This window comes from Dermacentor andersoni, chromosome 8, assembly GCF_023375885.2.
Source record: "Dermacentor andersoni chromosome 8, qqDerAnde1_hic_scaffold, whole genome shotgun sequence".
Taxonomy (NCBI): Eukaryota; Metazoa; Arthropoda; class Arachnida; order Ixodida; family Ixodidae; genus Dermacentor; species Dermacentor andersoni.
Window position 1 is genome coordinate 36,302,565 of NC_092821.1, and position 144,179 is coordinate 36,446,743.

At 45.8% G+C, this 144,179-nt stretch overlaps 1 long non-coding RNA gene and 1 pseudogene across 2 annotated transcripts; one reads left to right on the forward strand and one right to left on the reverse strand.

Annotated features, from left to right (window-relative positions):
* Positions 1 to 15,584: 15,584 nt before the first annotated feature.
* On the reverse strand, positions 15,585 to 102,697 carry LOC129383443 (uncharacterized). 2 transcript variants are annotated; one of them, XR_008611349.2, is made up of 7 exons: positions 102,591 to 102,697; positions 92,304 to 92,480; positions 88,557 to 88,582; positions 67,574 to 67,720; positions 51,038 to 51,105; positions 49,581 to 49,676; positions 15,585 to 15,837 (listed from the first exon to the last, which is right to left on the reverse strand). It is a non-coding gene; the product is annotated as an uncharacterized lncRNA (long non-coding RNA). The 2 variants fall into 2 exon arrangements; XR_008611348.2 differs by lacking the exons at positions 67,574 to 67,720; positions 88,557 to 88,582; positions 92,304 to 92,480; positions 102,591 to 102,697 and having other exon boundaries at positions 51,038 to 51,702.
* Positions 102,698 to 123,227: 20,530 nt separating this feature from the next.
* Positions 123,228 to 125,453, forward strand: LOC126526171 (uncharacterized; annotated as a pseudogene).
* Positions 125,454 to 144,179: the final 18,726 nt, after the last annotated feature.

Genomic DNA, 144,179 nt, shown 5'->3' on the forward strand with positions numbered 1-144,179 from the left:
CATTAACGCATGCCATACGTGTCCCAACAGTTGTTGAAATGGAGTGCGTAATACTGTTATCTGCCTTAGACAAAAAAATAGCATCTCTCGCTAATTTATTTTGCTCAAAGAAATTGCGCAGGCTGTGAAATGACAGACTGCGTAAACGCGCTGAAATGAAAATGCACCGACGATTACGATACTTACTTATGCAAAATATGAGCACAGCTCTACAAGTGTTTTCATCTCGCCATATATTGAGGCAAAGAATTTGAGAGAGACATGTAGCAGAGTCGGCAGTCGTCGAGAAACTGATTTGCGGGTCAAGCGCTTCGGCTTGTATACATGACTCGGCGAAGATTCCAGTGTAATCGCTGGCGCTGCTTGGCTTTCAGAAAATATTACACAATTTGCGTGGGACGCACAATCAGATTACAAAACAATAGGAAACAATGACAATCGGAACAAGCCCAAAGAGGACCAACCCAAGCAAAAAATAAAAAAGAAGAAGAAATCGCTAGCGAGAACTGACGCGAGCAGACGATATTATGAAACGCGCGATCTGGCTGAGACCAGATACGAGTACAGATCGAGCGGTCGGGCGGGTACCAGTATCCCGCGCGCCCGAAGGAGCAGATCTTTGGTCTCCGCCGCTTGCGGCTTGCGTCTTTGATATTTCCCTCCGCGTTCGCTCCTTCACCTTCCGTTGTTTTTCTCATTTGCTCGGTTACGCCACCGTTGCCACCTCCATCGGCGCGGGCGGTCGCCGCAGGAACAGCCATGAAGAGTTGTAGTCACAGAAGTGCGTGGCACACGCAGCACGATCACAGCGTAAGCAGGATAGCCTCCATAGGAGCTCCGTTCTAGGCAGCACGCAGTAGAGCGCGTTCGCATGAACTTCATTCGCGTCGTTTTCAAGAGAACGATATGAACAGTCTTGCTGGCGTCGACGGGGAGCTTCTGCTTGTGCTGCTTTCTGCACAGCTATCTGCTAAGCCCGACGCTGTCTCGTTGCAGCCATGCGCGTGACTCTACAATTCACTTCTTCAACAGTGGTTCGTGGATTGCACGGAGCATAACGTGTACCCAAGAGCAAAAAACACTTATTGAGACTACGCGGCGTTGCACGTATGCAACGATGTGATGCTGCTGATGATGGTGATTTATTACCATCCCCTTTGAAACTGGATGGTGAGGAGTAGTCACTTAGGCGGCTTCAGTTAACCAGGTCCGAGTACAAGCAGCATGTTTAAAGGGGCAGGGCAAGATGACGAAGACAGAATGCGCGAACACACAGGACGGCACTGTGCGTTCCTGCCTTCTGTCTTCGTCATCTTGCGCTGCCCCTTCAACATGTTCAACCAGTACCAACTCGCCCAAATTCAGATCCTTCTAAAGCAGCATGCAACTGCTACATGTGGGCACGTCTGGTGGAATACGAAGCAACTGCGAAACAAAGTTTGCGCGTATCGACGCTACGCGGCGCGCATGTTACATCGAAGGACAAATGCACGGTACAATGCGAAGCATTAGGATGATGATGGTTTATTGTCATTCTCTTGGAAACCGAATGCTTCCTATCAGTCACTTGCCCACTTAATTTATACCGGTAGGTAATACATGTTCTTTATTATAGCATTTTTGTATGTATCTTAATCTTGAAAAATTATGGAGTTTTGCGTGCCATAACCACGCTCCGATTTTGAGACACGCCATAGTGGAGGACTCCGAAAATTTAGACCACCTGGGGTTCTTAAACGTGCACCTAAATATAAGTAGACGGGTGTTTTCGCATTTCGCCCCCATAGCAATGCGGCCGCCGTGACCGGGATTCCATGCCGCGGACTTGTGCTCAGCCGCCCAACACCATAGCCATTGAGCCCCCAACCACGGCGGGGTATATCTTATTCTTTTCTTCCTCAAACCTTTACTTTCTATGCAACTGCTGCATGGCTTGCGACCTGGTGCAATGTTATGCAACTGCAATAGAAAGTGTGCACGTATCGATGCGTCTTGGGGGCATCTCACATTGCAATACTAGTAGGGCTGGCTGTGCGATACTAATTACAATATCGAAAATTATTTATTGGCGTCCAATTTCAAACGGGGCAGTGCTATAATCACCCCGACAGCTTGATTTAATCAGGTATACGTGTTTTTTTCTTATTCTACCATTTCTGTATACGTAACCTTAATCTTCATCTTCTTCCTCCAAACTTCTCCAGATACCGTGTACTGCTACATACGCAGCACTACATGGCGTACCACATGGTGTAATAATATGCAACTGCAATGTGAAGTGTGCGCATGTGGACGCTACGCGGCGCGCATGCAATATCTCGTGCCTCCTCGCGCGCTAGTACGCGTTTCGGGCGAATGTTTCCGCTCCAAGCTAGCAAATGCTGGCGCGGTCAGTTACTCCATCTATAAAACCTTCTTGTTACTACAAAATACACATTGAAATCATAATATATAGAACATGGCTGGGGAAAAAAGCGTATTATCGTGTGGTGAATTCACTGCAGCCTTTGTGAAGGGCCTCAACCTATTGAACACTCGTTTATTGACATCTATGACCTCCACAGAAATTTAAAATTTTTTTTATTTATATTTTTGCAGTATCTGATATCTTGTTATTCCATCTAAAGGTGCACTGAGAAATATGCTTTTAGTGATAGGCTGACACAAGCTATGGTATGAAAAACTTTATTTAGGTCCTTCAGGTTGCGCTAGATTTCTAGCCCGAAGCGGGCCGCTACGTAACGTGTAGCACTTCCTGAGCATATGTTCTAATTCTGCTACGCTACCGCATCGCGGGCAAGCGTATGAACCCAAAGCCTCGGGAAATATTTTTCTTATTAATAGGGCATTGGGATAGGTTCCCGTCTGCAAGTGCCTTAGAGTAAGAATATGGGGTCTGTAGCTTTACGTGCGGGGGCGGATATGACCTGCGCGCCAAGTAAACGAGTTTTGTGAGTTAGTTGTACGAGACAAGATGGTCCCTGCAGTACTAACCCCCAAGCCTGGCTGCCCTAGCACCACCCGGTCTGTAAGCCCTCGCACAGCGTTGTGAGCCGACTCGTTGAGATTAGTCGGGGCTCCGTAAATTGCTCCCATGTGTGCGGGAAACCAAATGATTGTTTGCGCATTAACGTTCTTGGCGCGGAGAATCGCCAAGGCCTGTCTGGAAACGGTGCGCTTGGCAACTGTATTCTGGATTTCTTGCCTTCCAGGAGTGCTAGAGCGATGGCTAACTGTTCGGCCGTTTCTGGATGTGTTATTTATATCTATAGAGACGCGGAATTTTCGATGTTTCCTCTACCGCCTATGGAAAACTGGTATGCAAGACCGAAATGCAGAAAGAAAAATTTTCTCAAGGTCGCTATTCGCTCATATGTTTACGCACTCAAAGAAGAATGTCTGCCGGATTGGTATCAACGTTTCATTAGGTGTTAAACTTCTCCTTTAAAGTTTTTGTTGTGATGGAAGGTGTTGCTTTGTGTGACGCTTGCTTTCTCAGTACTTCTCGGTGACCTGTCATTGGTTGTGACTATATGGTACTCATAATATTGCAAATCGTCGCTGTACATGCGTCATTTCATTCATTGTAATAAATGTCATGTTATAGAAACCGCTCGCGTCGCTCCGTGGCAGAGCAGTTGACTCCCGCGTAGCGGACTCAGTTTCCATCCCAGCGGCAACTGGGGATTTTTTCTCATTCCTGGCGATAGCTGCGACAGACACGGGAGGCAGCTGCGGACAACATCGTTAACCGAAACTGCTAGTCGAATGAACCCTTAACACCCTACACTGTAGGAAACGCTGCATTCTCTTCTGTCGATAGTTAGCGCCTGGTTTCAGCTTACAAAGTAATTGCAAATGAGGCGCTATACTGAGCCCCGAAAATTTAAACATGGCAATCGCGTTATTCATGTTGTAACTTTTAGAAACAAACGTACACTGGAAACACTTCTACACTGGAAAAATTGTTTGCTCAAATCGTTATACAACGCAATGAAATCTTTATCGTGCATATAGAAAACAAAGTACAGATAGCAGGCCTACGAATGCCTCAGAGGGCTTGACTGGCAGCGCCTGGCAGTCAGGTCACAGAAAACTGCACAGCGTTAATAGCAGAGTTAGCTATGAGCGGGTCGGAGCAAAATATTGAATAGTTATACAAAATGTTACTTTAAACATAGAAAATTCTGAGTAGTTTCTTAAACACGCGTCTTGTGTTTGCTTCTAACACAGGCGTTGGCAATTTATTAAATATGGCTGGAACATAGTATTGCCGCGTTCTCCTTCCGTACTTTGTCGCAGACTTGAGGATGACGTAAGCTTCTTTCGGTCTTAAGGAGCGGACAGGCGTATACCGTGTTTTAAAATCATTCTTCCAGAAGTGTTTAATAACACTTTTGACAATCAGGGAAGTGAAGTTTGGCAAATTCAACAACCTAAAGACGACTGAATCTTGCTTTGGACACAAATCGTATGCCACTGTTGACAACAGTGAATGTAAAATTGAATTAATTCTTGAGCTCCACCTAAGAGTACAGTGGCCACACACAGACAAGCCATAATGTAGCACACTGTAGACTAAAGCATGGACAATAATTTTTCGAACGGGGATTGGCATAAGAGATCGAATATTGCACAATACACAGGAGACCGCGCACAGCCTCTTATAGAGGTGGGATTATTGCGAGTTCCATAAAAGATCACAGTCAAAAAGCAACCCAAGATACTTAACAGAAGATGCATTTTTAACAGGTTGGAATATGCATTCATAACAGTCAGATGTGCGTAAGAATAATGATGTCATAGGCAGGATTTTTTTCACAGGGTTATGGAAACAGACAAGTCGCGTGTTAGAATGGTTGATGCTTATTAAATTAGCCGCAAACCAGTCAATAGCTTTAGTTGCCTCATTCTGTAAGGAGCTGATTGCATCAGAGTAATTAGTTTCACAGGGTACAAGAACCGTATCCATCGGCATATTGATATATATATATAATTACGTACTACACTGGACAAATCATTCACATAAATGTTAAAAGTCAGGTGGCTTAATATTGAGCCCTGAGGGACTCCAAATGAATACAGGCAAAAACACTTAAACTATTTCCCGCCTTTACACACTGTCGTCTATCCTGCAGAAAGTTAGTTAATAAATTCAAAAATGATCCACTAAGGCCTAGGAGAGACACTTTCTGTAACAAAATGTCATGACAAACACTGTCAAATGCCTTAGAGGCCTCCATAAAGAGGGCGCATGCTACCCGGTTACGGTCTAGTGTCAAGTCTAAAAGATCACAGAAAGCTTGTAACAAACTGATGCGCCTTGTTTGCGTACCCTTCCCCTGTACAAATCCATACTGATGTGATGATAATACACTATGCTTATCTAGAAATTGTGTCACCGTAAGATCCACGTTTTGTTCTAATATTTGAGCTATACAGGGAATTATCGAAATAGGTCTGTTATTTTCAATACTATTGCGTGCACCTTGCTTATGAAGCGGAGTTACAATTGCGGTTTTCATTTCAACTGGAATCACACCGCCAACCAAAATAGAGTTTAAAAGAGATAGCAAAACATGTTTAATTGCGTCAAAATTTCTCTGGAGTTCACTAACAGAGATTTTGTCGAAGCCAGGTGATTTATTCGTTTTATGATTCAAGACAATGGACCTCAATTCATCAAGCGATAGTAAAGGAAAATATGCGGAATCTAGGAAGCTTTATGTTAAAGTACACACCGATGGTCGCCGTGTCCTCGATCCTGAGACACTTGAAAAGAACTGAATAAGTAAGTTTGCCACAGTTTCGTCATCTGCAGAAAAATAAGATGACAGGCGCTGTTTAGGCGTTGAAATGTTGCCGCCTCTAGGATTATTGATTAGTGACCAAGTTTATTTATCTCAGATCGAGCTTCTTGAAATTTCTTTCTAAAATAAATGCACTTCGCAAGTTTGACCATTGCCTTCACCTTATTTCTGGCAGATTTATATCTTAAGCGCGTGTTATTGCAGTTTGACGACCACGTGGCCTTAGTCCAGAACAAGTCTTTTTCCTTTATAGCAGATAGGATTTCGCTGGTCATCCATTTCTGGCTCAGGTTGCGTTGCCTGATTTTGACAACACGTGTTGCCGCCTGCCTAAAAGAATCAAACGCAGCTACAAATTCGCGGTACATGTTTTCTGGTGACACAGTACATAAAAAAAATATCCCAATCAATTTTCTGGACTAGTTTATCGAAGAGCCTTGGATCAATTATACAAATTTGTTTGACAGAGTTAACAGCCTCTGAAAACAAAGGATTCAGTCTGTTTCAGTGAACATCAGACGAAGTAGTGGTCAGAAAGATTAACCTGTGCAATGCTAGATTTTACTTCCAGATTATGGGCTCTAACATTTACATGATCAATGCAGGATGAAACAAGGCGTTGGGAAACGAATTCCTCGCGAGTTGCTGCATGGACTGTCGTTTCAATTCCCCATTTATATAGTGTATCTAGATAATCAGCAACTATTGCTACTTTTGGACGTAATGGATCTATATTAATGTCACCTGTGAGGCAAATACATTCATTGGTTCCTAGACGAGATAACGCAGAGTCGAGCTCAGCCAAAAAAGACGCCTGCTACCACATGGGGGACAATATGCAGAAAGCGAAGCCAGTGAAAATCAAGGATTACATATGCGGAGAGTAACAGTTTCGGCATGGTCGAAAGGCAACGTTAGTTCAGAGACTGACCAAATGTTTCTTACGAAGACAGCCACACCACCATCCTTCGGAACCGGACGAAAAAAAGAGAATGACTGATAGCCCGGTGGCGCGAAACTATAAAAAAGACCTGGCGAGATATTTAACTCGGTGACTACGATGACATCAAAAGCAGTGGAACAGAAGACATAATGGCTACTAAATGGTCCCAGTGCTTACGAATGCTTCTGATGTTTACGTGAGTAACATGGAAAGCGTCGTTACCCGGATAACAAAACAAACCGAGAATCTTCTAAAAGCTCATTGCAAACCTTGTAAGTATTACCAATGACTAGATAAGCCTTTCAATGTCCGATTTTCCATTAATGCGAACGAGTGGAGCGCCGTCTGCTTTCCTTGCAAACACCTTGCCATTTCTTGTCCAGACGTACTTGAAGGACATTTCCTTTGCTTTAGCACGAGCTAGCCAGAACAGTTCATGATTAACCCGTGTGAGGTTGTCAATGAAATACAACCGTGAAAAATCATTCTGAACTAATCCTGGCAGGTTTTTACGCGATCGAAACCATTGTTCCTTCGCTTCAACGGGGCACATCTGGACAAGAATAGTTGGTGTAGTATTGTCCCTACAGGGTGACGGTGGATAGCAGAGACTTGAGTTGCTGCAAAGTTAGGTACAAGTTTTTGCGCAAGATCAATGAGGAAGGATTGCAATTTCTCCTTTGGCTTGCTGGGAAACCCGTGGATCTCGAAATTCTTTCTCTTAATATACTGCTCCATTTCATTCATTTGCTCACTTATTTTGTCAATCAGGTCTGACTGGAACTCGACGGTAGAAGACAGCGAGTCAACCTTGGAATGTAATTCCACCACCTCCGCCTGGTTTTTTGCTGACTGTCTCCAATACCGAGTCATATTTTTTGGAAAGAAATTCAATTGAAGGGTGCACTTCCTGTATCGCGTTCTCGATCTTTCCAACCCAGTCCTTAAATGTAAGAAGTTCCTTTACTTTCGTGGCGAGTATTTCTACGTTAGATGCAATCGGTCTAGTTTTTCATTTACAGCAATAAATTGCTGTGCAAACGATTCTTCTTTTGATGTCTGTCTCAAGTCTCCTTGTGTGATTTTTTCCGGTCGACATGATTGGCACAGCCAGGTTCCACGTTTAACTTTACTCATTTTTGCGTAGCTGTTTTCAACTACTGGAGAGCATCATTTTCCAAGGTGGAAACCTTCTTGGCAAGCCAAACATGTTAAACATTTCGCATCCAAAGGTAACGGATTAGAGCAAGCAGCACAATCAGAAGGCATTTCTGTGCAGTCAGCGGCAAAAAATTACAATGATAAAACAAGTAAGAGCAAAAGGCTCACCTGCCAAAAGGCATGAAATGATTAGCTCCGGGAACGTATTTGCCGCTGACTGCAAAGAAGCCAAGCGATGCTGTTCCTTAAGTAGGCGTTCCCAAGCGTCTGGGGTGCAGGCTAGGTGACGTGCTGACGAGAGGGTGAAAGTTTGCGGACGAAAATTGCAGACGGAAACTCGCTGTCTGCGCTAATCCTGCGCAGATCCAGGCTCACCGATGCTAGCGGCTACACTGCCCGTGTCTCAGTGAAGCGTCCGATGACCGCATGCAGCACCTGCTGAAAGGCATGAAATGATTAGCTGCGGGAACGTATTTGCCGCTGACTGCCAAGACTAGGATTGTACGCGTAGCTTCCTTCATTAAACGTTTCGTAGCATTCCTCGAGTATTTCGTGTTTTCTCGGACATGCTCAACCTAACGCGTCATTGTAAGCAAGAAAGTCCTCATGCTGCAATTCTTGAAACACCGACAGACATTTGTTCGTATTTATCAATATTGTCAGGTGGTGGTGACGTTCAATAACACAGTAGCAATACTGTGAACGACAAAACTAACATTTATTGGGCGAACCTGTGCCCACAAAACAGGCTACACTTATAGCACAACGATAGTGGCGAACACGCTCGGCGATCGTCGAAAATCTGATCAGCGGGTCAAGCGCGTCGTCTTTTATAGAGCAGTCATCGAATGTTCCAGACTAATCGTTGGGACCCGCGTGCCTTCCACATAGTTCTACACCATTCGCGTCAGGCGATGAAATCAGATAACACAAGGTTCGGCGACAACAGACCGCGGCTAGAAGCATCGATAACTTTCCAGAAACTTCGGATACATGCAGGCGCCTCCCGCGCTGTGTGATAGCATTTGTTAGGCGGCGAAGCGTGGTCGCCCGATAAAGATAAGTACACGTGTCAATACCCCCCTCTTAAAAAAAAGCATCAACCCGATGCTGCAAACAAACGAAAGTAATACACAAAAGCACTTGTAGCAAAGAAAACAACAAAAATAACGAAGTTCGTCAGCGTCCGTAAAAGGGTTTAAGGCGCACCACGTGGACCACTTCAGATCGTGCACGGCGCCGCTGTGAATGCGAAATGCCGTCTGGCACGACCTCATAGTCCAGAGCGCCAATACGTCGGATGACCTTGTAGGGTCCGAAATGACGTCGCAGTAGCTTCTCACTGAGTCCTCGTCGGCGTATCGGGGTCAATACCCAAACACGGTCGCCGGGCTGGTACTCGACGAAGCGTCGTCGGAGGTTGTAGTGTCGGCTGTCGGTCCGCTGTTGGTTCTTGATCCGGAGGCGGGCGAGCTGTCGGGCTTCTTCGGCGCGCTGGAGATAGCTAGCGACGTCAACATTCTCTTCGTCAATGACGTGGGGCAGCATGGCGTCGAGCGTCGTCGTCGGGTTCCTGCCGTAAACCAGCTTAAACGGCGTGATCTGTGTTGTTTCTTGCACCGCCGTGTTGTAAGCGAAGGTTACATACGGCAGGACCGCGTCCCACGTCTTGTGCTCAACGTCGAGGTACATCGCTAGCATGTCGGCGAGGGTCTTATTCAGGCGCTCCGTGAGACCATTAGTTTGTGGATGGTAGGCAGTTGTCCTCCTGTGGCTTGTCTGGCTATATTGCAGAATGGCTTGGGTGAGCTCTGCTGTAAAAGCCGTTCCTCTGTCGGTGATGAGGACTTCTGGGGCGCCATGTCGCAGCAGGATGTTCTCAACGAAAAATTTCGCCACCTCGGCTGCGCTGCCTTTCGGTAGAGCTTTTGTTTCAGCGAAGCCGGTGATATAGTCCGTCGCCACGACGATCCACTTATTCCCGGATGTTGACGTCGGAAACGGCCCCAACAAATCCATCCCAATCAGCTCGAATGGTCGACGAGGAGGTTCGATCGGCTGTAGTAACCCTGCTGGCCTTGTCGGTGGTGTCTTGCGTCGTTGACAGTCTCGGCATGTCTTGACGTAACGGGCGACGTCGGCGGTAAGACGCGGCCAGTAATACCTTTCATGTATCCTCGACAGCGTCCGGGAGAATCCGAGGTGCCCAGCAGTTGGATCGTCGTGTAAGGCGTGCAGTACTTCTGGACGCAGCGCCGACGCAACAACAAGAAGGTAGTTGGCGCGGACTGGTGAAAAGTTTTTCTTCACGAGTAGGTTGTTTTGAAGCGTGAACGAAGATAATCCACGCTTAAATGCCCTAGGGACAACGTCGGTGTGCCCTTCCAAATACTCGACAAGGGCTTTTAGCTCCGGGTCCCCTCGTTGTTGATCAGCAGTCTTCCGCGCTTATTATTCCAAGGAAGGCGTCGTCATCCTCGTTATCTTGCGGCGGCGGGTCAATGGGGGCGCGTGATAGGCAATCGGCATCTGAGTGTTTTCGACCGGACTTGTATGTTACAGTGATGACGTATTCTTGTAGTCTGAGGCTCCACCGTGCCAGCCGTCCTGAAGGGTCCTTTAGGTTAGCTAGCCAACACAACGCGTGATGGTCGCTGACCACTCTGAATGGCCTGCCATATAGGTAGGGGCGAAATTTCGCTGTAGCCCAAACGATGGCGAGGCATTCCTTTTCCGTTGTGGAATAATTGCCTTCCGCTTTTGACAACGACCGGCTAGCGTAAGCTCTCACGTGTTCATGTCCATCTTTTCTCTGAACTAGGACGGCACCGAGGCCTAGGCTACTGGCGTCAGTGTGGATTTCGGTATCGGCGAGCTCGTCGAAGTGCGCAAGTACGGGCGGCGACTGCATGCGTCGTTTGAGTTCTTCAAATGCGTCGGCCTGCGGCGTTTCCCACTTGAACTCGATGTCACATTTAGTTAGCTGTGTCAGCGGCTCAGCGATGCGTGAAAAGTCCTTGACAAATCTTCTGTAGTAGGCACACATGCCAAGAAATCTACGCACTGCCTTCTTGTCGGTGGGCTGCGGGAACTTTGCGATGGCAGCTGTCTTCTGCGGGTCGGGGCGGACTCCAGACTTGCTGATGACGTGGCCTAGGAACAGAAGCTCATCGTAGGCGAAGCGGCACTTTTCTGGCTTCAGAGTGAGCCCTGATGACTTGATGGCCTCGAGTACTGTTGCAAGCCGCCTAAGGTGATCGTCAAAATTTTCGGCGAAGACAACGACGTCATCCAAGTAAACGAGACAGGTCTGCCACTTCAATCCTGCTAAAACCGTGTCCATCACGCGCTGGAACGTTGCAGGCGCCGAGCACAGTCCAAATGGCATAACCTTGAACTCGTAGAGGCCGTCTGGGGTGATGAAGGCGGTCTTTTCGCGATCTCTTTCGTCGACTTCAATTTGCCAATAGCCAGACTTGAGGTCCATCGACGAGAAGTATTTAGCGTTGCAGAGCCGATCTAATGCGTCGTCTATCCGTGGGAGGGGGTATACATCCTTCTTCGTGATCTTGTTCAGTCGACGATAATCGACACAGAAACGTAGGGTTCCGTCCTTTTTCTTTACCAGGACAACAGGGGATGCCCACGGGCTTTTCGACGGCTGGATGATGTCGTCGCGCAGCATATCGTCGACTTGTTCTCTTATAGCTTCACGTTCCCGCGTCGAAACTCGGTAAGGGCTCTGGCGTAGTGGTCGAGCGCATTTTTCGGTTATTATGCGATGCTTTGCGACTGGTGTTTGTCGAATCCTCGATGACGTCGAAAAGCAGCCTTTGTATCGTCGAAGCAGACTTCTGAGCTGTTGCTGCTTAATCACGGGGAGACTTGGACTTATGTCGAAGTCTGGCTCGGTAACTACGGTCGTCGAGGTAGATGCGACAGAATCCGAGAGGACAAAGGCATCGCTGGTTTCCACAATTTCCTCGATGTATGCGATCGTCGTGCCCTTGTTGATGTGCTTGAACTCCTTGCTGAAGTTTGTCAGCAACACTTTCGTGTTTCCTCCGTGCAGTCGAGCGATCCCTCTTGCGACGCAAATTTCACGGTCGAGCAGTAGACGTTGGTCGCCTTCGATGACGCCTTCTACGTCAGCGGGTGTTTCGGTGCCGACCAAAATAACAATGCTGGAGCGAGGCGGGATGCTCACTTGATCTTCGAGCACACTCAAGGCGTGGTGACTACGAGGGCTCACCGGCGGTATCGCTTTATCTTCCGACAGCGTTATTGACTGTGACTTCAGGTCGATGATTGCGCCGTGTTGGTTCAGGAAGTCCATACCGAGAATGACGTCTCGTGAACACTGTTGGAGGATAACGAAAGTGGCAGGGTAAGTCCGGTCATGAATGGTTATTCTTGCCGTGCAGATTCCAGTCGGCGTGATGAGGTGCCCTCCTGCGGTGCGAATTTGAGGGCCTTCCCATGCAGTCTTAACCTTCTTCAACTGGGCGGCGATGTGTCCACTCATTATGGAGTAATCAGCCCCTGTGTCCACTAAGGCGGTAACTGCGTGGCCGTCGAGAAGCACGTCGAGGTCGGTGGTTCTTTGTCTGGCGTTGCAGTTGGGTCTTGGCGTCGGATCACGGCTGCGTCGTGTTGAACTGAAGCTTGAACGCCGCGTCGTCAAGTCGTCTTTCGTCGGTGTAGTCTTGGCTTCCTGACTTCGTCGGGACAGCGGCGTGTCGTCATTAGGTCGTCGAGATGGTTGCTTCGTCGTCTTCGTCGGCGGCGGAGGATCTTCGTCAGTTCGACGAACAGCAACCGCACCTCCATCGGTTGCTGCTTTTAGTTTTCCGGATATGGACTCACGGATCGGCCCCGGGCTGGGCCAGTGTATGCTCGGCGCTGCGGAGACAGGTAGCGGCCTGGTGATGGTGAACGCGACGGTCGTCGAGAGCTCCACTGAGTAGCGGCGAGGTAGTCGGCGATATCGCGAGGGCGTTCACCTTGCTGCGGGCGAGGAGCGTTGACGGCGAAACCTCGCAGTCCCATCTCCCGGTATGGGCATCGTCGGTAGACGTGGCCGGCTTCGCAGCAGTGGTAGCAGAGCGGACGGTGGTCGGGGGCTCGCCAAATGTCCGTCTTCCTCGCGTAGGTGCGCTGGGCGACGGGTGGGCGTGCTGGCGGCGGCGGCGGCGGACGACGGAATTGCGTCGTTGCAGGGCCCTGGCGTGGTCGCGGAGGGGGACCTTGACGGCGTGCGACGGCGGCGTAGGTCATCGCTTCTGGCTGGGGCTGCGGTAATTGAGGTTGCACCTCAGGAACCCCAAGCGATCGCTGAACCTCATCTTTCACGATGTCAGCGATCGAAGCTACTTGAGGCTGCGACGAAGGCAGGACCTTGCGCAGTTCTTCGCGCACAATGGCCCTGATGGTCTCTTGAAGGTCGTCCGAACCAAGTCCTTGGATGGCATACTGCGGCGTGTGCCCCTGGCGGTTATATTGCCGGGTGCGCATCTCCAAAGTTTTCTCGATCATCGATGCCTCTGCAGAAAACTCAGCTACTGTCTTCGGTGGGTTACGAATAAGTCCGGCAAAAAGGTCTTGCTTGACGCCGCGCATCAGGAAGCGAACTTTTTTCTCCTCCGACATTTCTGGGTCGGCGTGCCGGAAAAGACGGGCCATCTCCTCCGTGAAGATCGCGATCGTCTCGTTTGGCAGCTGCACTCTGGTTTCTAGTAGAGCTTGGGCTCGCTCTTTTCGCACGACGCTTGTAAACGTGTGCAAGAAGCCGCTTCGGAACAGGTCCCACGTCGTTAAGGTGGCTTCCCGATTCTCGAACCACGTCCTGGCGGCGTCTTCCAATGCGAAATAGACATGCCGCAGCTTGTCGTCGCTGTCCCAACTGTTAAACTTTGCGACCCTCTCATACGTCTCCAGCCAGCTTTCCGGGTCCTCAAATGTGGAACCGCGGAACGTCGGTGGCTCCCTGGGCTGCTGCAGAACTATTGGGGCTGCTCCGGCTGCCATTGGGGCTGTCTTCTTGGTCGTCGCTGGACGAACTTCTCTGACGCTCTTCTTGGTCGTCTCTGGTAGAATTCCGTGTTCCGGGGGCAGCTGCTGTAGCCGGCGGCTTGCTCGATGTTCCGGGACGGCGCTGGTGTTGTCTTTGCGGTCCGGGCTTGAATTACGCCTTGTCGGGGGCGTCCGGTACATGAACGTAAAGCACCTCCACCAGATGTCACGTGGTGGTGACGTTCAATAACACAGTAGCAATACTGTGAACGACAAAACTAACTTTTATTGGGCGAACCTGTGCCCACAAAACAGGCTACACTTATAGCACAACGATAGTGGCGAACACGCTCGGCGATCGTCGAAAATCTGATCAGGGGGTCAAGCGCGTCGTCTTTTATAGAGCAGTCATCGAATGTTCCAGACTAATCGTTGGGACCCGCGTGCCTTCCACATAGTTCTACACCATTCGCGTCAGGCGATGAAATCAGATAACACAAGGTTCGGCGACAACAGACCGCGGCTAGAAGCATCGATAACTTTCCAGAAACTTCGGATACATGCAGGCGCGTCCCGCGCTGTGTGATAGCATTTGTTAGGCGGCGAAGCGTGGTCGCCCGATAAAGATAAGTACACGTGTCAATATGATGGCACGCATCACCGTTATTTAATGAACATTCATCCTACCTCACAGGAAATGCTTCACCCGCCGTGGTTGCTCAGTGGCATGGTGTTGGGCTGCTGAGCACGAGGTCGCGGGATCGAATCTCGGCCACGGCGGCCGCATTTCGATGGGGGCGAAATGCGAAAACACCCGTGCACTTAGATTTAGGTGCACGTTAAAGAACCCCAGGTTGTCGAAATTTCTGGAGTCCTCCACTACGGCGTGCCTCATAATCAGAAAGTGGTTTTGGCACGTAAAACCCAATAAAAAAAAAGGAAATGCTTAGTGAAATTGCATAGAATGTCCCAGAAAGGTTTCCGTGTCGCCGGTTGCAATCGCTTTGTGATAAAGATTGCGAAAATAAAGCCTTCCATAAAAGTCTAGTAGAACTTCAACTAACGAGTTGATCTTCAGTATTTTAAGAGAATAGCTTTCGTTGCTTCTTTCGCCTCTTTTCTTGGTTGGTGCTCGTTTGTTCTAATATTCTACGTGACTTTAAAACTGTTTGCCGATGTCTCAATGCCAATACAAAGGAACCGATCGAACGGTTACGTGGTTTTGCCAATCAACAGGGGAGGGGGGTGGAATGGGAGCTCTCACCGAATGCCAACTTTGAAGCACGCGAGCTGTCGCGGGAGATGTTTAGGGCACTGTTCAGGCGCTGTGGTTGATGCTGTTTAGACACTCTACTCATGCCACCCTCACTACTGAGGCTGCGGAAGCTTCTGCGATGGTAAAGGAGGATAGCAGTTGCGTTCCGTGATGGTGGTCTCAAAGTTCACTAGGCGCTTAGCCGTGCTCCCTAAAGTGTTGCAGTAAATAGCTCCAGGCCCTCTTCACAATCCTTCCTTCTCCGATTAATCCCCGTATGGCGATTCAGTTTGCAAGTTAATGACTGCTGCAGATGTGCTGTTTGACGACTCTGTTCTCTTCAAAATTACGCAATCAAAGAACAAGCGTTTCCTAAATGTCCCCAATTCAACAAATACGCACCTTCGTCTTACCATTCTTTAATAAAGCAAATTGTTATCTAGGCGCTTTCGGCTTTTCGCTAGTATTGAACATCATCGTCGATTGTAATGGTGTAGTTAATTTTTATCTTTATGCATTGCTTTCAGGCCAACAACTGTTTGTATCCTTAATGACAATTTCTGGGCTTCGGCAGTAATGGTTTAATACGAAGTCACAAGCCCAGTGCCGATTCTTCACATCGCTCTTCTTGACCCAGTAGGTGCAGTATGTTCTAACTGGAAAAAAGAGATATAAAAAATCACAATAATGCATTAGTTTTAGTACAACTCGTAGTGGGCACTGAAAGCAAAAATAACGTGTTTTGGTCCCTGCGAGCTGCTACACGGATCCCTGTGCTCACAGCTAGCCTGGACACAGACATACAGTATATGTATAAACCAAACACCTTTCTAATTGTTCCTAATGACCCTTATGTTGAGCCAATAGCTGAGGTGTTATCAAGCTGCCATATGTAACCACCACATACGCTGTGTCTCAACATCTCGAAAAAAACACAAGACGAGAAAACTGTGGCCGACGAGATTCTTTGCTTCTTTTGCTTAATCTAAGCTGTTATATTGAAAGTGGATTGCTGTTTGCAGAAACGAATATTATGGCATATGGACAAGTTAAGCTGCACTTTGCGCCATGCACACAAAGAAGAAGGTGCGCTGCCCTTCAATCAATGGGAACTATATTTGACCATCCCATTTGGTGAATCCGTAGATTCAGCCTAGAACTTGCAAGTTTGCGAAAAAAAAAGAACAGAAAAGAAAAACATACAACGACTCGTACGAAGGTTGCAATCAGGGTTCCGGTGGAAGCAACGCCGACTCATCTTGCCCTGCAGATCCAGCGGCAGGTAACGAACTTTCACCGTGACATTTTTGATGACGTCGACCACTGGATTGCATTGTCATGACTTCGTGATTCCATTTTAGACCATGTTTGAATAACGCATTCTGCTAGGGCGCCAAGCCCTCGCAGCAACACGAGCGGCTGATTTCTCCTATGAGCCTCAGAAGTGTCGTTGCAGCTACAAGGAGGTCTAGTCTCAGGAACATTTGGTCAGCGCTGAAGGCGTCCGCGTCCATCAGGAGAAAGCTATCACTGTGGGTTTTTTTTTATTCTGCGGAGGAAAAAATATATGGGACGCTTACATGGAGTGTGAGCCTATTAACGGGCTGTATCGCCATTTCTTTGACGATCGCGGAAACATTGGCTTATTTTATCGGTGATAATGAAGCATTCACCCGGTGCCCATCGCAAGAGGTGGGTTTTAGAAAGCTCAGACATTCACTTGCTTTAGCACCAGCTCTCGGCTACTCCGAAAACAAGGCTGACACGGAGGCCCATCCAGATGCCAGCCGCTTCAGCCTTTGTGCCTTATTTGAGAGCACTTATGAGAGTGACCACGAGAGTGTACTTGTAAAGAGGAAGAGGCGCAACACAGCCAAACTGTCGCCGTCGCTCTCATCAGCATGTGTTATGCGCGCGTTCTTTGTCCACGCATGCTCTCGCCTACTTTCTGACTGCGCCTCGGTAAGGCCCAAGGAAAACGCACTCGTTTGCCGGCGAGGTGTTCGTAACTCGAAGGGTGCTCAGCAGCGTTACACTGGGTGGCATGGCTTCGTGGCGACGCACTCTGACCTCCCGCAACGTCTCACGTGATACAGGGGTAGCTGCTGTTCCCTTTCAACCACTCTGCTACGTCGAGCCGCGCTCGTTGCCGGCGTTCTGGCTCAATTCATACAATTACATTGAAGGGGCTGGATGTGGCCTGAAAATCTGGTATGTGTCAGATGCTTTGCCACGGGAAAGATCATGGGTGGACGCGCACGAGCTAGAAAAACCAAGTAGGCAAAACAAAGCAATAACAAAGTTGCAACCGAGCCAAACAATGCTTTCGCCTTTGTAGACAATTATCAGAATGTCTGTAGCTTTTATTGCAAAATGACGCTGCCAGGAGTGGAACATACCTTCTTGTCGCCACGAGTGATCTGCGTCACGAAATTTGGTTTGGTGCCGGAATGAAATTTAGCCTGATTATCTGAGGTTATCGTTGGCGCTTGTACAAACATGACTCCTATGCTACTGATTGGAGTTTGCAGCGTGTGGTAAATGCTATGTGCGACCTATGCCCATCGTCCTTTGTGTGAGAAACGCCAATTTTTGGAAGGTAGTTTGTCTTTGGCGATAGTTCTTTAAGTAAGCAGCTTACAGCTATTGCTTGTGATCATTATCCAACACGAAAACAAGAGCTTCCGTCAGTTTTCGTACGACATGTCAGGCGACAAGATTTCGTGGAGAGCAAGTTCTTTGGTACGTGGGCCTACAATGAACGTCCGAGCACAGCTGCTCGTGTCCTACGGTTCCGTGGCCTTTAACTGCAGTAGAAATGCTCTCCGAGACAGGGAACTGCAAGAATAGTTCCTGTTTAGTACGCGCTCATGTTGGTGATTCACAGAATCGTTTATCCGTTAAGAGAGCCTCCAGTAGTTGATGTGTAGCGCTACCACTAATCAGTCTTATACCACGAAAAAAGGACACAGGTCTACGATTACCTTCTCAAGTTGTAACACTTAAAGTCCAGAAATTATGTTCCAAAGATGCTTCTAGTCAAGCGCGCTCCTGTGGTTGTGGCTTCCATCTTCATGTTTGTCTAGCACCGCCCATACGGTGTGTATTTGTTACAGCACACAAAATTTTGAAAATTGCCTCTGGCAGATAATATATTTTAGTCCTTGAGCTGGACATCCGGAAGCGGTGGATATATCTCGCACGAGAAATCAGGATGCATAATTGATCTAGCAACAATATAATTAACTAGCTTTCTAGCTAATCACTTTATGGCACTTAAAGTTCAATACTCGAGTGGCAGCCGGGGAAATCGCAAGGGGTATGCGCTTGGGACGTAGGGTGAGGAGTCCGCTAGTCTCGATATACGCACTCTCAGACGTGCGGTAAAAATGCCCAGCTTTCTCGTACATTTTACCCAAACACCATTTTCCGTTTCATGCTTTAAGCAAAACGTAGTGGTGCGCCGTTCTCTTGTGTCGCAACGCTTTGGAAATGAATATATAAAAATTGCTGCCGTCCTAAAAATTGGCTCCGGGGGCATACCTTCCGAGCTCCCCACCCACAATTCGTGAACTTCAATATGTGCCATAAGATAATAAATTATGTGACAATAGCGCCTACGCCGCGTGTCATGCGTCCAGGTTATGCGGCGCTGTGACCCTGATGTCGAAAAGGTTGCCTGTAAGTGACGTCACTTGTCACGTGAGTGTTCGCTATAATGCAGGAAGCTGGCACGAAATAAAGGGTTGTCATAACGCCCGCCATTAAAGTCACCGCTCAGTTCGTTCCTGTGGCTATTCCGGCTGCGCTCGGCATACGGCGAGGGTCCTAACACTGCATGGTGTCAGGAGTGGCCGTTTTCTTATATTCGAGGGACGTTGGACTATCTGACAGCAGAGTCACGACAACAGAGTCAAGCCCTTTCACAATATGTTCGCGGTGCACCACAGAATAAATTGTAAATAGCATCTTTGTAATTCTTTGATCGTTTCTGGCAGCGATTGTGGAAATAGGAACACGCACTGACCAACCTTCTTTGCATCTGCAGGCTAGTGTCGTTGTTTTCCGCTCCCCGTGACCAACGTCCCGCTATGGACTTCCACCTTTGTGCCAGCTGCGCGGATCAAGAATATTCGGTGCTGTCAGAGCCAGCGTTGGGCTTGCGCCACCAGCCCGCAGTGGGACGAGGATAAAAGGAGGTGCAGCGAAACCGGCACCTTATTCTGGCAGTGGTTGTGGCAATAGGCACACGCACTGACCAACGTTCTTGGCATCTGCAGGTTAGTCATATACGTATGTATCGTTGTCATTTGTAATTTCATTATTACTGCAGCCGCTGCCAAATATTGCTGCTGAACTTGTGTTAACTTCTGCTGCCAAGCTTGGGTCTTCTCGCGCGGCCTCACGGGTGTCAATGGTGAACAATGCCTACAAACGCGGAGCTCGCCAAAAGAATTAATGACATTGAATCGAAGCTTTGACACATAAGCGAAAGACTTATTGATGACATTTACGAGAAATTCTTGCTGAGGGTGAGCAATTCAGGCATAGATGTCGTAGAATTTAATGCATTCCTTGCATACAAGGAGATTAATGTGCGACGGCCATATAAAAATTGGCAACAAAATTGGTTGCCTAGTAACGGCCACCGACCTCGACGTTGTTGATCGCGTTCCTACTAAAACAGAACATAAAAATATGATCGCTCGTTTCTGCTCGAGAACGAAGTAAGCCGAGTTCGTCGCGAAAGCACGGAAAGCTAGACTCTGCCTGAGTGATATGGGCCTCGCAACAGTGAAAGAGAACGCTGCCTTCGTTAAGAAACACTTCGCACTTGAAAATAAAGCTCTCCTTTCGAAAGCTTAGGGTCTGAAAAAAAACGAGAAACTGGAGATTTCTGTGGACAGAAAACTGTCATATCAAGGCTCGGAAAACAACCGAAAGCTGCGTCTTTCGCATCGCAACTGAATCTGACCTTTCAGTGATAACGTAACTTTATTTCACCTTTGCGCTACGCGTGTCACCTAGTCAAGTCTCGCAATTTCGTCCTATCTCACAGCTAACCAGTTAAAGAATCTTCTTTCAAATCATCAGCGATCTGTCTTGCATTTGAATGAGCGCAGTCTGCGCAAGCATTTCGATGAATTCTCTGATCTCCTTTCTTCATTCACCTTCCCATTTTCGGTCATCGGAGTATCTGAAACTTGGTTCAGTGACCACCATAAACACCTTTTCTGTTTTTCTAGTTTTGTTCCCGAATACTCTAATCGTCCGTTCAGTAACAACGGCGGCGGAGTGTTGTATGTCTATTCAGATATTACGTACAACCGAAGGAACGATCTTATGCTTAATGTAACTAATTGTGAAGACGTTTGGATTGAACTCCGCATAAACAAAGACCTAGTAATTGGTTGCATATATCGTTCACCCTCGTCACCAGCAATAGATTTTTGTGCTGCTCTCCATGGGGCTGCTAGCAAATTAAAACAAATATGTAATAATTATAGGCGACATCAACATTAACCTCGCTGATGGTACGTCTACTAATGCTTTGCATTATTGTGATTATTTTAACAGCTTTGGTTATGAATGTTTAATTAAGATACCGACATGATGTGATAACCACTCCATAGGTACATTAATTGACCATGCATTATCCAATTTGGCATATCCACCAGACGCAAGCGTTCTAATGACCAACATAACTGATCGCTATCCTATATTTTTAATTTTTCACTATACTCATGGCTCCCAAAAAATCACGTACACGAAGTTCTTTCTAGACAAACAATCATTTCATGAAGCCGTGTCGAATCTTGTCTGGTCCCTCATCTTTTCTACAAGGGATCCACAAAAATCATTTGGACTGTTTATCTGTATGCTTAAGTCCTGTTTTAATCGTTCTTCCTATGAAGTTAAATGCAAAAAGAAATTCGCATCGCCTAAGAATCCATGGATAACAGATAAGCTCCTAGCTTGAATGCGCAAGAAGGATAATCTCTACAAGAAAACCAAGCGACAACCATTAAACAAGAATTTAGCCATTCGGTACAAGAAATTTTCTAACCAGCCTTCAGTTTCATTGAAGAAAGCTAAAAAAGCGTGGTACGAAAGAAAAATTTTGGAATGCGGTAAAAACGCAAAAAGGAAATTTTAAATTGTTAACTCCTTCCTAAACAGGGCAAATAATCGCGAAACTATAAGAGAAATTGCTTATCAGGGTAAGGTGTACAAGACAGCCAAAGATATAGCTGATGCGTTTGCTGATTTCTTCTTTAGCAGCGAACTACAAAGACCTGCGCATGACAATCCCGTGTCCTAGCTCCTGCCACAGTCTTTCTTTTTATTTCCATCTACAACTCAGGAAGTGCTAAACATTATAAACAACGTGAATATAGCCGGCGCTGGCATCGATACATGACACCCTTCCCATATAAAATTAATTGTACCCTTCATAACTGATGTCCTTGCAGATTTAATCAACATCATGTTTAAATCTGTCAGTTTCTTACAGTAACTAAAACAAGGCAAGATCACCCCAATTTTTAAGAAAGGTGACTGCTTTTTAATTTACAATTATAGTCCGATCTGTGTATTACCTTTTTTAGCAAGGTAATTGAAAATCGTATAGAAAAACGTTTAACTAATTACCTTACAAAATTTAACATTATCTCACCATTCCAATACGGCTTTCGCTCAGCTTACTCGACCGAACTTGCTCTTGTTGCTCTAACCAATCAACTAAAACTCGCTATCGATGAAGGCAATTATGCAGCTTCAGTATTTGTAGATTTAAGCTAAGCTTTTGAGAAAATAAATCATCACATCTTATTTCGTAAGCTTGAATCATTAGGAATTACCGGCCCGGCAGTTTCGTTACTAGAAAATTACTTAACAGACAGAACGCAGGTAGTAACTATTTCAGGCGTTCATTCTAAAACCATGTTCACTAATACTGGCGTGCCCCAGGGTTCCATATTGGGTTCGCTTTTATGTTTACTTTATGTCAATGATCTCCCTAACTGCCTCTCTTCTTCGAAATGTATACTTTATGCAGATGATACTACTATCCATAACTCCGATAAATGTCTTACAACCTTAGTATCTAACCTTAATGGCGATTTACGCAGCCTGCTGGAGTGGTGCCATACTAACCAGCTACAAATAAACCCGTCGAAAATAAAATTTGTTTTATTCACTTCCCACCAACGAACACTTCACTGTATTCCTCCTATTTATCAGGGCACAAGTCCTATCCCTGCAAGTTTTTCACGTAATTATCTAGGCATAGAAGTTGACAGAAATATTAAATTTATCGAACACTTAACCAAACTAAAACAGAAGATTTCCTACGGGATAAGGGTACTTCTAAAAGCACGAAACATACTTAGCCATCAAATATTACTGTCAATATACTTTTCGTTTATTCACTCCCACATTAACCACTGCGTTACATGATGGGGAAACACTTACGTGAGCCATTTAAACTCATTGCAAATCCTACAAAATTAGGTATTAGGATAATTACATTTAGCCCATGTAACAACGCCTCATACCTTTCACGAGCTAATCGAATTCTTTCAGTCACACAACTCGTTAAATATAACCTAGGTACGTTTTTGTTCCGTCAAATCAACTACACGCGATGCGATAGCTTGATACCACAATCTTCTCTAATAAATACTAATATTACCAGGTTTGCAATAAATAGAAACATCATTTTACCCAAAACCCATACTAATTATGGCAAGCAGAGCGTCCATTTGTCATCTACCGCATTCTGGAACACACTACCCCCCTCCATTAATAAAAACACTTAAAATTCACGAATTTCAGAAACAATTAAAAGATTCTATTCTGTCAAATACTGATGCCTAGTTCACAATAATAACATTATTTCAGGGCGCCTTCATTTCATTTTCATTACTATACCATCAGGTTTCTGTTTCTGCTTGCATATACATTCGAGTTAGCAAATCGTACTGTGTTCGTCACGTCACCAATGCTGCTACTTTATTAATTGTCAAGGAGATTATGTAACATTGCTTTTTTTAATGAGATTTATGCACATGTAATTCTTCAATCATTTCATTCGTACTAAAACCTGTAATTCTTCCATGTTAATGATTTGCTGAAACTGCTGTAATTTTGTTTTAATACGTTTAATTTGTAAAGGAGGTCCCATTGCAGTTTTTGACTTCGGGACCTGCTTCTGTACATTATCATCTTGTAAACTTTCTAATCATCTCAATGAAAACCGATTCTGATTCTGATGCATTTGTACTTACGTGCAATTATTTCTGCCTTTTGGACAAATCTAGTACAAACCCTAGAAGGCTATCTGTCACAGGCGCGGGTAAAACTTCTGTAAATTCTAAGACAAAACCCACTATGCAAGAAGCCAGCCTCATCCTTTTATCCTCGTGGATATTTCTTTAACGTTAGCGCAACTCAGAATGAATACCCGCCGTGGTTGCTCAATGGCTATGGTGTTAGGCTGCTGAGCACAAGGTCGCGGTATCGAATCCCGGCCACGGCGGCCGCATTTCTATGGAGGCGAAATGCGAAAAAACCCGTGTACTTAGATTTAGGTGCACGTTAAAGAACCTGAAGTGGTCGAAATTTCCGGAGTCCTCCACTACGGCGTGGCTCAGAATCAGAAAGTGGTTTTGGCACGTAAAAGCACATAATTAAAAAAAACTCAGAATGATTGTTATTGGAAAGGTGACCTAAACAATCCAGAATGAATGAATACCTTGTTCTAGCGCACTTATACTTTCCGACCGACGTGCCAACCATAACTAATCAGTAGAAGTAGGCGAGTATAAAAATTTTCGAATACAAATGGAATAGAAGTAGTTTGAATCTCACATCGAATCGAATATGGAATAGTAAAACTCAGATACACATATTTCGAACCGCAATATTTATTTAGGTATAATTAAGTACACTGCTTACACAGACAAATGAAAAAAATACACATTACCATCTGTGTTAAATACATCTTTAATCGGTAATATTCAAGATTCGCTTCTACACTACTATATAGTAAATGAAGTTCCAACACAATGCATAGCAACATTTTTTCTTTGTATATCATGGCAAAAAATATAAGAAGAATACCGTAACTTAGGTTCTCAGGAACGGAGGAAGCCTAAAAGCAGTGAAGAAGAAACTAGGAATTGGCTAGAATCAGATGTATGCGTTAAGAGACAAAGCCGGCAATATCATTACTAATATGAATGAGATAGTTCAAGTGGCTGAGGAGTTCTATAGAGATTTATACAGTACCAGTGGCACCCACGATGATAATAGAAGAGAGAATAGTCCAGAGGAATTCGAAATCCCACAGGTAACGCCGGAAGAAGTAAAGAAAGCCTTGGGAGCTATGCAAAGGGGGAAGGCAGCTGGGGAGGATCAGGTAACAGCAAATTTGTTGAAGGATGGTGGGCAGATTGTTCTAGAGAAACTGGCCACCCTGTATACGCAATGCCTCATGACATCGAGCGTACCGGAATCTTGGAAGAACGCTAACATAATCCTAATCCATAAGAAAGGGGACGCCAAAGAATTGAAAAATTATAGACCGATCAGCTTACTGTCAGTTGCCTACAAACTATTTACTAAGGTAATCGCAAATAGATTCAGGAACACCTTAGACTTCAGTCAAGCAAAGGACCAGGCAGGATTCCGTAGAGGCTACTCAACAATAGACAATTTTCACACTATCAATCCGGTGATAGAGAAATGTGCGGAATATAACCAACCCTTATATATAGCTTTCATTGATTACGAGAAAGCGTTTGATTGAGTCGAAACCTCAGCAGTCATGGAGGCATTACAGAATCAGGGTGTAGACGAGCCGTATGTAAAAATAATGAGAGATATCTATTGCGGCTCCACAGCCACCGTAGTCCTCCATAAAGAAAGCAACAAAATCCCAATAAAGAAGGGCGTCAGGCAAGGAGATACGATCTCTCCAATGCTATTCACAGCGTGTTTACAGGAAGTATTCAGAGACCTGGATTGGGAAGAATTGGGGATAAAAGTTAATGGGGAATACATTAGTAACTTGCGATTCACTGATGATATTGCCTTGCTTAGTAACTCAGGGGACCAATTGCAATGCATGCTCACCGACCTGAAGAGGCAAAGCAGAAGAGTGGGTTTAAAAATTAATCTGCAGAAAACTAAAGTAATGTTTAACAGTCTCTGAAGAGAACAGCAATTTACAATAGGTAGCTAGGTAAGGAACACAAGGAACACAAGTGGTAAGGGAATACATTTACTTAGGGCAGGTAGTGACGGCGGATCCGGATCACGAAACGGAAATAATCAGAAGAACAAGAATGGACTGGGGCGCGTTTGGCAGGCATTCTCAGATGATGAACAGCAGGTTGCCATTATGTCTCAATAGAAAAGTGTATAATAGCTGTGTCTTACCAGTACTCACCTACGGGGCAGATACCTGGAGGCTTACGAAAATGGTTCTACTTAAATTGAGGACAACGCAACGAGCTATGGAAAGAAGAATGATAGGTGTAACGTTAAGGCGTAAGAAAAGAGCAGATTGGGTGAAGGAACAAACGCGAGTTAATGACATCTTAGTTGAAATAAAGAAAAACAAATGGTCATGGGCAGGACATGTAATGAGGAGGGGAGATAACCGATGGTTATTAAGGGTTAGAAAATTAAAATTAAATTATGGGGTTTTACGTGCCAAAACCACTTCCTGATTATGAGGTACACCGTAGTGGAGGACTCCGGAAATTTTGACCACCTGGGGTTCTTTAACGTGCACCTAAATCTAAGTACGCGGGTGTTTTTCGCATTTCGTATTAAGGGTTACGGACTGGATTCCAAGGGGAGGGAAGCGTAGCAGGGGGCGGCAGAAAGTTAGGTGGGCGGATGAGATTAGGAACTGTGCAGGGACGACATGGCCATAATTGGTACATGACCGGAATTGTTGGAGAAGTATGGGAGAGGCCTTTGCCCTGCAGTGGGCGTAACCACGCTGATGATGATGATGATGATGTTGGGTTACCCCAACAAGCTCATAAATCGCTGAACAATTAATTTTTTTTGTTTAGGTTCAGATTTTCCGCGTACCATTTGTTTATGCTAAGGATGTTGGCAACCAGGAAATGCAACATTTGGGAGCCATACGTTATACGAAGTCGGGGTAGATGCCATTTCTCTTTGCGTCTGGTGCTTGTATGAGTGAGCCTTTGTGTCACCGATGAGAGTTGGATTATGAACTTAGCCCGAGGTAAGCACAAGTAATCGAAGGCGCGAAATATGGTAAATGACACTATATGATGCATGGGTGATATTCTATGTTTAATAAACTATGGCCCGGTATGAGCGCTGTAATCTGAGCCAGAAACTATGCGAATAGCTTGTTTGTGCAGAAGTAGTAGTTTATTAGATGCACGCGAGCCGCAGTTCTCCACACGAGATTAGAGTAGCTTATTTGAGAACGGAAATAATGAATGATATATTAATTTTTTAACTTTCACGGGAAGCAAGTCACGACCTCGTGAAAGAGCTCCTCCAGATTTTGACAAGTTTAACGAAAGATAATGGAAGTGATCAGCCAATTTAAGATGCTCGTCAAATATTTCGCCAAGAGATTTATATTTACTTACGATTTCGATAGCGTAGTCTCCAATAAACAGTGGGATTGATATCGTAATTTTCCGATTTATGGAACGCAAAATAACAGCCGTTGTTTTATTATAATTATTTAAGCTGTTTACACGTGAACCGTTATTGAGGCTTTCTAATATGACGTTCGCTTCAAGCACGAGTTCATTCGATGAGTTTTCAGATAAAAATAAACTAGTGTCGTCGGCATATATTATAAATTTAGCTTTCTTGGAGATATGGAGCAGATCTTTTACATACACATTAAAAAGGAACGGACCTAAGATGCTGCCCTGCGATACTCCGCATCTTATAGATTCAAAACTGGAGCTACAACCATCGACACATACAGATGGCTGCCGTTTTTCAAGGTAAGATCTTGTGAGCTTAAGCGGATTGCCTATTATACCGTATGCATTACGTTTATCTAAAATAATGTTATGATTGATACAGTCAAATGCTTTGCTGAAATCAATAAAGGTGCCCAGTGTTAGACGTTTATGTCAATAATTTACAAAATTAGTTCTTTTTGTTTAGGCAGCGCAGATTCCGTAGATAAACCTTGTCTAAAACCAAATTGGGAATCTGTGAACAGGCGATTATCATTACAGTAACTTTCCAAAAGCTTAAGCAAAACAAACGATAAGAAAACAGCACGAATAGCCTATCAACATCCGTAAAGCTTGATTGCTGTTATATACGGCCAACTGAGCGCTCGTTGCCGCTACTTCGTGCCAAGAAACTGCCGCCATCGCAACCGCATTCCCAGCTTTTCGACGCGTCCAACCGAGCGACAGCCTGGTGCCTGCTCCCATTGCTTGGTGCCAGAAATGACTGGACGTCACACTGCATAACATTGTTCGTCGTCAACCTGTGCAGGTGTTGTTTGTTGTGTTGACAGCTCCCCAAATTTGCGTGCCTTGGCATTAGTCACCCTAACGTGGACTCCACTCCACTGTTCGCCTTCCATGAGCCACCCAGAAGGCTGGAGGCCTGGAAGCAGTGACTTTGGCAGCAGTGACAGCGGTGTACGCACGTTTTTACAAGTATCCATTGCATTTTCCAGAGCGTAGCACCGAAGAATATCGAGAACTGTCAATCACTGCTGAACGGCTGCGGAAACCACTATCTTATCGACGCATGCGAAAGAACACGACAACTGACTGCAAGCGACGACTGGAGGACGAGGGCTTAACTGGTTACGGCGTCTGGTCCTCATATATTTGGCACCGCCCCACGGATCGGCACTTTGGCAGCAGTGACAGCGGTGTACGCATGTTTTTACAAGCATCCATTGCATTTTCCAGGTTGGTGCACATGTTGTTACATTGATCTGACATAGCTAGTACAATACTTAGCCGCTGTCGCTGCTGCCCTGTGCCCTTTCTGTCCTGTGTATGCTTGTTGTACCTATCATGTCAAAAGAGTTCGCAAAGCTGTTGCAAGATTTTAAAGACGTAATTAGAGCCGAGTGGAAAAGCACAAAGGATGCTGTCGAACGAAGCATGCGCACAGACGAGGGAAAAATGCGTGCGGAATTTGAAGAAATAAAATCTAGCTTGAATTATGTTAGCTGAAGTCTTGATGATGCGAGCCGTCGACTTCACTTTGTTCTCAATGAGAACAAAGGTATTAAGGAGGAAAATGAGGCTCTCAAACTCATGATCCATGCTCTCGAAAAAGATGTTACTGACTGTCAAATAAACATCTTAAAATCGGAGCAATACTCGCGAAATGAAAATATTGAAATCAAGGGAATAGGAAAAGCAGATGATGAGAACCTTGCACAGCTCCTCACGAAAGTTGGTGAAGATGTCAGAGAATGCATATCAGCCTGTAACGTGAATATGTGCCACAGGGTGCAGAATAAAGATAACGATAAACCGAACATCATTGTCCAGTTTCAACGCCGGGAAAAACGTGACAGGGTTCTCAACGTCGCTCGAAAAAGATATCGAACGCTGCCATCGGATTGCAAAGCAACGCTCCAATCTATATAAATGAGCACTTGTGCCCGGGAACGAAAAAAATCCTGGGGATGGCAATATCCGGAAAGCGCGAAGACGGTTGGAAGTTTGTTTGGACAAGGAATGGGAACATCTTTGCTCTTCGTACGGAGAAATCACCTATCATTGCTATCTGTCGCGAAAGTGATGTGGAAAAGATTAGCAGCACCTCACAATTCTAGTGTTACAACCATTCGATGACGCCTATTCGCAATGTTATGTTGGCTAATTATATCGCCCCTGAGGACATTCAGCACGTTGTGAAATCGAGTAAAAACGGTAGTACGTTGTTCAAAGTAATGCATTTAAACGCACGGTCACTTCAATCAAAAAAAGATATCACTTTGCCGTTAGAATCATGTGGCATAAACTTTGACCTTTTAATGTTCACAGAAACGTGGTATACTATTGAGGCAGAACATTTCATGCAGCCGGGGTTCAACCATTTCTTCTTAAACCGCACAGAGAGTAAAGGAGGTGGCATTGCCATTCTAACGACCCTTGGGTTTTGTGGAGTATCTTAAGAATACAGCCTCATCACAAAAAACTACGAAGCCTTATGTATGAAAAAGGGTACAAATGTGTTCGCTGTTCTGTATCGCCCTCCTAGCGGTTCTATGGCTGATTTCCTAACATTTATTGATCGTCTTTTGTCACATGCAAATGCTATAAATATTATGCTTACTGTCGGCGGGGATTTTAATATAGATGTCTTGAAGAACTCAGTCACAAGTAATGAATATTTATAAGTGCTTGAGTGCAACTCTTTTGAAAATGTCATTACTATGTTAACACGAGTTACTCAATCAACAACGTCGTTGCTGGACATGTTTGTTACCAATTCTATACCAGAAGAAAGAATTTCAGGGGTACTATCATCATGATCAGCATCAGCCTGGTTACGCCCACTGGAGGGCAAAGCCCTCTCCCATACTTCTCCAAGAACCCCGGTCATGTACTAATTGTGGCCATGTCGTCCCTGCAAACTTCTTAATCTCATCCGCCCATCTAACTTTCTGCCGCCCCCTGCTACGCTTCCCTTCCCTTGGAATTCAGTCCGTAACCCTTAATGTCCATCGGTTATCTTCCCTCCTCATTACATGTCCTGCCCATGCCCATTTCTTTTTCTTGATTTCAACTAAGGTGTCATTAACTGCGTTTGTTCCCTCACCCAATCTGCTATTTTCTTATCCCTTAATGTTAAACCCATCATTCGTCTTTCCATAGCTCGTTGCGTCGTCCTCAATTTAAGTAGAACCCTTTTCCTAAGCCTCCAGGTATCTGCCCCGTAGGTGAGTACTGGTAAGACACAGCTATTATACACTTTTCTATTGAGACATAATGGCAACCTGCTGTTCATCATCTGAGAATGCCTGCCAAACGCGCCCCAGTCCATTCTTGTTCTTCTGATTATTTCCGTTTCGTGATCCGGATCCGCCGTCACTACCTGCCCTAAGTAAATGTATTCCCTTACCACTTGCAGTGCCTCGCTACCTATTGTAAATTGCTGTTCTCTTCCGAGGCTGTTAAACATTACTTTAGTTTTAAGCAGGGGCACTAAGTTGCGACATAAGCGATCACTTGCCTATATTTATTTTCATGAAAATGCCAACCCGGCGTACGTGAAACCAGAAAAATTCACGTACCTCTCAGTGACACCTGCAACATTGGAGCACTTTAGGAACCGTATCAAGCAATTGCATTGGAATGATATTTTGGCCGATGGAGATGCAAACAACTCGTATAAAAACTTTATAACAACATTTAAGAAGTTTACCTTGAATGGTTTCCTCTCAAGACATATCACAGACCAAGCAAATCGGGGAAACACGTAATGCGGACTTACGGGCTGAGTACAGCACTGTTAGAATTAAGTTGAATAAAGAAAAGGAAAGGGCGAAAAGGGACTACTACTACCACATATTGGATCCACAACGTCGAGAGCAACGTAATACCATGTGGAACAAACTAAATGAAGTACTGAATAAAGGAGCCACTCTCACTAAAATCAGTAATCTCGAAATAGACGGAAAAAGGTTAAACGGGACTGAGCTTGCAGAACAATTCAATGATTTCTTCGTGAAAATTGGAAATGCCAGCCACATCGCACAAACAACAACCGGCATAAATCCAATACCAAACACGCTTTTCCTTAAACCAACTTCCAGTTCTGAAGTAAAAACACTAATTCAGTAGAATAAAAATTAGTCGCAGCTCTGATCCTTATAGCATAGAAATGCGACCAATAAAGAATGTATTAGATATCATAGTGGAAGTACTAACACATATCTAAAGCTTCGTGTTATCAACAGGTATTTTTGCAACGCTCATGCAACTAGCAAAAGTTGCCGCAATATACAAAACAGGAGACAAAAACAATTTAAGCAATTATCGCCCAATATCTATACTCCCCATTTTCTCGAAATGCCTTGAAAGAAATAATAGACGATAGAACTGGTATCTTCTCGAGAAAGTACAATCTTATTACCGAATGTCAACATGGTTTCAGAAAGAAGCGTTCAACGGAGAGCGCTCTATTAGCACAAAAAGAAATCATATTATACAATATCGAAAATGCGCTTTTGACACTTGCATTATATTTGGACTTCAGTAAGGCATTTGATCGCGTAAGCCATGAATTATTATTAAATAAATTAAAATGCTATGGATTTATAGGAATCTCACTCCAACTTATTCAGTCGTATTTGAGTGCGCGGTCTAAGTACGTTGAAATAAATGGTTTTAAATCACGTACACAACCAACTAAACTTGGGTGCCACAAGGTAGCATTCTAGGGCCTGTATTATTTTCATATTACATCAATGACATAATCAAAATCGACGAAGATTGCAAATTTATAACTTATGCTGATGATTGCACAGTATCTTTAGTGGAAAAAAGTTAGGTACTCTCGAGGCACTAGCAGCAAGCACCTGTTATAAGCTTCGCAATTGGTGTACTAAAAACAATTTAACGCTAAATGAAAAAAAAAATGTGTCATTTTTCGAGCCCTCGGCACATCCCTCCAGTTACCTTACCATATTACCCTAGGTCCATACAAAATTTCAGTAACCAAATCATTTAAGACGCTTGGAGTAATTTTTAATGAGCATGTATCCTGGAATGAGCAAATAGGTCAGATTAGCTTAAAGCTGAGACGCGTGGTTGGTGCTTTAAATCGTTGTTCATATCTTTTGCCTCTTACCATACAGCGACTTATTTATCAAGCTCTTTTCCATGGTCACTTGAACTACTATGCTTTAATATGGGGAAACACTGCCTTAACCAATTTGAATAAGCTAAAAATACTTCAGAAACGAGCTATTAGGGCAAAGACAACATACCATACCTTGAACACAGCAGCTATCTTTTTGTGAAGCATAAAATTGTTACGGCGAACAATATATACAAATACAGGCTGCTACAATCCTACATTAGTGCAAATCGTGGGAAGCTTGACACATTTCTCACACTTGCAAGTCTTGAACCTACTCAAAGTATTTGCTTCCATCAGGATAAACCCCCCTGGAAAACTCCATTCTCACGCACAATTTACGGAATGCAAAGGCTTAGCCACACATTACCAAGCACTCTTAACGCATATGAGCAGCAAGACATTGAAATCAGTACACTAAACCCCACCAATGTAGTTAGCTTGTTTTTGTAACTGCGCATTCCTTAAAGTGTATTGCTTTATATCATTAAGTTTTCACTAAGCATAGAACTACGATGCCAATTTGTCTTCTCTTGCTTCATTATGAGCAAAAATGATCCTATATGTACTATTATTTTTTGTACTGGTGTATAATAATTATTTGCTTTCGCTTGAGTGCTTACCCCGTCACTTTAATTATTCACTTTTTGCTTGTATAATTCTCTTTTTGCTTGTATATTTACCCTGTCATTGCTCCTACATGGTGGACGGTGCTTAGTCAAGCTGCAGTATCCGCAGCTTTTTCGCCGTCTCCCCTTTTTCGCAGAAGTTTTTGTTTGGTGAAAATAAAACACTGACTGACTGACTGACTGACTGACTGACTGACTGACTGACTGACTGACTGACTGACTGACTGACTGACTGACTGACTGACTGACTGACTGACTGACTGACTGACTGACTGACTGACTGACTGACTGACTGACTGGACCGACCGACCGACCGACCGACCGACCGACCGACCGACCGACCGACCGACCGACCGACCGACCGACCGACCGACCGACCGACCAACCGACCGACCGCCCGACCGACCGACCGACCGACCGACAAGAATACGAAAGAGAAAGACAGAGCGAGAGAAAAGAATACAGAAAAAGGCAGGGAAGCTAACCAGAGGTAGTTCCGCTTGGCTACCCTGCACGGGATGAAGAGTTAAGGGGGATAAAAAGAAAGAGTGGATGGAGGAATAGAGAGAAAGAGAGACGAGCACGATCAAAGCGCGTACACTATAGAGCGGTAGGGGGCGGCGTTCTTAACGTCTATAGTGAAGCCCCGTAGACCGCAGGAACCTTAATAACACGAGTAAGGCCTTCAACGCGGATGTTCTTTCGGTGCACTGACCTAAACGTTTGAGTTCTGATAGTGGGCGATTGTGCAAATGATCGAGTACTCTGCAGATCACTTCTCTCTGGGCACTATATAGTGGGCAGACAGGGATAATATGTGCGAGCGTCTCATCACTTTTGCATGTGTCAACGTGGGGCTGTTATGAAGCAGAAAGAACAGAAAGAAGGGATGACAGACCAAGAGAATAGAAAGCTGTAGCTTCACATCCAGAAGGTGAGTGCCGTGACAACTCAAGTACGCCAAGTGATTTCAAGCTATGTCGTATGGACTAGCAGATTAAACTAGAAAAGGCTGTCGACGACATTGCCTTGTCATAAGCTCAATTAGAAAGAACTTGCAAGAGGTGTAACTTCGCTCCGGGCACATGGTGGCAGCAGTTGGTGACTTCGTTGACAAGTGCAGTCACAAAGCTCACACCGATAGAAGCGGGGACTACGAGGAAAAATTACCGCCGCTTTTAGTCCCCGAAGATGGTCGAACGTGAAGCTGTGTTAGTTACACCGAGTGTTACACCATGCAAGTCCAACTTCGCAAGCAGAGTACATAGTATATCTTCCTTTTCACCATTCGTTCACCTCATTTTCGCTTTTGCGGTTGGCAGCTTCTTCCTCAGGAGCACGCACTACTCGTGGTCTTCCCGCAGTTGCAGCTAGGATGGTATGTGCGGAACCACTAATCCAAAGGTGCGTGTGTTGGGTGCAAGGCCCACCGCTGGAGATGCGGGCGCTGCAGTCGTTTGGCGATTGGTTGAATTGTATTGACGTGACTGCCGGCATGGGCGCTTAGTCTCGCGTTTTAATCTCTGGGCACTGCTGATATCTGGTTCGGTGCCGATATCTGGTTCGATCACAGAAAATGCACCTCATGACAACCGTACAAGATTTGCGTATAGATATCATTCTTACAGGGGGACAGGCGTCACTCCAACCCCTTTCTCCTTGTTGAGCTCTTATTTTCTTCTCCCGCTAAGACACGTAGCTCCTCTTTAGAGAAGTCTGACAACGACGGAACAGGGTCCGCATAAACAGTTTCATTGTAATTAAGTCAACGCTCCTGAGGAGAAATTGACTTACACCGGAAGCGTTCAGGCAGCGTTTCAGAGGGACGAACAAAATAAAACGAAGTTCGCTTTGAGACCGCACGCAAATTTTCGGATTTGCCTGCGGTCTGGAAGTAAACATCGTTGAGTGACTTAAGGGAGCCTTAGTCTATGAAAGTGGAAAAGGGTTTTAGAATGCATGTCTCGAACAACTCGAGCACTCTGAAGCGACTGATGTCTTGAATGCGCGATAGACAGGCTGTAGACCCGATAGAAAAGGCGGTTCGGCTAAATAATAAGTATACGACACGGTAAAGACTCACTGCCGAGCACACGCCTTCAAATTGAAAGCAAAACCCAAGACGGCATTTCTCCCAAAAAAGGGAGGCGTAGGTGAAGCCGACGGAACGAGATGGATCAAAGACCCAAGAGCCCAATATAATGGTGCTAGTCACCCTAAGGAGGACATAACAGAGAAGATTGTCACGAAAAAAATCTAGAAGGGACAACCGGTACGGTGTTACATTTGTCACCTACTAAGGCACTCTTCGGGACGAACGCTTGGAGCTTCTGCATCCATATCTTCAGGAGCTTCAGGCAAACAGAAAACCTGTAGGGTATTAAGTGAGAACTAAGGACATAAGCGGGCGTCTCGAAAGCGCTACCCTTTGATTGGTAGCGCCAGTTTCACCGACGCGATCATCTTAGGAAAGATGACGAAGTCAGGAGAGGCCACGAGTGGCGTGGGAGCTTAGCTCGCGCTTGGGACCGCAGATATAAAGCTCAGTAGAAATTAAGCTCCAGTGCTGGAATAACGTCTCGTCGTCTTTCTCTCATGTGCTGTAGAATTGGTGACCGCGGACGTCTGGATCAACGTGAAACTTGTGCCGGGTAACAACGCGCCACATAAAAAGGAAATGGAGGCATGTCGAACACCGACGAAAAACGCCAGCAAGGCTCGAGCAAACGGTAAGCCGCTGATCTCGCTTCAACCGCTGCGCTTGTTTCGACGTCATCCGCCTGCCAGAATTTTGGGAGCAGAACCCGACGGCGTGGTTCGTCCAAGTAGAGGCCGGTTTCGAGCTTTCGCGGATAATGCCACAGACCCGCAAGTACCTCATTGTAATAGACGCGCTTCCTGCGGCCGTCATGCAGGAGATTGCCGATCTTCTCCTTTCGTTCGCGCCCACTTTTCCAGTGGTGTCTTATGATGCAACCAAGGGCGCTACACTGGATCGTGCAGCTACGCCGAAGTACACACGAATACAACAGCTACTCTCATTCAAGCAGCTGAGCAATCAATGCCCAAGTCAGTTGCTGCGCCGAATGTTTAACCTTCTCGGCCCACGCGCTTTCCCCCACGGACAACGCCTCTGTAGGTAAGCTATTTCTTCAGCGCTTGGCTACTCAAGTCTAGATGGTGCTGTCCACTGCTTCAACCCAGCATCTGTCAGAGCTCGCTGCATTGGCCGACAAGGAGATGGAAGTTGCCGATCCCCATCGGCTGTTCGCAGCTGTGATGTCGGCGTCAGCGTCGTGCACTGCGCATTCTTTACCTCCAAACCGGCGAGAGACAGCATCGAGACCATTTCCCGTGGCTGAGTTGTGCGACAAACTCAACGTGTTCCTGGTTGTGATCACTCGTAGGAACCTTTCTTCTCGTTTCCGTCGTAATCGCCCATCTCCATCCCCTCAGCGCGGTCCGTCCAGCGAGCGCCAGCACTACGGTGCAGCAGATCAGCCAGCCAACTTCTGGTATCACTGCCGTTTTGTTGTCGAAGTACGTCGCTCCTTTCTTCCTTGCTCTTTGTCGGGAAACCGTCCGACGGACCGCTAACGGCGATGAATTCGGTCACGGCCCCACCACAAGTCGCCTCTTCTACGTCATCGATAAGGTCACTGGGCAACGCTTCGCGACCGACACGGGGGCACAGGTTAGCATTCTACCTGGACACGAGCGGATCACACAGCTGCTCCAATTCTGTACATACAAGCCGTGAATGGAACTCGCATTCCGATATTTTGACAACGCTCGCTCGCACATAACCTGGGCCTGCGAAGAGCGTTGCGATGGTTGTTCATGGTTGCCGACATTATTTCTGCTATTATAGATGATGATTTCCTTACGTACCATGACCTCATTGTAGACGTCAAGCGACATCTCCTGGATGCGACAACCTGTCTCTCTGCAAGACATTGCAGCGCGGGAGACCACAAATTTAGCACTCTATAGCGTTGCGGTTTCCAATGGATCCTTCTCGGCTTTGCTGCGAGAATTGCCTGAACTCACCGCGTCGCCCTACTTAACAAATCGTCTGCCATGACGTGCAACACCTAATCACTTCCGGACCTCCTGCATTTTTCCGGCCACGTCGACTTGCTCCGTACCAACTCAAATTGGGACGTGCAGAGTTCGAGCACATGTTGGAATTATGCATTATTTGCTCGTCCACAATTAAATGGGCACTTCCATTCCATATGGTACTTAAGGAATCGGGCTACTGCAGGCAATTTAGGGGCTACAGATGTATAAATTCTAAGACTATACCAGATCGGCACCCTTTACCCAACACACAAGATTTCACCGTTGCTCTGCACGGTGCCAATATATTTTTTTATTAAGTCTAGGCTCATGGGGCAGTGTCCGCCGAAGCGTGATCGCTCCATATAAAGACAGATTAAAGGCGGGTTAAAGAATAAAAAACATTTCATAGTGGCAGTTAGTGAATGATAACGTTATAATAGAGATTGGTAGAGGTTAAGAATGACTGGTAATGACTAATAATGACTAGTAATGACTACTAATGACTCCGAAATGACCAACATGTTTAACGACGACTTGTAATGACCACAATTGATAAGAAATGACTAGAAATGTCTAGTAATGAATAGTAATGACTGCAATTACTATCTACTTGTAATGACTAGGAAATGACCAATGTGTCCAACAACATGTAACGACTACAATTGTTTAGAAATTACCAAAATGCTTAGTAATGGTCAGTAATGACTAATATTGACTACGAAATGGCCAATATGTCTAACGACGAATTGTAAGGACCACAATTGATTAGAAATGACTAAAGATGCTTAGTAATGACCAGTAATGTCTAATAATGAGTGAAGTTACTTCTAATGACTACTGAGGGCTATGATGTGACCAACATGTCTAACGTTGGCTTGTAATGACCACAATTGATTACAAATGACTAAAATGTTTAGTAGTGAGCAGTAATGACTAAAGAAAGAAGCGAAAGAGAAGAGACAATGAGAAAGAGGCGAAGGATAAGAGGAGGAAGAGTAGGTTTTTACCGTTAACCTCTTAAGAGATAATTTAAGAGACCCTGTAGTATTAAAGATGGACCTTGCCCGTGCCTACAACAAAATTCCTGTGGCTGAGCAAGACATAGCTAAGACGCCCATTGCAAGGCCAGTCAGACGCTTCGAGTTTCTGCAAATGCCGTTTCGTCTCGGGAATGCCACCCAGTCTTTCCAAGGTTTTATTGAAACAGCAAAACATGGATTACCCTTTACCAACGTCGAGGACTTGGTGGTATTGAGAAAATGCGTCGAAGAGCGTTTACATCTACGACTTTTGCTGCAACGACTATCTCAATATGGCATCGTCATCGACGTTTTCAAAAGCGAGTTCGTGTTGACAACTTGGAGCTTCCAGGACATCATTTTGATGCTAGTATCATTCGCCCACTTTCATCAAAAATTGAAGTAGCAGAGAGCTTCCCCTAGAGCACAACGATCACAATGCTGCGGCAGATCCTCGGTATCGTTAAAATTTACCGCCGATTTATCAGGAACTGCGGTGCCACAGTGGCGCGTCTGGATCGCGTCCTTGAGACGCCGCCACTGAATACGCCTTCATCATGGTCAAAGGCGCATTCGAAAACGCGTGCATCTCGCACATGCTAACCCCATAGCATCATTGGCCCTCATGATGGACGTGTCCATCACAGCCATGTGAGCGGTTCTGCAGCAGCGCATCGATAATTCATGGCAACCCCTAGCCTTCTTCTCAAAGAAACTCGCTCCAACCCAAGCTCGCCACAGCACTTTCGGTTGACAGTAGCTTGAACTTACCTCGTCAGCCGTCCCTTTTGCAATATCGTCGTGGGCCGACGCTTTACCGTCTTAACGAATCACAAGCGCTTGACGTATGTGCTTTACAAAATATCGTGAGCCCATACAGCACGAGAAATACGCCATCTATTGTTTACTTCGGAATTATCTACTGACATCTGACATGTCAGCGGCGAGCAGATTGTACCTGCTGACACCCTTAGCCGTGTGAACGTCGTCACAGCAACTGCTTGTCCTACAGCACTAGATGTGCAGATACTCGCCGAATATCAAGCTAATGATTCTGAGCTCCTTCAACTGCGCCCTTCGAAAATAGCACTACGGCTGGTCGATATCGTGCTTGATGTGGTCACACCCATCTGCGACACTTTTACAGGCACACCGAGACCATTTGTCCCCAGCACGTTAAGCAAGTAGCTTTTCGACACACTGCACCAGCTCGCTCACCCCAGTGTTCGTGCTACACAACACCTTATTTCATTGCACTCTGTATGACCATGGATAAACGCCAATGTACGCGACTGTATTCGTGCATGTGCACCCGGACAAAAGTTCATAGGTATCCTGTTCTGCCAGCACGCCAGTTTCTCCAACCTGATGATGATTTCGTTACTTGATCACCTCTATCGAGAGGTTTACCCGTTCGCCAGAAGCAAGGCCACTTCATGAGAGCTCTTCTGCAACGGTCATGGCAGCTCTTTTCACAGCGTCGGTCATCCGGTTCGGATGCCCTACCAAAATTGTTGCTGAGAGATGGCAGCAATTCAAGTACGCTTTCTTTCTAGAGCTTCTGCGCTTGCTTGGCACGGATCGTCTGCGCACAGCCACCTACCATCCCAAAACCAATGGCCTCGTAGAACGCTTTCATGGTCATCTCAAGTCAGCACTGATTGCTCATGTACAGCTTCTGACTGGACGCTTACCTTTATCATTGAAAAGGAACATGTACAATCAGTACATTTTACCGGTGCTGACATATGGGGCAGAGACTTGGACACTGATAAAGACGCTGGCGAACAAGTTAAGGACCGCGCAGAGAGCGATGGAATGAAGAATGCTAGGCATAATGGTAAGAGACGGAAAGAGAGTGGTTTGTATCAGAGAGCAAATGGGTATAGCCGATATTCTGATTGACATTAAGAGAAAGAATGGAACTGGGCAGGTAATGTAATGGGGCAGGCTCGATAACCGTTGGACCATTAGGATTCCAAAATTGGTACCAATAGAAGGGAAGCTCAGTCGAGGTCGGCAGAAAACTAGGTGGGGCGATGAAATGAGGAAATTCGCGGGCGGTATTGGGAATTGGCTGGCGCAGGCCATGGACAATTTGAGATCGCAGTGAGAGGCCTTCGTCCTGTAGTAAGCATGAAATGAGCTGATTATAATGATATTGATGATGAGTTTAAATTTTCGACAGCACCAAATAGTTCATTTTCGAATACGAATAAGAACAGTTAAGGTGTTATATGTGATTTGTATTCAAACATTCGAATGTTCGCCCATCCCTACTTATTGAAAACGAAGCGAGTGAATTGGTACTATTTGTCGTTTAACAAGGTTTCGTTTGAGCGATTGATATTGTTATGCTAAAGCCAAAGCATGTGGGGAAGAAGAGGACGGCGAAATACGCTTGTCTTTGAAGCGGCTCAGTGTCCGTGCAGCAACCCTTCTGTCGACTACAGGCGTCTCAATTCTGTGACCAAAAAGGATGTGTATCCACTTCCCGCATCGATGATGTTATCGACTGTCTTCATTCCATATTCTAATTTTCATCTGTGAACTTCCAACTGGATAACTGTATTCAGCCTCAAAAGACTAAGTCACTATTGTGCCACCAGAGGGACTGTTAGAATTCAACGTCATGCCGTTTGATTTGCGCAACGCGCCTGTCACATTTCGAAGGAAATGGACGCAATACTACGTGGCCTGAAATGGTGCATTTGTTTATGTTATCTTGATGACGTTTCCTTTCTGGTCATACTCTCGCAGTGCACAATTATCGACTTCACATTCTTTTGACGCGTCTCGAACAATTTGCCCTTACTCTCAACGCAAAGAAATCTCGATTGGGCCAACAAGAGGCGCTAGTACTTGACAAGTACGGCTTGCGATCAGACCGACAAATGGTCGCTGTAGTTAATAACTTTAAACAACCGCAGTCACAACGCGAGCTTGGTTGTTTCTTGGGTCTTTTCTCGTACTTCCGAAGTTTCTTGCCCGACTTTGTGCATACCGCCAACTCGCTGACTTTGTTGCTGCGCAAGGATAAGTCAATTATCTGTACAGCAGAGTGCGATTCCTCGTTTCGTCAGCTTAAATTCCTACTATCTTCTGTACTCAACTTCGTTGTTTTGACGCCACTGCCACAACAGCATTGCACACCCACGTGAGTCGAATCAGCCTTGGCGCCATCCTGGTGCAGCGTTTTGATGCCACCGGGCATACCATTGCCTACGCCAGCCGTTCATTGAGCAAGCTTGAACAGAACTACACCATCACAGAGGAGGAGAGCCTGTCTGTCGTATTTGCTGCCCATTAGTTCCGCCAATATATATAAGGGAGCCGTTTTACTATCGTTGATTATCTCTGCTCGCTATGTTGACTGGTTGGTCTGCGCTATCCGGGAGAAGAAGACGAAGTGATGCTTGTAGAGACCACTGTTCCTTCGCGCTGCAGTATTTTCGGCTTTTCCCGTGTTTTACTGGGAGACGCCGCGCTCCCATTAGCGCGGCAATGGAAGTTGAGTCGGCATAATGCCGACGCGACGGGACTGCTTCGGCAGGAAGCGAAATATCCCTACTAGTAAAGCTGACAGCGAGGACACTACGTTGCACTCCGGCTCAAGCGATGACGCCTCAGATGACGAAGGCTTCGAAAGAGTGGCACACTGGAAGGCCAAGAGAAGAAACATCAGCGGACTGTCTTCGTCAAATAAGTCTACCGTCATGCCACAACGAAGGTCACCGGCGCACAGAATTCTTTTTGTGCTGGACACACCTGCCGGCCACCTCAACCGCCTTCATCGGCAAGCAATTTCCGTTTCTCTGGAGGCTCTTGTCCCAGGAGAAATTAAGGATATCAGAATTAATACTCGAAAGAACGTCCTGGCTATTGACGTCCACAACCGAAGCGCAATGAATGCTTTGATGGTAGTAAAGCTCCTGGGAAACATCAATGTCCACTACCTCATTCCGCAGGACAAAGAAGCCAAGGCGGGTGTTGTTTATGATGTTGACACATCGATTAGCGACAGCGACCTGCCAATTTTAATCAAACCTGCAGCAGATGGTGTTGCCTTACTACAAGCTCGGCGCCTTGGCAAGTCGACCTGTGTAAGGCTCGTGTTTAGAGGTGACTGCGTACCGTCACATGTAAAGGTCGGCCACTTTCGGCATGTGGTACGACCTTTCGTACTCAAACCACTTCAGTGGAGAAGGTGTCAAAGAATTGGACTTGTGAGTGCTGTCTGCCGAAATACAACGATGTGCCCATGATGTTCCGAACAACGCCACACTGGCACTTGCCGTGCAACTGAGTTCAAGTGCCCGAATTGTCAAGGTTCGCACGCCGCATCCTGAAACGACTGTGCACGCCTAAAGAAAGAGCAGAAAATCTTGAAAAAGATGGCCAGAGACGGATCATCGCACAGAGATGCTTCTGCGGCGATAAGGCGACATCGCTCCCGGGAACGAAAGTCTACGAATACCTCTTCCGGTTCAAGGGAAATGTGTCGTCCAGCAACGCCGCCTCCTGTTCCATCTGTTTCCAGTAAGAGCACGAATAGCAACGATAAAAGCGGCCATGCTATTCATGCTTCATCAAGTAAGGTGTGGCTAGCACTGCCAAAGACATGCCACGCGCCAGAGCCACAGCACATGACTCGCCACTTAACGTGAAATGTCACTTCAGTTGACCAAATGCGAGACAAGGATTCACAAGTGATTGCTATGCTCAAATCACTCACGAATGTCATGCATCTACTACTGACAAACATGGACACTCCGGCTGCTCGTAGCGCGCTGCAAGTACTGCACGCGCTCGCTCCAGTACTTGAAAGCGTCGCATAGCCCCATGGCCCGCACCTCGCTTCCCTTCCCCAAGGAAGTCAAGAAAGCATCTCTATTGCAGTGAAATGCCCGTGGTCTCAAATCGAGAATTTCAGATTTGACACACTTTCTCTTCGAAAGCCGTTTTCCCATCCTCGTAATTTGCGAACCGAACGTTCAGAATGTTATACGCATATCTGGCTATGAGGCATTCATGTCCTCTACCTGTGGTGACGTGAGCAAGGTAATTGTACATATTAGATGGGATCTGACATACGCCCTGCACCCAGTGTCGCCTCATAACGATAACCAGTGCGCTTGTTTACTTGTGAAAACGAATAAGCTTACGTTCACACTCGTTGCTGTTTACATTGTTCCTTCAAGTGGCTTGGACTCTAAACGACTGTACGACGCGCTATCAGCGACACGCGGCCCTACGATTCTCACTGGAGATTTTCATGCTCACCATCCGCTTTTAGGGAGTTTGAAGATGGACTCCAGGGGAAGGAGACTAGTCTCCTTTGCCACACAGCACGACCTTTACTGCCTCAACGATGGTAGTCCGACATATTTAAGCGGGCTTACATACACCAGCTGCCTAGACTTGACCCTGGTTTCTCGGCGTCTTGAAAGAAACGTGCAGTGGTTTCGAGACATCGAATCACATGGGAGCGACCACATTCCGATGTACCTGAAGATCAAGGGACTATCTAAACGCTCCTCCAAGACCCTCCGTCGAGTTGACTAGTCGGCATTTCGGTCGCGCATGGAGGAAGCATGTCAGCAAGGGAACCATTCAAGTGTCGAACACGAAATTCAAAAAGCCATGCAAGAGGCCACGCGTGGTTTTCAGCCTTTCCCGAAATATGAAGAATTTGAAGCCGAACTGCAGTGACTACGAGCAATTCGCCGGTGAGCTGAAAGAAGTTACAAGAGAACTAAATCCTTCCATGATCTCAGAGAGTCAAGGTGGATACAAAAGAAGATTTAACACCGCATTGATGCACTACAATCACAAAGATGGAAAAGTTTCTGTGAGTCTTTGGATCCACGTGAGCGATTATCTCAGATATGGAGAACCGTGCGTGGACTTCGCGTATCACCGCCACAGCGTGTTCCTTTGAAATCCCTCACTTTTCACCAATGTCGCTGCGAAATCGTCATTGCTGAAGAATTTTGCTAAAGACTTGCCAGCTTGCAGTTCTAACGCGCACTTACACCATGAGCCATTCCTGTGCCATGGGATCCCCGCATGGATGTAATGATTTCGGTGGGGGAGCTTGAAGCGGCATTGGCGACTTGCAGGCGCTCTTCGACACCTGGGCCGGACGGCGTTACCTATGCGGCGCTCGCCAATCTTGGGCAGAAAGCACGGCTCATGCTGCTAAGCCATTACAACGACTCTTGGCACGACGGCTTAGTTCCACGTGAATGGAAATGCAGCCGCTTGGTTCCGCTTCTCAAAGCTGGTAAATCACCGTTAGATTTGTTATCGTACCACGCCATCGCTCTGGCCAGTTGCATAGGGAAAGTAATGGAAAGAATGATTTTGACGCGCCTGGAATATTACCTGGAAAATTACAACGTGTACCTAGATGCTGCTGACTTCCCGCGTGGGCGCTTATCCATGGATATTGTCATCGACTTGGTCACGTTTGTTTAACATCAAAGACGTCTGAAATGACTCACTGTGGCATTATTCCTTGACATAAAGGCGCCTATGAGAATATAGCATATTATGGCATTATAGAGGCTCTTATTGAAGCTAGAATCGGTACGCGCACTTTTCAGTGGCTGTGCAGGTATTTTACCGACAGGCATTTCTTCGTGATGACGGACGATAGCGCCACGACTCAACACCAAACGTTCCGTGGAGTACCGCAAGGTGGATTGTTGAGCCCTACGCTATTCAACCTAGCGCTCCTTGGTTTAGTCAGATGCTTCCCCAACACAGTTCAAGTATCAATCTATGCCGACGACATCTGCATTTCGGCGTCTGCTGTAACACGACTGCAGGTACGAGCACGGCTATAAAAAGCAGCTGCCTTAACATCACTGTACTTGCGAAAACAGCACTTAGAGCTCCAGAGAAAGTCTGCTTTGTTACATTCTCTCGGAAAGTAATGAAGCGTTAGCTTGTAAGTGTCAATATGGACAAGCAGTCGCAAATGCACGGAAACACCGCGTTTTAGGGGTAATTATCAACCGCGACCTATCACGGAGCCCGCACGTTTCATACCTAGAGAAGAGGTTAATGACAATAATACATCTCCTCAAATTTCTCGGTGAGAAGTCATGGGGCATTTCGGTGCGGTCAAGGCTGCAGCTTTCGAACGCTTGTTCTTTGGTTTCGCAAGATACAGCCTTCCTGTGCTTGGTAACGCCTGCAAAACAAACCTGCGTGTACTCCAGGAACTACAAACTCAAGCCCTAAGGATGTGTCTTGGCCTTACAAGGTGTGAGTCTACAGCGGCCACGATTGTCATAGTTCGAGATCACCCAATATCAACGTACTTGGCAACCGAAAATCTCAGGGCGCGTATTCGGCACGTTGCCCGACTACCTTCTCACCATCTTGCTGCTCTACCCGCAGAAAGGCCACACGCAACTTTCAGTCGTATAATTGTTGCCAATCGTACCTCAGTGCCATCAAACTACGTGCCTGCAGCAAGACCATCCTCACTTTTATGGTGCCTGCACAGACCTGAAACACGCCTCACCATCCCAGGAATGACGAAGAAGGCTAACATGCCGTCGTTTGCCCTGAAGCAGGCCACATTAGAACTTTTAGATGAGGTGCACAGTGGCCGCGTCCACGTTTACATCGATGGCTCAGTCACATCAGCAAGTTCAGCTGCTGCTGTGGTGATACCAACAAGACCAGTCAAAATAAGCTAAAAAGGTCACATGTATCGTCAACGACAGCTGCTGAACTGGTAGCCCAGCGTGCGGCTCCATTTCATTCAGGAGGAACCACCCCATGCATGGTCAGTCTTCTGTGATTCCAAGGCAGCCCTACAGAGCGTACTCTCAGCACTGCGTCATGGATCACATGAGCAACTCATCGCCGAGATCAGAGAAGTCCACAATCGCATAGTTGACGAAGGACACCATATATTATATCAGTGGTTGCCTTGTGACTGTGGCATACATGGCAATGATCGAGCAGACGCAGCTGTCCGATATGCCCATGACGGCATCAACTGCGTTGCCATTCCTCTTTCGAGAGCCGACGCCGCGAAAGAACTCTCCGTATTTGCACATGAACTGACAGTATCTCAATGGAATTTAGCCGATTGCACAAGTACACGCCTTCATACCCTGGACCTTAATTTGCAGCTCCTTATTCCGCCCGAGCTTCCACGACGTGACTGCACCGTTCTAGTCCGTGTATGGCTTGGAGTAGCAATATCCAAATGGGTACTCTTTTCTTATCGGAATGGCCAACAGCCCACTTTGTGACTTCTACGGGTGCCATGAAACAATCTCGCACGTTCTTTGTCAGTGCTCTCGTTTCAATCCGCAAAAAGCAGTCCTCTCAGCCACCCTAGACAAACTGGACAAGCACCCATTGACAGAACATAAGACCCCCCGAGACTAGCCTACGCGAACATCAGTGTGATCCGCTATGAAGGCGCTGCGGCGGTACTTAAGAAACTGGACTTTCTGACAAATTGTGACAGTACTGTGTGATGTAGGATTGTACGGTTACACTGGGTAACACTAGGAACGCCTTTGCGGGCTACGTGACATTTCCCACATAAACAGTCTGTGTGTACGTGTGTGTGTGTGTGTAGTGTTTTTTTTATTTTTTTATTCTTCTCTCTTTCACCTATCGCATCCCTTTGCCCCTCCCCCGTACAGGGTAGGCAACCGGAGATAATCTCTGGTTAAACTCCCTGTCCTTCCTTTGCCCCCCCCCCTCTCTCTCCCTCTGCGCTATCCGTCTCGTCGCCTTGCTCGATGAGCGCTACTTTTGCAGAAAATTCACTTTGCAGTGCGTTACAACAGCGGCCACCATCATGCGGACGTCGACTGCGTTTAGAAGCTCCCTATACCAACATGTGACGCCGACAGCATGCCACGCCGACAATTTCGATGAGTTTCTGATTGCCTGGCCATCTTCCTGGAAGAGCAGTACACCGACCGCAGCCTCGATGCCCTGTTCACGCCAGCTGCTCAGCTAACAGGTAACAATGACTTTGTTATCCGATTGCACGATGGCCTGGTCTAAAAAAAATTACGTGATTGATAGTGCCCACCGCCTCTTAATCTCTCCTAAGAATTTTAGAACATACATGCAAGAGCACTGAACAGGCCCGGGCCCGGCCCAGCCCAAGGGCCGGGCTCGGGTCAACTAGCGTATATAGTGTGGCCCGGGAAGGAGTCGGGTCTGTCCCGGGCATCGCTGAACCCCATCATAGCCCCGGACCTCCATCAAGCCTGTAATAGGCCGGGTATGTCACTGGTAAAACTGCCTACTATAGGTAGAAAAACTTTATTTTGTCAACGTCAGGTGGGGTGATTAGGCGTGTTTTCTTAAGCGGGACAGATGGCCATGAATCGATGTTCCATAGCTACTTCCTCAGATCATTCTACAGCATGGAGTTATGGAGTTGGGTGTCCAGGCTAGAACTGTGCAGCACAACATCCCATGGTTCAGGTTAGGAAGAAGCTATGAGGCTAAAAGGAGGCTTGTCCTCCTCACAGTGCCATATTACATGCATCAGTGTCGCTTGTTTAACACACAATTTAGAGTGTGTTCAGTCGCGTGGACAGCGATGCAGAGCCTGTGCTACGGCCGAGGAGGAGAAACGCGATTACCTCTTCCTCACTCTCCCTGGCGCACGCTCACTTTGCCCCTGCTCCCGCTTAGCTATGTTTTGCTCAGGTGACCTGTACCATGCCGCACCTGTACCATCACGCTGGTGGATGGAGCAACAATTTTGCAAATGTACCGCAGGTTTTTATATCGCAGGTTAACGCAGGAGTATAATGGGTTGAATATATCATCTTTCTTTCATTTTACCTGCTGATTTATCAGCAACAATGCCAGACAAAGTGCTGACAGAGTCAAAACTATTTCTAGAAAATGTCGTGTTCCACGGCGGATATTATCTTCACAATTATGAAGAATTGAACCATGTTTTGCTTACGCTCAATGGCCAATGGGTCGAACCGGTCCGGCCCAAGTCCTTCAGGCCCGGGCCGGATGCGGGTCAGGTTAGAAACTACAGAGTCGGGCTCGTACGCGCCGCCGCGAAGCACTTTCGGGCTCGGGCCGGGCCCGGGCCTGAGGAAAGGGTCCGTGCAGTGCTCTATTATGTGCTCCGTGCTGTCCACGATGATGCGACCGCGAGGCTCATGGGTTTCTGCAGAACATACCACCGCATACAAGGCCTATTCTACTGACCTAGTTTGCAGCGGAATATAAAAAGGTATGTGGCCATTTGCGACAAGTGACAGCAATTCAAGCGTCCTAATACTATTCCGGTTAGACTTCTTCACCCCATGACCCCACCATGAGTTCCTTTTAAAATGCTTGAAGTAGATCTTCTCGGTCCATCCCCGCGATCAACAAACGACAACAGTAGGATTATAGTGTGCGTCAACAATCTGACGCGTTAGGCTGAAGAAGCAGCGATGACAACGACCACGGCTATCGACGTTTCGAGCTTCCTGCTGTTTTTAGTTATACTGCGGCATGGACCACTCGTATGATTGTGAGTAATCGTGGTCGCCTGTTTGTGGCCGACGTTGTCGAACAGATGTTGTGTCTCTGTGCTTGTCAGTTTCACCGCACGACCCCGTATCACCCGCAGACAAATTGTCTGGTCGAGCGCACCAAGATAACTTTGACGAACATACTTTCTGTCTATGTCAATACCAGGCACGAAAATCGCATTGACATCTTTCCTTGTGTCACATACGCCTGCAATACTACAAAGCATGGACCCACCGGCAACAGCCCCTTCTATCTTATTTATGTTAGACCATCCCGCAGCTTCCTTGACACAATTCTGCCTTGTACTGCTCATGCGGACTATTATATAGCCCAGAAATTCCGCGGCGCTGAGAAAGGGCGGCGCACAGTTCAGCTCTGTACGGGCCCAGGACCGCCCCAAAATCACCGACGGTTCACGGCATATGAATGCGTTGTACGAGAAAGGGGACATAATATAGCTCTGGACACAATTGCGCAAGCGCGGTCCATAACACAAGCTTCTGACTCGCTACACCGGGCCTTTCGTCATCACCGTTGCTTAAGTGACGTGACATATTCATTTGCGGCTCGTCTCGTGTCTCATTGCATTGTCGTTCTAAGAAGACGCAGCTTGTTTCTGTCGCCCTCCTGAAACGCTGTCATCCCCGTGACTCTCAGTGCACGTCACAGTTAGTTGCCCAGCGGGCTCCGTCTGACAGCAGGGACGCATGAAGAAAAAGACGAAGTACGCTTGTCTTTGGAGCGGCAACACTTTTTTCATAGTTAAATAAGCCCACCCCATTGTAACGATATTATATGGGCAGCACAAAGGCACATAATAGATGACACCTAGCGGACCCAATAACTTTGATCGCAGATCAGTTTTATAATGCACTATATACTTGAGAACTGTATGTTATATAAAGAGCACACAGTGTCCTCACAAAACATAGAGTTATCACAACTTAACGGATTGTGAAGCAATTGCGGCAGATTCTTGAATGGCTTTTGTAACGTAGTTAAAGACAGATTCGGGCTACATTGTATTCTACATGTTCCTTGTACGGTGCTCTGTAGTAATGTTTCTGGCTACTGTGTGTCAGAACAATAACTTATTAAAAGTGCATCATAAATACTCTAAATAAGAAACAAATCGGTGCCTGCCATTCCTGTAAGTTTCTAGTTTGATTATCTTTATTTTTTGTAGTATACACATAAACACATACAGATAGTTTACAACATCAATATATAAGCTGGTGCTACTCTTTATACAAACACATCAACGTCTTGTTTACTTACGCGTTGGCTGTGGCACGTTGCCGGTAATAATGCAGTGTTGTGTAGCATACAAAACTTCGTATTTTGGGTACACGTGTTCAGGTGGTTGTCCTCCAGCTTTGAAGGGTGGAGGAAGAGGGGGGTGGGGCAAGAGACAGAGTTATTTTGCAGCTGCTAGTAGCATATGTGATGCACTGAAATAATTGCACAAAAGTAATACTTTGTTACCAGCATTCTCATGTATCGGGTAGTAATTGTCGAAAGGAAGCAGCCCTGCGTTCTACCCAAAAGAGAAATTGGAGTTATCTTTTAAACAAGGTCTGCTCCTGAAGTCAACATCTACCAAGCACAAATTGGCACCTTGTATTGACAGCGAAGAAGTAAACATCACCGAAAGTGGCAGCTAGGAATTGAGCTCTGCCTGCCATGGTAGCGTAGCGGCTTTGATGTTGCGCTGCTAAGACTGCGTCTGACGATGCAATCCCGTGCGTGGCAGCCGCATTTTGATTGTTGTCGAAATGCAAATACTTGTAGTGTGTCTTGTGTGCACGTTAAGGAAGCCAAGGTGGTCAAATTTATTCTGGAGCCGCCTGCTACGGCGTGCCTCATACTCATATCAGGGTTTTCGCATGCAAAACGCCAAAGTTATTTTTTTTTTCAAATGAGCTCTTTATTGGGTGGAATTGTGAAGCTAAGCAAAGACAACACTCGAATCACAATGACAGCGCCAAGAACCATTGCCGTTCGTCGCAACTGAACGTGAGAGGTGAAGAGGATCCATTATTTTTGCAAATATCAACCTACATTACAGAGCTATCACTGCAGTTTCCATTCATTCTAGAGTGCGCAACATCAACATTCACCAAATCATGCGCCAAGTCTGATTTGACAAGGCTCTTCCACAAATATTCTCCAACAACGTTAAAGAAGCTTTGGATATAGCATGCGCGCATTCGCTCCTGTCGATAAGTTGATAAATATAATAATCCCGTAAAAAGAGGCAGCAGGAAAACGAAAAACATTGTACGGGCTACAATCTCCTGCTGTACATCGGGTGCCCGGGAAAGAATGTCATGCCCGGTTCAGACACTCGACCAACTGTAGAACGCGTGTTGTAGGAACGCCCTGCTTCAGTAAAATTATGCCGTTATACTTTACTGCGCAAATGAACAAAACACAAATAGCACAACGTGAAAGAACGGCGCACGATCCATTCTGAAACTGCTGTTCTTTAGGAACTATGCAAGCCAGGTAAAAGCATGGTCGCCTTTAATTTTATATATTTTCTGGTAAGCTCTCCGTCTTTTCCCTCGTAATTATCGCGGTGTTTGATACAGGCTTTACATATTTATCAAACAATAATTTAGTATTTGGCGTCATCAGACTAAAGACAATACACCTTCAGAAATTGCTGAGATTTACTAGCGCTTTGTAATTCTCAAGAGCAGAGCGAAATACTGCGGTACTTTAATACTTACGATTGATCTTTATATCGGCGGCCTTTCCTTGTTCCTGCATGGCAACCTCCAACGTAACATTACTTTTCCTAAAATATATTAGAGACAGGTACCACTTAGTGAAGACTGTCGCTTCACCACCCTTACAAGAAAAATCGACAGAGGTCACAAATTTGCACCTTAAGCTTTTAATACCAGGTGTTTCTTTAGCTGCATGAAACGAAAAAGAAAATTCTTTGGCTGGTAGCATAATTCTAGGCCATAAGGTAAATTATCGGAAGATGCGGCCATTACTTCCACGCGATATGCAAATGCTAAACTGAAGAATTACCATAACTGCCCTAATTTACTGTTGAATAAACTACTTTACGGCACGGTTCAATTTACTGATTGTAGCCAGTAAGTTCGCTAAGCGTGTCGATGTATAGAGAATTGCCAAGACTATACATGTTTCGAGGTACTATTTTCAAGATTCTAGACGAAATGCAGTGGCGTTCCAGTTACTTGTATGCTGAAGTGCATAAGGGTTTGCTTTTCTAAAACAAAATAAGAAATAATGGAAGAGTGCATTTTACCGCGAGTTTTACGGCGCATATCTCGAAACCGGTGCCATCCTGAAAATTTGTTGCAAGTAGAGATGCCTTGCAAACTCACTAGCTGAGTACGTTTCGTAGATTGAAATATGTGCCCTAAATTATTACTTAAAATAATGTGTATAAATATATATATATATATATATATATATATATATATTGTTTATTTAATTACACGTTTTCATTTCTAATAACACTATTTGTCACCTTATCGACTAATTTAGCTCGGGGGTTACAATTATTACTCTCAATTCATCGAAAACTTGGGGCAACTAAGGACCACTATATATGCGATGTACCATAGCCTACGAGCAAGCAGGCCCACGTTTCAGCAAATGTTATGTGTAGAGTGCAGCCTACAAAATGTTTAAGAGCTGAAATACTAATGAAAAAATAACTTAACGAAAGGTATCCAACGTCGCCACTCCTAATTCGCACGCCTTTCACTAGGTTAGGCGAGACAAATGGTTATTTTGCTAAGGTGTATGGCTGCTGTATCTCTGTTAGCAGCATCGTGGTCTCGTTTCAGAATAACAAGCAATTCTCTGCGGCCCACTGAAAGAGCCGTTAGGAATGATGGGAATTGTTTAGTAGCACGTGAGCGTTAGATGTACGCAGTGTAATTATGATGCGAATAGACATTACCAGAGGCCGCTAATGCAGAGTTACAATAACAGGATGCCGTAGACGTACTGCTTACAATCTCTTCGACCTGTGTAATAATTCTGTAACTTTCCTCGTATATAAGAAATGTCATTATCTACGGAAGAAGTAAAACAATGCATTTTTTTCTCTCATTTTGGCATATGCTCGCTCTGTGTGATCCTTAATCTAAAGGCATGCGCTTCTAGTTATGCTCAGAAGCTTTGAACACGAACAAGGTAAAAAAGTAAGAGCATTACCTTTCTCATTCTTCATGCTAACTTATGAAAAAATAAAGAATATAGTGAAATATTCTGTGTAAGTTTGTAACCATACGTACATTCGACCCTGAAAAACAAGAAAGTTTTATTGTTACTAAATAAGCCTACCAAACCCTTTGCACAGTAATACAAGTGCCGCAAATGCACACATTCACTTGGTCAAACACCCACCTGTCGGCATCTGATGAAACTGTAATGTCACTGCTATGCGATGTCTGACGAAAATCGAGGCGGTTTAGAAGGCCATGTATCCTTGAAAACACGTGCTACCTAAATTATGTATTGTGTTGCTACGCTGATTATATTGTCGAACACATTAGTGTTAGCCTGGGGCAATAAACGAGGGTACGCGTTCTGCCCGTTACACAGTCAAGACAGCTGCAGTGCTGCTTCCACCTATAGTTCAAATTCAATTTCCTCTTTCGGGCTTGTCGATCTTGTCCTCTGGTTCCTACTGGCCCGGACAAGTTTTCTGCACAGCAGTTACACTCTCAAGAGATGCACTATTTCTACATTCTGTCCAAATTACTTGCTAATATCATTGCCCAAATTAGTGAACTTGGTGCCATACGCCAGTCCGAGGCCGACTACGCTAGCCTGAACCACTTGTATTTTGGCGATTCTTCGACATGCCAAATCTGAGACAAATAAACAAGTGGCCTCTATGGGAGAAGAATGCTGATATTTGCGTCATGCACGGTCAGAGCGAAAAACGCCTCAGCGTGTCGCCATTCCTAACTCAGTAAACAACCATTTGTGCATGGCGCTTTTAACGAGTACAACCAAACACTCCAAAAGACTTGTGGACTGCGTCCATCCAGGCGCATACATTTGAAATAGGTATCTCTGCAATACCAACTATTCTACACTTTTTGTTTGATGAGACAGAACACATATCAAGCATGCGCTTGTTTTGTGGGGAAAACATGCGAATATATAGTAATTTCTGCTGTTTGAATTGCCCATTTAGGTATTCCGAACAGCGCGAGGGCATTCAGGATATTCATTCCTTAGATATGAATAATTCCAACTGACATTCGAATGTTAATCCTCGGTGAAAGACTTCACGCTATAAGACGTGAAAAAACACATGGCTAACTGCATTCAGTTTCTGATCGGAAGTCTTTTCAGCAATTACTCGCAGAAGAAAGGCTTTGTCGCAACACAACAGCGTGGTTAAAGGGCTACATGCAATGCCTACTTCTTGAAAGAGCAAACAACACCGATATATATCTCCTGCGTCAGCTCTTTCCGAATAATTTGAAGGCATTCTTTATCTTAGCTGCAGGCGATCATATTGACCTCTGTAATCTTGCAGATTTCACGCACGAGCTTATGGACCTTTCGGCATCTTCCATCTTGGCCATCGAAGCTCACAGATGCGGGGATCCAGCAGTAGAGCTAGGCTAAGACGTGTCCTTTCTTGCTGACTTTACGCAATCTGTGTATGTTCATTCAGAAAGAAACCGTTTGTGCAACCTACGTCGTGCTGGGACCAGTTCTCTCGCCGTCAGGTTGTGCCGGTAACATCGCTGTTTCGATGACACGACCCTGCAAGTGCGTTCCTCCGCAGTCACACGAGATAGGCAAGTCCCATTACTGACAACGTTGAGTGCCTCTGCCCCACCTATGTACCACCAAATTGTTTCTGGTTGCGTCACTTCAGACCGCATCTTGTTGGACACAGTATCCAAAGTAAGCGTCCTACTGCCCACGGCTACCCACCACAGACGTTTGGCAAGTTCTCCCTCAAAGCTGTCAAGACAGCAATATGACATCTGACAGTGATAAGTCACTGAGTCTAAACCTATCCTCTTGTGTCTCTTTCAGTAACTGTTTATTGCTGCTGACCTTCAAAGCGCCACCATCGGTGCAGCTTTCCTTTGCTATTAAAACGTCCTGTTTCACGTTCTTTATTGGCAGATCTTTTCCAGTTTCCTTATGTGATGCCGTCAACGTGCCAGGGCAATAAAATCACTGACAATGTTCTGCACTTTGAAAAGTCTAACGGTCAGCCTATCCACGACCATGTGCACCAGCGTTGAAATAAAACATTCAACGAACCACAGAATGAGTTACAACGCAACCTGGCACTCGCCATCACATGATCCTCGAACAGCTTTTGGCGCTCATCTCTGTGCATAGAATAAAAATGTACTCTTTGAGAATGCCGATTACGGAACTCTCAGCCGTGTTACCATTCCCGACACCTGTACAATCGCACACGTATTTAAAAGCATTGCAGGCAATTGCGGGGCGACTATATTTCCGGAGATGGACGCTGTCCTCGTAGACCATCAAACTATAATCGCATACGATTCTCCTACAGATTCCTCTCGGCCTTTGAAACTAGGTGCAACGATTTCAGCGCTTAAACAACAAACTCCCGTGCAGTCTACACCTTTGCGACACCCACTTCGAAGACGTGCTCTTCGGGAATAACGTGCCACTTGTAAATCACGGACGCATTCAGATTGTCTCCCAGCGCCTAGACCATAATGGACGAATCGTAAATATCAAATTAAAGTGTCATATCTAACTTTTTTGCGATAAACCGTTCATATCTCCTCGAACCGTAAACTACAGTTGAATGTTCCGGCCAGCAGTAACGCCACTGACGAAACATCGATTTCACGCCAATTTCTTACACTCAATTGAGCTCGCATAGTGAAAACATTGGACGACTTCCAGGCGTCAGCTTCCAAGCCAATCTAGCTGTTGGTAACTGTGTAGGACTTCCGCAATCTCGATGCTTCATACAACGGCACAGTGAGCACGATTGACAGCACGAACATTTCTCCTGTCAGAAATAATTTTCCCGGAAAAGGGCTGCATCACGTCCAGCAGAGAGGGCTTCGCACCGCACCTAACAGTTCTTTATTTCCGCCCCTTTCTCAATGTGCGCTGGTTCTGAATCCTCACCAATAAGAAACCTCTGATGTTTGTTCATTAAACCTGCGGAGGCTAAGTTGGTTATCCTGAGAACACAGTCGGCAACAGTGATTCACGGTGGCGGTGACCGCGTTTCGGTACAATAAAAATGCCATGACACTCATTTTCCGTGCTTTAGGATCCTGTACAAAGCCCCACGTGACAAAAGGTAAAGTGCGGCCTACCACTATGGCGTCCGTCATATTCCTTCAATTATTACCACAGTAGAAAGGAGGCTGAAAGTCAATAATGGGGCTTTACATATGCAATAACACACTGTGGGATAGGAGTTACACAAACAGGGACGAATTGCCTCAAAAATGGTAGCCTACGTTTGGGTATGTGGACCTCTCTTTGTTAAAGGGGTCGTATGGTAAATAATTGACTAGGTTTTGGCATTCTAAATAAATACGACAGTTGAAGCGAAGTTCTCAGTGCAGATGCGTGTGACTGTTTAGGTTAAGATTTATTTGTTCATCAGCCGGTGGTGCCTTCAATAGTTTATCTGGTAAAGTGCGAAATTTCAGACGGAGCATTCTTTTTCAGTGAACCTCGTTTAGGAAAGGAATGATCGAACGACCTTGTCAATTGGCAAGTTATTTTACATTGATATGAATATCTCTAAACAGCATCGTAGAATTGTGTTTGTGCAGGCAACACTTACGGAAAATGTTGCTCACACTTGTAGCTAAAAATAATTTCCGGATTGTCTTCGCTTTCAAATACAAAGAATGGGAAATAAGTTTTGTTCCGACAGATAGGAATACGATGCACAAACAGTTGAAAGAGTTTACCTGTAATAAGTCAAGTTTTTTTGAAGAAAGACATCTGATGTAAAACACGAATGAATGCCCTGTCCTTAAAAATGCAGCTTTACGTTTCCGCGTCTACCAAAAGAGTAATTGAGCTCCAGCAGAATGCACGCCATGTGTTGCGTTTTTTACAAATCAATAATTAAGGTTTCTCTTGCTACCTTCACTTTTGCTTTTGCAATCCGAAGAAAAGCGAGAAATTGCGAATGCCAATTGTCAGTGTGCAATCTTCGATTCGTGTTCGAAAGTTAGAATAATATATGTATTGAAATCGTGTATATGTTCTGTTATCCCCTTTGGCTACCGAACAGACAGATGCACAGCCTGTATTGTTGATTTCTCTCTCTCTTTCTTTTTGGTGTGCAGAAGTTCACTTGACTTCCCAGTAGCACGTGAAATATCCTACGACTCTTTAACGCACTCATTTTTTTTCTTTCTTATTTCAGCGTCAAGCAATGTGACATTAAAGGGCGGTGTACCTCGGGAGCGCTAAACGCCACACATGAGAACAGAGAAATTTGTTTTGCTGGCAATCGCAGCACTTTTTCTGATTAGGTTTCTTGCATCTATAAGGAAAAGGTAAAATGTAGGGACTTTTGGAAGAATCGTTTTATTTAGGCGTTCAAATTTTTGTTTCACTACTTGCTCAATTTCGCACAGTTGAAAAAAAAATGTGCGGAAACTATCAACAATAATTGTCAAAAATGTGGATAACTAAACGCTTCAAGAAATGTTCTCGCTTTAATAAAGGAATAGTGTGCTAGACAACATATATTTGCTGCATTAAAAATAAATTGGTTTCGTTTTTCGTCTAACTGTGTAATTTCACGGAAAACGTAGCGGTTAATCAGGACACCTTTGGCGCTTGTAGGTGTGCACAGCACGTGCCTCCGAAAGAGCTGCGACAGTTGGCATTCGGCAACAAACCAGCCCCACTACGTGAGCGTACGCGCTTTTTAGTCTGTAAGGGACCTTCAGAAAATTTGTCCGTCGTTCTGTCGGTTCGTCCGTAAAGCTTAACACGATGCGCTCCATAGCAAAAAACAGGATAAATTCGAGAAGAAACATTTGAGCGGTGGTGAGATTCGTACTTAAGAACCTATGAATCTATGAAAGTTTCTAACATCTATGCACTCAAGCCGAGTGTTTTACGCAGATATATTCACCTTCTGCAAGCGTGAATGTTTAGCCCATATTGTACAGATAACGTGCCAAACACTCACGCTTGCAGAAGGTGAATATATCTGAACCATATGAATGTGTCGTCCCTGTGGTACAAAATGAATGTGTAAGGAGGAGAGTTTCTATGAAGGCTTTCCTAAAACATTCGGTGATAGTGGGATAAAAATCATCTGTAGGACAACATGTGGAGACAATATAGAGCCTGGAGAACATCAGGCAAATTCAAATTTTGCTAACATTTATTCGCGAACACGCCACATCACCGGTGCGTTTCGCTGGACTCGGGATGCGCCTTGCGTTGGCGCGTTCCTTCCCCGACCGAAATTCCATAGATAACCGCGGCCGCAAGCGCTTCGTGTAGCGATACGCAGACAAATCAGCAATCAATGAGTTGATATGGATGATAAGGAGTTCATCATCATCATCATCATCATCATCCTGGTTACGCCCGCTGCAGGGCAAAAGCCTCTCCCATATTTCTCCTACTACCCCGGTCATGTACTAATTGTGGCCATGTTGTCCCTGCAAACTTCTTAAACTCATCCGCTACACCAAACTTTCTCACGCCCCCTGCTACACTTCACTTATCTTGGAATCCAGTCCGTAACCTTTAATGACCATCGGTTATCTTCCCTCCTCCTTACATGTCCTGCCCATGCCAATTTCTTTTTCTTGATTTTAACTTAGACGTCATTTACTCGCGTCTGTTCCTTCACCCAATCTGCTCTTTTCTTATCCCTTCACGTTACACCTATCATACTTCTTTCCATAGCTTGTTGCGTCGTCCTCAATTTAAGCAGAACCCTTTTCGTAAGCCTCAAGGTTTCTGCCCCGTAAGTGAGTACTGGTAAGACGCAGCTGTTATACACTTTTCTCTTGAGGGATAATGGCAACCTGCTGTTCATGATCTGAGAATGCCTGCCAAACGCACCCCAGCCCATTCTTATTCTTCTGATTATTTCAGCCTCATGATCCGGATCCGCAGTCACTACCTGTCCTAAGTAGATGTATTCCCTTACCACTTCCAGTGCTTCACTACCTATCATAAACTGCTGTCCTTTTCCCAGACTGTTACACATTACTTTAGTTTTCTGCACATTAATTTTTAGACCCACCCTTCTGCTTTGCCTCTCCAGATCAGTGAGCATGCATTGCAGTTGGTCCCCTGAGTTACTAAGCAAGGCAATATCATCAGTGAATCGCAAGTTATTAATGTATTCTCCATGAACTCTTATCCGCAATTCTTCCAAAATCCAGGTCTCTGAATACCTCCTGTAAACACGCTGTGAATAGCATTGGAGACATCGTATCTCCCTGCCTGAGGCGTTTCTTTAAAGGGATTTTGTTGCTTTCTTTATGGAGGACTACGGTGGCTGTGGAGCCGCTATAGATATCTTTCAGTATTTTTAAATACGGCTCGTCTACACCCTGATTACGCAATGCCTCCATGACTGCTGAGGTTTCGACTGAATCAAACGCTTTCTCGTAATCAATGACAGCTATATATAAAGGTTGGTTATATTCCGCACATTTTTCTATCACCTGATTGATTGTGTGAATATGGTCTATTGTTGAGTAGCCTTTACGGAATCCTGCCTGGTCCTTTGGTTGATGGAAGTTTAAGGTGTTCCTGATTCTAGTTGCAATTACCTTAGTAAATACTTTGTAGGCAACGGACAGTAAGTTGATCGGTCTATAATTTTTCAAGTCTTTCGCGTCCCCTTTCTTATCGGTTAGGATTATTTTATCGTTCTTCCAAGATTCCGGTACGCTCGAAGTCATGAGGCATTCCATATACAGGGAGGCCAGTTTTTCTAGAACAATCTGCCCACCATCCTTCAACAAATCTACTGTTACCTGATCCTCTCCAACGGCCTTCCCCCTATGCATAACTCCCAAAGCTTTGTTTACTCAATCCGGCGTTACTTGTGGGATTTCAAATTCCTCTAGACTATTCTCTTTTCCATTATCATTGTAAGTGGCTCTGGTACTGTATAAATCTGTATAGAACTCCTCAGCCATTTCAACGATCTCAACCATATTAGTAATGATATTGCCGGATTTGGCTCTTAACGGGTACACCTGATTCTTGCCTATTCCTAGTTTCTTCTTCACTGCTTTTAGGATTCCTCCGTTCCTGAGAGCATGTTCAATCCTATCGATGTTATAGTTTCTTATGTCAGTTGTCTTACGCTTGTTGATTAACTTTGAAAGTTCTGCCAGTTCTTATCTAGGTGTAGGGTTGGAGGGTTTCATACATTGGCGTTTATTGATCAGATCTTTCGTCTCCTGCGATATCTTACTGGCATCGTGTCTAATGGAGTTACCACCGATTTCTATTGCACATTCCTTAATGATGCCCATAACACTGTCATTCATTGTTTCAACACTAAGGTCCTCTTCCTGAGTTAAGGCCGAATAGCTGTTTTGTAGCTTGAACTGGAATTCCTCTATTTTCTCTCTTATCGCTAACTCATTGATCGGCTTCTTATATACCAGTTTCTTCCGTTCCCTCCTCAATTCTAGGCTAATTCGAGTTCTTACCATCCTATGGTCACTGCAGCGCACATTGCCGAGCACGTCCACATATTGTATTTGCCAGGGTTAGCGCAGAGTGTAAGGTCTATTTCATTTCTAGTCTTGTCATTCGGACTCCACCACGTCCACTTTCGGCTATCCGGTTTGCGGAAGAAAGAATTCATTATCTCCATATTATTCCGTTCTGTAAACTCTACTAATAACGTTCCCCTGCTATTCCTAGACCCTATGCCATTTTCCCCCACTTACTTGTCTCCAGTCTGCTTCTTGCCTACCGTGGCATTGAAGTCGCCCATCAGTATGGTGTATTTTGTTTTGACTTTAAACATCGCCGATTCCACGTCTTCATAGAAGCTTTCGACTTCCTGGTCATCATGACTGGATGTAGTGGCGTAGACCTGTACGACCTTCAATTTGTATCTCTCATGAAGTTTCAGAACAAGACCTGCCACCCTCTCGTTAATGCTATAGAATTCCTGTATGTTACCAGGTATATTCTTATTAATCAGGAATCTGACTCCTAGTTCTCTTCTTTCCGTTAAGCCCCAGTAGCGCAAGACGTGCCCACTCTTTAGTTCTGTATATGCTTCTTTCCTCCTCCTAACTTCACTGAGCCCTATTATATCACATTTACTGCCCTGTAATTCTTCCAATAGGTTTGCTACACTCGCATCACTAGATAACGTTATAGCGTTAAACGTTGCCGGCTTCAGATTCCAATGGCGGCCTGTCCGGAACCAGGGACTCTTAGCACCCTCTGCTGCGTCGCAGGTCTGACTGCCACCGTGGTCTGTTGCTTCGCAGCTGCTGGGGACTGACGGCCGGGGTTCGACTGTTGTTTTCATATAGGAGGTTGTGGCCAAATACTGCACCAGGGTGGCCGATCCTGCTCTGGTGAGGGAGTGCGTTACCGGTTCTGGTCACCGGGATCAGCCCACACTCCTGGCCTGTTTGTGCAATTTTATCAACAGGCTGATTTTTTTTTAATCCAGTGGAAAATTGCGCGGCACCGGGATTCGAACCACGGTCCTCTCGCACGCGAGGCGGGTGTTCTACCTCTAGCCACCGCGATAAGGAGTTATGAAGAGCCATACGGGTGACACCACAGTTGATAATGATTTGATGCGGATGGATGAAATGCTTATTTATCCGTAATTATTTGGGCGGAAGCCTTAGACAGCTTATGGAACGAAAATTTTACCATCCGGCGTTATGGCTTCCATATGCAATGGCGCCAGAATTGGAGGTCGAACCCTCGAGCTTTGGTGGGAGTGCAAACCACGACATTTGGTGTTCATTACGGAAAAATTAATTGACGCACAGTTCATTAGCATATAGTTAATTGGGCACTAGAAGTCATGAACTCTGATGGTAGTCGAACCCATGACCTTTGGTGTTAATTAGGGCGAAAGGAATTCAAGCACTTAACTGTGCCTTAATTTTAGGTATTTAAGGCACTCGAGCCCGCGGCCTTTGGTGCGTGTTTAACCAAATTGGGAATACGGACGAACCGGCGATATTTCCAAGTTCGATTCCAATTGACATCGCGAAGGTCGAGATTCGAACCTACGACCATTGGTGGGAGTCGAACCCACAACGTTTGGTCTTAATTAAGGTCAAGTGCATTAAGGCATTCCAACCCACGACCCAATACGGTAATATGTGCGAACCAGCCATAACTCCAAGTTGGATTTCAATTGACATCGTGAAGGACGAGTGTCGAACCCACTACTTTGGTGTTAATTTAGAGACGGCTAATTATGATATTTCATTAGGGCACTCGAGCCCAGGACCTTTAGTTGGAGTCAAAGGTGCGACCTTTGGTGTTAATTAGGGCGAATTTAATAAGGCACATCTATTCGAGGCACTCTAACTCACGAACTCTGGTGAGCGAAAACGATAGGAAGGGACAAAGCATAAAAATGAAAATGTGAAGCTCCTCAGGATCAAGTAAACTTCATTGTCTGTCTGTCTGTCTGTCTGTCTGTCTGTCTGTCTGTCTGTCTGTCTGTCTGTCTGTCTGTCTGTCTGTCTGCCTGTCTGTCTGTCTGTCTGTCTGTCTGTCTGTCTGTCTGTCTGTCTGTCTGTTTGTCTGTCAGGTAATGTCACGAATGTCTCATCAGTGGACAGTATTTTGACTTCATCTTCTTTAGGGTATGCTAAAGTGTCTGTCAACTTTTTGAAACCCATTCACTTTAACCAACAATAAAAAACTCGAACGTATACTGCATAAGGCAGTTAGATATTTTTTAAATCATATGGTCGTATGTCTGTTAGTAAGCTCATACTACGCAGTGAATTACCCCTGCTGACTGTGCGCAACCGTGTCTGCCGATAAAAGTTCCTCTTTCGATTTGTAAACGGCCATTATAAAGCTACCACTTTCATTTTTTTACTAACTCATTAGGCTATCAAAGGATACGAAGGCATGCTCTAACAAAAACACTCTTGAGCGCACAAAATAACTGTTTCAAATATTATTTTCGCCTGGGACAATAACAAAGGAAAATAATCCTCATTTTATTCCCGGCCACGGCGGCCGCATTTCGATGGGGGTGAAATGTGAAAACATCCGTGTACTTAAATTTAAGTCGACATTAAAGAACCCGAGGCGGTCCAACTTTCCGGAGTATCCCACTACGGCATGCCTGATACTGAGATCGTAATTTTTACAGGTAATATCCCCCAATTCAGCTATTTAATTAATCCCCTAATTACGAGATTGTACGTTACCTAGAATTTCTCAGCAGTTTTTTTAAAAATGCTTGCAAATATTATAAATTTGTGTGTATATGCTTGTATATTCTTATGTATTCTTTACACGTCTTTATAATTACTTACCAATGTTTGAAAATGGTTGCAATTATTCTGGTATCATATCGGTGTGTCTATACACATATAAATAAATAACAGCTATAAGGGGTTCGAATGCTCGGAAGAATTTCGGTAACGTTGATAAGGGTTGATAAAGTTCGGATCAAGTCCGATAATGTTAATACGAACCGATAAGGGTTGATAAGGATCGGACAAACTGCGATAAGGCTGAGAACGATGGATACAGGTTGATAAGAATCGGATCGACTCCGCAAAGGTTAGATCAAATCAGATCGAGTCACTAAGTCACCAATATGTCTATAATTATTTAACAATGTTGGAAAAATGCCTGCAATTCTTGTGAATCTGTATGTTGACATTCTTGTATATTTCTATGTACACGCACTCTACGGTTATCTGCTATCACGTCGCGGTATCTATCAATCAATCAATAAATAACAGCGATGAGGTGCTCATAATGGTCTGGAGAATTCTGATAACGCTAAGGGTTGATAAATGTTGGTCAAGTCCGACAATGTTTATAAGGAGCGATAAGGGTTGCTAAGGACCGGGTCATGTCCAAAAAATTGATGAGATCAGGTAAGGGTTAAGCGTTGTTAAGGATCGGATCAACTCTTATAAAGTTGGTAAAGGTCGATAAGGGCTCATAAGAATCAGATCGAGTACGCTAAGGTTGATAACAATTTCAGAGGGTTGGTAAGAGTCTCACCAAGTCCGATAAGACTTATAACGAGCGATACGGGTTTATAAGGGTTTATACTGTTCAGATCAAATTATATCAGATCGACAACAACACCGGGCTGAGTGGAGAAGAGCACTTACAGAACACTTAGAGAACTGCAGCGTAGTTTCTGCATAATTTTTGTACAGCTCTGCTGTGGTAACTTGCGAAAACCAATCTCTGAGCGCTTATCTTTTATCGGCTACTGCCGACGACACGCCACTGCTCACGAAAACAGGAGAAATGGCTAAACAAATATTCAATTGATGCTTTGTACAGGCTCGCAAATCTACCATAATCTGCGACTGTGACTTGTCGAATCCCTCAAAGCATGTGGCTACCTTAAACGGCAAATTCTTGTACATAGCATGTGAGTTGAAATGCAACCATTTCATTAAAATCCGGGAAGCGGTTGTCTCATAATGTAATGTCTGCGTTTTATATAATTGAATATGGAAATCAAAGTTGGCCCCGAGCTAAAACTTCCTCTGAAAATTTCACTTGGAAAGTCACAACTTTTTGGCCAGTAAGTGCTTGCAGTGATCAGCTTTAGTCGAACTGTGAACTTTGGTCGACGGTGACACTTGGGAGCAGCCAAGATTTCTACAAGAAAAATTGTCTTCGTCAAGGCTCTGTCTTCGCTTGTACCAAAAAAAAGCCCTTTGTGGAGTGTACTGGCGCGTTGGTTGCAGGTCACCCGAAGCCATTGATTTAGTGTTGCTGAAGAGCTTTGTTTCGAGGCATACCGTTTCTTCCTGTCATGATGTATTTCATGTGTAGACCTATTATGCTGCGCTAAAAACGAAAAATATCATTAGTGAAAGGTAAGCTCCATCGGCATTCAACGTTTGAGCACTGTTTCGAAATTCAAGCCTCTATTTTAATGTGAAAGTCTCGTTGTTCAAGTAACTGACTCTGTAGTCGTGATCACGACATCAGCCTATTTTGATTCCCAATTGTACTTGTCCTGCGCTAGGTTATCCCAGCTGGCGGCTGCTGATTTCCTAATTTCTTCACTCCACCTAGTTTCCTACCGTCCTCGACTGCGCTTCCCTTCTCTTGGCGCTCTTTTTCCGCAAATCTGATGGTTCGCCTGCTATGCGCCCTAGGCCTAACATGGTCTGCCCAGCTCCACTTTTTTCTCCTAACGCCAACTGGAATATCGGCTCTCCTCGTTTGTTTTGTAGTCTCCACCGCTTTCTTCGAGCCTCTTATAACGTTACGCCTAACATTTATCGTTCCACCGCTTTGTTCTCGGTCTTCAGCTTATTCCCGAGCTCCTTTGTTAACCCCGAAATTTATGCACCATATGTTAGCACGGGTACAATGAATGTATTGTACACTTCTTTTTTCAGTTACTGTTGTAAGCTCCCAATTGGGATTTGGTAATGTTTGCTGTATGAGCGCCAGCCCATTTTATTTCTTTTGCAAATTTCCTTCTCACAATATGGATCCACTGTGAGTAGTTGACCTAGGTAAACATAATCCTGTACAGATTCTGCAGTATTTCCCTATAAAATGTTTCAGTGTCCCAGGTGTGGCGCAAAGTGTGCATCGTTTCTCAAAGTGTACGAATTATTTTGCACCTTCAACATGTGTCTCTCTTATTGTACGTTTTCCTTGGTGTTCCTGTAGTCCAGACCTCTGTATGGGGAGGACATTTTTTTTTAATGAGTAATCATTTCTATGTCTACCCAGCGACGAAACCCGTCTGTGCATCATATAAGACGCGTCATTATAAAGAAATAAATGTATAAAACGAGATAAATTGGAAGTGAAAAACGTTCGTGCAGGTGAGTTTCGAACAAAAAGCTCCACAGTAAGAGGTCGAGTGTTTCATCAACTGGGCTAAAACTCCTGGCTTCAATAAGGGGAATATTACTGAACCATATGAACGTACTGTACGGAGGGTAGAAAAGAAATGCCAAAGAGAGGAAATTATATGAAGGTTTTCTTGAAAGATTCGGCGATGGTGGAATAAAAGTCATCCCAGGGATGAGCCGTAGAGGCGACTTGGGGGCATTGTGCATATGAGTAGGTTTCCGACTTTGTGAAAATGTAATAACAAATGCCCTACATCCCGATGCGTTTAGGTGATCGCGGGATGCGCCTTCCATTAGGGACGCAATGCCACCGATCTCTAACGGCTCGTGCGCTTCGCGTAGCGCCACTTTGAGAGATAAGCAGTCAATGAGTTAATAGGGATAATAAAGACTGATGAAGGTTGTAGTAGTCTCATCATTGTTGACAATAGTTCTACGCGGATGGGTTAGGTGCTAAGGGTGATAATCGCTTATCAGGAGCGGATCAATTCTAATAAAGTTGATAAGAACTGAAAGGGGTTGCCAACGGTCGGGTCGAGTTCGCTAAGGTTGACAAAAGCGATACTGGTTGGTAACGGTCGGATAATGACATATAAGTTTGATGTGAGCTGTGCAATGTCGTGGACAGCTCATATTGACTGTTTCCAAATCCCTTTGTTTGGCTACGGGAGCGCTGTCGACGTGCCGAATTTCTTTCCTAGCAAGGTGAAAATGCAAGGATATAATGCACTGTTTTACGCTCACGAAAATTTTTGCAGACTTGTGGGGGGAACAACTACGCAAACTAATCTGCGCAGAATTTTTTTGTTAACGAAGAAATCCATGCGATGCGTTGCAAAACATTTGTACACCCATTCTACCAGGGAATTCCTTTTTCGGTAGCAAATCATAAACGCCACGCTGATATATGAGTACCGCCTAATTAACTCGTATTTCTTTTCAAACAAAAACGCTAACACTTTTTTAAGAGCCATTCCAGGCTCGTTTAAACATAGGCGATTCTCGAACACAGGAGCAACGAGATATAGTTGGTACCGTAATGGCACACATCTTAAGGCAAGCTCCCACTGACTTTCAATGAAATGTACCATAACTTTTGAGCAAATACCAGCAGCACGGGATCAATTTTACCAACGTTTCTAAAAAACAGTTGCGCGAATATTTTGTTTCAGATCTGTACTGTGCATTTCCATCCATTTCTTACCTGTACACTTTCATTTCATTATACCGGATTGCCAAGTTTCTTGCATTAGATATTGAAGTGCCATAGGTGTTTCTAGTCTTGGTATTATTATTATTATTTTGTCGTGTTTACCAATTGCTACTTTGCTGTAACTATGTGATGTCATTCTTAAGTTTACTACTTCTAGTTACATTGATTCATGTTAAATGTATGTATCAGTTATGTTTGCCAGCATTTTGTCATTAACTTTTCTATACTATATTAAAGATGATTGTTCGTTATGTATGCTATGTTTTTTGCATATTATCTAGGAGTTTCTGTTATGCTGCCCTATGTACGGGCTACCAGACACCTTCATGATGAATTTTTCTGCTTTTCGCCTGCGGTGACCCCCGCCTATTATGGTGGAAATAAAATGCTTTGATTGATTGAATGAAGCACAGATAAGTGTTGATGAGAATATGATCGACTGCCATAAGGTTGATAATGGCCGATAAGGGTTGATAACACGTGGATCTAGTCCGAGAAAGAATGATGCATAATTATACAGGTCGGATCAAGTTTGGTAAGATTCTTAATGAGACCACGCTGCGTGAACAGGACGAAGTAGAAGCATGCTTACACATATTTAGACAACCATAGTAGAGCTTCTGTGCAATTGTTTTCATTCATGAGGACGTTTTCATTTTTTCCAGTACCATAGGAACTGAGTTAAACACCCTATAGTCAGCCTGCTCTTACCAGGTCAGGTAATTTGTATACGTTAAACATTGACTCCACTGGAAGTCTTATTGTGCACATGGCGAGTACACACACATCATCTCAAACTGCCTGAACTATCGAAAATTTACTTAAACGTGAGGCAACACCCGATAGTAATTACACTCTCTTGAAGGGCTGTTGACGCCACTGGTTTGAGGAGAGGACTTTCACTCAACCTGTTTCAGCAGCATGATAAATATTGCAGAATGGAACTTATTCGGAATGCAGCCGAAAAAAAGGGGGATGGTACTCACGTAGCGGCCTGTTTCGTATTGTATGATGCGTTGGAGTTTCCCATTATTATATTCAATAAATTCAGATTTGAAGCAGCTCACAGGAGCCCACCGGTACATGTCTCACGAAACGCCCACCATGATGAGGTCTTCTTTGCTCGTCAGCAGCTGCGTACAAAACGAATGTTGCTTATTATACTCTCTGAGCACCATAGATGTCTTGGATTCGTGTTTGACGAGTTTAGCCGACCAGGTGCGCAGGGGAGCGTGGAGTTTAAAAAAAAAATGCTTCCACTTAGTAAGGATGCCACAGACATTAAAAAAATACAGCATTGTTAGTGCGAGATACAGTTTATAGCAAAGAGATAACTAATTTTCCATTTCTTGTGTTCATAGGTAAACTGATGCGAACACTGACGCTGCATGTCATTCGCCAAGAGCCTTGCAAAGTAGCCTCCAGAATAATTAGCGCGATGTGATTTCCACTTCTTCTTCCATCTATTAGGTCCAAAACAATAATGCAAAACTAAATAGTGTCATGTAAGCTATGCAGGTCACCCAGTACACTGCTAAATGCGCGAACACGCAGATTTGGAGCACGTAACTAGAGAGATTGTTTTTGACACAGGGGCCACGAAAGGGGCCACGAAAGAAGGATTGAGATGACAAAAGCACATCCACATATACACGTACCGCAGACAGAGGGAAAGAGCCCACAAAGTTAATAAATGTAGTGAAAAGTGAGTATGTTACAACCAACAACGTGAAATGTCCTTCTAGGCAACGTCAGTGAAGTGACGTTACTGATCACTGGTTCATTGGTGGTAGAAGGACGCATGTAGCACTTAGATGTCGAAGAGAAACTGATTGCTCTTCCATCGTAAATAAGGCATTTTCCAGAAATGATCATAGTGACATCTTTGTTCGTTGCGTTTATCATGGCAATAAGCGAAGGGAGCAAACCAAATACGCATTGTATGGCGTTCCTCCGAAAGAGGCGATGACTACCCGAAGCGACGGCAGGAGTTGCTCCCAGAAAACCTCTCCTAAATGAAGACAATATACGGTTGGGGCCCGACGCTGCATGTGAAAAGAAAGGACGAAGAGCTGGGGCAATCAGCAACCTTCAGCGCGGAAAAAATACGAGGACATCTAAGCACTTCCTATGCATTGCTGTTGAAAAGGCATTAATGTCAAATTGAACGTCACTGAGCGGCGTTCAACTGAGTTTTGGCCTGCAAGCAATGTTTTCGCGTTTCAATGCGAGGTATGTTATCAGGTTTTAGATTTATTTCCCGTGGATATTTTTGCGCACTTTATAAGTTAGCGTGTTGGCCGCATTTCCACCATATGGCTGAAACACCACGGACACCGCCTGCATGGAAGCAGCAACGGCCAACAAGGCTGGCATGCGCGCGCAGCAGCTAAGCGCAGTGTGGTTGAGAGACATATGCAGTGTGCGCTGGCTTCCAAGAACGAGACGGCGTACCCACACGTGTGCGTCAAGCCAGCCAGCCGCGCGACGGACGCTTCGATGGAGGCACCAGCTAAAAAGGAAAAACACGCAAAAACGTTCGGCGGCTGCCGGAAGTGGGTGGGAGATCCATCGTCGCGACGCCTGGTGAGCACGAGCGGCACTCCCACCACTTCCGCTGGCGTCGATCGCCGGGTGTCGGTTTTTCCCATCGGTCCGGATAGCCGGCGGGTGCCAAATGTTTGGACGCCGAGGGGCGAGCGTTCGACGCCGGGCGTTTTTCGCCGCCTGGACGCCGGTTTTTCGGTCCATGTATCCCAGGCTTCACGCGACTTTCACGATGGAGCTAACCCCCCCTCTCGCCCCGCGCGGCGTCTCATCGCCTTGTCTCTTCCATCAAGGCGCCCTGATGACGCGTCGTCGTGGCGATGCCCTCTACGCTCACGCAACACCGGCCCCTTCGCTCGCTCTGCATCGTCGAGGCGCACACGTAATGCTGTGTCGTAGCTAGTTGCCGTTTCACTGCTACAGACGCAGGGTTTTTCACACAATGGGCCATTTGATGCTTCTGCATAAAAAAAGCATTGATGAAATTACAGCTCAGATAATTCTCGAACCGATGAATAGAATTTGTGGGGACCTGCTGCCCACCTCCGTGCCATACCATAGCCCACAGTAAGCCTCCTACCCAGAATTGTGCAAGCACTAAGCTCCAACTGTGTTGGGGCACAAAGCGTGTATTTACTTCAATATACTGGCGTGTCGCGTGTGAGACACAATTTTGCGCACGCGCACAATGTGCTTGATAATAACGTCGGGGTCCTAAGCCAAGAGGCCTGAGTTTTTCGAAACGTGATCCGGTCTAAATAAGCTGTATGCCCGGTGTAGGTGTTTTTGTGATGACGTAAAGGAAGTTTTGATACAAAACCGAGCGCACGCAATGGTCGCGCTTTATGCAAACCTGTGCAAATGTCGAAAGTGACGTCATGACAGTTGTTAAAATGCTTCCCCGCGAGCGTCGTTTTCATGCCCTGGGCACAATTTTGCTATGACGTCATGTCAGCAGTTTAATTTTGGCACGTGAATTCCTTTCATTCCTCCTCCCTTATCTAAGCGATGTCATTCAGATCGCTCTCAAATCGAGCGATCTGTTCTTTACGTGTCCATGCCTGCGCCTCCACCACGAGTCCTTTCTCTCCTCCTACATACATCATGTAACCATCTATATACCTACAGAGAGAGAAAGTGTCAGCCATGAATAATGGGCGAAGTAGCTGAAGAATGCTGCACCTCTTAAGTAGTGTTTGAGAGAATGCGACGATGACGTGAGACATTCGGCGAGCAAACGGTGAAAGTGGTTTTGGTGGCGCAGGGTTAGCGACCATAGGACGTAATCTCGGACGATTACCTTCGGCGATACTAACGCTTTCGCGTGATGTCGTGCTCAATCAGCCCAATCAGCTTATCTGGGTTTCGTCAACGAGTCAATGAGCCCGCGCTGAAAGGGATATCGCGGAAAGGGACCGTCAGATAAGCTGCAGTGCCCAAGCCAGTGGAGCCCTAGTACAGGCGCCCCGACCAGCCTGAAGATCGTTCATCCTATTTTCCACAATACATGTTTCATACTACTACGCCTCATCTCAGCTGCGAGATTTTGTTCGCAGCAGCCTCCCACATAGACACAGGCGTTTCATCATTCCTCTTTTATTGCCTGTGTTGGCGAACGCCGTTAGTGCGTCCAACCAGAGCTCGGCTGGCATCTGAGACCACGTCAGCCAAGCTGTGAACGGTGATCGTGAATAGCATATCCGGCCACTGCCAGCGCCTTTACCACGTTGCACGATGTGTTACCCATAGCATCGGCAAGTGCTTTCATATCCAGACCAAACATTCTGCACACTGACTTGGCGTCGCGCCTAGTTGTTCAGTGAAATGCTCCCCTATTTAAATATTTGCTCGATCGTACGTGCGTGTTTTGCATATTCACCTTATGCGGAGTTTGTAGTTTAATCAGTAATGAACTTCATTGCACGTTGGGCACGAAAAGTTTTGTAAATACGAGATCTGTTGTCTGCATTTGAAGGCACTGAACCTTGTGGCTTGTAGTCGCTGGACCCAAAAAGAACGCAGCTTGAGACAAACGGCGTAGCCTTTATGGACCACCATCGCTAGCTACACTCTACAGAGCAAGGACAACACACCTCTGTTCAGATATCTGCAGTCAAGATAAAGCGCTCCTCATTAAAGACGCCTACGCGCGATAGTACCCATAATAAGATGCTCAGTGGATTAGGAAGCCTTTGCGGACGGGGAGGCTTTGAGACGCTTTAGTGCATGGATGGTGCAAATTTAATTACCAATACGCTTGGCCTAGCTAACCGAAATTGTTGCGGCAGTCGCTGAAATTTCCCGAAACCAGGTCTACCAACTGAAGCTATTCATAGCGTTCCTGTGATACCTCACTAATGTTGGAGTGTTATCATTGACTTGGTTTCATTAGTTCTCATGGCAGATAGGTGCTGATGGAGTTCGCATGTACTACAATTGACCGGTTCAAGGCTGATTGAAGAGCACGTGCTAAAGTGGTGCGCATTGATTTGCGAAATTTATACCCCAGATCATTTCTGCAGCGAGATTGCTCGCGGCGTGTTTTCGTATGAAGCTTAGAAAGACAGAAAGCTGAGCTAGTTGGTAAGGATTCGTAATGCAAAAAATGGTAATGCGTGCAGATACGGCGTGTTGGCCACTTCTGTTGTGTCCATATCTGCATGCTTTACCCTTTTTTGCATTATGTTTTCATAATTCCTGTGTACCCATTTCGTGGTTATCGAAGCCGCTCTATCCGCGTAGACTGAGGACCATTTATGTGCAACACGCGTGCCAACGTTGAGAAAGTTGCAATCCCTATAGGAAAGGTTGTCGCCAGTAAGGTGGGCTACATCGGGTCGTGAGAGCTTCAGTGACGCGACGGCTTGGCAGGTGAATCTGCCTGCGATGCAACAGCAGTCATTCGGGCCAACTCTACTGAATTGAATTTTAAGAGCTTACACTAACTCTTTGTAAGCTTGGTACTTGCGTACCGTACTGCCTAGAAATCCCACCCTTCTCTTGAAACCTGCCCAAAATTAAGCTCTGGTCTAGCGATCGTCATCCCTCCCGAAGTTACTTTCAGGTTTAGGCAATCCAAAGAGCTAGCCATTGTGCGTGGTTCAGGCACTGATGGTCGTGCCTGCAATGTATTAAACTGATTGTCTCCGCAAAAACAACGGGAAATGCAAGCAAAACCGGTGAGCTCTTCGAAGAAGCCAGTGGTTAGGTGAGAGAGATGTCTGTTGCGACGGCCCTTCCACGTCGCTCGCACTACTCCTTGGGGGCACCAAAGATCTGCAGAAGCGCGAGAAATAGTCCGTATGCACAAAATGCAGAGCATCCTGAGCAGCTTGTTAGAATACTTGGCACAGCAAGAGAACAAGGCGGACAAATAAACGCGCATGGTGCTGGCGAGGACAGGGCCATGAAGAAACGAGAATTCGGCCCTCTCAGGTCAAAGAGCGAGAAAAAGCATCTGTTACAGAAGAGAAGCTCATCTCCTAAGATGTTACTTTATTATGGGAAATGGTTAAATGGCTCATGAGACGGAAGATATGGTGCTGTCGGCGTAACCAAATGAAATCTCAAAAGGCTGCGAACCCTAGACCAATGTTTAAACTGGAGCCTACGGCCTTTCGTGTTAAGTAAGGCTACGTACCCTGGGCCTGCTGTCCTAGTTAAGGCGAAGGAAATTAAGGCACATTGAATTAAGATAAATTTATTTAAGAAATTCGAACCCATGGCTTATGGCTTACAGAGGGTGTTAATTAATGCACTGTTAATTAAAAAAATAGTTAAGGCACTCGAACCAGGCACATTTGGTGGAACTCGAACCCACGATATTAGGCTCTAAGACGAGATTCTGTAGGCATAATTAAGGCACTCGAACCAACAAAATTTGGTGGGAGTCCAGCCCGCGACCTATGGTATTAATTAGGGTGAAGTTAATTAAGCTACAGCAAATTAAGGTAGAGTTATTTAGGGACTCGAACCCATGATTTTTCTTGGGACTTGGACCATCGACATTCAGTGGGAGTCGAGCCCACGACCTATTGTATCGGCATAATTCTAAGCATCGCGCGATGTTCCCAATGCTTTCGTATTCATCCACGTAGACATAAATACGTGCCCCTTGATTGTTTGCTTCTATCCCAGATGCAACAGAATGCATAAAAAAATATCGTACTAGGACAATTCCTTATTGGTAAGTATATAACCTCAATATCTTAAGGTGACCTGGCTTGTTACTCATTAATGTGGACAGAAAATATAAGTGAGAAAAATGTGTCATGTAACGTTTTTGAAGGTAAAAGTGAATAAAGATGCGCAAAAAGCTAACAGTTTTGGCGCTATGGATGCATGGATGCAAAACTTTAATGAAAATCTTGAGGTAGGCGACTCAGCGCGCTGCGGGCCGTTCCCTCGTTGGGACAGCCAGACCATGCCCGACCGCCGCATCGTGGGCCCTCTGGAGAGCCCATAGTTGCGCCCCGGCACTGGCGCTTTTGATAGCGGAGAGCCACTTGTCCTCATTGATTTGTTCCGTGCCTCGCAACGAGGGGCAACACCAGAGCGTATGGTCTAAGCTAGCGAGGTCATTGCAGTGCCTGCAAGAACTACTGGCATAAGTGGTTTCATTTCGGACGTCTATTGTGGCATTTAGCCACTGGATTGTTGGCTCCACAGTGCAGCAATTTCTTATGACGGCACATGAAATTTGCTGTTTAAGTAGTTTTTTGGCCTTCCCTTTGTGTACTTTTCAGCGAATGGCTTGTCCTTCCAATTATTATATTTCGTCCATATTAACATGACAGTTCACATATAAGTAGACTTACTCTACAGTACCTACGAAAGTTATATGATTATATCTTGTGATGAGTGACGTAGCCAGAAATTTCGTTCGGGGAAGGGTCACGTTACGGCTGGGCTTCTTGCTTATAAAATTTGTGGAGGGATGAAATAGATTAATAATAACTGCATTGCCATTACCAAAGATGCTGCAAACGAATTCCTGAACGCTACGAACTGTAAAATATGTATTTTCATAGAAGAATATACTCGTATGTCTGAATAATTTCCCTGAAATAACTGACATCAGTGCTTGCGTGTTTTCTGTCTAATTAATAGGTAAAGAAAATATCACACGAACTTTAGCACTATATTAGTTTGAAACCAGCAAAGCAGCGCATGCCGCTGATATGAAAAAAATGAGCAGGAAACGATCAATTTGATGAGAAATATTTTAATAAAACTTTGTTAACCTCCCTGCCTTTATCTTATATACATTTTTTTCTCTCTCTCTCTAACTGAGAACCTTGTTGACAATTTTGTACATACTGCAACGACGTGGGATCGACCAGGATGCGGAGAGCACCACCAAGAAATACACTTTCATCATCATCATCATCATTATCATCGGCCTGGTTACGCCCACTGTAGGGCATAGGCTTCTCCCATACTTCTCCAACTACCCCGGTCATGTACTAATTGTGGCCATGTCGTCACTGCCAACTTCTTCATCGCATCCGCCCACCTAACTTCTGCCGCCCGCTGCTACGCTTCCCTTCCCTTGGAATCCAGTCCGTAACCCTTAACGATCATCGGTTATCTTCCCTCCTCATTACATGTCCTGCCCACGCCCATTCCATTTTTTTTATCTCAACTAAGATGTCATTAACTCGCGTTTGTTCCCTCACCCAATCTGCTCTTTTCTTATTCCTTAACGTTACACCCATCATTCTTCTTTCCATAGCTCGTTGCGTCGTCTTCAATTTAAGCAGAACCCTCTTCGTAAGCCTCCAGGTTTCTGCCCGATACGTGAGTACTGGTAAGACACAGCTGTTATACACTTTTCTCTTGAGGGATAATGGCAACCTGCGGTTCATGATCTGGAATGCCTGCACAAAGCACCCCAGCCCATTCTTATTTTTCTGATTATTTCAGACTCATGATCCGGATCCGCGGTCACTACCTGCCCTAGGTAGATGTATTCCCTTACCACTTGCAGTGCCTCGCTACCTATCGTAAACTGCTGTTCTCTTCCGAGACTATTAAACATTACTTTAGTTTTCTGCAGATTAATTTTTAGACCCACCCTTCTGCTTTGTCTCTCAAGGTCAGTGAGCATGCATTGGAATTTGTCCCCTGAGTTGCTAAGTAAGGCAATACCATCAGCGAAACGCAAGTTACTAAGGAAATCTCTAATAACTGTTATCCCCAATTTTCCCAATCCATGTCTCTGAATACCTCCTGTAAACACGCTGTGAACAGCATTGAAGAGATCGTATCTCGCTGCCTGACGCCTTTCTTTATTGGGATTTTGTTGCTTTCTTTATGGAGGACTACGGTGGCTGTGGAGTTGCTATAGATATCGTTCAGTATTTTTACATACGGCTCGTCTACACCCTGATTCCGTAATGCCTCCATGACTGCTGAGGTTTCGACTGAATCAAACGCTTTCTCGTAACCAATGAATACTGTATATAAAGGTTGGTTATATTCCGCACATTTCTCTATCACCTGATTGATAGTGTGAATATGGTCTATTGTTGAGTAGCCGTTACGGAATCCTGCCTGGTCCTTTGGTTGACAGAAGTGTAAGGTGTTCCTGATTCTTTCTGCGATTACCTTAGCAAATACTTTGTAGGAAACCGACAGTAAGCTGATCGGTCTATTATTTTTCAAGTCTTTGGCGTCCCCATTCTTATGGATTAGGATTATGTTAGCGTTGTTCCAAGATTCCGGTATGTTTGAGGTCATGAGGCATTGCGTACATAGGGTGCCCAGTTTTTCTAGAACAATCTGCCCACCACGCTTAAACAAATCTGTTACCTGATCGTCCCCCGCAGCCTTCCCCCTTTGCATAGCTCCCAAGGCTTTCGTTACTTAGTACCCTCTACCAAGTTCCGCGGACCGTTCGCGCATCCCAAGACATCACATGGACGTGGCATTCTCGCTGCTTGTTCCAAACACAAATTTCGCTAGCCAGCAGTACCAGCGCAGCATGACGCCATAACGAAACAACTGAAACTCCAAAGCGCGCACGACTCAGAGTCGAGCGAAAACGAAACCTTTCGACCACCCGTACTACTGAAGGGTAACGTCAAAATGTTTTTTGTTAGAATCAAACATAAGTAGAGAAGCAGTATTTTCTTCCGTTTGATAAGCTAATGAAATGATCTTCTAATACGAGTAGTTGGGTACAAATGACATAAATTATGATGAGGAGTGCCTTCGTCATTGGGCTAGTGCCGGGACGTCGCTGGGGGGTCTCAAATAGTGTCATGCATTTACCTCAATTTCTCGGTTACTAAAGCTCTGTTGCGATTATATTAACGCCTCCGACATTCTAGAGCACTGCTTTATCCTTTTACCTTGACTTCATAGTAACCTTTAGTGTCCCTTTAATGATGCCCATAAGATTGTCGTTCATTGTTTCAACACTAAGGTCCTCTTCCTGAGTTAAAGCCGAATACCTGTTCTGTAGCTTGATCCTGAATTCCTCTATTTTCCCTCTTACGGCTAACTAATTGATCGGCTTTCTTCCGTTCTGTCCTCAAGCCTAGGCTAATTCGAGTCCTTACCATCCTATGATCACTGCAGCGTACTTTGCCGAGCACGTCCACATCTTGTATGATGCCAGGGTTAGCGCAGAGTATAAGGTCTATTTCATTTATAGTCTCGTCATTCGGACTCCGCCAAGTCCACTTTCGGCTATCCCGCTTGCGAAAGAAAGAATTGATTATCCGCCTAGTATTGCGTTCTGCAAACTTTACTAATAACTCTCCGCTGCTATTCCTAGACCCTATGCCATTTTCCCCCACTTACTTGTCTCCAGTCTGCTTCTTGCCTACCCTGGCATTGAAGTCGCCCATCAGTATGGTGTATTTTGTTTTGACTTTACCCATCGCCGATTCCACGTCTTCATAGAAGCTTTCGACTTCCTGGTCATCATGACTGGATGCAGTGGTGTAGACCTGTACGACCTTCAATTTGTATCTCTCATTAAGTTTCAGAACAAGACCAGCCACCCTCTCGTTAATGCCATAGAGTTCCTGTATGTTACCAGCTATATTCTTATTAATCAGGAATCTGACTCCTAGTTCTCTCCACTAAGCCTCAGTAGCGCAAGTCGTGCCCACTTTTTAGCTCTCTATATGCTTCACTTGTCCTCCTAACTTCACTTAGCCCTATTATATCCCATTTACTGCCCTTTAATTCCTGCAATAGCACTGCTATAGTCGCCTCACTACATAACGTTCTAGCGTTAAATGTTGCCAGGATCAGATTCCAATGGCGGCCTGTCCGGATCTAGGGATTCTTAGCCCCCTCTTCTGCGTCACAGGTCTGACCGCCACCGTGGTCAGTTGCTTCACAGCTGATGGGGACTGAGGGGCCGGGGTTTGATTGTTGTATTCATATAGGAGATTGTGGTCAAGTACTGCACCAGGGTGGCGAATGCTGCACTTTTTAGGGAGTGCGTTACCGGTTCTGGTTACCGGGATCAGGCCGCACTCCAGGCCTGTTTATGCAATATTATGAATAGGCGGATTTTTTTTAATCCGGTGGAAAATTGCGCGGCACCGGGATTCGAACCACGGTCCTCTTGCACGCGAGGCGGATGCTCTACCTCTACGCCACCGCTGCACCCTTAGTACTTTATCGCACTTTATCACTTTAATACACTTTATCAGAAATACACTTTATCAGTCGTCACCTTGATTGTGTTTGCTATTTTGTCCGGAATCCAGTCCCCAGAGAATACTCGACTATCCTAAACCACTATAAGGGCAGCAGGAAGCGGTATCCCCCGCCGCATAGCTGTCTCACTAGAGAGGACTCCGTAGCTTGGAGGTTGCTACAGAAGGGTGCATATCCAAACTTAAACACACTCAGTAAAATACAACCCACACAATACACTGACAAATGCCCATGGTTCCAGGAAACACCCACGCTCTACCATATAACGTGGGCCTGCCAGAAAACAAATGCGGCACGAAGAATACCAAACCCTAGTGCGGAGCAATGGGAAGGAATGCTCTCTAGCGACCGTCAGGACGTCCAACTAGGGCTCATCCGACGGGCCCAGCTGGCAGCGGCATCCAGCGGAGCCCCTAACTAGGGGCGAGCGGCCATTGCTAAGAAGATGGAAGACACCATCTGACTTCGCGAAATTCATAAAATTTTTATAGAGCTCAATAAATGTTTTTCCTCCTCCTCCTCCTCAGTCGTCAAATAAAAGCGAACAACGTTTTCTTCGTCTCCACGCTTTACCGAAAAAGCCGCGCTCCTTTAACCTCGTCCCCATTGGCACATACCCATGGCAATATATTTGTGTCAAACATAGTTGTGCCATTTGCTCCCCATTTGGAAAACATCATCGCCCCCATAGAGGCTGGGAAAGCAGCGATAAAATACGGCGCAGTTTATTCAGTCTTCATAGTATGGCTTCAAATGAAGCAAGTGAACGACCTCGGCTAAATGCCGACGTTGCTTTGAGCAGTGAGAGCCATCTGGACATCTGGAACGACTTCGTAGTTGACGTAACTGATGCGTCGTAGAATATATATATATATATATATATATATATATATATATATATATATATATATATATAGGGCCCGACGTATTTGCGCAGGAGCTTTTCGGAGAGTCCACGCTGACGAATAGCTGTCCAGACTCACACTTTGTCGCCGACGTTGTATGTTGCGGGTCTGTGCCGAATATTGTAGCGCCTGTCCCAATCCAGTTGTTCGTGGATTCGCAGACGCGCAAGCTGCCTCTGCTCGTTGTGTGATGTTTTAGCACCCGTCTATTTGTCATCAAATTCATGACGGAGCATTGCGTCTAATGTTGTAAACTCACCGCCGTATACGAGACTGAACGGCGTCTTGCGAGTGGTATCTTAACGAGCCGTATTGTACGCGAAGGGAACGTAAGGTAAAACCTCCTCCCAGTTCTTATGCTCTAGATCTATGTACAGGCTTATCATATCAGCCAGTGTCCTATTGTCCGTCAGTCCGTTTGTTTGGGGGTGATATGCCGTTGTCTTCCGGTGGGCGGTACCACTTAGACGTAGGATGTATGCAGTACATTGTAGGACGTAGGATGAATGCAGCATATCTGTCCTTGACGACAACTGCGGGAGCGCCATGCCTTTAAACGATGGATTCGAGAAAAAAATCTTCCCGCTTCATCTGATGTTGCCCGTTGTAGAGCATGTCTCGGCATATCTAGCGAGATAACTGGTGCCACGATTATCCACGTATTGCCGGTACTAGACCTTGGGAAGGTGACCAGAAAATACATGCCTGATTGTGCAAATGGTGCGGCCGCTACTTCAACAGGGTGCAGTAGGCCGGACGTAGGCAATCCAAACATGAACGAACGTAACGTTTAACGACCGCAGTAAGTCTCGGCCAGTAGTTATACTGCCGAATCCGTGCCAATGAGCGAGTGTAGCCCAAGTGCCCAGCAGTCGGCTCGTTGTGGCAGGCGTGTAAGATTTCACGTCAAAGCGATGATGGAACAACGAGTAAGTTAGTTGCTGCCGCTAGGGGAGAAGTTCTTATAGAGGACGTTGCGGCGCAAGCAGTATGATGTCAGCCCTCTTGCAAATAGCCTCGGCACGCTGTTGGTTCGTCCTGTATCATCCCGTTGATGGGGGAAAGATCGCAAAGTCCACGAGCCTCATAAAGACCGTGTCGTCATTGTCTTCTGGTGCCGGCTCAACAGGAGACCGAGAAAGGCAGTCGGCGTCTGCATGTGGTTTTCCCGACTTCTATGCAATAATAAAGTCGAACTCTTGGAGTTGAAGACTCCAGTTTGCGAGCCGGCTGGAAGGATTTTTCAAATTAATGTGCCAGCAGAGCCAATGGTGATCGCTAACGGCGGCGAAAGACCGACCGTACAAATATGGGCCGTACAAATACGGACAAAATTTCAGAACAGCCCATACCATAGCAAGGCATTCTTTTTCAGTGATAGAGTAGTTGGCCTCAGCTCGGGATAGTGTCCTACTGGCATAAGCGGTTACCTTCGCCGTCGTCCTGCCATTGTACGAGCACCGCCCCTAGACCGACATTACTAGCGTCTGTATGCAATATCATCGGGGCGTCTTTATCGAAGTGTGCTAGCATGGGAGGCGCTTCCATGCGTTGCCGGAGCTCGTGAAATGCCCGCTGGTGCTCTTCTACAAGGGATATCTTCTCTAGTGACCTTTGTTAACGGCTATGCAATGAGCGAGAAATTCGTTAAGATACGCTGGTGATATGCACAGAGTTCCAGAAAACGTCGCACGGCCTTTTTGTCTGATGGGGTCCGGAAATTAGTGACGGCAGCAATTTTATCAGGTTGGACCTTGGTCGTTTATCTGGTCGCACTTTATCAGGTCGGTGGATCAGGTCGGACACCTTGGCTACTGACAACGTGACCGAGGAACTGGAGATCATGAAAACCAAAATGGTACATCTTCGTCTTCAAAGTGAGTCTGGCAAGGCGTATTGCTTCAAAAAGAGTTTTCAGTCTTCGTAAGTATTCGTCGAACGTTGCGCAAAAGACAATCACGTCATGGAAGTACGCCAAGCATGGTTGCCATTTGAGTCCAGAGAGCAGAGCGTACATTAGACGCTGAAATGTTGCTGGCGAAACCGAAAGGAAGAACCTGAAATTCATAAAGTCCGTCAGGCTTCACAAAGGCGATTTTCTCGCGGTCTCTCTTATCCACTTCGATCTGCGAATAACCCCTTTTCAAGTCCATTGACGAAAAGTAGCAGGCATTTGGCGACCTATTGAAGAAAACACCAATACGTGGCGATGGACAAAGGCCCTTCATTGTGACCTGATTGAGATTCCGATAGTCGACGCGGAAGCGCAGGCTACCGTCCCTCTTTTTCGTTAAAAATACAGGTGATCCCAAGAACTATTATATGATCGAATAACGCCATCTTCAAGCATTGTCTTCACTTGTTTTTCTTTTGCTTGACTTTCTTTCGGGGCCACATGATGAGGGTTTTGTCGAATGGGTCTGGCGTCGAGATAAGTGATGATGCGGTGTTTGGTAAGTGGCCTTTGGCCAAGTCTTCACGCAGATGGGAAACAGCCCTGGTACTGGTTGATGAGTTCAAGAAGACGGTTTCGCTCAACGGCCGTTAACGTCGGATTAACGTCTACAATAGGCGCAGCTGTGTGGATTGTAGAGGCCACCTCCTGCGCTAAATGGCAGCCTTTTATTTGCCTTTGTCGAAGTAAGCGAAAGCCGTGCCTTTAACGATGTATCGACGCTCCTTACTAAAATTCGTCCATTAGATTGATAAGCGCTCTGGCAATGGAGAGGCTGAAATTTAATGCTAGCGCATTCATGTGTTCAGCGACTCCAGTCCCATTCTGCAGGCTGTCCCCGTGCACGGGTACGAGAGAGCAGCTCCGCGGCAAAAGTACGACGTTGTCTCCAGCAATACGTAAGCGAGGTTGTTGTTTCTCATGGGTGTCATTGTCTGAGCTCGTGGCAAACGTGTCACTTCGGTCACGGATGCTAATCACGGCGCCGTAGTCACGTAGGAAAGCGATACCCAAGTAAGTTCCTTAAAACACTCAGTAAGGACGACAAGGGTGGCGACGAATGTTGAACCGGCGAGTAAGAGTCGGGCCGTGCATTTCCCGGCAGGTTTTATCAACTGACCACCGGCGCTTTTTACGTTGGGCCCGCGCCATGGCGTCTTGACCTTCCTTAGTTCGTAGGCGAGCTGTAACCTTATGATTGAAAAACGGGAGCGAGTGTCAACAAGCGCGGCTACTTAGTGGCCGTCAATGCCAAGGGTGAGGTCGGCGCTGATAACGTCAATTACGTCTTTCGTCGTACCTTCTTTGTCATCGGAGTTTTCACGTCGTCGTTCATCGATAATCGGGGATGTAGAGAAGTTAGAGTACTGGCAATCTCACCCGCGGAGATCGCAGCGGCTAGATTTCCCGTCGAGGGCTATGGGACCTGTCCCTAGGAACTTCCGTAAAACTACGACGAGACGGCGAATTGTAACGGGCAGGAGATGGAGAAGGAGAGCGTCATCAGGGCGTCGTCGTATTTTGCGGCTGATTGTTCACTGAAGCGACGTTGTAGGCTCGTCGAACGTCATACGGAGAATAGGCATAGTTGGCAGGAAAGCTTCGGTATTGAACGGCGCGATAGTTGTTCCATTTGTGGCAAACTCGATGGACGCGTTCAGCTTCGCGACAATGGTAGCACACTGGTCGACGGTGCGCCACAAACCGGTTTTCCGACGGTGATAGTTCGGCGACAACTATCCATGGAGCCAAGGAGTCGCGTGCGCATGTCGAAGATACGGCATTGTTTGTGCTGGCCTGATTGGCGGGGTCGGTAAAGTCGACGACGTTGACGCTATCGACTCTGAAGCGTAGGTGATGTTCTAGTTGCGAGTGTCAACGGTGTCGAAGTTGTGTTGATTCGACGGCGAACAGCCTCCGCATAAGTAAGGCGCCATGGCAAGTTACCACCGTCTCGCAATGGAAGAGCTTGCCGGACATCTTCCCGGACCATATCAGCTACAAAAGATAACGCTGGCGCCGGTTCCCTAGGCAAAAGGACAAATCCAAGCTGCCGAAGCTCGTCTCGCACAACCTCTCGGACAACTTCACGCAGAGGCCTGTCGTTACTCGCAGCCAGTACGGAAGTGTTCGCCGCCGAGTTATTCAGGTTATGGTGGCGCTTTCGTCGCTGTAGGGCCCGTTCAATGGCTGTAGCCACTTTTGTGAACTCAGCCACTGTTGTCGGTGGATTTCATACAAGGCCGGCAAACTCTTTACCCTTGCTCTTTCACTCCCCGCAAGAGATACCACAGCTTTCTTTCCTCTGATGTGTCTTGGTCTGTCCCACGGAAAAGACGTACCATGCCTTCTTAAAACATAGAAACGCTCTCACTGGGTTTTCGAATGCGGATTTCAAGGAGACGCTGCGCATTTTCCCTTCTGTCGATGCTTGTAAAGGTATCCAGCAGCTGTGAGCGGAAGTCGTCCCACGTGGCAAAGCTCCTCTCCCGGTTGACGTACCACGTACATGCATTGTCCTTCAGATAAAAATAGACACTCGAGAGTTTGTCCTCCCTGCTGGTCTTATGGTCGTACTTGGCGATGCGCTCCAACTGGTCTAGCCAATCTTGGACTTTTTCAAAGGCATCATCATGAAAGCTATCCGGAACCGTAGGATTCTGCAGCGTTGCTTAGAGTTGGAGCTGTGGTGGCCATGATAGTTGTAGGAGGCAAACGATTTCTCGGGATTGTTTGCAGGTGACTGGACTCGGGTACTAGGCCTAGCACGTGACGACTGAAGTGGTGGACCGGTGTTTCGATGCACGAATGCGATTCCGGGATCGATCTACGGCTCCGCGAAGGGGTGCCAAGCATGAATACCCAACACCTCCACCAGTGTAACGACGTGGTATCGACGAGGATGCGAAGCAGCACCAGCAAGAAATACGCTTTATCACTCGTAAAAAAAACCAACAACCTCTGCTTCGTCTCCACGCTTAACCTAAAGCGCCGCGCTACTTCAACCTAGTCCCCACTGGCGCATACCCGCGGCAATATAGTTGTACCAAATACACTTGCGCCAAAATGCAACGACCAGGGAAAAAGGGAACGCTGTCCTTTCTTAGGATGTATTGCGCAGGAGCTGCTGTCATCGGTCGTGTATTGTGAGTAAATGCAGCGAAATTGTAGTCGCAAAACAGGGCACATATAAAAAGCAGTTCTGCAAAACATACGAGGGCCAGTCAAATGAAAGTCAGTGAATGCGAATATAAGACTAACGGTGTACTTTATTTAAGAGTAGTCTTCATGAGCATCTGTATATATTTGTCCAACTGACTAACGAGTTGCGTGATTCCCGTCTGATAATATTTGTTGGGTTTAGTAGAAAAATAAATAAGAACGTAGTCACCTTTGCTGGCTTTTGTGTCTTGACATGGATGCTGCGGCACAGGTGAAAAAACAATGTTCATATTCTTTCGCGTGACACAACGGCACAAATGAACCAACCCTAACGCTCCGTCTCATCGGACCTCGCTGCGTGCTTTGTAAACTTGCCTGATAGTGTGTTCATTTGGCTTGTCTCGTTGTATAGTGCGATGTACGACTTTAGAAAAGTCAATGCACCTTTGGCGTCAAATGTTTATCACAACGTTAAACTCACAATCCTGCGGCATTGAATATCTAAAGCACGACTTTGAAAATGTTAATGCACCTTTCGCATCAAAAGTTTATGAGGACTGTATGATCATAATGTTCCGGAATTGAAAATCATGCACTTCGTAGATTCCGCGGCCCCCGCGAGATGCCGTGACGAGCCCGCTCGCCATTGAAACTTTGTGCTCAGATGGGGCTCCATGCGTTACGATATGTGACTCCCCGTGCAAAGGCGTTGCCGGGAAATCGAGCCGGATTTCGCAATGTTCGTGTTTAAAAGTCTTTTCGAGCGTGAAAGGGATATTCTAGACACAATCCAGCATGATTTCTGGTGCCGGGGGTTGTTTTAGTCAGCGGCGCAGGACAGCACGAAAAAATCGCGAGTGAAAGGCAGAAGCCCCTTAAGCGAATTGGCTAAAAACATATCGTAAAACATGGGTACGCTCGAGCACGAGAATAGGCGAAAGTAAAGAAAAATAAATTGAGGGATGGTGTGGCAGCGCCAAAGAGCGTAGCACTCCACGACAGCGCATTCCAGAGTCGGGTTAGGCTATGGTAGGCCGTTGCTATGCGTAGATTATGCAGTTTCACTGCCCCCTAGCACAATGGCACAATCCGCCGGGGAGGTTTATAGATCGCCGAAAGGGCTCATAGAATTCCTGGCACAGCGGGGCAGCGGTTAAGTAATATACCACTGCCCTGGCAGGTGGGTGTTTCCAAAACAGCCACCCGTGGGGCTTGTGAGACCCAGGCTTCTCTCCACGAACAAACTCTCGGCAGCTGAAGTTATCCTCGTACTCATGCATCCTTGCAAGGATGCAGTGGCAGAATCCATGGTGGCAGCCTAGTAGTGTTTTCGCTCTAAAACAACGGAACGAGCGGACAAATCAAGAGCGAATAAGCGAATGAGTGAATTAAAGGTGTAATAAGCAAGTGCACGGAAGTATCAAAGAGCGGTGTGTACGGAAGCTAGAACACACGCAGCACTGATTTAAGGAAAAAACCAACGAGCGAACTAGCGAACAAACGATCAGGGCGTGGAACGGGCGAATGAATGAGCAGGCAAACTAATGCACGAAGGAAAGAACAAGCCAACGGACGTGAGAACAAAAGAGGGGAGCGATGGTTACAGCTACGTTATAAGGGCGCCGGCTCTTACTCGCGTATCAGGTTCAAATAACCCGCCAAAATCCATTGCCTTCTGCGCGTTCAACGAACATGAAACCTCCACTTCACAAAAGTGGAGTTAGTAACGAAGCTGCACATAGACATTCCGGTAAAAGTATTTTCTTCTCTTCATCAGTACCAGTTTCCGGGAAAATGGCATCACAAAGCGCGTATTCCCCATAGAAAAGCATTGCCGCTGGCTACGCCCCGGAACGCTGCGGGAACAGCCATCTCGTGGCAGTTACGAGAAACTTGGCTACTCTATCGGGGACCGATGCGCGCCGCTTTGTCCTCACCTATACTGCGACCCAAGGCAGGCAGCAGATCAGGGAGTGCGTCTCCTAACGCTTGTTCTCCACGAGGGAATGACGTGAGACAATGGTGATCTTTATTGACATCCCCCTTGAACCGTAGCGTAGACAGACACCTTGCATGCTTGGTGCAAACAGTCTTTTTTCGACATCTATTTTCATATACTATTGGCGCGTGCTCGTTTATGTTTCGGGGGTGACTGCTTCTCACCGTCTAGCAAATGTTATCGCTCTGCGTGTGACGCGCCCGCCTGTATCAAAAATTTCTCGAGTGTTATCGATGGTTCTTTCTGCTATCTGTTGTCACCGAAGCTTGTAATCTCATTGCATGTGCAACGCGAATTGTGTAGGGCTTTCTGGAAGACACGTGACACTAGCGATTACTCTCTGCGGAACCTCTATGGCTCAATTATAAAAGTCGTCACTCTTGACCAGCAGATCTGATTTCGATGATCACGGGCCATGTTCGTCGCTATCGCTGTGCTTTGAGTGCAACTTTTATTGGGCAAACTTGTGCTCACAAAAGAGTAATCGTCTCAGAGTAATCACAGAGTAATCACTGCTGTCCACGTGTCTTCGAGAAAGTTCTACACAATTCGCGTCGCGCATGCAATGGGATTACGCAAGCTTCGGCCAGAACTGACAGCAGAAAGATCCACCGTTAACATTCGAAAAACTTCGGATACATGCCGGCGCCTCGCGCGCATAGCGATAACATTTGCTAGACGGCGAAAAGCGGTCTCCCGGAAAAGATAAACATGCACGCGTGTCCCTATTTTGGAAAAGTAATCTTTGTATTTAAGACTGCTGTTCATTACCTGCCCTTGCAATGACTCGGGTTCTCTAAATATCTCCCTGCGACTCAAGGCAGCCAGCATATCACGGACTGCGCCTCTCAATGCTTGCTCTCTCGAGGGAAGGACGTGAGCCCGATGATGATCTTTATTGGCATCCCCTTTGAACCGTAGCGTAGACAGATACCTTGCAAACTTGATGTAAGTAGGTCTTTTCTGACATATGTTGTCATATACTATTTTGGAAAACTTATCTTCGTATCTAAAACCGCTATTTGTATTGTATCGTTACATATCTTATATCTCCCTCCTTTTTTTCCCTACCAACATGCTAAACGTATACTAGTTATCGACTGCTAACCAGCAATCCCTTCTATCTTCTGTGAATCCCAACACTGCTGCAAAGGGGTGTTAGATACGAACCCTTTTCCTGGCATCACTCAAGTTTCCCGATCACATCCAATCGCCTTCGCATTCAAACTAGGGTGCGCAGGAGCTCATCCAACACGTTCCCGGACCTATTAGACAAGTTGGCGGCCGCCACCTCGTGCGCCGCACGTCAAGTCATTGTTGCCACCCCTGCTTGATTCTTCCCGAAAGTGCAACGGGAGCCTGGCACGGTTCCAGCCAGTTGATCTTCGTCCTGTGCTAGGCTGTTTTGCAGCTCTGAAAGGTTGTTCGAAGAACAACCCGTCTCCTCCAGCTGAGCGCTTGCAGACCAGGAGGCAACGCCTGTGACGAGTCGCTCATCCGACAGTGAAGCCCTTGGAGCAACGCCACCTGCCGATTGTGACGGCACTTGCAGGCCATCAGGCAACGCTGGGGAGAAGTCACCCATCCGACAGTGGAGCCCTAGGAGCAACCCCAACGGATGAATGTGACGGCACTTTCACAGGAGCTTACTACTGGAAGAAAATGACGACACCTGAGCGGTGCTCGAGGAATGGCCGAAAATGATGTGACCCCGAGACAACCAAGGGGTTAAAAGGGAGAGTCAGGGAGAAGAGACAAGTATTCTTTCATTCAATAATTTTCTTTCGTTCTTCTTGCCACGGGCCGCAACGTCCGATTTGCTGCCGGCAATCAATGACTTTATGACTGTTAATTACTTTGTGTTAATAATATAACTAATGTAAATAAACCTTCAGTTTCATCTCAAAATCGTCCTCAACGTCGGCCAACTCCCGCACTCATCGGCAAGATCAAATGGGGGACACTGCCTACGCGTCATGATGGGGGAATATCTTTGCATTCAGTAACGATGTGCGGAGCCCTTTCCGGGCTTCTCTTGCTGCACGCATATGCCTCATACAGTGACACATATTTGTTTCGATATGTTTCTCTTCTCAGGCAGCCCGCTCGGGCCTCAAATAGCAAGACACTGCTCTTTGCGTCATCATACAACCTTTTGCTGCTGATTTCTGTTTTCCTGCTTTTCTAAATCCCCGTTTTTTATTGTTTCCACCTTTCGCAAAGAATTTACCGTCTCTGTCTCTCACCTTATTTTCATAACTCCGCGTTATATATTAACGCCTTCAAGTACCTTGTACTCTAGTCGCCTCGATGCTCCTCCTACCACCGCGCGGCACAGCATGGTATGAAGGGTAGCACTGGCAAGAGTGCTCGGTGGTACTGTACCACCGTGTGGTCTTTACCTATCGGTTAGATGACACTGTCTTGTGGACCAGCTCGCGAAAATGGTTCGACACGAAAAACACCAGTTACGTCTCAAAAAAAGAAAACGCATTAAGATCCAGAATATTGTAAATGTCTGCTCGGTTTTTGTAGAACTCAGTGAGGGACACCACTATGTTTTGTGCATGAAAGCACTGTACACGTTTAGTAGTTCCTTCACTGTGGTAACTGTGCGGTCCACCAAAAGATGTTTCCGATTATAGCGTTAAAAACAAGATGCAAATGTTAGGCAGCAAGGAGAGCAATTTGCGTGAACGTACAGGTGATCCGTCACTTACGTGCAGTGGGTCCATAGTCCTGTGTACTTTAGCGTTATTCCAGTCCATGTATTAGAATCGTCATACCATAGAAAACAAGACAATAAAAAATATATAAAGACGCTAGCTTAACAACAAGGTAAATACATTAGGATGCTCTGGAATAAATGCAGTTGTAGGTAATGGTGTATGGTCATTTATGCATACATTTTTGTTGCTCAAGTATAGGAAAGCAAGAGATGGAGGGACAGGCACATGTAAGCTCATCAGTGGCTTCAATTACCTGCTCTCAATGTGCCACCGTTGTGTATCTAGGCAACTTCGACTCGTCCGTCACGTGTCTCCTTTGACCATCAGAACTTACATTCATAGGCTGTACAGGACGGTCAAATTTTGCAAGCGAAATCAGAGACAGCCCTCTAATGTTCGCTGTGATATAGGTACGAGATTTGTTCAACTTTATTGGAAAGAATACGGCCAACAGTATGCATTGCGCAGGTATCTACTAGTTGAATGTGTATCATCAAGTTTTTGCAAAGTGAAAGCTGCTACGAGCCTTGTGATGATAGAAAAGTTATGTGCTTGTGCACCTTGGATATACACGGGGCTTGACGTTAAGCACTCGCACATGAGAGTATCGCCTCCCCATAACATAGTCGTTTTTGGGTTAGTTTCGGCCGTAGTGCGGCACTGCGAAACAATGTACCATGCACGCCCGCACATGCGTGTACTGTGGGGAGCGGCTGTGTCGCACGTGCCAGTGGGTGCACCAAGTCCATCGCTAGATTTTTTCACGGCTCAGATGACGAATAAATTTAATTCGGTTTTTCGTCGGTCGTGGTTTTCTGCATCTTTTGATGTCTATATTGTTACAGAAGGATGAAAGAAGGGAAAGGAAGAAGAAGATCGCGAGACGCTGGCTGCGGCGTGTTGTTACTGGTCAGTCACCTTAACCAGGTTAACCCTGCTTGTATTGTGAATATAAAACTCTGCTTCGATATTGTAAATAGAGTTTGTGTATACTCCCAACATGCCACTAACATTATTAATAATTAGAGCAGTAGACAACTGCAAGCGAAAGAAACAAATCAACTTCGCAGTAGTATTTACCTGTACTCTAACCACTCGGAATTTATTCGGTCCGTAACCTCTGTTTCGTTGGCCTTGTTTTTGCAAAGTAATACTTGCGTCAATGAATGATGAATATTCTGACGGTGGTACCACTGGGATCCTTCGGTTTAAGAACTCAGCAGGACATCGCTAAGCCACAAGTGAAAAGCTGGCGCCCGTAACGTTCACATTTCGCAGTAATAACACTGGTGTTTCTCATACACCAGCAACAGAAAATTCGTTCTCTCGCACACACACATACACGCACAAATACACAAGCTAAAATAATTCGACCTTACCGCAGGTTTTACAAATGTAAGTGCCTAATGTGAAATGAAGGCTCCCTTCCTTGATCATTTTTGTTATGGGAGCTCCTTTTCTCGCCTAACAGGAGTGTGATGTGGGCGTTACACTTTTCTCATTCTGTTGGCACAAATATTCCAGCCGTTGGACACCCAAACGGTTAAAAGAGCCAAATACGGTATTCACTTCGAAACGAATCTATCAGGGGACCTGTGCGGCACTGTATCTAGCAAGACGTCTTGATTTGCATGGGGATTGAAGAAGGATCACAGAACTGAATCAGAGAGGCAGTACACACCGGTTGGCACTTAAGGGGACCCTCAAAGAATTTTCTAACTAATCAAAGAACCCCATCAGAATTAATTGATGCTGTCCCGTCAATCTGATGCTGCAAATGTTTTTTTAAAATCTTCAAGCATTGGTAGAGTTACCACACCTACAAGCGGCCTTTTCTCTCTATTAGTCTTCGCTAGCGCGCCAGAAGCCAGACAGTAGCATGGCTGGGCTAGAGAGGGAGACGCGCGTGCTCTTTGCGTCTCCAGTTTAGCCCGGCGGTGACAGGGGAGAAGCCAAGAAGCTCAAGCGGCGCCCATAAGTTGGGTGCATCAGCTGCGGAAGAGCTCGTCGTGGCACCCCGTCGCAGCCGCGGTAGACTTCGCGCGATGGTCGTCTCTACCATTAACACAGTGTTCGAGAAGCTCGTGGTCAAGCGATAAACTAAGTTCTGAGCAAACTATAAAATACCAACGCCGCACCAGTACGGATTTCGCCCAAACAAGTAGACCAGAACCACAGTTAGTTGTGTTACAACCTATAATAACACTTATCTTAATAACAGCGAAGTAGTTGACTTAGTAGTTCTGCAGAAACCGGCAAGGTTTCTGCAGAACTTAACAACGAAGTAGTGATTGGCATATATTTAGACATTGAAAAAGCTTGCGACACCATCGATCAAATAGCAGCGCGTACACTTGGACAGTGTCTCGTCTTACTTCCTGCCCAGTACACACGGCCTTCCGCAGGGGTCTGTTTTAGGTGTGATATTATTTTCCTTGTACATCAAGGACCTACCCTAAAGGCTTGATAAGGGTGAGACAATAATCTATGCCGACGATACCGCAGGTTTAATCTCAGGAAACGATATCCATCACTTACAAAACACTGCTAATAGAGAACTAGAAAAGACTAAGAAACTGGTTTATAAACAACAAATTAACCCTAAATACATTATGTTTTCGTCCTAGTAGAGTCGAAATACCACTGATAACTTTAAAGATTGCGATGACAACAATTACAGAAGCTCAAGAATTTAAATATCTTGGTATAACGTTAGATTCATCCCTTCATTACAGGGCACACAAAGCAAATGTTTGCAGCCGGGTCAGTCATGCATGCTTTACTTTACATCAGGCGCGTCAGCATTTTCCCGCATGTACACTACGAATGACTTACTTTAGTATTTGTTATAGTCATTTAAGCTATGCTATTGAGACATGGGGACATACGTATTCATCTTACGTAGATCCAGTTATCAAACTTTACAAAAGAGCGCTTCGAGTTATGTACTTCTCTATTTATATGGAACACACAGTGCCGCTATTAAAAAAACTAACATTACGCCATTCCTCATTATTAGGGATCCCAAAACAGCGTGCTCAGTTCATGCCACACTTTCGCACACAAACCCCTTTTCAAGTAGCTTTATTATCACACCACACATACACACTAGGACAGAATTGAACAAACATTTTAACGTATCAACTGTTAGCAACTTGTATGGTAGGCGCAGGTTAGCATACATAGGAACGAAAATATGGAATAATTTTCCGAAGAGGATAAAAGAGAGTCCAAAATTTTTCGTATGCTCTTAAGCAATTTATGGTTCGTAATCAATATGTTTGTGTATTGTAATAGTAACAGATTTTGCGCTTGGTGGTTTCCCGCTAACAACGTTAGCGGAAACTGTACTTCTAAATCACATTACCTGTTAACCTGAGCTGCAATGGTGTTTTGTATTCATTTACATGGGCTCAGAACTAGCAGTATTGCTAAGGGCCCATGTGATTTTCAGCAACGTGTAGTTCTAAAAAGAAATAACTGAAAACTGAAAAAAATGTGACATCGTGGTGGTTTCTTAAGGAGTCTGCATGAGTACGTGGAAGGCATTCTAGAGCGGCACTCACCCGGCCTTCTTCGATAGTACGTTGACAGTGCAACATACTATATAAACGGATGACACTTATTTTTAACGCTTTAGGCATATGTTTGGATTGATTCATTGTCCATTTCTTTCCTAATTTGTGAGCAAGGCGATAGCAGACGCGATCGAAAGTACTAATCCGCTTGTCAACTCACCGCATTCTCTATACGGCACGCATGCCCAGTCCATCCTCCGATACGTTCCATATTTGCAGCCGCAAACACATCGCTGCCTCTTTTTCCTGCAATATGTCGCAGGAACTCCAGGGCACAAATCTTCCGGCACGTTATAATCGTAGCATATCACTTTCCATTCATGTTCTCGCCAGCATTCTAGCAAGAAACAATAAAGAAGGAAGCAATTGGTGATTAAGGTTGCCTTGCACCTCTTGTAATATTTCATTTCTTCAGCTTTACTGCTAGAATCGCCAAATTTTGGTGGCTGATATGCTAGACAAAGAAAGGCCGGACAAAATACAATGATGATAATTTTTGAAGGAAGCTGTGTGCGCTTCGCCTGGTTCCTTGGTATTCGGAGTTATGTGCTTTATACGCAGCTTTAATTGATCATGATTTCATCTGTTGTTCCAAGTAGGCACGTATCCGATGGGAATACCTTTTTACTGTTTTCGCGCTGAAGGGCATGCCGCAGGCAAAACACTCAAGTGGCTCGTGGCAATGGCTGATACATGAAAAAAGCGACGTCTAGTCCTGTGAGGGAAATGTCATTATCTGGAGTGGCTAATACAACCGTAACTAAGCAAGCAAAGATGCCATGGATGAATATGAATGAAGAAACTAAAGAAAAGAAGAACAAAGGAAACATGGAACGGAAGGCGGAGAGAAAAAGTGAAAGAAAGAACTAACGTTTAGGTAGTGCAGTGGATGCTCGCATGTGTAATTGAGGAGGTCGAGCTAGAGCGCCATAGGTTTACGGAACACTACGGCTCGTTATGTGTTACAGGAATTCTGACCCCTCCGATAATAAAAATTAATGCACTACCATGTATATGTGCACTACACTACATGCGCAGTAGCCTTTCCGCTTCACCTGTTACAGGAGTGTAACATGCTCCCAAACTTTTTTTTATTGTCCTCACAAAATTGAGATTCTGCGGGAAGAATGCAGCGGAGGCTCCTCTCCCACTTTTTCTTCTCATTTTTATTGAATACAATATGTGAGACGTTAAACCGCCACTACAGCCGGCTCTCCCACCCTCAGAGGTTGACATAACAAAGGAAAAAAAAAGGATTGTTAAGATACAAAACACATACAGAAGTGCATAACAATTTGGGAAAAGACTAACAAAGCATATCTATGTATCATGAAATAATGAAGCAAGAAAGGTTAAATGACTACAGAACACAATCACGCAAACGGGTAACAGGAACATAGAGGAAGTAACAATTTATATTAACTTTGTTCACATGTAGTTCATTACAGTTCTCGTAACTAAAAACTTCGTGTTTCTTTTTACATATGCTGCTTTCGGCACCTATACAAAACTCATATGATCGTGTACACCTGCCATGTGCCAAATGTTCCAGGAAATGTTGCAAGCGCTATTAAAGAACAAAGACAGTGTATCGAAAGGCGAATCATCCAATGCTATAACAAATTAGTTGACAGCTATACGAAGTAAGGCTACTAGATTTAGTGTCCCTAAAAACAGAAACATTCGCTTGCTAACTAAATGACGCTAACGGTGCCATGCACGCGCAAGCGAACATGAACACATCTCCCTCGATGACTGTTGAAACTCATTGTTAGTACGCTGGAGTGAGGAAACGCGGCAGCAGCAGCGAGTGAGTTGTCCTTCGTGCTGCCTTTCGCTTCATCGCGAAATAAGCGGCGGAAACACAGCGCAAACAAAGCTATCAGCACTCGATGCACTCTCTCCCCATCTCTCATCCCTTTCATGATAGAGCAGCATGGCCGCCTAATGCGCAGCAGCTGCCGAAGAAGAACGACCCCCTCTCTCCCCTCCCCTTGGTGCTTTGCACGTAACGCTTCCTTTCTACTTGCCTCCTCTCCGGCGTGACTGTGGCGGCATTGCCGGCTCACCCTTGCACGCTTTCAGTTGTACATAAAGCCTATGCTACGCGGCGACGATGTTATCGCCCTTGGACTTTTTACGTAACGTCACGCTCAGGGCCGGATTAGGAAAAATGGGAGCACTGGGATAATGCGCATGCAGGCATCCTTTCCCTATAATGAACCCCCCCCCCCCCTGTCGCCTGCTACACTACTGGAAATATGCCATGTTTCATTTTAATTCCACTAAATTAAAATGAACAAAGTGCGGTCAGTGGGATTATTATTATTGTTATTATTATTATTATCAGGAAAACAACAACACTTGCTTGAAACGCGTGCTGTTGTAAACATCAACACATATGTTCACTTTGTGATTAATCTGCATTCTTTTTACGCAGAAGCTAGGCTTTAAGGAAAAGTTTAGTGCACGAAAGACGAACAAGAACGTAGAAAAGACAAAACAGCTCAGATGTCGATCCTTCTGAAGCTAGGCTTTGTTTGCATCACTAAGTTTAATCCGGTGAGGAGAGGCACGGTTGTATCCAAAACATTATTAAAATTCAAGCATCAGACTGCAGTAATCGTTATACACGTTAGTATATAAATAGGCAATAGATATATACAATACTTAAGACAATACAAACACCATAAAAATGGACTAGAATACAGATGAAATTACCAGCTGTAATCACAAAACATTATTTGAAAATATTTTCGTTAAAGGTAAGACAAGCAAGGACGACACCAAATAAACGTGTTACTACCAAAAACAACAAAAATACAGTTTTCCATAAGCACGCTAAATATCACAAGGAGAAGAAACAAGATACGAACAACGAAGATTTGGATATCTTAAATTACACTGCTCAGTGTTTCATTGGCATTATTGAGGCTGGGAGGCTACACAACGAAATTATTGGAACTGTTCATGTATAGCGCAAACAATCCTCTTTTAAAATGGCATCTTTAGCGCCTTCGCTTTGGCGAAATCAGATATAGTCTGCTCGAAGGATATATCATGGAGGAAGTCACTTTCAATTTACATGATAGCAAGCGAGTTCACCTTCTCGTCAAGGAGGCTCGAACGAAGGCGATTTTTTATCAGCGACTACTTGGAAAACGATCGTTCGGTCTCACAGTTTGTCACGGGTATGCTTAAGTACACTTGAAAAGCAATAGAAAGGTTCGGAAACACATCAGTAAGCTTTCTTTCATGCAGCAACTTCATTATTCCCAGGGGACTAGTGTCCTGGCACACAGAGTTGTGCAGAAAGTTCGCAAACTGAACGATTTGAGGTGAAAATGCTGGCTCGAAATCATTTTTAAGGTTTTCACCAACTTCTCAGCGTGCTAAGTCAGAGAGGCCTCGCTCCCATCTTCTGTCAGCAATTTTAAGAATCCGAACCTTTCACAGAGTTCAGTGTAGGCAGCTTTTCGCACTCGCAAAGCAGAGCCGAGACTGTCAAGTACAACATTGCAGGTCTCTACGATAAACGTTTTTCTACCTTGTAGCGCGCTATCTCTTTTTCCCTCCGGGTGCTTACTCAAAACGATGCGCTTGCCCTCATCCTGATAACATTGATTGGTGCTTAGCGTGCGTGCTCTCTCTTCGAAGGTATCAAAGAGAGGTCGCAAAGAATTAACAAAGCCTTCTAGAAAGCTCAGCAGGTCTACAGCAGTTGAAATGTATAGGCCTGGTTTCTGAAGTGCTACGCTCGTTTTGTCAAAGCGCTCCAAGATTTCACTCCCGAAAATGGCCATGGATGCAGTCTCTAGTTTTGTCATTTTCTTGAAGAGAGAGTGCGCTTCGTTCCTAGTGTCACCGTTTTCTTCCTCGTTCTTTGATATAGCTTCAACGCAACACAAGACTGCATTGAAATTTTTCAGAATGGCCTTACATGGTTCAGCGTGTCTTGACCACCTGGTTTCAGAGAGACTTTTCAAAACAAGCTGCTAGTCAATTCCGCCCATGTTGTCCAAAAGATACCTCCATCGCTTAGGTGAGGCAGCAAAGGACACATACAGTCTCTGAATTACAGTGAAAAATTTGACTGCCTCAAGGCATCTGTCAATGCTACACGCGCCAACTAAGTTCAGTGAATGACCAGAACACGGGACGTAGACTGCCAATACGTTCAGGTGTTTGATTTGAGCTTGCAGTCCTTTGTATTTTCCTGACATATTACTAGCATTATCATAAGCTTGGACCCTACAATCATCAAATGAGAAACCATTGGTCGTCAAGAGGGACATCACAGCATCGAAAATATAAAAGCCTGCATGCGATTCAATTGGAACAAATCAAAGAAAGCCTTCGTACACTTTCCCATTGAAATAGTATCGTAGATCAACTGACAGCTGATCAACCTGAGTAAGGTGTGGAGTCTAATCAACAATGAAAGAGAAGTATTTTGCGCGTATCACTTCGTCAACGAGATGTTGCTTGACAGCCTTTGCCATATGATCGATAAATTCATCAGAAATGGTTTTTGACAGATACGATGGGTGACCTTTTCCTTTCTTCCCGTAGCGTTTGATGTGCTCCTCTAGAAAGGGATCATACTTGGCAATGGCCTCCAGCACTCTCATATACTTGCCATGTCTCAGTGAACCAGAAATATCCTCACTTCCCCTAATCGCTAGGTTGCGCTCAGCTAGAAGCTTAACTACAAGGATTACACCCTTCAACACCTCTGTCCAGTAAGTGATTTTAGTGACAAGATGCTTAATCAGCTCCTTGTCAATTGTGCTGCTCGAGTTAGAGTGGGTGAGCCATGCTGCCACGTAGTTTCGGTGCTTGACGCTATTTTCATGTGCGCAAACATTTTCTTCTGCTCTTTTCCAATCAGAAAAGCCGTGCGTGGTGAAAGCACTGGGGTTGCTTGAAATCAAAAAATGTTTGCAATGAAACAGTAAATGCAACCTTTGGACTGTGTCAGTGTCACCAGTGTCACACGTACGCCTCTCCATTTACAGGCTTTCGCACGAAAAGATGAGGTGACAGCGTTTCTGAGTTTCGTATTGCCTTTCGTAAGACCGAAAATTTTCTGCCCGATTTAAAAAATACAATGGCCCTTTCTCAAGGCATACACTCCGGAAGCTGTCAGTAATAACGTCCGGCCACTTAGAAGGGTCACTTCGCAGAATGTCGCAACGTTCCTATTGCTGTGGGGGTGTCTGTACTTCTCTGTTGCCGCAACGAAAAGCCGTCTCACTCGTCCTCTCGAGGCACACTTTGTGGGTGGTGACATGATTATTTGAAGCCAAACTAACAGGAAACAAGTGAGTCGGTTCTTGAAGTGTTGTTTCCTGGCGCTCGTCAGTAGAAGGAGGCTCATCGGGGAGGTTTGTCACTTGTTGATCAGCAGTAGTAGAAATCGGGCGTGGCGGACCGGACACCTGGAGCTCTGTGGCAGGGGTCCGGACGAGTAGCATAGACGTCGCTGACTCAGGAACACAACGGGGTTCGGTTAGCGTCGGAAACTCAGAAATATGGACGACCGAGGTTGGCACCGCTTTCACAGGATCGAGACAACCAAGATGAGTCAAACCTTGCTTCTTGACGGGAAACCATGGTGCTGGAATTGGCAAGTCCTCCACAGAAGCACAGTCGGTACTATTGTGAGTTTCACATGGAGTCTGGGTAGAGCTATCATACTGTTCCGCGGAAGCTGTATTCAGTAGGTAATTTGTCATCTTTGGTAGCCTCTTTTCATGCTCTTCTCTTTCTAACTTCGCCTTTCGTTTAGACACACAACTTTGATGCTTCAGACCGAGCATTATCACATGGATGGGTGCTAATTGTTCGCCGGGCACTTCGTCAGTCCGACGCGACCACAGGTGTCAAATGGTGGCCGTTCCGATGACTGGCGCACGCTGCCTGGACGGTCCGTGGCTGGCCGAGAGTGGTGCGCCCGCCGGGAGCTCCTCAGCGGGCGGGCTTAACCGGCGGCTCGGGGCTGAATCGCAGCCCACGATCAACTTCCTTTTATAGACGCGCGCCTCGTCTGCCTGTTACTAGCGCCAAAGCGGGCGTTCACATACGCATAGAGTTCCTTGTACAAATTCCTTCCTTCTCCGTAAAAACTCACTCCTTCTCCCGTTGCGGTCTCGTCTTCCAATCGGCTAGGAGCAATTGTCTGTTCTGTGTGGTTCTCGATTTCTTCTTCGCCCCGTCGACGCCGAGCGTGAGAACGAAGGGGAGAGGGCGACTCGTAGCGCGGGCGAAGTTACGCACCCTCCGTCGCCTCTGAGTCATATTTTTCTACTTCTTTTTGGAATGTTCGGCGATCAGTCTGACTTACTTTTTCCGTTGAGCGCGCGCGAAGGCGTGCAGCCACTAGGCAGGAATGGGTCCTGGAGACAAGCCTTTGGGTCCAGCTCCCCAACTTCCCCCTTCACTCTTCCACAACCTTAGCCCGAACAATGAACATTCCATGCCCCACGGCACGAGGACAAAAGCACGTCTGGTGTCTTCTTTCCTTTCCTGCCTAGACACTGCCATCAGACTCATCATCATCTGCTATCGAACTCATCCTCCCCCACCCAAATTACCATCACGGCAAAGAAAAGTCGAATGGGAGGCACTGTTAGGTACTCCAGCATATCCTTTCTATGAGAACAGCGGCGAAACTATTTGAGAGGTGGAGGGTGGCGTGGTGGTGACGACGGGCAAGGGCGATTTGGGTCCTCATCCCAGAATAAAAGGTTTAGGTGTTTCCCCCTTGCCCCTCCTCTCCAGACAGCACTGGACAGACGGACTGACAGGAAGCCACGAAAACTCTTCCAAGCAAACGCACGTCGCTTCTTAAGAAAGAGGGCCCCGCTGAAGTGGCGGGGGATTCCTGTTTTCGCAGCTCGACAAGCTCACCACAAATCATCAGGCTAAACGCATGCTGTTACATTAGGCGGGGGGCCCCGTCTGCTCATTATGGTTTTCTCGCTTCATACATGTCGCTCGATGTTCCGTTGCACATGGTTCTATATACTAAGCAGGTTAGAATAAATGGACCCCCTTCTACTGTCCGAGGTGAGGCCCTGGGCTGCAGCCCCCTTAGCCCCCCCCCCCCCCCCCCGCCTTAATCCAGCGCTGGTCACGGTAGCGGCAGAAATGCGCCTGAATTTTCCATCTAATTGCTATCGCAATAAAGCGGGCACAACGTAAAATTATGATACCTGCAGGATTCTGGCATCAGTGTTCCTCCAGCAACCAACGTATTTTTGCGTTTTAAGTAAAAGCAATATTGCGGAAAAGAAACATGTTTTTGTCAGTTAATGGGGTGGTATCTCATGGTAAAACTAGCACTGCGTCTTAAAATTTCCCACAGGGTGTTTTTAACCACACCACTTCTTGCGCAATTATTATTGATGTATTTTGCTCTTAATACCCTAATAAAGAGCAGTACTACGTAATTGGGCACCCATTGACCCATGCGCTCCAACCCACGTGCTACCACAACACAGACTTCATGTTGATGTTCGTTTTATGGAAACACGCGGCCCCTTATAATCTGTATGTTGCACTATTATGAATGGTGAGCATCCGGCACGTGCTTTTTTTAATAGGGTACGTTTAGTAGTACTCTTTAGTAGCGGTAGGCTGGAATAGCAACGCTCTCGTTACTTTCAGTGAGAATCTTTGTGCGGACAGCTAGGTACTGCGTGACAAAGCACTCTTCCCTAGAGAGAAAGAAAGCGCTGGAATTTTAGTTGTATATGACATAGAAGATTACTGATGTGGCATACGCGGAAGATCTTGCTTACGTAGAATGTGAGACGAAGGTTTGTTGGGAAATAGAAAATATCGTTGCAACCACGAAACATAAGCAAAAACACAAACTAATTTCTCGCATACGTTTTGTAGCACGGAGATTGAGATTTCGCGCTAATGAATATATGACCAAAAAGATGGGCATTACGGTTGAAGTTACGATCTATAAAACCAAATAAAGTGATAGCCTACAGAAGGTGGCAGCGTTGCTCCTTTCATCAAAGAAGGGCTGAGATTCGAATGCTTGCTTAAGTGTTCTTGCAGGAAAGAATGAATTCAAGCGTTCTTTGTCTACCTTGATTGCGGTGTGTTAATAAGCATGGGCTATCGTCCTCCTCATTCAAGGAGAAAATTTTTTATACCACTATAGAGTGTATTTTCTGTGCTTATATACACGTTTCAAGTTATTTTTACCAAACGCTGACATAATAACTTACTTGCCCTAAAGACGAATCCCGAAGCTATGTTTTTGTGCAATTTACAATGTCAAAAGAATGAATTGGTTCTGCACTTTCTTTTGTAAACAACACGCCACAATCCTTGACCACTTGATAGGTGGCAGTGATTGGAACGTAACTGCGACTTGCTCTGATTTATCTGTCGCAGAACTCTGTACTAATAATGTGTCAGCATGCTTAGGCTACTTCGCGAACTTTCCGGGCTCCGTCTGTCTGTCTGTCTGTCTGTCTACGTTTGTGTGTTTATATTTTCCCAACAACCTGCTTCACTCTGTAGTACATGTAGAATGGTTGACCATAGGGCTGGCTGTGCTTAGGAAACAGGGTTCGAAAGCAACCGTTGCAACAACTTTGGAAACTGAGTATTGGATAATGTTTACATGTACCACTCTTCTACGAACTTCTCTCCCGCCGACATGGGTCACTGTAGATGCTCTATTGGGTACGTACCACTCTTCTCTCAACGTCTACGACACCGACTTCAATCACTGGGCACATTCCGAGCAGTCTGTGCTGGTCTTTGATGTACACTTTTGATGCCGATTTGGGTCACTGGGTATGTATGACTAGGCCGGCGCCTAAGCCTACATGCGATGGAGTAATGCTTTCGTTCGTGCCCATTGATATTTTCCAAGCCGTTTACATTCAGATCGGTATGACCTTTGTTCATGTTAACCTACCGTAATGCTGTAAAATATGAGGACAACAGCATGCAACCTAATTCTTAATCTTGCGATGTAAATAATTATAGGCTTTTCTCACGTAGAAATTCAGGTAACACGTGGGATGAGCTTCACATGCTTCAATTTCTGGGATTGCATTATTAGCACGCAACATATAATATTGGAGGTCGCTCTTTCCTTATGACGTAATTACGTTCCAAAGTCGGCATGCTATACAAGTATTCAATGGTAAATTAAATCTTTCCAGTTGGCTTATTTGGAACGGCCAACGACTACTGAACATTTTTGACTATTTACCTTGGATTTTGTGGCAGTATGTATAAAATTACCAGCCAGAGAATGCGCTTCGCTGTATATGCACAATATAGTGAAATCACATGTCATTACTTCTTTATTCGCGATAATTCATCAATTTTCTCATCGTCGTCATAATTTATTGGACCCTTAACGGCCCCCTTGGGGCATTACATGAGGAGGCAGGGATGTTCGAAATTAAGAGCAATCCTGTGACAAATTGTATTAGCTTTTTTAGATAATATGTAGTACGTTCGTAGAAATGTACATATTTAACAGGTTTTTACTGGCCTATAGTTATTTTTTATATTGTACCGGATAGCAACACGAAAGGCTATTGGTGCGATTATTTTGTAAACGTGCCCCTTTTGACGGCGCAACTTAAATATCTGATTGATTGAATTGACTAAGATTATGCCGTTTGTTGCATGATATCTTATCAAGGATACTTTTCCACTCTAAGAAAATAGCCACTTCTTTCCAAAATGATTAAAAAACACTGTCGCAGTTCTTGAATTAAGAAGGCGTTCAGCTAAAGCGATTATGCTTCATTCAGAAAATGTGATTTTCTTGCTTCTGATAAACGGATGTATTCGACTAATGGAACAGTTGCATTCGATCAGCAAGGTAAATGGATGTCCAGAAAAGTATAGACTATCAAGAGAGATAGAGAAGGGGGGCACGTCGAAAACTTGCTTTCGACCATTCTGTGCTTCCGTTCTTATTGGAGCTTCTATTCATGAAGCTGCTTCTTGTCATAACTCACTTCGTCTGCAGGTGATCTATTTAAACCTACTTAAAGGACATTCGACTCTTGCAAAGCATTTTTTTTGCATTCGTATGTGCTCTGTAAACTCTTATTTCATACGAATCTCCCTATTCCTGATTTGCAATAACAACCAAATCCGTAATTAGATACTTAGAAAAATGTATACCAGTGTCAGTTAAGTGCACTGCGACGTCTTGGAGGCGTAACTAATGCTGCCTAGTTATATAAAATGCCGCATAATGCCGGCTACGTTTTAGCGGAGTGATAGATTTCACACAACGGTTTAGCATTAAAAATTTTTAAAGCTAAAGACTTGTGACAGGTCACTGATTTTTATTCAAATTATTTCACGGGGCCGTTCTATGAATAGCAAAGAAATCTAGCCTACAAGATTACGCAAAGTGCTTTTCGATAATGAATATTTTACTTACCATCGCAAATAGATGACACACAGCTCGCCGTCGCAATTAACAACGGACTCTGCCATATCTTCATTTTGCGTCTTGGCGTGCGTTGTAGCTGTTGACTCTACAAATGGGTTTCACTTGCAAGAAGCTGCAACGAATTAGGGTGCATTCCGTTCTTGAAGAAAACGCACATATTCAAAATTATATCCTAGAATTGCTTGCTCTATAGAAAAATAAAACCCTATTATTTCATTTCAGACAGATAGTTAGCGTCACTGTAGACGTTTATCTAGCGGCCAAAACAAATATCTTTAAGTGATGGCTATTTACATCTCACCACAACAATGTCTACTCTGTCGTAGCGGCATTGACACCTAGGTAAGCCCACATGTTTTTTATTGCGATATATTTGGGCTTGAGTAGTTTCTTACTCTCGTGGTTCCTGGTGTGGTGTGCGCCACCGCATAGGGCACAAGGTACAGCGCAGTTGCGGTCCTCAGGGTAGGGGTGGACTCACAGAGCCAGCATCCCAGGGCCTTTGGTATGAGACATGCATCGGATGTGTGTCAGACTTCTTCGGATGGTTTATAGGCGTGATATTGCCTTTCGGGCCCCGGTAATACTATTGTTACGGGTTATCATGTGTTTGTTTAGAGATTAAAGCTGGCATAGACGATTGATCGGGATGATAGCCGTGTAAACACTGCTGCTCGCCGCACGGACCGTCATCGTCCTCTTCTTCTTCAACCTCTTGATCTCGCAGCGTTTTAATTTCCGTTTCACAGACGAAGCCCGCTGGGAGAGTCATTGTTGAGTGATACTATAATAGTGCTTAAAACTCTCACCATACACTGGAGGCGTGTGACCACGTAAGTTAGGTCACTCAAACGGTCTAAAACGGCGAACGAGCCAACATAGTGTGACGGAAACTTGCGGCATCAGCCGCGCCTGCGCTGTGGGATCCAAAGCCCTACTGAGTGTGGTCGTACTCCTGCTTTGAGCGGTTTTGCGGTTCCAGCATGTGAAGACGTGCTATTCTTTGGGCTTCTTCGGCAAGGCAGAGTGCATCGGCGATCAAATTTGTTTACTATTTCTGCACATGTTCTTTTTATATATTTATTTGCCGTTTGTTTAGATATGCCGTCTTGTAATAATGATATTGCTTTTTCTTCCACAATTTTAAGTGTCTATCTTTATGTCTTGTGTTCTTCCATTTGACACTCTAGTATGCAGTCTTTATTAGCACTGCTGTCAAGTAAATGGTCAGTGGACGCAGTCAAGACCTCTCTTGAGGCTTTTTTCCTCTATCGGCAGCATCACTGTCTGTATAAGTTGATGTTCAAATAAACTGAACTTGAACTTGAACTTGAATATTTGGTATGTGAGAAAAACGATAGGATTGTGTCGAGGAAGCTCTGCGGCGATCAGGCCGAAAGGAGGTAGAAAGGGCTGTAGTCAGATGATTCGTGCTCTGCTGTATTATAGGCATGCTTGATGAATGGTAAGGCATCACCCTAGTTCCTGTGGTCAGAGCACACATACGTGGGCAGCATGCTTGTCAGCGTTCGGTTCGTCTGTTCAACAAGACTATAGGTCTGTGGAGGATACGGCGTTGAGTGTAGGAAATGCATATCCCACAGGCGAAGCAGCTCGTCTACAGCGTTGGTGATGAACTGCCATCTGCGATCACTTATGATCACACGTGGTGGGCGATGCCGCAGAATCACGAAACGGAAGAAGCTGCTACGCAAGTATAGGTGGATGATGGTGTTGCTGCGGTTCCTATGTACTGAGTAAGATGGCAAACACAGGTGATGGCTCATCGGTTGATGCTTATCGTTACTATCTAACAGCTATTCACCGTTTTTCTTGTTCAGGGTCTATGAATAAAACTATCTTGGCATTTTATATTGAGTGTTTATGCACGAAACGTCTTGGTGTTCAAGCGTTAGATACAAAAAATGGTGTGATATCACATGCCATCGTTTATTCTAGGTCAAAGCCAGAGAAGTTCAAGAAATATGTCAGAAAAGATACAGGACTAGCTACAGCCGAAATCATTTCAGAGATTCAAAAGAAAGTGACGTGGTACTCAATATCTGGAAAATGCCTTGTTGAATTACTTCGGTACCACAATGAAATAGTTATTGAGTTGTTCGTAGGTAGGAGAAAATGAACGTCTAATAACAACTATAAAAATAAGATTGCGAAGATTTAAGGAAATCGGCAGAACTCATCGCTCATGTGTATGTAAGGAAGCCAAGCTTTCCAAGTTTTAGACAATGCTCCATTGTAAGGCAACACATGGTACGTGCAATGTGTAGGTCTCTTTTTCCAGAAATACGACTTGCGCATGGCTTCACGTACATTCTTCCTGTTTCGCAGCTGTATAGATCTAAGAGGAGGCGCCATTTAGAACTCAAAGAAAGCGGTTCTGCATTATCTTTCATATACGCCTCATGACGTCCATCACATACTTCCTATAAGTGAGTAGCACTGAGTGCGTTAGTCAAGGTATCTGGAAACGCAAATCATTTTGCTACTGATGGCTAAGCGCAGACGAATTTTGCGTGTTAGATTGCCTGTACTCGGCGCATACATTGCAAAACATGTGAGCGAAATGAAAGCACATGTAGTGCACAAACGTTACTGATAAGTCTAAGTGCTCCTGGCTGATTAGACATCCTTGAGACCTAATGATGGTAAAAGGATGGAAGAGTGTAATCACAATTAGACATTATAAAAGCTCATACACGATAAATGATGTCGATGTAAAAAATGTGGTAGACAAATATAGAAACAAAGTTAAATTCCAGTCCAAATACATCACACTGCACGAAAATGGAAAGGTCGGAAAAAGCTAAAAGAAATTCATGCTCAAATTCTGTATGAAATCTTTGAGCATTGAGCTATTATAAAGGGAATGGCAATGTGTTCCAGAGGGACAAAGCTAAAAAGTTTAATGACTGCTTACCATAGTTGGTGCGAATGTAGGGCAAAATGAAGTTCAAATTGTGAACAAATATAGTATTGTTTATAATAATAAGGGATACCTTTGCTATGATCGTTTCTTGGATATCGTTGTTTAATGACCTAGAGATAAATATGACGAGGTTAGATTTAACAAAATAGCAACATTCGAAATATTATATTTATGTAATAACTGAGCGCTAATTCTACGAGGCGAAATTGTTATTAGGCGAATAGCTCGATTCAGAATGACTTGCCAGGAACTTAGGGTGACATCCTCATGTTGATGTTGAATAAAGAATTGATTGATTGATTGATTGGTTATAAGCGTTTCCCCATGATTCATTGTTATACTTAATATGTGAATGAACAAAAGCATAATAAAGCGACCTGAGAGTACAAAATGAGAAATATGGTCGTGCTTTGACTAAAACGCGTATTCCATGTGCCATTTTTTTATTTTAGCTGTGTTATGCTGAAATTTAAGGTAGCGATCAAATTCCGTACCTAAATATCTTCTATGATCAACTGCAGTGATTAGGTGTTTGTTGATGAAACTAGACTGAATGAGCTCACGTGATCGCTGATGCGAGGCAAAGACAACAAAATTAGTCTCATTATTGTTAATCTGCAGCTTATTAAGTTCACACCATGTGGGTATTTTCCAGATATTTTCGTTTACCTTATCTGTTAGCGTTGTTACACAACTGTTAGAACGAAAAATAGTAGTGTCATCAGCATGCAGAATGCAATATGATGAGGAAATGCAACTAGGCCAATCATTATTCAAATTGGGAATGGTAAGGAACCTAATATGGATCACTGTGATGCACACATGTTAGCAGTAGCTTCTTTTGAGTAGTACCAAGGTAGAAAACGAATTGTTTTCTGTCTTCTAAGTAACTGCGGATTAGAATTAGTGACGGACGAGTTTTTCCAATGGCTTCAAGTTTAGCACAAAAAATTGTGTGATTGTGTGGAAGACCTTGTATAGGTCAAAGAATATCGAGGCTGCAAATGTACCTTCATCAATCGCCTTTTGAGATAATCAGTAGGAAATACAAGTGCTAGATTACTTGAAAAAAGCTAAACAAAAGCCACATTGATAAGGGGGGAAATGCTAAATTTACCTATTTTGTTTATGCTGCTCGATAAGTTTTTCAATGAGTTTATCAAAAATGAAAAAAAAGAAACATAAATGGGTCTAAAATTCTGTGTAATCGGACTTTCACCCTTTTTTGAAAACAGGAATCACTCGACCGCATTTGAGTTCATGTGGGAAAACAACAAGTTTTAAAAATCGGGCTAGTGATAGCTGAAAGAACTTTAGCGATATATGGTAATTTTAATGTGGTAAGCGTTTATGTTATCGAGTCCAGCACTACTGCCTTTAAGGGTCCTAATTATTAAAATTACTTCATCAGGTATCGTTGGAGAAAGAAAAAAAAGATTAGTGAGGTAAGCGCTTAAAGGACATATTGCAGCATGAAGCAGAATCAGAATTGTATTTGAAGTAATCCTTACAAAAGGTAATTAATGTATACCATGGCATTATGAATGATTCTCGAAATGACGTTATGAGAGTTACGGTTTAAAAAGGTGTTATTACCCTAGTGTTATTACGATATTCTATAATTTTTTGTTTGCTATAATTCCTCCTCGCACTTATCAGCTGTGCAGAAAGTGAGTTAGAAAAATTTTGTAAGGGGCAAGAAGTTTAGTATTCAATGGTTTGTTCTTAGTTTTTACGAGACCGCTCTGCTTTCAGAAGGCTATCTGTAAGCCATGGATTTTGAGACGATGATAGCTTTTTTCTGCATTTTAGTTTATTACAGTGGGAGTTGAAGTACGGTGAAATTGTCGTTAAAACTGTGAGAAAGCTTTTTTTGAAGATCATTAGATAGTACAACTTCCGACCAGTCAGTTCTAGTTAGGCTAGCAACGAACATTTCTTTGTCAAGTAGAACTCTGTAGAATAAAGTGTTTGATGAGGTGGATTGAGTGCGCAGGCGTATAACGATAGGGTAGTGATCAGTAATGTCGGTGGTAACAATGCCAGTAAAAGGTGGGTCTATTAAGTTCGATAATGCGTGATCAATTTAGGTGCCATCGGCAATGGTACTAAAGCGAATAGGGAGAGTAATTAAACATTCCTACCCAAAACCAGAGTCCTTCCATTTTTTTTCTGGTCACGAAACTGCCGCCTCAGTTTCATATAGAGCCGGCGCCCGCCGCTAGAGGCGCAACCATGCATGAGAGGGCATGCGAACGCCGCTACCGCTGTGGTTGTGTGTGGGGCAGCCTCGGTATTCTAGTTTTCTAAACTTCTACAACTGTCGCTTTCCTTTCACGCAACCGTTTTTCACATTCAACATGCTTAAATAACTGCGTGAGTGCGTCTTCTGCCATGATACGAGCGCCCGAGACGAAAAGAAAAGAAAGCCGGTCATAACATGGAGCTTTCGGCGGTCTCAGTCCAAGCGAAATTCTGGAATTTTAAGAACCAGAACCGCGATACGATTATGAGGCATGCCTTAGTGTGAGACTCAGGAATAATTTTGACCACCAAGGATCCTTTAAAATGCACCTAACTTTAAATGGACGGGTGTTTTACATTTCGGCCCCGTCAAATGCGTCCGCTGTACACGGCCGGACGGTCTCGGTCCAGATTTCTTCATCATCGCCGTTCGGCACAACACTTCGGCGCTCTCCGCTTTTTAATATTTGCCTGAAATTAAACACCGCGCATTCGCAACAAAGCACCAGTGGTCCCACTTATCACCGGATGCAAACATATGGGCTGTGGCACCCGCGCTTACCCATAAGGACTCTGCCCTAAGTAAGCGCCAACTCTCCGTTGAGCATAGCGCCAGATTGCTCGCTGAGCACCAGCTGTTAACTTTCTGCTAAACTGTGGGCAGTGTCTTATCAGGAAATCAAAAGAATGAATTTTTTATTGCAAAGGGCTGCTACAGTAGAATACTTAATGACAAAGAAAAGGAAATTGAGCTGCTCCGTGCGCTTTAAGATTTCTCTGCAAAGCGATGCCATTTCTGAATGAGATTTAGGTAGGAATAATGCAAGACAAACTTCGCTACTAAATGTCTTCGGTGCGGTTTTTGGCAACGGATTAAGGCGAACGTGAAGTGTTAAGACCTGCCCAGTCGAAACTAGCTGTATTGTAATTAGGCAATTGCCTCTGCAAGCAGTCGTTTTGAAGCGTCAGTAAGCCCAGCACTTATTCACGCTGCTCGTGGTTTGGACGCAGAAACGACGAGATTAGGTATTTTGGTTCTTAATGCGCAACTATTTACAAACTGTAAAAAAGTTGTAATCACCGGTTCTGACATTCTTATCATGGTCGAAAAATGAAAAAAAAAAACTTTATAACTCTATTAGGGAATAAAACGTCTTGGTGCAAAAACAACATACAAGCACGATCATTTATTTATCATGTAAAATAAGCGCAGCGAAATACAAACCACGAAGAAGCGTCCGGTCATGAATGGTCCACCATTCAAAATGCAAGAAGTTTGTTAAAAGCATGACACTGATATAATAATAATAAAGAAAGAACATCAAACGTGAGAGATATGCATCGCGGGGCAGGAAACAAACACCAGCAAACGAATGGCAATAAATACAGAATGCACACGCTCGTATGCTTCGATTCGAAGTTAAACCCGCTACTTTCCTGCGGCAGTATGGTCCGCGTCCATTGCTCGCACTGCTCCTTGTGAATAGGTAAACAGAACAACGACACTTTTTCGGTCGTGCCCTTGTAGTCGGAACGGCACCCCGGCACGCAACACGTGTTCGGCATCGTTGACCCACCCCGCCACTTCAACTAAACAGCCCATGCAGCACTTGAAAAATAGCGCAGCAAATGCACAGAACGCACCTAATCACTCAGCTCGCCTCGCACTGCGCAAGCGTTTCGGTACGCGAACGATGCCCTCTGCGGCACAGTGGCGCTGCGTCGCGGCAGCTTTGGGCAGCATATGAACCTCTCCCGTAGCGTGACGGCGGAGTTTCGTGACCAGAAAAACATGGAAGCACTCTGCCAAAACTATGGAATATGCTTGGGTAACTAGAATAATTAGATGAAGTGGCATCCATGAGATTAATGTGGATATTGCGCTTGAATATTGCGGTACAATTAGCGCAAGATATTTGTTCCATGACTTGATCAAGGGCACTACAGAAATCAGTAACTCAAGAAGAAGGTGAGCGATAAATGCAGCCAAACATGAAGTTCTTGTCTACACAGAAGGCGGGGGAATAAAAAAAAACAAATACAGGTTCACAGTAAGTAATATTCAACTCCAAGTCATGGCGGCGTTTGTATGGAATGTTCTATGAGACAAATATGGCGGCGCCATCGTGACTACTCGTCTCTCTCTTAGAATACTCAAAATGTATGAGTCAAAGCAGGATAGGTTCTTTTCATCATTACTAAGGCAAGTTTCAGACACATATATTAGTGAAAGGATGTTCTAAAGTGTCGGAAACAGCTGCTGAAAAACATCAAAATGCTTGTGGAGAGTTCTAGCACTGAAGTGAATGATTAATGGCACACCCGCGTCATGAATGGATGCAGTGCAGATGTTGACTAGTAATAATCCATGGTGGAAGGTAATGACATTTAAGGGTCAGAATAGAGACAGTCAGTTGAAAACAGAGAGATCAGACTGATCAGCTATGCGACAAGCACGGCTCTTGTTTTTGTAGCCTTAATCTGAGAATTATCCGTGCACAAATGCTTGCAGTTGTTAGCTTTATTTAGCACCAGTGCATTGGAACAAAATGCCTCATTTCATGTCAGTGGTCAAGTGGCCACTAATAAACAGTTGTTATTTGCCGATGTCACGGAGGCAGAGCCCTGCATTTCGTGCCTTGCTGATAAAATCATTCTTTTTCGTTTGGGAACAGAATCTAGCAATTAAGTATTTTTGTCCTTATTTTTAGTAGAGAGTCAAAGAACAAAAGCGATATCAGAGGAAGTCGCGGGACATCCGATTTTCCTGCCAACTGTCTCCAATACAGCAACACAGTCCTCGCTCTGCGTAAAGATTATGGGCAACTAGGAGAACGTAGACCAAGCTGCGGTACAGACTTGTCACGTTATGTTGAACTGGTTGTTGCCCTTTTGTAGCTTCGGGCAGAGCTGCCACATCAGACGAAGCTGTCTACAAGTGGCCATGAATCGAATGCTGTAATATTTTGATAGCATTCGACGATTGGAGTCGGCAGCAAGGGAAAGCGTATAAGTTGTGGACTTTTCTCCTTCTATCTCAACGTCAAGTTAAAACACAAACCATGGTGAATGTCAATCGATCATAATCTGTAAAAAGTGCAGTGCAGGCGCCTTTCTGTCCCTTGTAAACAATAAGTTAGAGAACGTCTGGAAGTTCTATCGGTATCACATGGGTAAACTTAGCGTCACTTACACCAAGAGCTCGTGCGCCTACTGAGTGTCTCTTTGGCGACGCGCTGCTATCCGAGAAGAAATGTCCTTTAGAATTGATGGCCCTGGCAATGGATTAGAAAGTAGCGAAACGTATATGTGCTATCTTAAGCATGGTTTTCAAGACGACCATGTCGTATGTAAAAATAGATTTAAAGCTAAACTTTATTCCAATTGAAGTAAATAATTGCAACCACAATAACGAATCGATCATCACGAGACCGGACAACAGAGCGTCGCATTAAACGCGAGAGGAGGAAAGCAAACTGACGCACAAACTGCAGTGAGTGTGCACAAGTATTGTACCAATTGCTTTTATCTGGCCCTTATCACCATAATCAGCGACTCAAAGACCGCCATATTCAACTTTGCACGTGGAATTATGGCTCCAACCACGCTACGAGTACTCTCCGTCCCCCTAGTGCGTGGTGCCAGCCTGTGGCACCGCAACGACGAACATGATCTCCCAGCGTGGGTGGCGTTCAAAACTAACGTGACGCAGGTATTCTGACGCCCCGCCCTTCGCAAGCTTCGTGCCGAGTAACCTTTGCGTGGTCGTTCGCAACAGCGGAGGGCGACATTTACAAGTTATATAGAAGATATTGTCGACCACTCTAACCACATTGACGTCACGATGGCTGGTGCCGATATCAGGCACCAGCTTAAAATGCATTGTTGACGCTTAGTCAAAAAGTCCTGCACCAATGTCTGAACCCATCTGCCTCTGTGAAAGCTTCCATGAACTACGCAAATAACGCATAGCCACTTCCAATCTCTTCTTCAGTACGCTTTAATGTCGAGCTTGAGTGTTGCCCCGGATAGCACTTCGCTGCTGCTACAGGTCAAGAAGTTCGTACATGAAGAGGTTGCTCGTCAGTTTTCGCTGGTGCCGCTTACGCCGGGCCAGTCGAGTTCTCCATTGGTGCTTGCTGTTCAATGTGTCATCAAGGAGCAGGTAACCGACCACGTTCCGCCTTCTCTCCATCAGGCTCCGATAACCGGTCCCCAGACGTACGATGAAGTCGCTACGAGGCGTGGACGGCAGACCTACGGTCCACTTCGCCCGCGTTGCGCTTGCCCGTATGTCCTCCGGCCCGGCCACTGGTCCAGTATGCATGACGTCAAGGCCATTGGCGCACGGAAAACAACAGCCCGACTTGTTTTTATTACGGCAGTGCTAGACACGTGGCACATCACTGTTGCCTACTTACACATAATGTCTTGAACAATGTGCGTCCATATGCGCCACGTTTCCAATAACGCCACGATTATACGCACAGGTTTCAATCTGCTCCTGCCGCCAAGTCCGCATTCTTTGCTCGCCGTTCACCTTCTCCTCACCGTCGCTCCCTTTCTCCCTTGCACCATCGGCGGAGCCCTCTGCGCCAGGAAAGCTAAACGTCAAAGTTTAGAACGCAAGAACTGTGACGTAAGCGGAACGTACAAGCCCATACAGTTTCCCGAGAAATGTTATTCAAGTCGCAATAGAACGAATATTGGCGCTACCCTTTGTCGACATCGGCGCTTCACTTACAGCGATAGATGCCCGTATTCGCTACAAAATTGGAAAAGTGACGACGCCGTTTTCTGGACAATCCCTCCGGACTACCAACGTGCAGCAGGCCGAGCGATCCGACGCCTGCGCCTGCACCGCTCCTGTCGTCATTCAGGAGGTCCTGCTTCCAGGAAGTCATCGTGCTTCCATTCGCTCTCACCTGGTCATATTAGGTGTGGTTCCTCTCCACACATCATGCGATCATCGACTGCGCTGGAGCCGAAATCGAGGTGCTTCCGTGTTAGGCAGCTATCACTGACGACTAGCACGCTTGTTGCAAAATCACCGTTTGAAAAGACACCCTTATACTTGCCTTGCTTTCTGCTCTTCTCTATGTCTCTTGTGACTATGTGATTGACGGCAGAGTACTCTTCGCAGCGTCTTAACTATTAGTTCGCCGAAGATCACTACCACTGCCGTTGGCTGTCCTCGAGTTTAAAACTGGCCCCTCTCTTATGTGCGTGTCAAACCCATCGGTCAATCCAATTACTTTACGCTGCCGTGAAAGCCTTGGGACTGCAGATCCACTGGCCTTACGTTTGATTTTTCACATGATGGATGACTCCGCTTGCCTTTCCACTCTTGAGGCGTTGACCTATTAGTCACTGCTGCGTTCTTTTACGCCAGCTATAACCAGTGACTTTACAACGACCTTATAACGACGCATCGAGACGAACTTTTTCATTTGCTGCAAGGTTTCTCTTTCCTTTTTTGACTGCCAAGCAACGTCACCCGGCCGTACAACGACTATTTCGCAAACTATCCACACTGGGAGACATGCACCCATACGACAGTACCGACTATCGGTGAGCGAAAGGTGCGTTATCGATGACCAGGTTAACGATATGCTTAAACGGCGTGTCACGCAGTCGTCTAGTAGTCCCTGGGCATCACCAGTCGCCCTATTGAAAAAAAGATTGCACCTTACGATTTTGCGTTGATTATCGAAGGCTTAACAAGATTACCCAAAAGCACGTACCACCGTTACCATGTATCAACGACGCACTAGACTGTTTGCAAGGAGCGGAGTTTTTTCCTCCTTAGATCTACGCTCTGGCTGCTGGAAGGTGCCTATGGCTGATCCTGACTGTTCTGAAACCGCTTTGGTAACAGAAGACGGCTAGTGCGAATTCACTATATTGCTGTTCGGTCTCTGCAACACACTATCCACCTTTTAATGCATGAAGGATGGCATCCTGCGTGGCCTGAAGTGACATGCTGGTCTCTGCTACCTCCTTGACTCTGTCGTATTTTCTCCAGATTTTCGCCTTTTGCATGAAGTTTTGACTTGTGCCCGGACTGCTGGTCTCCAGCTTAACATGAAGAAGTGCCTATTTGCATCTCGAAAACTGACTCTATTAGCTCTTGTTTTCTCCAAAGAAGGCATTTTTCCTCATCCTGGGAATTCCGCTAACTTTAAAGCACTACGCAGTTTCATTGGCCTATGCTCCTATTTTCCACGATTAGTTCGCAAGTTCTCTATGGTTGTCGCACCCTATAAACAATTTCTGCAAGGTGCCACTGAGCTTTCTATTTGGATGGAGGCCTCTGAATATGCCTTTACGACTCTTCGCCGCCTACTTGGGGCTGGGCCGATCTTGCGCCAATTTGATCAAAGCTAACCTACCGAACTTCACACTGGCACCAGTGATGTCGGACTCCGTGCCGTTCTTACACAATGTAAGAACACTAACGCCGAATACATCGCCGCGTGTGCCAGTCGTGCCCTCACAAACCCGGAAACTAATTACTCAGTAACCAAAAAAAAAAAAAAAAAAGAGTGGTTGCCCATCGTATGGATTGTTCAACATTTTGCCCATATCTCTACGGTCAACCCTTTGGCATGGTGACGGATAACAGCGCTCTTTGGTGGTGGTCTAACCTCACAGACCTGTCGAGCTGCCTCATTCGGTGGGCCCTCTTAATTCCGGAATATGGTATCCGTGTCGCCTGTCGCTCTGGAAGCAGACACTGCAACGTAGATGCCCTCTCGCGCTTCCCATTTATGTACGGCAACTACAGTCATGATATCTCATCACTTGACATCCTGGGCATGGCCTTGGAGTAACGCAGAGATCCATGTATCGTCATATTATTCGAAGTTTTGTCAAATCTTCCGGCAGCTTCGGCACCTGGAGCGTTACGCCGACAAGCGCAGCAATTCACCATTGGCGACCGACTTTCATACCACCGAAACTACTACAAGGACGGCGGCATATGGTTCTTAGTAGCGCCCTACGTTCTTCGAAAAGATTTATGCTCCGCTTTTCATTCTGACCCCCTGTGTGGTCACGGCGGAGTTCGGAAGACCTACACACGGCTTTGCCTACAATATTATTGGCGTGGGATGTAGAATTTCGTCCGCAAACACTTATGTTCTTGCATTGCCTACCAATAAAGCAAATGTGCCCCGCTTCTCACCACTGCACCTCTCCAGCCACTTCCTTGCCCAGCACGCCCGTTTTACCGTGTCGGCTTTGATTTATACGGACCTCTACCAGCGACTGGCGCTGGCAACCGATGAATTACCGTCGTCGTGGATCATTTCACAAGGTGTGCTGAAACCAGCACCTGGCCTTCCACATCAGCAAAAGGCGTCGCCTCCTTCATTCTAAACAAATTTGTTCTCCACCATTGCACACTTCGTGAACTGCTGAGTAATCCGGGTCACGTATCCCTCTCGGACGTTCGGCTGTCACTCCTATTTTAATGTCATATTCATCACGCCACTACTACTTATCACCCACAGACCAATGGCTCAACAGAAGAATTCAACAGAAGTCTCGGTGACATTCCATCAACGTATGTTGCGGGAGACCACTCCAACTGGGATATTGTACTACCCTTTGCCACATACGCATATTACACTGCCTCTTAAGACGCTACCTGATTCTCACCACTATATCTTGTTTATGGCCACCAGCTCTCCAGTACCATTGATACGGTTCTCCCGTACCGGCCGTACCCTGCCGGCTGCTCACCTATTTCTACGCTCCCTCATCACGCCGAGTAATGCCGACAACTGGCCCGTTCCTTGACGCCTGCTTTACAGCGACGCCATTAACAGCGTCATGACCTAAAGCCACTTCCTTACACCTTCCCCTTCGACGCCATCGTGTGGTTTTAAGTCCCGCCTGTTGCAGCTTCTGGCCTTTTGTCCAAGCTCCTTCCGAAGTGTCACGGGCCCTATCATGTGGTTGCGCCGACCACCAATTAATTACAGGCTACCCCCCCCCCCCCCCCCCCCCACCGAATCCGTATCACCAATCTCCAACTTCTGTCGTGGCGAGCGAGAGACTATGGATGCGCCCTACCTGCTGTTGTGGCATTTCTGGCTACTGGTCTACGACCCAAATATAGCCCTTTTTCAAAGGAAGCGTTTATCAAAGTATTTTCTGATCCATCGAGTAATACAGGGTCACTTCCGTTCACATAATTTACCTGGGGTATATGGACTACATAGTTGTTACTTCGGAGAGAGTTCGCGCTACGAGATATCTTCTAGTGGTACTGGCTGAATAAAATGTGAATTTCTGAAAACTGCGCTAGAACAGCACTCTTTCATTCCAAGCTGCATTTTTTCACAGTCACTTGAATCTGCAGGTGCTCCGAGCGATTAGCTAGGTGATAAGTTAACGCCAGTCCACAAACACAAATTATCTCTAGATCCTCGTAATTATCGTCCGAGTACTCTCACATCGCTGCCATGCAAAACGGTGGAGCAAGTTTTCTCTGACAATTAATAAATTTACCGGAACATAATGAGCTTTTCATAGCCGAATTATAGAAATCTAATTGAGTTGGTACGGTTTGTAGCGCGAAGGGACAAACACACAGGCTAAAAGAGAACAAGACGAGCGTTTACTAGCGTTCGTTCATAGCGGCACTACATGATTTCCATTAAAATAATTCCTGGGAATCTGCGCAACTAATTTTCACTGACGCTTTGTATAAGGTTCTCGATTACCTAATCATGACAATGCATTTGCCTTGCGTTCGCTAATGTATTTTATAAAGAAAGTCCCCCCCCCCCCCATGCCTTGCTATTTTTTTCAACTTAGCCTCTTTAATCTCGACCACAACGCCTTTAACTGGATTGAATATTTTCTTGCCGACCGTACTCATTTAGTCTCTGCTAACAATTTCGGATCATCAATTCAACCTGCTTTATCAGGTGTAACGCGTTACGAAGCTTCAGTAACGAGTTACGAAGTAATATTTCATCAAATATTTCCTCATTTGCTGATGACTGCGTCATTTATCGGAATGTATTTCACTCCTGATTAATATTTCTGCTTTTCAGCTCGACCAGAGTGTAGTTCTTACTTGATTTCATTCTTGGAAGATGGAATTAATCGTTACCTAAAGGGCCCCTAAAACACCCAGAGGTCAAAATTTAGTCGTGGTTTTGCGGTTGTGCACGAATCTGCAACGAACACCTAGCTGCTGTGGACCATGTGTTGCACGCCCATCTAGAAAGGCTCGCCGGTATAATGGATCCGCACGGTGACACGCCGTGCCGAAGCGCCTCCTCTGGAGGTGTGCAGCCGCCATCGCCACGTTTCACAGATCGCGGTGACGATATGGCGTGGGACGTTCTGGTGTTTCCGCCCACTGGCTGTTAGCCCGTCCCGCGCTAATGGCATCGCCAATGCATGTGTGCGCGCGGAACCGAAGTGGCGCCCACAAACACGTAAACCGCCCTTGCGCTTTCATTCTGCCGTAATCGAATGCGCTCATGCGAGGCATTGTGCAGGGTGTCATCATGAGGCAGCCGGTGTCGCGTCGTTTCGTCTTCCAAGTCGGCGCTCTTGCAGTCAAGCACTTCATTTGGATACCTTCTAGCCAACGCAAAACACTGTCGGAATCGGTTCGCGCAGCTAATCAGACTGTTACCACGACTCTCTTGAAATGCGAGCCTGGGCAGTTACGCTGCGGACTGTAGTTACCGATTCACAAAAGCGCACAAGCGAGCAGTAGGACGACTAAGATCACGGAGTGCACGTACCTGCTCCTTGTTCGACCAGTCGACAGCGTCTGCTCCTAGTGACGTCACCAGACGTCCCCTAGCACGCTGGTCACGTTACGAGGAGAGCTGAGAATACCGGAAAGGCCCAGAGAGGAGCACGGTATGGTTCTCTTTTTTTTCATTTTGTGGTGCGCCCGTGACATGTAGCGTTGCAGCTTTTGGCTTCCTTGATCGTGACTGCATTCTGGACTCGAGGCGTGTGTTTACTTGAAATGTAAAAAAATAAATAAAAAAATATTGGGTGTGGTTTAGGCGCCCTCAGTGTAAATCTATGCGAGTTTGACGACGCTCATTAACCAGGCCAGAATAGTTCCTCATTAACACCGTATTGGAATCTGCTTCGTCTTTCCGATACCTAATATTTTACATTTCTAATAACCCTTCTTGGAAACATGTTTGATTGATCTAGGTGAAAGATACTAAAAAGCTTGGTTTCTTTAGAAAGAAATTCTTTGTGGCACGAACTTCAATAAAAAGGTTACTTGATAACACATACGCTCCCAACTAGTATACGCATCAACAATATAGGATCCTAGCAAAGAAACACTAAGGAATGCGCTTGAAGGAGTCAAAAGCCACCATTATTGGCGATGAGAGATTGCTTTGGTCAGAATAAGCAAAGGTTTTAGCAACTTTACCATGTGGTATTTGCGGCAGTATAAGGATTCATGCAGGTAATATGGCTAAATCTTTTTTGCATAATTTGAGCTTCTACGCAGGAGACGTATTTTTGGATAAAATTTCAAACAGAGCTCCGTGATATTGGCCATGAACATTACCCTTACTATGATAGGATTGTCGGAAAAGCTCGAGGACATCGACGTTATAATCACTCCTTATACACGGATGTTATTACCATATGGATCTCGCAAGGCAGTTATGGAAATATAGAGCAGAAAGTACAGGAAGCGGTAGATAAAGTGGAGGAATATCTTACAGGCATGGGGGTTGAATGCTCCCCAGACAAATCAGAGCTTCTCGTTTAGAGATTCACCGCCAAGGACCGGCTGTTCAAGGGACATATCAAGAAGAAAGAGTACGAGGAGATACAGATTCGTACGAAGAATGGCGGTGCCATCGCCATCGTTAAACAAATTTAGGTCCCCGGACTCAGCATTGAGTCGAAGGGAACTAACGGCGAAACTCTTAGAATGTTCGTTACCAAGGTCACTAACGCCATTAGACTGATCAGGAGAACGATGAACAAGTCTGACGGAATGAAGGAGGCTAGCATTCTTAGGCTCATTCACTCTTTTGCTGTAAGCCACATCGTTCACGTAGCTACGTACCTTAACTGGTACAAGGCAGAAAAGGACAAAATCAATGCACTCATAACGAAACCTTTTAAGCAGGCCATAAGCTTGCCAAAAGCACCAGTACTCAGAGATGAATGCAGCTCGGCATGCATAGCACCTTAGAAGAATTGATTGAAGCTCAACAGATAACTCAGTTGGAAAGACTAGCCAGCACCCCGACTGGAAGAAGTGTACTTAATAAATTACGAATAAGTTACCTTAACCAGCAAGGACCCAAGGTTTCGTTGGCAAGAGAGATAAGGAGCAGAATTCCAATCATAAGTTTACCCAAAAATATGTACTAGCAATTTAATCAGGGCAGGAGCTAAATCTCTACTCAAACCCTATGGCAATGATGAAGAAGCGCTATTCTTCGACGCCGCGGAGTATTAAAATCACCAAGTGTTAGCAGCAGTAGCAAAAAAATGCAAAGCAAGAAAGCGCCCACACGTGCTCAATCAAAACCACGGCATATGAGGTTGCGGAGGAGGTTCCCATCACTCTGACTGTCGCTTCTTCCAAATATAGAAACATTATTAGCGACTCTCAATCGGCTATACGGAATTACTGCAGAGGATGGATATCAGTTGCAGTTGCAGGAATTCTAAACAGTAAAGCGAAACTCATATGATCTCAGGAATTTCACGGCGAGCAAATCGGCTGCCTTAAAACGCAGACTCCTAATTTACTCATTTAACCCCACCCCCAGCCTTAACGAACTGCCCATTGTGTTCGCGAGGATTTATTAACCACACCCGGTTAGGCGGCGGGGGGCTTTAACCGAGTTGGAGCTAGAACGGAAGGATGGAGATAGACTCTTCTCATTTGGTCAGCTTACTCAATTTTATAGAAAGTCGACGTGTATATATCCACATCCTAGCCCAAAATTGGATAGGTCTCATGCGGTTGGCTGGAGGAGACTTCGAACTAGAACTTACAGGAGCCCAGTACAACTTAACCGCACATTTCCGGTATTATAGTCTGATGCCAAATGTAAATTATGTGATGATAAAGGAGCCACCCCAGAGCATACACTCTGGGATTGTGACATAGTTCAGAAGGGAATAGCAGTCTCCCCAGATGAACAGAGGCGCGGCGGAGAGCCGCACTGACTAGGTTGAGTCGCTTAAGTCGCTGACTAGGCTTAAGGACCAACTTTTGGCCATCCAGCAAACCCGGAAAGCTACCGAGAGATAGGGTCTTTCTGCTACCCCCGACATGGCCTAGACCCAGGCCATCAATTTGCAGGATATTTAATACAGTTGCCACAAACACACCATTATTGCAGAAGGCGTGGAATTGTAAGCGATATCATCTTTAATAATGACCGAACAACGTTATAAGGTCGTTAATGGTTGCCTGGTGCCGCTTGTGTCATGTCCTAAAGGTAGATATCGGACGATGTGACATATGCGCTGTAGGTCTTTGCTGACTTCACTTAAGGGGCAGGACTCGGCGTCCTGCACTTTTCTCTGTGGAGCACCGATAATACCGTGAAACCTGCCCCTTCAATCACGTGTCGCATGGCTAGGAAAACTTGGTAGAGACGATCGATGTCTGTGAGATGTGCATTGTTTGTAAGAAGTCTCTTTTTTTTCACGGAGCCTAAAAAGCTCACTCGAAATATGCCTTCACAGATTATATTCCCGCTCAGGCAAGTATCACCTCCAAGAAAAATCGAAATAATTCATTCACTAAACAAACCATATATATCTAAGACCTCCTTGATTGCTAACTCTACGGCAGATGTTAATACCAAAATGAAGAAGGAAGTTAGTAAAAAAAGTCTTGCTCAATGTTTATGCTTTTCTTATTGGTCTTGCAGACTGAACTCGCTCGCGTCCAATTACTTTTTTCTTGATATGTGAGTGTGCACGCAGCGTCACGAAGCGCGGCTCTAGGTATACCAAAGGCCAAAATTCTGTTCCTTTTGGGAACAGAATCTAGCAATTAAGTTTTTTTGTCCTTATCTTTAGTAGAGAGTCAATGAACAAGAGCGATATCAGAGGAAGTCGCGGGACATCCGATTTTCCTGCCAACTGTCTCCAGTACCGCAACACAGTCCTCGCTCTGAGTACAGAATATACGCCTTCTTTTGTAGTTGTTAATGCTATAGTACTGCTGGAGATCGGAGACCTTCAGGGAAAGTGAGCAGTTTTCAGAGCTTTGTTTCCTGCCACAAGTGAGGCCTTTTCACTGTGCAGCTTGTCGACCAGATCATTGAGAAACTTTATACTGAACTCAATGCTGTCCATGTTCTTCATTAGCTCTTGCACGTCAATTCCAGAGGTCTTCGTGTTAACTATAATCTTGTCAACAATGCCATCATTCATGCGATCAGATTCAATAAAATGTCTTGACTACAGTTCATCAATTCTCTTAGTGAGCTCCGCACAAGTAGGCATATCCAACAGCACTCAACTATAAAAAAACAAAACACTAAAGACTTAATGCCAGGACACAAGTAGCGCAAGAACAGTTTGTGGCGGGAGTAAGAGTAACAGCATAAAAAAGAAAATGCCAGATGCTGTCTGAACCAACCTGCACAACCAGAAAGAAATGCGTGAGGTTGCGCACGAACTGCTGCTGCTGACAAGAAAGGTCGACATAAATTACAACGTTGGCCTTGTTCTTTCACCAGTGCAGTAGCAATAGACATCTGTTGAGTTTGCATCTGTATCAAGGCAGACATTATTAGGTATGAATAAATTCTTTTTTTTAATTTTCTGCCGTAAATCTTAAGTACGATGTAGCAAAAATACAATGCAACACCTTTACATGCGAGTTCGTGATGCGAACAATATTATTGAAGTTCTCCGTTACAATAACGTGAACTTCTAAAGCATGAAAGGACGCTCAAAATTTGTGTATTTCTAAGGAAAGCGGAAGGCTGGAGCACACGTACCAACACACATAGAGCACGGCGTTCTAAATCACGGAAGCGAGTCATTTCACTAATACTCATCTTCAGCTCAATGGCTAAGCCGAAATTACTCTCTCTCTGCTTGATGGAGCTTGTGCGAAGAGACGTAGCATGTTTCCTCAGCAAACCGGAAATTGCAGGTATCATTCTAATCACAACCTAATGTAATAGTTGTTATTGTGTCTCCAATGTGACCCATCTGAGGCGCCCACATCCAGGCACCTTAGTGCACCATCATATCGCTAAGTCACTGGACTTGGAGGCCATGGTATTCCCTGATATTCTCCTGAGTGCTTCGCTTGATGAGCAGTTGTATTGAAATAGCGCAGAAATCACAATACGTGTTCAGATGGAATAGAAGCACATATCAGCTGCAATAACCCAGCGACACAGGTTGATGTACTTAGCTTGTCTGAGCCAAAGGTTATGGGCAACTAGGAGAACGTAGACCAAGCTGCGGTACCGACTAGTCACGTTATGTTGAACTGGTTGTTGCCCTTTTCTAGCTTCGAGCAGAGCTGCCACATCAGACGAAGCTATGTAAAACTGGCCATGAATCGAATGCTGTAACATTTTGATAGCATTCGACGACTGGAGTCGGCAGCAAGAGAGAGCGTATAAGTTGTGGACTTTCCTCCTTCTATCTCAACGTCAAGTTAAAACACAAAACATGGTGAATGTCAATCGATCATAATCTGTAAAAAGTGCAGTGCGGGCGCCTTTCTGTCCCTTGTAAACGATAAGTTAGAGAACATCTGGAAGTTCTATGCGTATCACATGGGTAAACTTAGCGCCACTTACACCAAGAGCTCTTGCGCCTACTGAGTGTCTCTTTGGCGACACGCTGCTATCTGAGAAGAAATGTCCTTTAGAATTGATGGCCCTGGCAATGGATTAGAAAGTAGCGAAACGTATATGTGCTATCTTAAGCATGGTTTTCAAGACGACCGTGTCGTATGTAAAAATAGATTTAAAGCTAAACTTTATTCCAAATGAAGTAAATAATTGCAACCTCAATAACAAATCGATCATCACGAGACCGGACAACAGAGCGTCGCATTACACGCGAGAAGAGGAAAAAAAAATTCACGCACAAACTGCAGTGAGTGTGCATAAGTATTGTACCAATTGCTTTTATCTGGCCCTTATCACCATATTCAGCGACTCAAAGACCGCCATATTCAACTTTGCACGTGGAATGATGGCTCCAACCACGCTACGAGTACTCCCCGTCCCCCTACTCTCCGCCAAAAAGCGAGATAGTAAAGAACCCAACCTAATGCCCATGTTGCCCATTCTTGCCCATGTTAAAGTAAGTTCAGCAGAAAAATCAATCAATCAATAAATCAATCAATCAAACAAACAATCAATCTGTTTTTTTCCGTCTTTCGTGTACACGATATAAAGAAAATATGTGAGAAGAGAAAAGCTACTTTGTTGCAGCTTGACTGGGCATTTGCCACCCGTACAGCAGCAGATACACGTGCAGAAAAAGAGCACACAGAGTTTTTTTTTATTTTTATAGCTTTACAGGAAGAAGAGGAATACGACTGCGGAAGAGCCGCGCTTCTCATCGGCTCCTGCTTTTATGCCAATTAACGCAGTGTTAATTTGCAGTTACCGCGATATAATTGGTACCAAAGTGTGCGCGAAGGTGCGGGGCATCGACCAGCACCAGATTTGACCAAGCGGTACGTGATTCTCTCGATTTACGAGGACTTTTTCTGTTGCGGTGCGGACTTTTCGCCAAGCCTAACGTAGGCCTCCCACGAGTACGGCCACTGGTGGCGACGGGCCCGGCCGCTAGGGCTAACCCGGCGACGAGTACGACCAAGATGGCGTCCGAAATGGAAGTGGCCACGTCAGTGGGAGACAATATGGCGTCAGCACCGAGCATCGGCAGTCTCGGCGGGCGCACGTGCATTGAAGTTCAAGGAGTGGACATTACACCGGAAGAAGCCGAAGGTTGGTCGGCCTCCGGCAAGCGCATCAAGCAGATCATGGCCGGCAACGAAAACGGTGAGTCCGCCGCCATTACTCGCCAGTCTAGACCCAAGACTAGGGCCAGCTTTGCTAAGAGAGTTGCAGCCTCGGTAACAAAAGCGGTGAGGATGCCGACAGACATGCCGAAAGAAGACACCAAGATAGTCGTGAGGCCACGTGGAGGTTTCAACGTAGCGAGAACTGAGGTTTCAATAAATATGTCGGCTGTCATGACGGCGGCTCGAGTAACGAAGGAAGAAGGGAAAGCAGACGCCATCTGCACGAACGCGCAGCAAAACATCATCGTGGTCAGCACCCCGGACGAGAGGCGTGCCACGCTACACTCTAAGGTCAAAGCCCTCAACATAGGAGGCAGGACATACGAAGTGAGCGTTTACCGAACGGCGCCGGACGGCACGCTCAAGGGAGTCATCCGAGGCATAGCCGTAGACGACTATCCGGAGGAGGTAGCCGAAAACATCGTGAACGCGTGCAACCCCCTAGCGGTGGAGGCGCACAGAATCGGCAATACAACCACGGGGATAGTACTCTTCGCAGGGCAGAAAGTACCTAACTACGTCAAGTATGGCTCGATATTAGTCAGGTGCGGGCTTTACCGCAAGCACTTTGACGTGTGCAGGCAATGTGGCAAGGTCGGCCATAGAAGAGACGTATGCCCGAATCCCAACACCAGAGTGTGCTTCGGCTGCGGAATCGTGAACCCCAGCGAGGATCACAAACACGAATGCAAGCCCAAGTGCAAGCTCTGCGGGGGACAGCATCCTACGGGCGAGAGGGAATGCAAAAACAAGTACAAGATACCGTACGTGGTCAAAAAACGGCAATGGGAACGCAAGATGGAAGCCATGCAGCAACAACCGGATGGGGAAAGCTTTCCGCCGCTGCGTGCGCCGTCTGCCGAGAGACCCCGCGGGGAATCGAGGCAGCGCGACAGCAGCCGCAAGAGGGACAACAGCGAGGGAGGCAGGAGCGCCAGCCGCCACAGACCGTCGCAGTCGAGGGAGAGAGTCGCCTGGGCCGACGCAGTCAAGGCAAACATGGCAGAGAAGAGACAACCACCAGCGCAAAACGCCGCGAAGAAGATCCAAGAAGAGTACGGGGTGGTAAAAGCCCTGAGAGACGAGAACGAGATGCTAAAGCGGAGAATCACCGAACAGGACGCAACCATCAAGGAAATCAACGAGAAGCTAATGACATTAATTGGGTTGCAGCAACAGCAGCAGCTACTGCCGAAGCCCGCACAACAGAGGAAACAAGAAGAGATAACCGAGGACGAACCAGAGGTCGAGGTGGACCTGAGAGCCACGAAAGAGGCGGGATCGGCTCCCAAGAGGAGAGCCATAGAACGCCATAGGCACCAAGGAACGAAAGATAATGGAGAGAGTCAAAAAACACGGCGACAGACTCGACCGTCTTGAGGCGACCAGCAAGGTAACCAACGAACGCCTCACTACACTCGCGCAAACAGTACAGCAGATGAGAACGAACATACAGAGCACGATCCAGAACATGATGGCGCAGATGCAAGCACAGCTGCAGACGCAGATACAAGCACAAATACAAGGTATGGAAGCACAGATCATCGCCAAACTGCAGCAATCATGGACGGGACAACACGTACAGCAGCATCCACACCGCCAGTGAGAGACCTCTTGGTCTGGCACTGGAACTGCAACGGCTTTACCGGCAAGAGAGCGGTGCTGCAGCAACACTTGCAGCAACTAACGAGGAAACCATACGTCATAATGATTCAAGAAACACACAGCGAAGAGACGCCGAGACTTCCTGGCTAACGGTCGCACGACAGCCCGCCGAGCAAAAGGGACACGTCCAAGGGCAAGGGCAGAGGGGTCTGCACCTTCGTTAGGAAAGGGATCACCTTCATGGAACACGAAATGATCGGCAGAAGCGCCATCAAACACTGCACGGTGGAAGTAATCACGGGCAAGAGGAGGAAGGAGAGCACTTTCCTGGTGAAGCTCTACAGCAATCCGTCCCACGGACAACAGAAATTCAAGGCACTCTTCCAGAAAGCGAGTTCAGTCGCGGGGAGCAATACGCTCGTAGTGTGCGAAGACTTTAACGCTCCGAGCCAAGAGTGGGGCTACCACAGGACGACGGTCAAGGGGAGAGAGCTCATGCAAGACGCCACCGACGTGGGACTGAACCTAATCACGGATCCGGCCTTTCCCACCAGGATCGGCACATCGGTTACGAGAGACACCACTCTGGACCTTACCTTCGTCAAAACCGACGGAGGATCGAGAGAAGGAAAATGGAGAAACACGGGCCAAGAGCTGGGCAGCGATCACTACATAGTGGAGGTCGTCGTACCGCTCGAAGGCCGAGGCAACAGCGGCATAAGGAAGCATCACATTACGGATTGGGACGCCTTTCGAAAGGCGCTACCCGCGGTGCAACTGGACATTACGGACATCGAGCAATGGGCGGCCAACGTCGTTGAGACGATGGAAGGAGCCACCAAAGAGCTGGAGACGGACGAACGGATAGACAAGATGGACAGCCGGCTGGCCCACCTGATAGAAGCCAAGCAGTCCATAAAGGCGAGGTGGCAGAAGCGACGAACCAACCGAAGTCTAAGGAACAAAATCGCCGAGCTCAACAGGCAGATCGAGGTCCACTGCAGGGTACTATGCACCCAACAGTGGAACGAGGCCTGCAACGAAGCCGACGGACAGATGCACAAGGGCAAGACGTGGAACATGCTGCGGCACCTCCTCGACGAAACCAAGACCAAGGGCCACCAACACAACAACCTGGCCAGAATCCTACACAAGGCAATCTGTGAACACGGGGAGGACGAGGTCGAGGGGCGCTTGGACGCCAAGTACCTACCGGCCACCCCCACGGAAAGACACCCGGATTACCAAGGCAACGAGAACGAGACGCTAGATCGAGACATCCAGGCATGGGAAGTCAGTTGCCCTGCAGGATCTCAATGGCAGGTCCGCCGCGGGTCCCGATCGAGTGACCAACAGAGCGCTCAAGAACCTCAACGAAGCGGCCATCGAAACGCTCACGAACTTCTACAACAAGTGCTGGCAAGAAGAAGGCTGCCCAAGCAATGGAAAGCAGCCAAGACGATCCTCATCCCCATGCCTGGCAAGCCGCCCAACATTGAGAACCTCAGGCCGATCTCGCTCACTTCGTGCGTGGGAAAGGTCCTCGAGCACGTTCTCATGAACAGGTGGCAGCGTTACCTGGAAGAATCGGAGCTTTACCCAAATTCCATCATCGGGTTTCGGAAGAAGCTCGGGACGCAAGACGCCATGATCTTACTGAAGAATGAGATCATCGACGATACGACGGGCACCAAAGACAACAGAGCCATACTCGGGCTGGACTTGCAGAGCGCCTTCAATAAAGTGAGGCACTCGGCTATCCTGGCCCAAGTATCCAGACTAAACATGGGCAGAAGGACATATCAGTACATCAAAGACTTCCTGACGGAACGGACCACCGGAATCTGCGCGGGAGACCTGCAGCTCGAAGAGAAGAAGCTGGGCAGCGTCGGAACTCCGCAGGGCTCGGTGATCTACCCGCTTCTCTTCAACCTCGTGATGATCGGGGTGGCCAACCGGCTAGAAAGAGTAGCGGGAGTCCGACACACCATCTACGCCGACGACGTTACGCTATGGGTACCGGGAGGAAGCGACGGACACATCGAGACAACGCTGCAAGAAGCGGTCAACGCCATCGAGGAGCAGCTGGGCGGGTCTGGACTCGTTTGCTCTCCGGCCAAGTCAGAACTGCTGGTGATTCCACCGACAGGAGCGGGCAGGAAAAGAAAGAATATGGAAGTCAAGTACGAGCGGCTCAAGATCACGGTCAAGACAGCGGGAGGACAAGTAATACCGGAGATCGAGAAGATTCGAGTGCTCGGGCTGCTCATCCAGCGAAACCGAGTCAACGGTGAAACGGTCAACAAGCTCGCGGCCAAAGCGGCCGCGGCAATGAGACTCATCAAGAGGGTGTCCAACAGAAGAGCGGGCATGAAGGAGGAGAGCCCGACTAGGCTCGTTCAATCCTTCGCAGTTAGCCACATAACGTACGTGGCCGCTTTCCACAACTGGAGGCCGAGCGAACGTAACAAGATAGACGCCATCATACGCAAGGCGTATAAGGCGGCACTCGGCCTCCTCGGGAGCACGACCACCAAAAAATTCATGGCGCTGGGAGTCCACAACACACTGGACGAAATAGCCGAAGCACAGAGAACGGCGCAACTCGAGCGTCTCTCTGAAACGAGAACCGGAAGAAAGATACTGCGGGACCTTGGCCTCGAGCCGCGGGAAGGCGAGCAGAAGAAAGGCGTACCTATACCGGATAGCATCAACAGAAAGCTTAGGGTCTGCCCGATCCCTAGGAACGTGAACCGTGAGCACAACAAGGAGCGGAGGTTGGCGAGGGCCAGGGCTCTCGTGGACCTCCACGCCAGAGAAGAAAGCGCCATCTACGTGGACGTGGCGGAGTATCGAGGGAGCAGCGACGCATACGCGGTGGTGGCTGTCGCGGCATCGACGGGTGCAACGAAGACCGCGGCGAGCGTCCGGACTCGAGAGGCGCACCGGGCGGAGGAGGTGGCCATCGCCTTGGCCGTTTCCAACCCCGGATGCACTACAGTGTTGTGTGACTCTAGAACGGCAGTGAAGAACTACGCCAAGGGTAGGGTATGTAGTGAGGCTGCGCGCATACTGCAGAAGGCCGAAGACATCGGACGCAAAAGCGCTGTGGTGATCAAGTGGTTTCCGGCACACATGGGCAGTGACGTGTCGGAACGCGGGAACGTGAACCACAACGAGACGGCCAACTCGGCCGCGCGAGGACTAACCAACCGCGCAGCTGCAAGCACGGCCGACTCGGAGTGTTGGTCGCGGTGCAGTGCCAAGGACAAGATGACCACCTTCAACGAAATAGTGAAGTGGTACAGACTTGACAGACTATGCCGCCACCTCACCCGGGGCTTACCCGGAAGGAGGCAGTGTTATACAGGCAATTACAGACGGGGTCCCTGCTCACCCCGGTGCTAGCTAAGCACGTGTGTCCGAGCGTGTACGCGAGTGACGTGTGTAGACTGTGCGCTAAGGAGAAAGCCACCGCGGCTCACATCCTTTGGGACTGTAGTATAAATCCACGAGAAGCCAGCGAGAAGACGACGATCCCTCCGCAGCTAGAGGCTGCAACGAGGAGCTATGACCAAGATACACAACTCAAGGCCGTCCAGCAGGTCTCGGCAGCTCTAGAGAGGCAGCGATCTCGCGAAACCGAGGAGAAGGGGGGCAGAACCCCGAGGAAGGGGGCGGCGGCCCTCTCGGATCCGCGGAAGTAGCGAGGAACCAAGACCTCGAGGAGCACAATGCACGAGACTGACGTAGTGGCCGCGTCGCGGTAAAAGCTTGTCCTCCCTGCCTGGAGGGAGCCTAACCGACTCTGCAGGCATTTTCACTAAAGTTGTTCTCTCTCTCTCTCTCTCTATAGCTTCACATTCAGGTCAACTGTCTCACAGAATGCATGAGTAGCATAATGATCAGTACTGAAAACAATATAAACATTTCGCAACACATATAGAAACTACTTCGAGACATGTATTGCGCATCACCGTAGACGTATTCAAACAACTTCGCGTAACAATGGAAAAAACTATGGAATTTAACGTGCCAGAACCACGATCTCATTATGAGGCCCGCAGTAGTGGAGGACTCCAGGTTAGCTTTGACCACCTAGGGCTCTTTAACGTGCACTTTAATGTAAGTACAGGCGTATGTTGGCATTTCGCCCCCATCTAAGTGTGGTCGCCTTGCCGGGAGTCGATCCCGTCACGTAATGCTTATCAGGGCGGCACCAAAGCCACTAAGCTACCGCGGCGGGTGCACATTAAAGTATCATTAAATCAAAAAAAGTGCTATTCAAGATAATAGGTTTTTCTTTATACTATACCAAAATCAAAAGGTCCCTTTTTCGTTTGTATTAGTATATCTATATCTCGAGAATAGTATTCTTCCCGTGTAAGTTACATTCTGTGTCGAATCAATAATCTGAATAATCTTGCCAACAAATCTGTAGATGTGTCACAGTTGTCCAAAAAAACAATGCGAGATCAGTTCCTGTGAACTATGATGCATTTATTTATCTATTTGCTTATATTTTGCTCATTAATGTGAAGCTTTCCTTTGTATCTTGCAAAACGCTTATGTTACCTTGTGCAATCATTGTCCGTGCATATGTATGAAAGCAGTCATTTGTATGAAAATTGTTTAATAACTGCTGCTGCTGCAGCTGTGTAAAGGGGCAGCCACCTCGTCAAGCTGCTAATCTCAGTAGCTTTTTGTGGCTACTCCTTACTTGTCTATTTGTTCAAGAAGAATAAAAATTCAATTCGATTCAATTCAGGTCAATACTTTCTGTGCCATAATGGGTATGGGAGAGAGGAATTTCAGAAGGAGGTTGGTACCTAACGTGATAAACGCCCAACGTTCGCTACTATACAAAATTGTTCACAGGGTGAGAAAAAAAAGGCGGATGACAAGCTGTTGGATGACCTAGCGAGTCGGTACCTCCCACTCAAGAGTAAGCAATGGCTCGCCCCCTTTCAGTCGGATGCTCGGAGTCTCCCAATCCCTTGACGGAGTTTCTCGGAGGGTGAAATTGGCCTTGCGATTCAGGAATTTAGCAGTAGACGTGCCGCTCGCCCCGATGGTATCTCCCGCAGGGTTCTGCACAAACTCGAAGATAATTTTGTCAGTGACCTAACCAGGCAAATCAATAGAATCTGGAAAGAGGGTCGCGTTCAGAAAGAATGGAAGCATGCCCGTACGGTACTCATTCCCAAGCCGGGCAAACCTCTTGGGCTTGCAAACCTCAGGCCGATCTCTCTGACGTCATCCCTCGGTAAGGTCGCGGAACATGTCCTGCTCAGTCGGCTCTCGAACCATGCGCAGGAGAACGAACTTTGTCCGCACACCATGATCGGATTGAGGCCAAGACTTCCGACGCAGGATGCTATGCTTAGAATTGAGAAGAGGCTCATCGAAAGGGTCACTCTCGATACAAGGGTCATACGACGTCTTGATGTAGCGAAGGCATTTGACATCGTACGCCACACGAGAATTCTGCAGGTCATTTTGGATCTTAATCTTGGTGAACGCTTTTTCCGCTACATTCCATCTTTTCTGAGCAGAAGAACTGCTTCCTTGCACATTGGCGACTTAAATCAGAACTTTATGAGCTAGGTGACAAGGGCACCACACATCACTCGGTGTTGGCTCCCTTCCTGTTCAATATGGTCATGACCAACTGACCAAAATATTGTTGGGCATTAAGAGTGTTGAACAAACCACTTATGCCGATGATGTTACTCTATGGAGCGCTGGGGGCAGCGACGGAGAGCTAGTGGCTCGAATACAGGATGCTATTAGGGTCCCGGAACTCTGCCTCTGTCACTCCCTTCGTTTTTTTTTTCTCATGTAAGGTCTGCAGCGCGAAAGTGTGTTGTACTAAAGCAAAAGTTTTCACGTTGCCTCGTCTATGCGCGAAATGTGTTATTTAGCCATCACTGCTGCATACGTTAAGCTGGTTAGCTGGTTATTTATGTACATTACATCGTTCTTAACGTTATCGCTGGTGACACCGAAAGGCCGGAAATTTCAGGTACATTTATGCAATAAGAATGCTTATTTACAATTAAATAGAGAATGTAGGCGCCAGAAAACATGGTCGCGCACTGTCATGAACAGGTACCATGCGTACTGTCCTTACAAAGTCTTAGCGATAATTCGGTGCACAAATCTCTTCCTTCTCCCTTATTTTTCATAGTCGATACCCTTTGTAAAGAAATGCCCCAGTCAAGCAACCCAACAGGCTGTCAGCTTGTCAGCTTGTCGGCTATACGTTATTTTGGCTTGTGAGCCTGTCAGTTTGTAAGTCTGTCAGCCTGTAAGTCTGTCAGCCTCTAAGTCTGTCAGCCTGTAAGTCTGTCATCCTGTAAGTCTGTCAGTTTGTAAGCCTGGCGGCCTGTAAGTCTGCTGGTACCTACTATCGGCTGCCGCCGCCTGGGGCAACATTCTCTGACGATCACATTGAGCGATAGCTTCACTTTCGCAAGATTTCACGACTCAGTCGTCAAGATTCTTGCATTTGCCAGATGCTTGTGTGCAGCTGTGTATTGTTGATCCTCGCGAAAGTGAAACTACCTCTGAAAGTGATCTGAGAATACATCCCTATAGTGGTCTGCGTACCAAGCATGCTTGACTTAGACTTAGTTTGACTGAGAGGGCACGGCACCTGGTCTGCGGACAGCATGGCTCACCCGCTTCTGCTGTTTGTGCAGGTACTGCCGTGGATCCTGCATGAAAGGCCAGCTTCGATAACGACGACTAGTGCTGGAATGATGCCGTTTTCGGCGTCTCACTCTGACCACGTGACAACGAACTTTTCATTCGTGGGATACGAACTGCAAGGTGTGACGTCATCAGCAACAGACCTACTAAAGGAGCGACGCGACTACAACCACATCAGAGGGCACGGCACCTGGCCTGCGGACAGCATGGCTCACCTGCTTCTGCTGTTTGTGCAGGTTGGTCCTCAGGGTACTGATTGTTCCTACCGAAGTGACAACAGATTTTTGGTTATCCTGCCGTGCCCTCGCAGGTGTTGTTGCATACTTATTGACTGTTGGTCCATGATGTTGCTATTAGTGTCAGGGGACATAGAAGAAAATCCCGGGCCTAAATCGACCGAACTGCTGCAAACAATTATAGAGAAACAGGCGGCGACTGATCGCCGACTATCTTCAATAAGCGAGAACGTTGTGCAGTTAAACGCAAAAACAGATCGACTGACGGAATTTCTCGTTATGATACAGGACATGAACAAGAAAATTGGGCATCTTGAGGCTATTATAGTTCAGCATCAGGCTGAAAAATTAATCGAGTATGAAAACCGCAGCCGGCGTAACAACTTGTTGGCTTTTTGAATCTCGGAGGAAAGCGGTGACTCAGAGGCGAACTTGAGTGCAGCTGTCATTGATGAACTGTTTCATGAAAAACTGGGGGTTCAAGTTAAAACTGTCGAAAGAATTCATCGCATTGGCAAGAAAAACAGTCAGCGACTGAGACCAGTTATCATGAAGTTTTATGATACCAGAGAAAAGGAGCAGGTATTGAAGAACTGCAAAAAACTTAAAGGAAAGTCAGTTAGTATCAGCAATGATTATGCAAAGGAAACAGTAGATGTGCGACGAAAGTTGTGGGCGAGCGCTTCTGCCGAAAGGGCGAAGGGCGCGAAGGTATTTTTGACTGACGACAAGCTCAAGGTAAACGATAAGCTTTACGTATGGGACCAAGAAAACAACGCACGTTTCCTTCTAAACCACCGAAATAAAAATAAGCATCGCACACAAAGGACAGATGACACGCATGGTGATTCTGGCCCCTCAGGCAGTCCCAGCGATTCCTCATGTACTTCAACCCTTTCATAGCTCCGAATCCTGTCACTGAATGCACGCAGTGTTGTTAATAAGGTAACTGAGTTAGAATACGTGTTGCTCACAGAGACCCCTGATGTGCTAGTAGTAAGCGAAACATGGTTGAACAGCAATGTACCTAGCCAATGTATAGTGCCACCCAACTACCGAATGTTTAGATAGGATAGAGACACTCGCGGTGGAGGCGTTGCGATTATTGTTAAACAGCACATTGAGGTTGTAATGATTGAATGTATCATTCCTGAGATAGTATGGTGCAAGATTACTTACGCGAACACTGTATATCTTGTTGGCGCAATATATAGGCCACCTGCCACTGCACCCGAGTTTTTAGATAAGCTGAATGATTTCCTATGCAATCATTTGGACCGTAACACCAGACTAATAATGACCGGGGACTTTAATCTACCTAATATTAACTGGGACAGTTTGCTACCTGGGCACGTAGAAATTTCTAGTAGTGAAAAGCTGCTTCAAATAATGATGTCGCACAATCTAAAGCAAATCGTGAAAGAAAACACGAGGGTAACGCCTGAATCTCAGTCATTGTTGGACTTGGTGTTTCTTTCGAATAAAATAGGCGACTATACAGTGTCTGTGGATGATGGTCTGTCAGATCACAAGATGGTTCTTCTACACATAGTGTCGAGCGCAAGCCCTCGTTGCCAGCCGTTTATACCTGTGGAAGTTAAGGACTATAGTCGGGCAGACGACACATCTATTCTCGATTTTTTAGAATTATCATTTAATCAATTTGAACTTGTCTGCGATTGTGAATCGGTTGACGAACTATGGCAGCGCCTCAAGAACATTATAAGACATTGCGTTAATAGTTACATCCCAACTCGGCTAAAAAATATAAAACGACGGAACCCTTGGATTAATCGACATATCATTCATATTAAGCGTAAAATAAAGCGTTTACGCAAAAGGCAAGGTATCACCGCCGAGGTATCGAAATTGCGAAGGGCACTGAAAACGGCTCTGAAGGAATCAAAAGAGCAGTTCTTTAGCCAAACATTAAATAATTTTATGAAAACATCACCACAAAAATTCTGGCTTTATCTGAATGATAAAAAAGAACAAATAAACAGGATCCAAGTAACAATGTAATAGTAACGCAAAATGCAAATATTGCGAGTCATTTTAATAATTTCTTCCAATCAGTTTTTTCAGCGCCTAGCAGCGATTGCGCAGTCGCTTGTCTCCAGTCTTCCTTTTCATGTGGGATGGAAAATGTTGTCGTCACTCAAGCAGGCGTGTTTACCCACCAATACTTTTAGATTCTAAGAAGGCTAGCGGGCCGGATGGAATACCAACCCAATTTCTAAAGCGATACGCGGAGTGGGTGTCATTTTTCTTAAATAATACCTTTGTTAAGTCATTGCAAACTCACTCGTTGCCACAAGACTGGCGTTGCGGAGTCATAACTCCTGTTCTTAAAAACGGTAACCGATTGCTAATAAATAACTATCGCCCAGTTTCTCTGACTAGCGTCTGTTGTAATGTCTTAGAGCATATCATAAGTAAGCATATCCTCGTTTTTCTTGAAAATAATGACTTTTTTTATCAGCACCAACATGGTTTCCGAAAGGAACTTTCTACAGTAACCCAGCTCATAGAAACTATTCATGATTGTATATCAGCTATAGACGCCCAAGAACAAATGGACGTCATCTGCGTAGACTTTGCGAAAGCCTTCGACAAAGTTTCGCACAATAAATTACTTTTCAAGTTACATAAAGCAGGAATAAATGACACTATTCTAAAATGGATTGAAGCCTACCTACACAATCGCAGGCAGGTTGTGCGTGTGGACGAGTGCTTGTCTCCTGCGTTAGAAGTGCTTTCTGGTGTTCCCCAGGGGTCTGTTTTGGCCCCGTTGCTGTTCTTGGTTTACATTAACGACATTACAGAGATTGTCGAGTTCCCTGTGAAATTGAAGCTTTTTGCTGACGACTGTTTAATTTATTCTGCGGTAACACACATTGACGACCAAATCAGAATTAACCGGGTTCTTCATTCCCTTCACCTTCGGTGTGAAAAATGGGACATGGAAATCAATTACAACAAATCGACTTTTACACATGTTACTAACAAAAAAAGTGTGGCACCATTCTTTTATAATATTGCAAGCAACAAACTAAGAAATGTAGATACATTCAAGTATTTAGGGATCACAATTTCACATAACTTAGACTGGCGCAAACATATCGATAACCTGTGCTCGACGGCTTCACAAAAACTGTATTCACTGATGAAAAAGCTGGAACATGCAACGAAAGATGCTAAATTAATTGCTTATAAAACTCTCATACGTCCATCTTTAGAATACGCTTGCGTTGTCTGGAGCCCCCACCAAAAAGTCTTAATAGACAAACTAGAAAGAATTCAGAGAATGGCTGCTCGTTTTATTGCTTCAAGGTATCGAAGGACTGACTCGGTAACAACAATTCTGCGTTCGTGTGGGCTTGAGTTGCTGAAAACCCGAAGGAAGAAAGCAGGACTTAAGATTTTTTTTTTCAGATACTTCAAAGGGTTCTGAAGATAAAAAAGGAAATATATGTCCAGTTCCCTGCAAATCGTAGCGAGAGAATAAACCACAGCAGAGCCGTCAAGCCTTATAACACACGTGTTGATGTTTTTCGTTATTCTTTTTTCCCGGATGCAATTGAAATGTGGAATGCCTTACCTGATGTTGTTGTCGTTCAGACGGATGTGCACAAATTTGAATGCTTGATTGATATTTTGTATCGTGAACAGCCAACCTGATGCTATGAAATGTCAAATTTGCTTGTGTTGTACTATTTTCCCTCCCTGTAACAACCCTCAAGCGAGGGTTAACAGTATTAATAAAAAAAAAAGAAAGAAAGACTACGCTGATAGTTGCTGTATAGAAAATACACCTTCGATTGATCGTTTCAAAGTTTTATTACACAGTAATACACCCGGCCATAATAGAACTACCATATTCATATATATCTAATACAGATGAATCCCGCCACAAGGAATACCGCTACAACGTTGTAATATAAAAGTTGATCACATTCTTAGTGAGCTCAGCTGCATGTTCGCCGCAGCCAATTTTGCATGTGCTATTTGTCTTCACCAGGCTTAGCATATCCAAGATACTTTCGATATGCAGTTGCCTCTTGCTGAAGCATTGTCTGATTTGCCCTAGATAGACAACGCCACTTAGGCGCCAGATAAACTGCCCGAAGCATTGAGAGCATCCACCTGACTCCACAAGTTGTTGCCGCTAGTCATGCTCACTCACTCATATACCACATTGAGTAAAACGTCAACCACAGAACAAGCGGAGAAGATACTACTCAAAACGCCAGCGTGACTTCCAGCCGAGAGCCGACAACGTCGATCCAGAAGAACGCACGGCACACCAAGCAAAGGAAGTTTTCAAGAAAACAGGCGACAGTGCCCCTGGCCGGCGCCAGAGTAGGCGACGCTGAGTGAACCACGGCTGCGCGGCGCTGGGATACGGCAGTGAGCCCACTTCCCGTATTCCATGCCACTACCGCTCATCGTTCCAGCGTAGAATTTCCCTTCTATCGTAGTAATGGGTAGGCCGCGTTTATGGCGGTATGAGCCAATAGTTAACAGAGTATGAGCCATTCATTGTCTTACGCAACTACATTTAATAATAGGTGATACACGAATGCGTGTGCGTACCTGTATCGCTACGATGGCCACAGATTATGACAACAATATGTTGGCCCAGGACCAGAACCCTAAATCCTGGCAGTCCGAAGGGCTCGCGAGAGCGCCGTCAGGTTTCACCTGATGGTCCCCGAGTGGGCCCAGCCAGGTGACGTTGAGTCCGCTGGCTTCTATTGTGGACCAAATAAAGTTGTCTCATTCACTGACTCACCTTTGTTCAATATTCTGGATCACCTCTGCGGCATGCGCTAAACAGCTTCGCTGGTCATCCCTCTTCACATGCTCGAAGTGCTCTAAAATTTTCATTTTTTTGCTATTTCTTTGTAATTCTTAATTTTTACTAATTACTTTTTTACTTTATATAATTACACTGACGTTTCGACACGCGTCGTCATAGACGAGCAAGCCCACAAGAATATGTGCCATTGAGCTTGGACCCGTTCTGCACTATCACCTTGATCGGCACTCGTGACGGTTGACTTTCTTCTTTCAACATCTCAGACAGTTTTTTCCAGGTCCTAACCATAAACAGCTTCCTTCGAAAATGCGGCCATTGCGTGAACTTAAAAGCACAGTTTATGAAACGTGCATCAAATGCTGCCGCATAAAGCAGTCAAAGATAGAAACAATGAACTACTTACTAGAAATTTTCCCGTAGGTTAAAACATAGCGTTGTGCGTACGTAAAATAACGAAGCACTCAAAATGAAGGCATGAATGTTATAGAACCTACGGGCTACAAATCGAGCTAACCGACCAACAACCACGCCTACTAAAACGACGTATTTCCTCTAACCTACCTGAGTTAAGGCCTAAACCATGTGTCCATGTGTATATTCTGCCATATTTATACTATGACTGCTTCTCCTCTGCAAAAAGATTTACGCGATTGTTAAATAATCATTGAAACAGGCACCGAGTGGTATCTTCTTGTTTTGTGTTCAAAAAAGCGGAACCTATAACAGGCTGTCGTGCCGAATCTCCCACAAGGTGCCTTCGCAAAAAAATGTTTCACGCAGCTTATGCTCCTTCGAATAATGTGGGTACGCGAACGAAGGATTAAGAGCTGGAGAGTATCTACAAAGCATATTTACAAAGGATAACTGCAGCGCTGGCCAGTTCAGCCGACAGCTCGAGAGCCAGAGAGCGTTCGTTGTCTTCGTCGGGGCACCCGCGTGCATCACCCACGAGAAACACGCAATATGCATGTATCATTATCCCCGGCGGCAAAAGCACTGTCCCGGTGAGTATAAATATCGCTGAGAACAGGAGAGTACTATGGTTTGATGCGTGCGAAATGCACAACGTTAGTGGAATTCGGTTCAGATGAGGCACTGCCACTGACTGGAGCCATTTCGTACGCAACTGGAGTCACGGCACGCAGCACTCGATATGGGCCTGTGTACAGAGACAGGAGTTTTCTGACAGGCCAGCATGATGAGTCGAGGACCACAGGAGTACCAGAGATCCGAAAAGTGGACCTTTCTGTATTGGCGATCGTACAAGCGCCGTTGCTTGTCTTGAGATGTCAAGAAGCGAGCGCGGGCAATCTCGCGTGATTGGGCTGCTCTGGCGATGGCGACAAGTGCACACTCGCTGGTCAATGCTGCGGAGGATGAAAGGGATGTGGCAGTGACAATGTGGGTTCTCGGCCGAACAGAAAGAACGGGGAATAACCGGCAGTGTCGTGACACGAAGAAATATAGGCAAAAGTAACAGGGTAGGGCAAGGTCCCAATAAATATAGTCGGACGATACATACTTTGCAATCATGTCTGTATGGGTGCGATTCAGACGCTATGTGAGACCATTAGTCTGTGGATGGTAAGAGGTAGTCAGCTTGTGCTTGGTTGAGCAGGACTGCAGGATGTCGGCAATGACTTTATAAAGGAATGTCCGACCATGGTGTGGAGCACCATGCTGCAGAATCATGTCGCGTAAAAGAAAATCGGGGACATCTATAGCGCAGCTTGTTGGAAGCGCTCTGGTGATGACGTAGCGCGTGGTGTAATCTGTAGCCACAGCGACCCACTTGTCGCCAGACATGAATAGAGGGAAAGGGCCAAGTAAGTCCAAACCAACGTGAAACAAGGGCTCCGAAGGAATATCGAGCGGATGAAGGGACCCGGCCGGGAGCGTCGATGGTGTCTTTCGCGCTGGCATTTCTCACACGCCGTAACGTTTTTCAGGACTGAGCGGGCGAGGCCTGGCCAAAAGAATCGTCGGCGAATCCGGTCGTAAGTGTGGGAGACGCCAAGGTGACCTGCCGCTGGTAAATCGTGCAGTTCTTGGAGAACAGCGGACTGCAGATGCTTAGGAATGACGAGAAGTAGGGCAGGACCGTCGGGGCCTGCATTTGGCGGTATAATACAACATTGCGGAGAACAAACATGTGAAGGCACGAATCTGAGGGCGAAGATTCTAAACCACCAATGATGGTGCGCATGGTGGCATCATGGCCTTGCTCGTCGGCAACGTGTAGCACCTTAGAGAGGGAGAAAACGCAAGCGTCGGCATCGGGATCAGGGTCGGTGGGTGGATCCACTGGATAGCGTGATAAACAGTCTGCGTCTTGGTGTAATCGGCCCTACTTGCACACTACTGCATAAAAATATTCTTGCAGCCGCCAAGCCCAGCGACCAAGCCGGCTGGTAGGAGTGAGTGAGGAAAGCCAGCAGAGCGCGTGGTGGTCCGTGATTACAGAGAAGTGCGTGCCATAAAAGTACGGGCGGAATATGGAAACCACCCAGACGAGCGGCAGGCATTCACGATCTGTAATCGAATAGTTGCGCTCCGCCGCTGTGAGGAGGCGGCTAGCGTAGGCGATACTCGATCTTGACCTTGTTGGTGCTGGTCTGAGATGACTTTGATACTGTGACCACTGGCATCAGTACGCACCTCTGAAGCAGAGGACCGGTCAAAGTGGACCAGTATAGTTGGCGTGGTAAGAACGTTGGTGAGGTGGGCAAACGCGGCATTTTGAGTGGGGCCCCACGTAAACGGTACGCCCTTCTTCAGAAGATCAGTAAGTGATTGGGCAATCGCAGAGTCTTTAACGAAGCATCGCAAGTAGGAGCAGAGTCCTACAAAACCTCGGACGTCTTTGGCAGACTGAGGTACAAGGCGTGACCGTGGATATCTGTCAAGCGGAATTATTTCTCTAAGGCGATCATTTAAAGATGATAATTGTAATTGCGCTAATACAAGTTGTGGGGTATGCAACCGTGACCACGTGTTCACAAAAAATTAATTTGGTTCACTAATAACTGGATATTTTTCGCGTCGTAGCGAAGATTCATAAGCCCTTAAGTAGGTTTGAACCGTAAGCATGTGGAATCGCGTGCGGAGACTAGGTAGTCGCGCTTCCTGGTATAATACTTTATTGGCAACGAATTTAGGAAGACCTAAACATAGTCGGAGAGCTTCTCTTTGTAACAGAACAACTGGTCTTAATTTATATTTTCCACTTCCGGAGGACAAAACACAGCCAAATTTTAGAATCGGTCGTACCTACAAACGATCGCCCTATCTACATTACCAAACTTCCTCTTCTGCCTGCCCCACTCGTCCCCAGCGCGTGCTTTGAAGCTCTAGGTTATGGTACGATCATTTCTTTGGTCTGCGTGTGCGTTGCTTTCTCCAAAGTTTTCCACCTGCTATAAATTTCGCCAGTGTGAAAAAAAAATGTTGCCCATTCCCTTGATTTTTTCCCTCAATTGCGCTGTTCCTCGTAATATATATCCAATCACACAGTAGGTTATCAGGCTCAGCATCGCATCTGTGAAAGCCAATAAAATAGCAACTTCTCTTAGTAAGTCTTTGTTTATTGCGTACTTTCTAAGGAAAATTATAGCGGTCCATAAAATATGCGATGAATTCCATCACACTTCCCTACGTGAAGCACTGTCTTCTTTTGATGCTGATCGCCTGATACGTTTGAAATGCACAAATTTATTTTCGTAGATAGATCATTCCAAAGAACGATTGCTTCACAGCTGGAGCAGCCGCGCAGTAGTCGGACAATAGAATGCTAAGAAAAAGCACACGGAAAAGTAGCGTATCCAAATGTAAAGGACAGGAGGGCTTTCAGTTAACAAACTGACACGCGTACTGGTCCGCTCTTTAAACTGACATTTTTCTTACAGATACTCGAAGGCGGCCTTAATAAAGCGTGTATATAATTTACACCGAACAATAGCAAAAGAAAGACGCGCTGAAAGTTGACAATAGTTATGGTGAGAATGTGCGGGCAATGATACACGAGCATAAGATCAAGGGTTTGTGTCATGCGCTCTGTATTGCCCTTTTGCCCAGCTTCATAAAGAAATTTCGACACCAACACTGGCCTCTGTTATCTCCTCATGATTATTGCCTTTTATGTGTTGAGTTCAGCGCCTTTTGAATGGTTGTTCACAATACGGTGTGTTCCCGGTAGAGCATGGAAATCATTACAGGCCTTAAAGCTGTAGTCAGTGAGGAGTCCTGTACTATTATCAAGCGCGTCCCGATTCGGACTTGCCAGGTCACGAGGCGTAACCGAACAAAACTCTCCTGAATACAAGAATCACTACTATATACGGGACAGGCGGCGAGACACTGTACTCCTCTTGTATTCTGGACGATGAACCTCTCCGTTGATTGGAAGCGCTTAACACCGACCAGGTGGGTACCACAGGCTACGTAGCATTCCGTCGCCATAGCCAGTAGTTCCATTTGAATCACATGTCATACTTTGCAATGTGCACATTTCTGGCCCATGTATTAGTACTTAGCTGTTTATCAGTGTATGGAGCAGAGCATTGTCGCCGTTTCTTTCTGCAGGTAAATCTGGGCTGTCCAAATTACCAGGCAAACACCTTTTCACAAGCACGGCTCACGTCCTCGTCGTCGCTGTTGCTGCTTATAGCAGTGAGAGCTTATAAATACGTCAGTAACACCTAATGTCACGCTGAAAGAGCCGCGGCGACATCTGGAGTCTGCGTACTCAGTAAGTAAGGCTACCTAAAGGTCGACCACCCTACCTAGCTACGAGGCTAAAGAGCAAATGTCGAGCGCGCTTTGCTCCTTCACGGTGGATGAACGCTGTCAAAATGAACCACTTCAATGCAGCCTGGCGCGAGACTTTGGGCACTAAAAATAAGGCGCCTCGACAGAGCACTCTAGTGCACTGCGAAAAGACTAGACGAAGGTAGCTAAAGTAGCTCATCAAATACTTCTCATTTGGCACGAAGTACATATATGTGCCATTCTCGATGTCTAACGAAATTCATATCTATACACAAAAAGAAATACATATGCATATTAACGGAAACACGCACATTGAAATGCAAGCGCCAAATACATGGAAGTACTGCGTGAGACGTCTACGTAGCGATGCCTCGAGGATAGAGGCAATGTATTATGGGGCCCTATAACGTAAAACTATTCCAATCTCCTGACGTCAAATTTGCGTAACCGCCGACGCAAGCATCGGGCGGTGACCCACAGGGTTTTCTGAACAGACCAATGAAACGCTCTCATCGATCATAGGAGGTCACTTTTGTTTGCTTGAAGAACGAATAATATTGCCTACGTTGAACAGCTTGTTGTATCTAATTGGCTGACAAGAGGTGAAGAGCACACTCAAGTGGAGACGGATTCGATGAGGCTGAGCCACTGCGCTGAAAATAGATAGCCGGATAAAGAGGGTCTTGCCGGCGTCTGCGATTGGTCCGCTTTTGCTCACTTAGCTTGCGGTAGCTGGTCGGAAATCACGGCGGCATGCAACGGAAGCTTAGGAATGACACTACAACGGATCCTCAACAAAGAACCGTTGATAGAACGAGCCCGTAGACGTGCCGAAAGTGCTCGAAAACGTTACACGGCGACGCAGAAACCTTTATTATACGCAAATAAACCCATGCTCTCTGGCAGGTGCAAGTAGCCAGTGTCTGAGTGATTGGTGGCAGCCATCTTTTATTCCTTTCGGAACGGAGCAGCCTGCTGCTATTCAGAAGATTATTAAGTTTTGTTCGGCATATTAATGCATCTTTAACGCGTGCACGTCACTTTCACGCGGTGAGTTTCCGCGGTTTTGTGTCGTCGGGTGACAGGCAGATGAAGTGGGTGCAGCCCGAAAACTCTGATCAATAGCCGAGGGCTAATGTTGAAAAGGCGTCTAATCAGAAATAAATGTTTTTCTTTTGTTCGGTCAAATCATGCATAATCAGTGTTTACACGTCATATCAGGTGGGGAGCTATGGCGGTTTTGGTGACGTCGCGTGACAGACAGGCGAAGTGGGGGTGGTCCAAAAAAGTTTTCGACCAATCACGGAGGGCTGATTGCAGAATTGGAATAGAAAAGTTTCGAATAGCTTTACGTTATAGCGCCCATGCTTGCTATAAACTACGTCTCGCGCAGCTGTGATAGCAAAGTGTGCCCCAGTTGCCATGAAAGGCACCCAATCAGCTTTGTTTCCTTTCTTTGTGAGTGCATCGTGAAGAAATCAAAAGGCACATGCAGCGAGAAGGATGAGGAAAGTATCAAAAGATGCTCCGTCGAGGTCATACCTTAGCACCACGCATTGTCGCACAACGTAATTAAAGACGGCAAAAAATGTGCAACCTGATCCTATTTCCTCTCCGACACCTGCATGAAAGAAAATGACAAGGGATAATGCAGAACCAACATAATCAGTCGGTAGTTTGGAGAGTGCGCTTCTTGCAATTAGTCTTTTTGTGTACTTTCATTTTTCTTGTCATAATTGCTTATTCATTTAAAGTGTAGTGGATACCACATGCGCACAATTGTGATGCATCCTCGTAGCGTACTGTTCGTAGTATGATAAGGAGTGCTGGAAATTGTGGGCTGCTGATTTAAGAGCCACCAATACTTTTGCGTAACGCACGCCAGACAAGTGTACAGTGTGTTTTTTTTTTCGCACTAGTTAAGGGGAGTAGCATCTCCATAGAGTCAATGCGGAGCCCAAACGATACCTAGGTCAAAGATTGTGAGGCGGAAAGACAGACTTAGCGTCCAAATGCTCCCACATCAGCTTCGTGTTCAGGGCAGCAACCGTCTTGCAATTATGCCTGGAAGACCACCCCTGTGTGTGAGATGCAAGAGACCGGGCCACATAAGAAAGGATTGCAGTTTGCAGCAGTGTTTTGCTTGCTGCAAATTTGGCTTTGAAGCCGAAGACTGCAGGTAAGCTTA